This window comes from Ascaphus truei, chromosome 2, assembly GCF_040206685.1.
Source record: "Ascaphus truei isolate aAscTru1 chromosome 2, aAscTru1.hap1, whole genome shotgun sequence".
NCBI classification, from domain to species: domain Eukaryota; kingdom Metazoa; phylum Chordata; class Amphibia; order Anura; family Ascaphidae; genus Ascaphus; species Ascaphus truei.
This window is the reverse complement of record NC_134484.1, coordinates 194159063-194303241: the sequence shown is the minus strand read 5'-3', so window position 1 is coordinate 194303241 and position 144179 is coordinate 194159063. Positions and strand designations below refer to the sequence as shown.

The 144179-nt window shown below is 44.3% G+C and overlaps 2 protein-coding genes across 4 annotated transcripts in view; both read left to right on the top strand.

Moving 5' to 3' along the window:
- Nucleotides 1-64223: 64223 nt before the first annotated feature.
- Nucleotides 64224-114596, top strand: DSP (desmoplakin). 3 transcript variants are annotated; one of them, XM_075585748.1, is made up of 24 exons: nucleotides 64224-64358; nucleotides 81615-81717; nucleotides 83796-83944; nucleotides 84496-84688; nucleotides 87241-87369; nucleotides 88647-88697; nucleotides 89617-89778; nucleotides 92009-92113; nucleotides 93584-93679; nucleotides 94407-94532; nucleotides 95320-95472; nucleotides 96189-96343; nucleotides 97039-97165; nucleotides 97348-97594; nucleotides 98275-98492; nucleotides 99429-99595; nucleotides 100405-100543; nucleotides 101104-101297; nucleotides 101959-102121; nucleotides 102591-102674; nucleotides 103368-103475; nucleotides 104889-104987; nucleotides 106660-108951; nucleotides 110798-114596. In XM_075585748.1, exons 2-24 carry the CDS (start codon nucleotides 81628-81630, stop codon nucleotides 113996-113998), a joined length of 8448 nt encoding a protein of 2815 aa, XP_075441863.1. In that variant the 5' UTR covers nucleotides 64224-64358; nucleotides 81615-81627; the 3' UTR covers nucleotides 113999-114596. The 3 variants fall into 3 exon arrangements, with proteins under 3 accessions (XP_075441863.1, XP_075441862.1, XP_075441864.1); XM_075585747.1 differs by lacking the exon at nucleotides 64224-64358 and adding an exon at nucleotides 65746-66292; XM_075585749.1 differs by lacking the exon at nucleotides 64224-64358 and adding an exon at nucleotides 65749-66292 and having other exon boundaries at nucleotides 106660-107157.
- A 20940-nt stretch (nucleotides 114597-135536) lies between these two features.
- SNRNP48 (small nuclear ribonucleoprotein U11/U12 subunit 48) overlaps nucleotides 135537-144179 on the top strand; it is a 14945-nt gene continuing 6302 nt past the window's right edge. Inside the window, exons 1-4 of the mRNA XM_075585746.1 lie at nucleotides 135537-135716; nucleotides 136791-136898; nucleotides 137002-137062; nucleotides 142816-142896. Of these exons, the coding sequence (XP_075441861.1) occupies nucleotides 135582-135716; nucleotides 136791-136898; nucleotides 137002-137062; nucleotides 142816-142896 (385 nt within the window). The 5' untranslated portion in view covers nucleotides 135537-135581. The remainder of the gene's footprint in view (nucleotides 135717-136790; nucleotides 136899-137001; nucleotides 137063-142815; nucleotides 142897-144179) is intronic.

Here is a 144179-nt window from a genome sequence, read left to right as displayed (position 1 = left end):
TGGAGCTGGAAGAGCTGCAGGAGCTTTGATTGCTTTGCAAATTTCTCCCAGCCCTCAGGTTAAGGCGTGTCCCTCAACAGAGAGGAGAGGCTGCAGAAAGTGGAGCAATGCGATCACTAAGCTTTCTGACTGTACTCAGGGAATCATGTATACATTCAAAACTCTGCTTCTGGTCCCAGAGTCTGAAATAAGGACTTGTGAGGCTCATACACAGAATGGCTCCTTCTTGCCTCCAAGCACAATGTGTGTTTTATCTTCAAAATCTTCTTGAGAAAAGTCACCTGATTACTCATTATCGATTACAGAATCCAACAGTTACTGTCTGTGATTCTCCACAGAAAGCAAAAATAGTTTGGCTGCACTACTGTCCCAAAATACAGACATTGACTCTTGCAGTTCATAGCAGTGCTCTCATACACACTGAACTTCCTACTACTAGTTGTTAGCTCCATTCTGATCCTGCGCACATTTTACAAGAAAATGTGGATATGTGTAATTTTGAAATAAGTGTCTTGTGTTTAGAAGCAAGAGGATACATTATCCAAAAATAGGCACTCATGGGGAGAAAGAGGATCAGTAAAGTATATTTAAATTATTCATATTAGCATATATCTCAGGTGTGCTCCTTGTATACAGGTGTCTCTACACATGTTGCGTGAGGGGATCTCGCTCTCCCCCTCTCAGTGACATTGACTTAATAAGTCCAGTTTTACTAATGTTCAAACAATGACGTTGTTTCATTGAGTGGGCAGTCACCCCTCTGAAAACCTTTATAAAATATTCTGCTACAGACAGAGTTGACTGGATGATCTACTTTTCCGTCTCTCTCTCTCTCTCTCTCTCTCTTTTCACTCCTTTTGTTGATACATACACAGTCTGCTCAGCTCAACCCAAAATATACAAAGGCCACTGTTCACATTGGAAACATGTTGCTTTTCCATCCAAATTTTAGGACATTCGCCACAAATAAGGGGCATTTTCTCCGTATGTGAGACAGTTTCTAACCCTAAGTGACATCCATCTATCAGCAGGAAACCTGCATCACAAATAATGACTTGCAATATCTGGGAAAATTATGCTCGGTATATTACATTTTCACGACTGCATTTCAGGCTGATATTTAGTGTGGAATCACTTTTCGATTGTTTATCCTTCGGCTCACGTGTTTTTAGTAAACCAATAAAGAACACGGTTTACCAGTGACTGCACAAATTAATAATAGTAGGCCTGGAAGCTGGAGTGGTCCAGTGGTTAAATCACTGTCCCCCGAAGTGGAAGCCCAGTTGGGGATTTAGTGTCACTGCTCAGTTATTTGGCAGTAACTTATCTCACAGCTGATACGTTGCGACTCACTTGTAAGCAGGGCTGCCGACAGATTTCCCGGGGCCCAGGACTAAAGTCAGGGCCTTGCGAGCCCTCCTCTTTCACACCAGTATTTCTCTCCCCCTCTGTCTTTCACTCTTCCCCCTCTCTTCCTCACACACTCTCCTCTCCCTCCACTATCACTCAATTATGCCCTCTCACTCAATTCCACTCCTCACATTCATTTCTCCCTCTTCCCCTTGCCACACACACACAATTCTCCCCAATACCCATACAATTCCCCCCACACAACACCCCACCAATAATTAGACCCCCCTCCCACAATACACGCACAATACCACCCCTAATACACAACACTACCCCCCCAAATGCTGACACCACTGCCCCAATACACTTAGCATCAACCCCCCAGATACACTTATCATTACCCCCCACCCCCCAGATAGAATTGCCACTTACCTCTGGTTGGGCCCCAGCTCTCTCCAGCTGCTGCCTGCCTCTTCCCACGCTGGGCCTGCCTCTCTCTCCCATGGCGCGTGCCGGAAACCGGGGCCTGACTTCTGGGCGCACCCAGGCAGGAGAGAGGCCTGGCGTGGGAAGAGGCAGGCAGCAGCTGGAGAGGACCGCGGCCCATCGGCAGCAACCAGAGGGCCGGTAGCTGGCCACAGAAGTTGGGCCTGACCTCTGACCGGGCCCAGCTTGGAGCGCCGGCCAGGCCCCCAACAGCCTCCGGGCCCGGGACACTTTTCCCCGCTCTCCCCCCTGTCGGCACCCGGGTTGCAAGTGTAACCTTTAGCGAGTAATTTAGGCCAACATTTAATGAGTGGTGCTAATCTTTGGGACCTTAATCTTATGTTCTTCAGGGAGAAAATACATTCTACGCAGTTTGGGGAACAAAATATAAGTTTTACCCAGTTCTAGTACCTGCAGTGTACACTATCAACAGCTATGATAACACCTAATTGGGCATATTTTATTCATATTTCCCAGGTGCAAATCTTTTACAGAATTATTTATTATTTGCCATGTTTTGCTCCACTTATTACACACACCTTTGAAGCTAGCAGTCCTTGATAATAACCCCTCCCATATGATTGAAAATATCTGCATGTGTAATATAAAAACACAATCTTACCCATGTTAGTTAAACTACCATTGCAGTCACTTCATTAATGTATTAGTTGCTAAGTTATTTACTGTCGGTACCAAGAGCACAATAAAGTAGATGTGATGAAAATGTCGTTGTACTATGTATAAAAACAAATATATAAACAAGTGTAATAACCACAGAAATAAGTATTAATCTGTCAGCGGCATCAGTAAGAAATGCTAAATTATTTTTATTTATGGACAGGCGAAAACAAATACACCCAGGTAGGAAGCAAGCTTTGAGAAATAAAAAAAATGCAGTGCCTTGTCACACACCTCCACCCTGGATAATACACATTTATAAACTTGGGAACCTATCAGCACAGTGCTGTGTATCAGAACAAACAGGCACACCTAAAGCCTCATTAAAAACCGAAGCTAATGCCATAACTTCATTGGCATCCGTATAACAGCTGGCTACACTCCAAAAGTTAGTCAAGCTAACTTTTATAACCACAGACGAAACGCGTTGATCATTTTTATTGTGACATCTTCAGCCACTATCTTTCATTGACACACAGCCCTATGGACAAGATTATCCTATTTTCAGACAATTGAAATGTAGATGGAAATGTGAAATAGTGAGCAAATAAGTGGTGCTTTTGTGTGTTTGTCTGAGCGAGGGGTAGTGTGACACTCCTCTGGGTGTGGCACTGTATTATTTAGATAAAGCATGCAGGAGGTGTGACTCATTTAAGACGTTAGCCCTGGAAACCACACCCTCTTGAAGACGCGCCAGAAGCACACGGAAAATTGTTTTCTTGCATAATTTCATTTTTGTCATGTTGTAACAGGTGTGTCCAAAGACACATTCCCATGAACGAGAAAAATAAAAGTTGCTGTCGATGCTTTCTGAAGATTGCCATTTGATTTTGGATGCACCAAAACCAGTTTACGTATACGACATTTTGACAACGAGAAAAGAAATTTACATGAGAACACAATAGGCAACATTATTAATCCCAGTGTGAAATTCCTTTCAGATTTGTCAAATCTAACCCGAGGAGTATTTGTATCAGTTTCCACATCTGCAGCAAAGTGCTGGCTGTGTACATGTTGAAACTTCCCACTCTCCTGGTAAATAGTTTCAAAGCAGAGTTAGAACGTCGCACTTATTTGCCATCCCAATGTTTGATTCCATAAATTAAATAGAAATATCACTTGTGACACTGTGTGCTTATTTGCATGTCATTTCCCAGAATCCCTGGCTGCAGTGGAAACATGGTATGCTAAGAGATCATGGTGAAAAGCAGGATTGCAGACCTGTGAATGTGAATGTACAATGTACGGTGCAGGGTTTTGGTCACTTTTTTTTTTACCCACCATAATTTATATATTGTGGGCTTGATTCCATAAATTGAACTAATATGTTTTATTGATATAGCACCGGCTACATAGATATAGCACTACTCGTGCATGTTATATCAGACATAATACATAAGAACATGGTACACTGGAGAGAAGAGCATCGAATAAAACTATTTACCGTGATTCACAAAACTCAAATCCGCGTTAGCTGACATTGACATGAATGGCAGATAGCGTGGGGCCGAGTTCCACTACCTCGGCTCGGAGTTTAGTGAATCTCCCCCAAGGTCAGGTTTTAAGAATATCCCTGCTTCAGCACAGGCAGCTCAATCAGTGGCTCAGTCATATCCTGAAAACCTGACCAGTTGGGGGATCTTGAGAACTGGAGTTAAGAATAAGAACCCATTGTGTGTCTAGTAAACCTGGCTGTCTCTAACGAAACCAAAGCAGAGACAGGAACGTTTCACTCAATAACCCCAGGTTTTAATTCAGTGTCAAATCTTTATACGCGGTTAAATTAGATTAACTTCCGCTGGAATAAAAAAAATCTGATAAGGAATAGAAGTGAAGGTTTGATGAATTTCACCTTGGTACTTTACTGCACTGGAACCCCTCCCCCGGGTTAAATTCTGATTTTCTTAATGCTTCAATCTTCTGGGGCCTCATTCCTAATGAAAAATGTTTTCATTTTAATTTTTGTGCATTTCTACTTAATCCCAGAATGATTTCTTGCAATGTAGCCTATTCGGTAGCTGAGTTGCATGGTCGACTGATTGTTCTTTAAAGAAGTGTTGCCTCTTCGGATTTTTTTTTTTTAAAACTATGTTTTAAGTAGGGGGTCTCCGTAGCTGAACCCCAATGATTACAGCACCTGGGACCTCTGCTTCCCGAGATACATACCTCGGGAGATTGCTGCCGGTATTAGCTCCAGCTGGGCACCCAATAAGGCAGCCGCCACGTCCCACAAGCCAATAGGAATTTGCGATGTCATTCCTTGCCACTTCCTGTTGGCCAGAGTGACGTGGGACTTTTAAACTGAACAGAGAAACCGTCATCACCTTACTCCGGTAAGTATCTCAGGAAGCAGGGGGTCCTGGAACTGAAATTACAGTGGTTCAGATTCAGGGACCCCCTGCTTCCCACCTACGGGAGAAAGATTTATTTATTTTAAAGGTACAGTTGCTTTAAGGGGTTTTTAAAAATGCCTCAAAGGCAGCAACTATATATTAATTATTAGAAACATGGCCTCAAGATCTGGACTCTGTGGGGTGGAAATGTGTCACGGGGAGCAGGGATGGAGTCCAGTTGCTGGAAATGGGCTAGCAGGCAGGTAGCAGTGCCCAGAGGAGAGGCAATAGTCAGGCAGGCAGCAGGTAGCAGTGCCCAGAGGAGAGGCAATAGTCAGGCAGCAGGTAGCAGTGGACAGAGGAAAGGCAATAGTCAGGCAGCAGGTAGCAGTGGACAGAGGAGAGGCAATAGTCAGGCAGCAGGTAGCAGTGGACAGAGGAGAGGCAATAGTCAGGCAGCAGGCAGCAGGTAGCAGTGGACAGAGGAGAGGCAATAGTCAGGCAGGCAGCAGGTAGCTGTGCCCAGAGGAGAGGCAATAGTCAGGCAGCAGGTAGCAGTGGACAGAGGAAAGGCAATAGTCAGGCAGCAGGCAGCAGGTAGCAGTGCCCAGAGGAGAGGCAATAGTCAGGCAGGCAGCAGGTAGCAGTGCCCAGAGGAGAGGCAATAGTCAGGCAGGCAGCAGGTAGCAGTGGACAGAGGAGAGACAATAGTCAGGCAGCAGGTAGCAGTGGACAGAGGAGAGGCAATAGTCAGGCAGCAGGTAGCAGTGGACAGAGGAGAGGCAATAGTCAGGCAGGCAGCAGGTACAGTAGCAGTGCCCAGAGGAGAGGCAATAGTCAGGCAGGCAGCAGGTAGCAGTGCCCAGAGGAGAGGCAATAGTCAGGCAGGCAGCAGGTAGCAGTGCCCAGAGGAGAGGCAATAGTCAGGCAGGCAGCAGGTATCAGTGGACAGAGGAGAGGCAATAGTCAGGCAGGCAGCAGGTAGCAGTGCCCAGAGGAGAGGCAATAGTCAGGCAGGCAGCAGGTAGCAGTGGACAGAGGAGAGGCAATGGTTAGAGGCAGGAGGCAATGGTTAGAGGTCAACATAGAATGGGTCTGGTACACGCATAAAATAGACAGCAAACAGGATGTGGCAGCACACTAGAATACTGATGTAAACCTAAATAATCAGGCAATCAAGAAGAAAAGGGGGAGGTTTATAAAGGCCTGGCTGTGATAGCGAACAGGTGTTGGTCATGAGGCAATCAGCAGCCTCAGAAAGATCTCTACAGAAACAGCAATAGGAAAGCAACCGTCCTGGTGACAGACAGACAGAACTCCAGACTGAAAGTGCCAGGGTTCAAGACCCATCCGGGACATTCCTAACAACATGGTTCTGGCTGCACCTTCCAAAATCTTAGCACTTGTACAATTTGTGGTGTCTGTCCCCACTGCTTCCAACTTCCTGAAATAAGCAACAGGAGAGTATTTTCTCTCTATAGGGCTTTCTCTTTAGTTGCAGGCTTTGGTGATCACATTAGACATCAGTAGTTATATTTTTAAGAAGCCTCAATTATAATGTTCTCTATATACAGAAGCTATACATGTTCTTGTAAGTGTCCCATCATACCCACCGTTGTATAGAACAGACATATGCCTTCTTGCTATTAACTATTATGCTGTAAGAGCTATATAGTGACTGAATCTTCAATATTTCACAAAATCCAATCGGAAGATACAGTACTTATGTTAGTATGAAAGAATCCAGACATGAGTAAAACAATGACTGTAGTTCCACTGAGAACTTGATTCTAAAAGAAGTCCATGTGGCTTACCTAGGGAGGAGATAGAGATGCAGGCGCAGCTCCACAGAGACATGAACAAGTAATATTCTGTTACGCCGGTGCTGCCCGCAGACCAGACCCGTCCCCTGAGCTGAAGGGGGAAGTGGTAATACACGCACCCGCAGCAAAGGGAGCGTGTCCGGAGTGTGGTATGAAGCGTTGCCAGGCCAGGTGTAGTAAGGTAGACAATACTTGCTGGTACCGGTTGTAGAGATAGAGTGAATGATGCCTTGCCGAAGTCAGGGAGTGGAGAGTGGAGATGGGTCGTAGTCCAAGCCGTGTTCAAGGGGTTACCAGAGTGAGCGTTGTCCAAGGAGTGCCGAGATCGAGAGCCAGAGGGGGTAGTCGTACGAGCTGCATCAGAACCTGTGAAAACACTGAGAGAATCCAGAAGTACTTCCATACAGAGACTATGTCGAGCAAAGACTGAGAGCAGAGAGGAGCTAGATAAAGCAGGAAGGTCCAATTAGGAACGGAGGCGGGACAGGAAGAGCTACAGGGAGACACTGCAGATTGGTGCAGGCATAACAGGCCAGGTGAGTCTTGTTAGTAACCTGAGTATGCCCGTGCAGTGTGCGGGGGCGGAGCCTGAGGTCCGGGGGACGGGAAGAAGAGTGTGCAGACTGAGCGTGCTCCGTAACTCGTGTACGCGTGTGAACCGAGCCAGTGGATGGTGCAGGTGTGCGTGCAGGAGGGCATGGGCGCGCCCGGTGCTGAGCAGAGGAATCGCAGAGGGGAGTGATCCCGCGACGGCGGCAGGGGCGAGGAGCCGTGGAGGCCGGTAAGGCAGGATTGTTTTGTGTGTCCAGGGGATCCCTGCGGGGAGGGAGTGCTCTGTGTGGGGAGCGAGGAGAACGCCGATTCCTGACAGTACCCCCCTCTTCAGGAACAGCCTCAGGACGGTCCAAGAACGGTTTGTCTGGAAACTTTTTCCTGAAGAACTTAAGAAGGGCCGGGGCATGAATGTTCTTTGAAGGTACCCAGGATCTCTCTTCAGGGCCAAAGCCCTTCCACTGCACCAAGAACTGGAGCTGACCCCTGGAAAGGCGAGAATCCAAAAGAGAGTGAACTTCGTATTCCTCGTTATTTTGTACAGTAATGGGATCCGGTTTACGAGTCTGATCCGGAAAGAAGTGACTGGAGATAAATGGTTTTAAGAGGGACACATGAAAGACATTGGGAATCTTCATACTGGGTGGTAGTTGGAGCCGGAATGCCACGGGATTGATTTATTCACAAATAGGGAAGGGACCCAGGAACTAAGGTGCCAGTTTAGGAGATGGTACCTTGAGGTGGATATCCCTAGAGGATAGCCATACCAAATCCCCTGGTTTGTAACTGGGCGCCAAACGACAACGACGATCGGCCTGTAGTTTCGATCTGCGGAAGGAGTTGAGAAGGGTAGACTGAATCCTGGACCATGCGGTTTGGAGGGAAGAAATGCGTTCATCTACGGCTGGTACTCCAGAAGGAATGTTGGGGATGGGAAGACAGGGAGGGTGGAACCCATAATTTATAAAGAAGGGCGACTCCCGGGTGGACTCGTTTTTTGCAGAATTGACGGCATACTCTGCCCAAGAGAGGAGTTGAGCCCAATCATCCTGGAAATCGGATATAAAACATCTCAGGTACTTCTCCAGGGATTGATTGATTCTCTCCGTTTGTCCATTGGACTGAGGATGATAGGCGGAAGAGAAAGAAGAAGAGATGGCCAATCTCTTCGTGAAAGCTCTCCAAAATTTGGATACGAACTGAGAACCTCTGTCAGAAACAATGGACGAAGGGATCCCATGAATCCGGAAAATCTGCTCCGTAAAGATATGAGCAAGGGCGGGGGAGGTGGGTAATCCTTTAAGTGGAATGAAATGGGTCATCTTCGAGAACCTGTCCACGACCACCAAGATAGTGTTCATTCCTCTGGACCTGGGCAACTCCACGATGACGTCCATAGAAATGTGGGACCAGGGGCGGTCGGGAACTGGAAGGGGTAACAGAAAACCCTGAGGCTTTTGACGGAGAGTCTTGTTTTGAGCGCACGTGGGGCATGCGCGGGTAAACTCCAGAATATCTTGAGACATCCTTGGCCACCAGAAATTCCGACGAATGAGATCAGTAGTCTTCTTAAAACCTGGATGACCTGCAGAATTAGAGGAGTGACCCCAAGACAGGACCTCTGGAACAAATTTGGATGGTACAAGGAGTTTGTTGTCGGGAACGACCAAATCCTTGGGAATGCGTCTCTGGGAGTGCAAAATCTTGTCAAGATTCTTGAAAGAAGACGTGGCGAGAATCCTCTCATGTGGAAGGATAGCCTCCAAAGATTCCTCTGGCCTCTATTCAGAAGAATGTATTCGGGAGAGTGCGTCTGCCTTTACGTTCTTGGTCCTGGGAATATAGGAAAGGTGAAAATCGAATCGAGGAAAAAAAAGAGCCCAACGAGCCTGTCGTGGACCAAGGCGTCGAGCGTTCTCTATGTAAAGAAGGTTCTTGTGGTCCATGAGAATAGTAAACGGCTCTTTCGACCCCTCTAGCAGGTGTCTCCACTCTTGAAGAGCCATCTTCACGGCCAGAAGTTCCCTGTTACCCACGTCATAGTTCCTCTCGGCAGATGAGAATTTCTTGGAAAAATATGCACAGGGATGTAACTTATCTTGGAGCGTGGGTCTCTAGGAAAGAAAGGCACCAGCGCCGCAATCAGAAGCGTCGACCTCCAGGACGAAGGGAAGTTCGATGTTGGGATGACGGAGAATAGGTGCAGATATAAAGGCTTCCTTGAGTGTCTCGAAGGCGGAGATGGCCTCGGATGACCAAGCAGAAGGATCAGCTCCTTTTTTGGTGAGCGCAGTGAGGGGTGCCACAATGGTGGAAAAACTCCGTATAAACTTACGATAGTAATTAGCGAACCCTAAAAAATGTTGTATGGCCTTGAGAGAGTTGGGTCTTGGCCATTCAGTGACTGCTTGAAGTTTACCGGAGTCCATCATAAACCCCTCATCGGAAATGATATACCCCAGGAACGGAGTAGAGGTCGTATGAAAGGTGCACTTCTCCAGTTTGGCGTACAAATGGTGTTCACGGAGACGGGAAAGGACGTAGGAGGTGTGGCGTATATGGTCCTGGAGATTTTTGGAAAAAATCAGGATATCATCCCAGTATACAATAACAAAAATATTGAGTACCTTACGAAAGACGTCGTTGATGAAATCCTGGAAGACAGCGGGAGCATTACATAAGCCAAAAGGCATTACCAGATATTCGTAGTGTCCACTACGCGTGTTGAAGGCCGTTTTCCCTTCATCCCCCTTCCTGATGCGCACCAGGTTATAGGCACCACGTAGATCCAACTTGGAAAAAATGTTGGCCCCCTGTAATTTATCGAACAGTTCGGTAATAAGGGGAAGGGGGTAACGATTTTTAATAGTGATGTGGTTTAAACCTCTGTAGTCGATGCAAGGCCTCAACGACCCGTCCTTTTTCTTGACAAAGAAAAACCCAGCCCCTGCTGGGGAATTGGAGTGACGAATAAAGCCTTTCTTGAGATTCTCCTGGATATATTCATCCATAGCGTGAGATTCTGGTAACGACAAGGGATAGGTCTTGGACTTGGGTAGGGAGTAACCTGGAACTAGATCGATCGGACAATCGTAAGTCCTGTGTGGCGGCAAGAGGTCTGACTGTACCTTATTGAAAACGTCCCGGAATTGATGGTAAACGGAAGGTAGAATAACTTCGGGAACAGAGGTATTGGCCAGCATTTGATGAGTCTCGCCTGACCTCGGCCTCCAGGAAATGGGAGCAGAGGAAGTCCAGTCAATGAGACGATTGTTAAGCTGTAGCCAAGGAAGACCAAGGGTGATGGGTATCCCAGGAGCGTGAATGGCATCGAGAACTAAGATCTCCTTGTGCAGATGTGAGGACAGAAGCAAGGAAGCCGTCTCTAAGGAGATGTGGGCCGGGGTAAGAGGACGTCCATCGATACCGACGAGTGCGATGGGAACCTTCTTTCTCACGAGTGGTATGCGGTTTAACCTGGCGAATTCAAGATCCACGAAGTTTCCTCCAGCTCCTGAGTCAATGAAAGCGGCGGTAGAAGTCTTGAACTTATCGCCTGAAAGGGATACTGGAAATGTAAGTTTCTTAGGGAGTTCACCTTTAGAAAGGGGACGTGGAGACATTACACCCAGAGAGAGCCCCTCTGTACTCACTGGGTATTCCCGTTTCCCGGACGCAGTGGACACTCCCGAACCAGATGTTCCATGGATCCGCAGTAGAAACACAATCCCCCGGCGTGGCGGAACTGCCGTATCGGTGTGCGGATGCATTGTACCCCCAATTGCATTGGCTCTGGCAACTCCAGTGCAGGACGAAGAGGTATGGTAGCACTTGGGGAAGCAGGAGTGTTGCTGGGAGTACTGGAGAACGGAACTTGAAAGTTATGGACGCGAGTGCGCTGACGCTCTGAGCAGCGTACCTGGATACGTTGATCCACTCGGACAGCCAAATCAATGAGGACCTCCAATTGATCCGGCCTGGATTGGCGAGAGAGTTCATCCTTGATGGGATCTGCCAAGCCTTGCCAGAACACTGAGACGAGAGCCTCTTGTCCCCAGTTAGTCTCGGCTGCTAGAGTCCAGAATTCCACAGCATACTGCGTCACCATTCGCCGTCCCTGAGTGATCTGGAGGAGAGAAACAGATGCCATCTCCCGACGAGCAGGAGAATCGAATACTTGTTGAAACTCGGCTTTAAATGCCGGGTAATCGTGGGTAAGGTCAGAACGTCGCTCCCAAACCGGGGAAGCCCAAGCCAGGGCGCTGCCAGTGAGGAGGTTATAAATGTAGGCTACCTTCTTGCGATCAGTATTGTAGAGATGGGGGGCCATTTCAAAGTGCACCTCACACTGGTTTAGGAAACCCCTACAATCTTGCGGTTCACCTGCATAAGGCTTGGGGGGAGGAATCCTTACATCTGAGCTGCTAACTGCGCTTGCGGAGTGGGGGCTTACATCTAGCGGGGTCGCGGTCGGTACCCTGTCTGAGAGTACTGTGACCTGGCATGTAAGTGCCACAATTTGATCCGCCATGGCCTGGTTTTGCTGAAGCAGATTGGAGAGAAACTGTTGAAGTTCGGTCTGGTCTGCGTCTTGTGGGTTCGACATAATGTTACGCCGGTGCTGCCCTCAGCCCAGACCCGTCCCCTGAGTTGATGGGGGAAGTGGTAATACACGCACCCGCAGCAAAGGGAGCGTGTCCGGAGTGTGGTATGAAGCGTTGCCAGGCCAGGTGTAGTAAGGTAGACAATACTTGCTGGTACCGGTTGTAGAGATAGAGTGAATGATGCCTTGCTGAGGTCAGGGAGTGGAGAGTGGAGATAGGTCGTAGTCCAAGCCGTGTTCAAGGGGTTACCAGAGTGAGCGTTGTCCAAGGAGTGCCGAGATCGAGAGCCAGAGGGGGTAGTCGTACGAGCTGCATCAGAACCTGTGAAAACACTGAGAGAATCCAGAAGTACTTCCATACAGAGACTATGTCGAGCAAAGACTGAGAGCAGAGAGGAGCTAGATAAAGCAGGAAGGTCCAATTAGGAACGGAGGCGGGACAGGAAGAGCTACAGGGAGACACTGCAGATTGGTGCAGGCATAACAGGCCAGGTGAGTCTTGTTGGTAACCTGAGTATGCCCGTGCAGTGTGCGGGGGCGGAGCCTGAGATCCGGGGGACGGGAATAAGAGTGTGCAGACTGAGCGTGCTCCGTAACTCGTGTACGCGTGTGAACCGAGCCAGTGGATGGTGCAGGTGTGCGTGCAGGAGGGCATGGGCGCGCCCGGCGCTGAGCAGAGGAATCGCCGAGGGGAGTGATCCCGCGACGGCGGCAGGGGCGAGGAGCCGTGGAGGCCGGTAAGGCAGGATTGTTTTGTGTGTCCAGGGGCTCCCTGCGGGGAGGGAGTGCTCTGTGTGGGGAGCAAGGAGAACGCCGATTCCTGACATATTCACACTTAAATATCAAATCACCAATCAACATCTTGAGACATCTTCCCCAGGTCAAAGTACTAGTTAGTACTACTAACTGCCATTCACATGTAATCAGCCACATTCAAGGGTTGGGTTTCCTATTTGTACCTGATTTTATGAATAGGTGTAGATTTTAGCTTATTTGCATATATTTGTTTTTTTTTTGTTTCTTGCTCTCTACATACTCCGTATTGCACTACCCTGGAGCATGTTGTATATTTTTTCATTAAGTGAACAGTTTGCATTTGTAATTGTAATGTAATGTGTTAACTTGTATGCTATGACAGGTAATGTGTTGGTACTGTATGTCTACTGTTATGATATCAATTTGTCCTTAACCACACACTCAGTACAACAGTACAAACAGTACAACATACTCGTATAACCAAGCATTGTGCCCTGTCTTCTTTTCTATGTTACCAGAGGACCGTTTTCCGTTTCCTAAACCACACACTGCTCAATGAGTTACTATGTAATAACCTAGAGCAAAGTCCACATGTGTTTAGTTTATATGTAGGCAGAGGTCTCCTACTGTGTACACGCAGATTGAATGTTGTATCACTGCATAATATAAATGGGCTACTCCATTAAGCTTTGAAGTCAGCAATATCTAGATTTAGATATACAAGTGGGCACTGAGCACAGCTTCTCCACTCCCATCTGGGACACTGTGAAGAAAGTTCTGAAGACCTAGGGGCTTATTCTCATAGATCCAAAGTGTGTCAATGCATTTCTAAAGAGCACTTCAGAAGCGGATGGGCATGCTTTCTGTAAGCCCTTCTCGCATGTCCAATCTGTGCCTAAAAGGCTTTTTTAGACGCAGTTACACTCTTGCTCTGCCAATCTGATCGGTTTGTGGAAAATCCTCCAACTCACCTTTTTTTTTACGAAAGCTGCAATTCTCATTACTCTCTTATGCAAACCGCTTCTAAAAACTCACATTTTATTCACGCGACCTCAAGGGTGATGAGATTGATATTGGAAGTAATATCCAGAGCCTGAAATATGGGTTTGGCTGAGAGAGCAAAACCCATAGATCAGACTGAGGATGGAGTTAGCACCTCCTCTGCTCGTTCCGCTTCTAAACCAAGTACAGTCCAGGTGTTTTGACTGTCACTTTTTAGAGAAGCGGTTTAGAAGATGTGATTTTTTTTCTCACATTTCATTCCGCTACTTCTAAACATGCAGAATTGCGTGGCTTGGCACTGACAACTTTGGAGCTACTAGGATAGGCCCCTTAGACTTTGTAATGTAAGGTTAGGTGAGTGTAAGGGGGTCACCCCCGGTTCCCCTGATCTTCCTTTGCCCCCTGCCTTACCCCTGTGGCAGTGGGGGAAGGGGACGGCGACTTCTCCCGGAGGGCACCACCATCTTGGTTGCGGCGCGAGGTTCACGCAATGTGCAGAGGTTGGCCAGGGTAGCGGTGGCCATCGCCAGTGTGCCGGAGCTCTGGGAGGTTGCGCAGGCGCAGTTAAGTGTAGCGGAGGCCATTACAGCGTCGCACATGCGCAGTAAAGATCGCGCACGCGGTCCTCATAGGAAAGAGCTGTGCCAAGGACTACAATTCCCAGCAGCCTCTGGGGACTGCACTTTCACCCTGGTCACAGGCAGCATTGAAGCCAATAGAGCTGGCAGATTCTCATGCTGCAGAGTTGCAACAATGTTGTGTGCAGACAGGGTTTTTGTCAGTTGGAGCTGGGAGCAGGAAGGGGAAGGAAGGGTGTAGGGAGCAAGTAAGCTCCTGCACCAGGTAAGGTTCCCCAGGTCCCAGATAGGCCCCAACTCCCCACCAGGTTAGTGGGTAATTAATAAGGGACGGCCCCAGGTTTAGGACCCTGCCCTTAGGTTCGTGTGAGGTGCAGTCTTGTCAGTGTCACGGCTGTCAGTGCTGTGAGTGCTGACAAGAAGGCATCGTAAGTGTGTGCAGCACATTTGATGCAGGTCACAGCAGGTTGCAGTGCGTTGCTGCAGGTGCTGTGAGCATCCGTTAGGAGTCAGGACCGGGAAGAGCTAGGGGAACGGATTAGGCCAGTAACCCCCTATGCCCCAGATAGGTCTTCACTCCCCAGCTTGTGGTGCTACAGGGACAAGCCCTAGGTTAGGGATCCTGTCACGGTAGTCCTAGTGTTAGATAGGAACACAGTGGACGCTGCGCTCCCAGAGAACAGACTTGGGCTCAAGTCTGTGCCCACAGAGACAGAGACTATCTCCAGGGTGGGATCGCCCCTGGCGGACCCATGCGAGGAGACATCGGATCAGACGGGATCACCAAGCGGCAGATCCTTTTTGAAGTCGCTTGCAAGCCCGAGTGAAGGAGCGCTCGGCAGGTAACCCCCTTATCAACAAGTGCACCAACGATCCTATTAACCATCAGTGACTGCGCAGTCACACATATCCTCTCTCTGTAAGAGTGCGGGACATTGTGTGGGGATTATTGGACACGGGGTGGGATCGCCCGGTGTGGGGGGAAGCGTCCTGCGAGACACCGTAGTCGGTGTGTCCTCTAGAGAGGGACACCTGTTATTCTGTGAATGTTATATGGTTCATATGCTCCCGAGTAAAGGTATTGGTTATTATACATACGGTGTGCTTAGTATTTGTATGTGTCCTCCGAGGAACAATTCCCGCTCTGCTGGGAACCATCGCAGGTGGAGGCGCTGCACCGAGTACAGGGTTACTCATAATATACTTGCCCCAGGTTCCCCGTGGCGGAAGCTCAGCCCTCAGGTTCTCCGCACTCACACTATATCTGTGATTGGGTGGGGGGGGAATACCCGTTACATGTGATTTTCAGATATCAACACATAAACTAAGTCAGTAATATTGCCAAAGCACTCATTACCTGTTTAGGTTTCAGTCTTTACAGTGATGTAAGGAAGGATAAACCATGTAACATTATTAATTGTACAACATTTTGTCCCCATCACTCAGGTTTCCAGTGCGACGGCCATCTTGCTCCACCCTGCGCATGCGCAGTAGCAAGGACGTGCGGTGGCCATTATACCCATAGGCTCCACGAGGTCTACAAGCCCCACAAAGCACAGGAGCAGTTGGTGTGCAGCCAATAGGGCTCGAGGTTTCCCCTTTTCAGGAAGGATACATTTGGCGCGCTCAGGAGATGACGGCAGTCGGAAGAGGGATCTGCATCAGCAGGTAGTGTCTCAGAGCCAGTGGCTCTGAGACTAGGCCTAGAATGTCCCTGCCATCAAGCCACAGTGTTCACAAGTGGGCCCCCGGGGCCAAGCGTCGCCCAGCCATGTGGTAGCCATCAGTCAGGTTCCGGTATCCTTACCCTTGCCAGACCTGTGAGCAACCCTGCAACAGAAACCAGGGTTCACTAAAGCTAACATCCTAGACATAAATTGGGATGGTGTTAGCTGACTGCCAAGAAGAGGTCCCAATGGACAATGCACCCCAGTTCCTACTGCTCCCGAAGCCCCACCAGGAGAAAGCCCGCTCATATACCCCAAACGCCGCTCACAAACTGAAACCCTTAGAGCCCTCTCCACTGTGGCCAAGTGTTGGGTGTCCTCACCTGCTTTTTCCCCAGAGAACTCCAGCCGGAGCCAGGCTAGCAGTCAGAAGTCTGAAGCCAGTCACCATAGTACCAGCTGTACAGATGGGGTTCAGTTACTCATAGGATTCATGCAGCAGCTGACCGAGAAGATAGGTCAGCTGGCCCCGGTACAACCATACCACAAGCTGAAGGCCTTCTCTGAGCTACGGCCCACACCACTGGGTGAAGTGACTATTGAAGAATGGAGCGACCATGTACTAAGTACTGCCCGAGTGGACATGCATGGACGTTAAGAGGCAAAGAATCGTGGAATGTATATGGCCACCGGACACCAACCTTCTACGACCATCGGCCGCCAACCTTCTATGACTGTACCGTGAGTGCCATGAAGATGCTGAGGCTAAATACCTGCTCCAAGCACTAACCAAGGCCTATAGCCGGAAGGACGACCCAATTACATTGTTGGCCCAGTTTCATGCCCTCAAGCAAAAGGAGGGGGAAGACCAATCCGACTTCTTACGACGGCTACAGATGATGCTGTGGACCTTGACCAACAAGAAGGTCATTTGGAAGGCCGAACTAGACGAGTACAGAACTCGACAATTCTTGCGAGGAAAATCACTCAACCACCCCCTTGTGGTCAGGATTTGCTGCACCATCTCCACCACGACTTCTTCCAACTTTGAGGACCTAATGGAACAAATCCAAGACCAGAAGGCCATCCTACAGTTCCAGGCCCCCAAGGAATACCGGGACTCCTCAAAAGGATGCCACTCCAGGAAAGCAGTCCAGTAACAAGGAGAAGTCTGATGCGGCTACTCGCCAGAAGCCATATCGGGAGACTGCCCCTCCACCCAGGAGATTAGCTCTCACCTCCAGTGCCGAAGAAGACCGCATTGATAAATGCTTCAACTGTGGTCAAATTGGGCACTACGCTACTGTTGCTAAGTCGGCCGCACTGAGTACTGGAGTACTGGGCAGGTACCTCAACTAAGTACACCAACACTCCACAGGATAGCGCTATCTCCTACATTTTTGGGTGGGCCCTGACATTGGGGGGAAAGAACATCAGGGTATTGGTGCCAACTTTGGGGGACACTCACTGGTGGTATCAGGTTGATGTCACCGCGAAGACGAAGCATGGAGGCGGACCAGTACTTCCCCCAGAGCGGGGTCCGCACTCAAAACAAGGCCAATGGACGACACCTGCAGCACCACGGGAGGTGCCACAGGAGGAAGAGGCAACGGAGCACCGATCGCGGGTTGAGGTGGGTGAGCGCTGTGGAGAGGGCGATGCAGGTCATCACGCATGGATCCTTACAGTTAGTGCATGCAATTGTTATCTAAAATAGTACATATACACATTAAAATAATTGTAAAAGATGTATCTACGTTGAGATACAAATAGCACACATGCAAATTGAGATACATAGATCATGTGCATAATGCCCATACACAAGAGAAAATGTAAAACAATTAAAGCAAGAACGGTCATTAGAGAACAGCATCCTGTACAACAGGCCTGGTAAAGGGGCAAAAGAAGCCTTCACTGTGGCATCTGCTAGGCAGCCAGGATAAAAACCATTATATTTAAATATTAATAAATGGAATAGTATACAACTATTCTAAACTATTTGGAAAACCTTGTTATAAGACAACTACAGCAGTGAAAAAATATAACCTGGATTCTGTCTCTGTCTCTTTTGCTCTCTCTTCCTCCCCTCTCTGTCTCTCTCTCTCTTGTTTCAGCGTGCCTTCCTTCTCTCTGTAGCAACAACAGGGCCGCCGACAGGGGGGGGGGGGGGGGGACAGCCGGGACTACTGTCCCGGGCCTGGTGAGTCCAGGGGCCAGGGCCCCCTGCCGGCACCTGAAGAAGACAGTATATAATTCAGTTGACACATTTGCAAGACGATAGCGAATCAGAGAGCTCCATTCTAATGATGTCAGAATCAGAAAGATGATACCTACAGCAGGGGGATTGAAGGGCCCCTCTTCATGGGCAGAGACTGGATGATAATAATATTAGCAACTGCACAACGCGGGAACAAATGGTGTGAGCTTCTTGCTGTGTGTGCTCATATTACTGTGTGATTGCCCTGCAGCTGACTTGACTCAGTGAAGCTGGGAAGCGCCAGCTTTCTCTAAGTATCCTTCCCTGAGTTCTTTGAAGTGTGTGTCAGTGTTGTGTCTGTCTAGTTTAATCTTCTGTTTCTGTCTTAGGGCTGCACTCTAGCAGTGTGTATGACAGTGTGGGTGAGAAAGGGACTGTGATTGTGTCATTGCACCTTGTCTTCTCATATCCCCTGCCTCAATGGGCACATACTACCCTGCCTATTCCATACTGCAACACATGCCTGCATCCTGTCAACCATGTGCTGCCCGCCCATCATTTAGGTCCCCGTTGGGGCAGACTCGCTTCAGGTCCGTGGGCAACAGCCATCTCCCCACCTCCAGGCCCTTCAATATACCGGCACCCGGGACCGCTGCACCACCCATCATCTAGGGGCCGTGCAGTCTGCTCTCGCCTGTTCTGGATCCATCCGCTGGGCACTTCATCATCCCAGCCCCATCAAGCAGAAGCCTCTAATCCAGATCATTGCCCATTTGGGCCTAGTAAGCTTTAACCACAGGTCTGCAGCCCTCCGCAAGCATAGCCCTCCTCCATACTTAAACCCGTCACTCCCTGCTGTGCCAGTGCTATTGCTGGTCTGTCCCACCCAATACTCAAGTGCAAGTCTCAACAGTGCTTTCTGAGTGTGGTGCAGGCTGCAGCAGTAGGAGGCACTGTCTATCAGTGAGTCAGACACAGGACTATGACTTGTTTAAGCCATTGACTACTTGATTCAGAGCAGTCATTTGTAATGCTTGCAAAATATTTCTCAGTATTTCACTATATATCAGGCAACTACTGTACAACTCAATAGTGTGGTTCAGACTGTTGACTAAGATGGGTTCTCTTCTCAAATGAACAATGTGGGCTGGTGCACTCCTAGACAAAGCTTCTAATTTAGAAGTCTGTCTAAAACAACAGTTGGGGTTGGCAGTCACATGCACTCAACATGGTGGAACCGCAACGGTCTCTGTGAATCATTTTAAGTTCTATTTTGTCAGGAATTGGCGTTCTCCGCGCTCCTCACACAGAGCACTCACTTCCCTCGGTGATTCCTCTGCTCAGCGCCAGGCGCGCCCATGCCCTCCCGCACGCACACCTGCACCATCCACTGGCTTGGTCCACAAGCGTACATGCGTTACAGAGCGCGCTCATTCTGCACACTCTTCTTCCCATCCCCCGGACCTCAGGCTCCGCCCCTGCAAGCCGCACGGGCAGACTCAGGTTACCAACAAGTCTCACCTGGCCTGTTATGCCTGCACCAATCTGCAATGTCTCCCTGTAGCTCTTCCTGTCCCGCCTCCGTTCCTAATTGGACCTTCCTGCTTTATCTAGCTCCTCTCTGCTCTCAGTCTTTGCTCGACATAGTCTCTGCATGGAAGTACTTCAGGATTCTCTTAGTGTTTTCACAGGTTCTGAAACGGCTTGTACGACTACCCCCTCTGGCTCTCGATCTCGGCACTCGTTGGACAACGCTCACTCTAATACCCCTCGAACCCGGCTTGGACTACGACCTATCTCCGCTCTCCACTCCTTGACCTCGGAAAGGCATTCTTCACTCTATCTCTTCAACTGGTACCGGCAAGTATTGTCTACCTTACTACACCTGGCCTGGCAACACTTTATACCACACTCCGGACACGCTCCCTTTGCTGCGGGTGCGTGTATTACCACTTCCCCCTTCAGCTCAGGGGACGGGTCTGGTCTGCAAGCAGCACCGGCGTAACATATTTTCTGTGAAAAGAAAGATCTTTATCAGCTTGCCAAAACTCATTCTCATGCTTGTGATTTATTGTCCTTTATAGCTCTTCTGTATTTCTGAACATTCGAAACTCAAGAATATACAAGTTACAAACGAAACTCTTCTCTATTATTATGTCGCAAGTGGCATACTCCACATTTGTCATATCATATAATCTAATTTAAACATGGATGTACCGACTCACAAAATGCAATACAGGACAATGGTGTTAAACTGCATCAGAAGAAGTAGGGCTACTGTAGGTACTTGGATCTAGTTTCCAATTAAAGATAACATCATGAAAAATGATGCCATTAATTTCTTACAAACAGTACAATCCCAGCAAAAAGGCAAAACCAGGGTTCTTCATCTCCTCTAGGTCTTACTAAATAGGTCAACTATTAGACTGCTACCTAGGAGGACTGGCACATAATTAATATTTTGATATAAACAGTACCGTGGTATATACTTAAAAGGTGACAGCCAACGCCTAAAATTACTCACAACAATGTTTTTTTGGGTACAAGTTATTTCAAAAGCCATTCTACACATAAGTCCTTATGAAGTGGCCCCAGGGTTAAAGGCATGCTTAGGGATTCAGTTGACTAGTATAAAGCAGCGATTACAAACACATACATGGGTTTTTCGTGTAGGCCCTAGAAATAGAAATCGGAATACAATACACAGAAGTAATGCTAGCACCATAACAGAGCCAAAATAACTACTTGCCCCTCACTCTGCAAGATAGACATTAGTCTATCTTGCAAAAAAATAGGTATTATAATACTTTTAAGGCCTGTTAAACAGACCACATTTTAGGAAGTCATAATAACTGCTTCAGAAGTCAGTTCTCTAACTCAGGGGTGCACAAACTTTTTCTAGTGCGACCCCTGCCTGCTCTCCCCTCCCCCCCCCCCGCTCGCGCCCCCTTCATTACCTTGTCTCCGGCGTTCTGACGTCACAACGTCATGTGACGTCACGTTGCCATGGCAACGCGGCATCATGTGACCCCACAGCGTCTTTTGACGCCACATTGCTTTAGCGATGTATTGCCAGAAGATGCCAGAGGCACGGTTTGGGACCTTGAGGAAGAGCGAAGGGGCCTCTGTAAGCACCGTGCCCCCCTCCCCCCATAAAATGTCACGCCCCCTAGTTTGCTCACCCCTGCAACTGGTAGTTGCTACAGACAAACAGTAGGCCCCTATTTTATATGCTGTGAAGGCATCTTTGCCATGCTGGAGAAGAGTGTAGCTCTATCCAAATTTCACCTCTAAAGCAGGGGAGTCAAACTCACTTCATATGACAAGTTTCTCCTCCACATTCTCCCCTCCTCTAAATCTCCCCACATGCTCCTCTTCTAACCCCCTATCCTCCACAAGCTCCCCTCGCACCTCCCACTCTCTCACCCTTATTGCCACCCACTCATCTTCACCCCCCCCCCACGCTCGACCCCCTCACTCTCTTACTCACCTGCCCAGCAGACCACGTTTCCCACAGAGCTGAGATGAGGAGACACATGGTCGCAGCAGCAGAATCCCATGCTAAGGCTAACCAGGCACTACTCTAGCCCGACATACCTTGCATTAGATCCTGCTACAGTCGAGGCCTCTTCCCCAAGCCGGATCTCCCGGTAAAGATGCACACCTGTGCGGGCCGGACAAAAGGGTTCGGCAGGCTGGATGCGGCCTTATGTTTGGGCCCATACAGGGAAACTCCCATGGAGGAGGAAAACTAAGGTGGTGCACTGTGTGAGAAGAGGTGGGAGTCATCCTAAACAATGTGGGAGGTATTGACTCTTGAGGAAGCTGCTAGGGCAGGGCCGGCCCTAGAGCAAGGCGGTTGCCTTGGGCTCTGCACCTTTCGGGGTCCCACGCTCCCTCCTTCTGAGTCTACTTCCGCCCAACCGGAAGGGGGAGCTAGAGGAGGGAGCACGGGCCCCCCGGACTGGCAGGACCATTTCTCACCCAAGGTGAGGTAGATAACTGACTATTTCTATCAGAGTGGCTCGATCCTGCTTGAGAAAAGCATCTGGTTGGTTACTTGTTGCACTCAAACACCTTCCTGATTGTCCCCTATCTGGACTCTTGTGACTTTGTTCTAGGCTGAACCAAGGTGCGAATCACTTACTCCATTGTTTATGTCTGATTCTGTTTGCTATAACCTAGGGATAGTTGCAGTGACACATTTTCCAGGACACCTCCTATACCACTGCTGTCACTATGTGTGACAGATCACCTTCCTGAGCCACGTTAGGGTAGCATGTCACTAACGGGCAATTGCAGGCTCTCAATGATTGCAGGCGATGCAATGTACAGTTATAGACCCCCACTTGGTCTGCTACAATGTGTTTATTTATTTTTTGGAGTGGGGGGTCTTACCTTCTCCAGAGTGGCCTTCTTTCTGCAGCATCGCAATGCCATGTTGACCAATATCAACTGACGCTGTGATGTCACATGATGATGCGCTGCCATGCAAAGTGACGTCATAATGCCGCTACACTGCATGGAAGAGCCGCTCTTCAAGGAATCGCCCGGGTCGGCAGGTAAGTACCCTTAACACTTTCCATGACGGGGCCTCACCGCCTTGGGCCCGACAACGCAGCAGCCCTGCTTGCAGTGAAACGCATTGTATCCAGTGATCAAGAGACAGACGTGTTCCTGTTTTCGGATGGACGTTACCGGAAGCACATACAGGATGACCACATGAGATACCATCATCCACGGAGGCGATGCGACCACAGCGTGTCTGTTACCCAGGAGATCTCTTCCCACTTTGAATTGTTTTTAAATGCTTTCCATTACTACATTTTAAAGCTGCAGTTCAGGCAATAGCCTACATGTGTGTTTTTTTAAATAAATCAATTCTGTACTATGAGAAAATACTTTTTTTTAAACACAATTTTTAAAGACATTTTTAATGTATTATAACGTAACAAGCATTTTTGTTTCTATAGCAACTATTTACAAAGTCGCATCCCCTTCCTTTTATGAGACAGGCTCTGGCTCTTGAGCCCTGCCCTCTCTCTAGCAGTGCACCAATTGTATCTAGTGCCTGCCTGGTCACATGATCTTCCACATAGAACATTGCATCTTGAGCCCTCTTCTGCAGCCCTAACAGTGAATTAATGAACCCGTGAGCCGAATCTTCAGCGATCGATTGCAGGAGAACGAATCAATCGGCAACTTAGCTAATCACTTGTCAGCGTGCAGATGGTATTGATGCACATATTGAATGGAAAAAAAATGTAAAACGGCAGCTAGAACCGCACCTTTAAGAGATATAAATAGAATTTTTATTTTTTACCATCTACACCAGGGGAGCGCAAACTTTTTTCCCTGCATCCCCCTGCCGGCTGTTCCCACTCTCCGCACCCCCTCCCCCCCTCTTACCTCGGCTCCGGCATCGGCGTCATAATGTCACATTGCCATGGCAATGTGACGTCACATGACCTCAACCCGCGTTGCCATGACAACTCGTCTAAGAAGCCGCCGGAGCCAAGGTGAGAGAGGTTTACAGAGGCATTCGCCGTTTCCCCAGCACTTAATTTAAGTGCCTTCGGGAAGCACGTGGGGCATCTATAAACCCTGCACCGCCGCAGACAGTTTTGTGCCCCCCTTTGGGGGGCACACCCCCCAGTTTGCGCACCGCTGATCTAGACCAGTGATTTGCAAGCGAGGTTCCATGGGCATTCCTCAAGGTTTCCATGGTCAATGGAACAGGGGGGAGTGGGGGGGTGGGGAGGGGCGGTGAAAGCGCTGTCCCTGGACCAGCGGCTCCCCAACTCCTTGGCAGTGGCTGCTGCTACTGGGCTCCTGAGCAGCATCCTGGCATTCACTGCAATCACCTTCCTCCTCCGGTCGGCACGGGAAGTTGGTTGGCGCGGCACATAGCCCCAAGATGTGTGTTTTGAGGGGATGGAGGAGGGATGGAAATAGAGAGGGGGAGTGAGGGAGAGGGAAAGAGAGAGAGAGGAGGGAATGTAAGAAGAGAAGTGAGGGGGGTGTAAGAGGGGAAAAGAAAGAGAGTGTAAGAGAGGAACAGAGAGAGAGAGACAGGGGGGAGTGTAAGAGCGGATGAGTGAGAAAGATGTAGGCGGAGGGGGTACAGAGGGTGGGGGAGAGAGATGGGTGAGGGAAGAGAGGGTTGGGGTTCCCCAGAATTTCACAATATAATTATAGGGTTCCTTAACCCCAAAAAGTTAAAAACTACTGATCTACACTTTTGCTAGTTTTGGATGGGCCTTTTTTTATTGAAGAAAATGTGAGTAGATGCTTCAGAAGAAATGTCAAGATCCTACCACACACGTTTTTAAACGTTATTGCGCTGTTAGTTTTCTGGGTTTTTTCCCCCAATAATTGTTATTATTTGCGGTGCCTTCCTACGCTTCCCTCCTGCCTTTGGAGAAAACTACATGTGTAAAGATACTCTGGAGATGGTGATCGCTACCACCCACATGTGTGTTATTGTATTCAATTAGAGAAGCACATTCACTGAAATAAAAGTGCCCGCCTAAAATATTTGAGATTTTATATACCTTTACTACAATTTTTGATGAAATAAGCACTTTACATGTGCACGATTATATAACTTTATAATTAATTCACTGTCCTATACTGTGGGAGTGCTGACCAAGACAATTTTTGGCATCAACTTATGTTTGACACCCCTGCTCTAAAGTGTTCCGGTTTCAGCAAGACTGCCCTGGATTTCTCGCTTCAAACTACTATCTCAGGTGAGCCTTCTCCTGCAGACAGCTTTCCCCGCCTAACAACCTCCCTCCTCACTCTATCTTGCTCAGCAGAACTGTCACACACCATTGTCACAGTGAGATTGTTAACTTCACAAGTATGTGTGTATGTATATCTTTATTTATATAGTGCAGACACTGTACTCAGCACTTCACAAAGACAATACAGTATAGGGAATTATAATAATACAATAAGCGCAGCAAAATCAGACAAAAGGAAAGGAAATCCCTGCCCAGGAGAGCTTACAATCTAAGTGGTAGGTTGGCAGACTTACAGAGACAGCAGATGAGGGAATAAGAATACGTGCTGTAGATGGCAGTGCTTGGTCACAATGGGTGGTAGGAGTGACTGGGTATGGGACAATAGCCATTTGTGCAGGCGATTGGGATGCTTTATTTAAGAGGTGAGTTGTACGTTTGGTCACTATTAAATTAGATGGGTTAATACTATCAGCAGGAAAAGAGGTGGCAGGGAAGCGTGGGTGAGAGCAGCTGTGTAAATGTCAGGACGAGCTCACCACAAACAAGGCGGGACCGCGGTGCTGAGGTGGGATAGGATATAACGCCACCCACAGCCACGAGGGCACGTCTTGAGAGTAGAGTGGTCCGGAAGTCCGAGTCGGGGCAGGGGAGGTACGGATGGTAGAGGGTGCTGTTCGCCAAGTCCGGGGTTAGAGAAAGGGACGTAATCGTTTACCGTTTGCCGGGTTCGGGATGCCAGAGGTGCGGAGAGTCGTATTGCCGTACGCCAAGTTCGGGATTCCAGAGGTGCGGATAGTCGTAGGGGAAGCCGGTTCAGTACACGAGGAAGACTGCAAAACAAGACAGGACTAGGGAGGCAGAGAGTGATGAGAACAACTGGTTCTATGCTCAGCCAACGAGTCAGTGACACTGTAGGGTATATATAGGAGAGAGGGTCCAATGGCAGCGCAGTAAGGTGGGGGTGTGTGGAAGGGCCAGGCTACGGCAGGGATAGGTCCAGCATTAGTCCCAGGGGAGGAGCAATAAAGCCCAGTAGTAAGGCTGCATTTGGTTGCAGCAATAGTTTGAGGTGCTGTGCCTTTAAGGGGTTGGTGCGCCTCCGTGTGGCCGCGCCTCCGTGTAGCTGCGCTTGTGAGCGCGTGACCGGGCATACCCGCCGGCCCAACAGTAGAAGAAGAGCATTGGCGTGCGCGCGCCTACGTGGAGCTGCGATCGGCGTTCTGGAGAGAGGATGCCTGCGTGCCGCGGGGGGATCCGGCGGAGCTGCAGGTGAGTGGGAAGCACGCCGAGGGCGGCGTGACTCCTGGACCCTTACAGTACCCCCCCCTTCAGGGCGTCCATGATATGGCTTGGAGGGATTCCTACGGTGGAAAGCCTGGACGAGTCGAGGAGCGTGGAGATCTCGGTGGGGAACCCACGAGCGTTCCTCAGGTCCGAACCCCCTCCAGTGGACCAGGTACTGTTCTCCTCCTCTGGAGATCCTAGAATCCAGGATAAACTGGACCTCGTACTCTTGTTGGCCTTGGATCAGCAAAGGGAGTGGAGGAGAAGTGGTCTTGGAAAAACGAGGACTCTGAAATGCTGGTTTTAGCAAAGATACATGAAAGACCGAAGGAATCCTCATCGAGGGTGGAAGACGCAGACGATAAGCCACAGTATTAATCCTCCTGACCACGGGAAAGGGACCGAGGAACTTGGGTGCCAGCTTCATAGTAGGAACCTTTAGTCGTATATTCCTGGAAGAAAGCCATGCCCTGTCTCCTGGAGCGAACTCCGGAACCTGGCATCGAAGGTGGTCTGCCTGGAGTTTCTGTCTCCCTGTGGCCACCTTTAAGTTCTCCTGAATTCTCTTCCATAAGTCTTTCAGCAGGGAGATACACTTGTCAACCGCTGGTACTCCTGAGGATAGGGGGGAGAAGGGTAAGCGAGAAGGATGAAAACCACAATTTATAAAGAAGGGAGATTCTTGAGTGGAGTCATTTCGAAGGGAGTTGAGAGCAAACTCAGCCCAAGGAAGCAGATCCACCCAGTCATCCTGTGTATCGGTTATAAAACATCGAAGGTATTGTTCCAGGTTTTGGTTGGCCCTCTCCGTCTGCCCATTGGTCTGTGGGTGGTATCCAGAGGAGAATTGCAACGAAATGCCCAATTTTCGAGAAAAGGCTTGCCAAAATCTTGACACAAATTGAGACCCTCGGTCAGGAACGATGGTTGAGGGCACTCCATGGAGACGAAAGATCTCCTGGACGAAAAAATCCGCAAGCCTGGAGGAATTCGGAAGACCCCTCAAGGGAACAAGGTGCGTTTGTTTGGAAAACCGATCAATTACCACAAGAATAGTATTCATCCCTTTGGAGGTTGGAAGCTCTACGATGAAATCCATAGAAATATGGTTCCAAGGCCGGTCTGGAATGGGTAACGGAAGGAGAAGACCTGCTGGTCTGACCCGGGGTACTTTGTTGCGAGTGCATGTGCCACATGCCTTTACAAACTCCTCCACATCCTTAGCCCTCTCTGGCCACCAGAAGGTACGCTGAACAAGGTCATTGGTTTTCCGTATCCCTGGATGTCCTGCTGATTTAGAGGAATGGCACCACTCGAGGACTCTCTTGTGATGTTGGGGTGCCGTGTAGAGTCTTCCCTCTGGAACCTTGAACCCCATCGGAGCCCGAAATTGCTCGGATCGAATCTCGTCCATGATATCAAAGGAGTTGGCGGACACAATAAATTTAGAGGGAATTATCGTCTCTAGCTGCTCTTCAGACCTATCCTCTGCAAGGAACTATCGAGACAGGGCATCCGCCTTCAAGTTTTTGGAGCCAGGAATGAAGGAGATGAGGTAATTGAACCGCGAAAAGAATAGTGCCCAGCGGGCTTGTCGAGCGCTCAAACGACGTGCCCCTTCTAAGTAGAGAAGGTTCTTGTGATCTGTGAGTATGGTTATGGGTGTCTACGTACCTTCTAAGAGATGTCTCCATTCCTCTAATGCCAACGTGATTGCCAAGAGCTCCCGGTTACCGACATCGTAATTCCGTTCTGCAGAAGAGAATCTCTTCGAAAAGAAGGCACATGGGTGTAACCTGGCTAAGGGAGAAGTCCTTTGGGACAGGACAGGACAGCACCATCCCCGATGTCAGAGGCATCCACTTCCAGAGTGAATGGAAGTTTAGGGTCTGGGTGGGTGAGGATAGGGGCAGACACAAAAGCCTTTTTTAGAAGATTAAATGCCCGTATGGCGGTTTCGGACCATGATGAGGGATCTGCACCTTTCTTGGTTAGAGCAGTAATGGGAGATACCGTAGAAGAAAAATTGCGAATGAAGCGCCGATAATAGTTCGCAAAACCTAGAAAGCATTGCACGGCTTTGAGGGTGGTCGGACGGGGCCAGTCCAAAATGGCCTTAAGTTTCTCTGGATCCATATTGAAGCCGGAGTCAGAGATAATGTATCCCAGAAATGCCACGGACGTCAGATGGAACTGGCATTTCTCCAATTTCGCATAGAGATGGTTCTCCCGGAGGCGTAACAGCACCTGTTGAACATGTTTCATGTGTGCTTGGGTGGATTTAGAAAAGATTAGGATGTCGTCTAAGTAGACGATAAGGAATTTGTTAAGAATGTCCCGGAAAATCTCATTGACAAAATCCTGAAAGACTGCTGGTGTGTTGCACAGACCAAACGGCATGACCAGGTATTCATAGTGGCCGTCATTGGTGTTAAAAGCAGTCTTCCACTCGTCCCCCTCACGTATCCTTACTAGATTGTAGGCGCCTCTTAGATCCAGTTTAGAAAAAATAGTAGCTCCCTTAAGGCGGTCGAAGAGTTCCGATATCAAGGGCAGCGGGTCGCGGTTCTTGCGCGTGATGTTATTCAAACCTCGGTAATCGATGCATTGACGAAGAGAACCGTCTTTCTTTTTTACGAAAAAGAAGCCTGCTCCGACTGGGGAGGAAGATTTTTGGATGAAACCCCTCTCTAAATTCTCTGCAATGTAAGTGTTCATGGCTTTAGTCTCTGGGATAGAGAGTGGGTAGGATCGTCCCCTGGGAAGAGCTGCCCCGGGCAGCAGGTCAATCGAGCAGTGAAAAGGTCGGTGCGGAGGTAGAACCTCGGATCGTGCTTTGTCGAACACAATTCCAAATACACAGAAGGCAAGGAGTCGACCTTCTCTGGCAGGGTACACAACCCACCAACCTTCTGGAATATCCTAGTACAGGACTTGGCACATGGAGCACCCCACTGGATGGGTTCCCGATCTGTCCAGTCGATGCGAGGATTATGGATTTGGAGCCAAGGAAGTCCCAGAATCAACTCAGCGGAGGGAGTGTGGATAACATAGAGGGTAATGATCTCCGTATGAACGTCGACGAACTGCAGTAGAAGAGGCACCGTCTGTAGCGTGATGAATGCTGGCTGTAAGGGTCGACCGTCAATGGCCTCCAGACCCACCGGCGTCCTCTTACTGATAAGTTGAATATTGTTCTGTCTAGCAAAGGGTTGATCAATGAAATTGCCTGCGGAACCGGAGTCTATGAACGCCCGTGCTTGAGTATGAAACCCCTCTCCAGACAGAGTTACTGGCAACAGTATCGTGGTGGGAAGGAGGTCTTTGATGATGGGAGAGAGAGACAGTATTCCCAACGAGACTCTCCGGGTTCTCATTGGGAGTTGGCGTTTCCCGGCTTGTGGGGACACTGGAGTACTAAGTGACCGGAATTGCCACAGTACATGCAGAGACCGGCTTTGCGCCGGCGTTGCTTCTCGGCAGAAGACAGCTTATTACCTCCAACTGCATTGGTTCCGGAACGTCCCAAGATGGAGGTGTTGGAGGCACGAACGATGGAGCAAGAGGCCTTGAAACCCGTTGACGGTAACGAGAACGTTCAGTCTTCCGCTCCTGCAGACGCTGATCTACCCGAACGCACAGACCGATCAAATCCTCTAGGTCAGTGGGACGTTCCCGAGCCGCGAGCTCATCCTTTAGGGATTCTGACAGGCCTTGCCAAAACGCCGAAGATAGTGCTTCATTGTTCCATCCCGTCTCAGCAGCAAGGGTGCGGAACTCCACCGCGTACCGGGCGACGGGACGATCTGCCTGGGTTATGTGGTGGAGAGAAGAAGCTGCCATTAATTGCCGTGCAGGGGTGTCGAAGACTCTTCGGAACTCATGGGCGAAGAGGTCGATGTCCTGTGTGATGGGCCCTTGTTGTTCCCAGATGGGAGAAGCCCAGGCCAGCGCCTCATCGGTGAGAAGAGCCACGATATAGCCGACCTTAGAAATGGAAGAGACAAAACGAGAGGGCGAGAGTCGGAATTGGATGAAACATTGATTAAGGAAACCCCTACATCCTTGGGGATCCCCAGCATAGCATTTGGGAGCAGGAATACGGGGTTCCAAAGCAAACTGAGGTGCTGGAAAGGCTGTTGCGGAGGCTGTGGGTGTGTAAGGAATCCCTGGGCGTTGGCACTGAAACAGTGCCGAGCATAATTCCTACCCTGGACGTTACAGTCTCTGCCACAAGCCGCTCTGGCTTGTATCCTGGAGTACTAACTTCTCTAGTTCTTATCCCTAGTTCCTAGTTCCTGAGGCCGCCTGCTAGTTCCATGCGGGGGCCCGTTCCTGAGTTCTCTGCTGAAGCGTTATTTCCTGTGGCCGCCTGCTAGTTCCATGCGGGGGCCCGTTCCAGACTTCTCTGCTAAAGCGTTGTTTTCTGATGCCGCCTGCTAGTCCCATGTGGGGGCCCGTTCCTGACTTCTGTGCTGAAGCGTTGGTTTCCCGACGCTGCCCTGCGGTGTACTTCGGCCAGCCTGCTGTCTCCTCCTGCTGAGACCGGCGTCATGGGCCGAGGCCGCTCCTCACGAAGAGGCCACTCCCGCGCTCACGCTCCTAAGCTGAAGCGGGGAACTCCTGACTACCTGTTGCCGAATTCCTGCTTGAATAACGACGATGCTGCCTTCTCCAATCCTGACCCTGCTACATACGACTACGAACTGCACACTCCGGATCAGTCTGCGCGGACTAAAGTCGGTGATTATATAACCCCACCTCAGCCCCGCGGTCCGGTCCCGGTTTGTGGCGAGCACAATCGTAACAGTATGCTCGGCCCCACAAAACTGGACCGCGCCGTGGCGGGGGTTGGTAAATTTTTTACTGTACCTATGTCCCAGGCTGCGGACCAGTCCCTGTTTGGAAGACCATACCTGTTTGAGAGACTGCCTCCGCCTGAGTTCTTATATAAAGGTTTAACCCCTCTGGAAAGACTGATTCGTAAAGAACTCCTTACTAGATCTCAGCAATTTAAAGAGGAAAGAAAGACTCAACAGGCCCTGTCCTCCCAGATGCACCTTGCTATTTCCACCCCAGATCGAACGACTCTAGATCAGATTCTAGATGCCGCCCGTGTGTTATACCAAGATTTTGACCTAATCTTAAGTGAGCGGGACCATCTTCTCGCTGCCTACGCACTTTCTAATCACAATTTCTATGCTGCCAGTCCTGTTACTAAACCTGTGGGGTTACCACCCTCTCCTAAGAAAGGCCAAACCATCTCCCTTTCACTCCCCGCTAAGGAAGAAGCTGCCACGCTCTCTAATCCTGAGTTAACCTCCCTGGGTTCTGTCCCCGAGGTTATTCCTGTCTTAACCTCTGCTAGTCAGGCCTATGAGTCCCCCACTGTAAATCCCTGCATCCCCCAGGTCTTCCCTAGCACCAGAAAATGAATCCTGTTTGCCCTCTCGTTCTAAACCAGAATTTCTAAGCTCTGTTCCCGAGGTTATTTCTGTTTTAACCCCTGCTAGTCTGCTATTTGAGGTCCCCATTGTTAACCCTTGTATACCGCAGACTAAGCTGAGGTCTCTAGGGCAAGAAGCTGAAAACCCTATGTCCCCACTCTCGGATACTACCGTATCTTCTCCTGATTCTCAGGTACAGCCTAACTTAACCCTTGAGGTTTTTCCTATGTTAACCCCTGCAGGTCAGCCTTGTGAACCTCCCTTGGTAAATCCCTGTAGTCCGCCAGTCAAGGGCACCTCCTTAGTTTCAGAGGATGAACCCCTTATGTCCCCTGACTCAGCTAAAATTCTCGGGGCTATGCCCCCTTAACTTTCGGCAATAATACTGGCTCCAGTTAAAAGTATTCTGGAACCGTTTGTTTCCCTAAGCCTGTTAGCAGAATCCCCACTCCTAGGTATGTCGCTTACCCAGTCTGTCACTCAGAGAGCTGAGACCCCTGCTTCTGAGCATAGACCCCTTTCCGTGGAATCTGTAGTCGTTTCAGATGTCCCAGACACTTTTTCCCAAATACCAACTTCAGAGACCAGCACAGTTGTGGTTGCCCCCCTTGTACTCTCTGTGTTCTCCTCTTCTCAAATCCTAGGGTTAAAAGCGAACAGTATATATTATGCCCCTTTCCAAGTGACCCCTTCTGAGATCAGCGTATCTGCTGTGACTCCCTTAGTACAATTACAGTTAGGGCACTCCTTTTTGAAGGATCAGGTTTTCAAATTTCAAACTCCCTTTTCCCCTGATTTTGTGAACCTGCAGTCCCTTCTCACTGTAGTTAAAGGTTATCCAGCAGCCGCTGAGTTAGGCCTCGGTCCCGCTGCGCTCGTTGGCGCAGGCGGCCATGTCGCGAGTTCCCCACCAGCAGGGGAATCCTCGTGAGCCGGTCCCGGTCCCCCCTGGCAGCACAGCTGACTACACGCTGTGGCACGTCAGCCGTTAGGAGACACAAGAGAATGGTGTTTCCTAGCGTTGACGCGTCACGTGGTGTGGCTGTGAGCCAATGGGGAGGGGAGGGGAGGCTTCGGGAGGAGGAGAGGCTTCGGGGAGTGGGGAGGAGTGTGGAGTGAAAGCAGGTGAGTGCCTGTCTGTGTGTGTGTCTGAGTGCGTGCGTGCCTGTCTGTGTGTGTATGTGTGTGCCTGAGTGCGTGAGTGCCTGCCTCTGTCTGTGTGTGTGTGTGTATGAGTGCGTAAGTGCCTGCCTGCCTGCCTTTGTGTGTGTATGTGTGTGTGTGTGGGTGTGGGTGTATGTGTGTGTATGTATGAGTGCCTGCGTGTGTGTTTAAACTTACCCTCAGCAGCTCCAGCCCGAGCCGTGGAGGGAGGGGGGAGAGTAGCGGGTCCCTCCGCTCAAGCCACGCCCCCCCTCCCTGTCAATCCTCCCACTCCCGCCCACCTCCCGCTCCGGCTCCCGCTCCCTACAGACCGCATATCGCGATCTGTGTATGTCAGCGCACCGCCTGTCTGCAGTGCGGGTGCGCTGACTCTGGCAGCGGGGCCTTAGCCTTAAGCTCTGCCGCTGCTAAAACTTCTGTTGTAGAAGCAACCTTCCTTAGTTCACTTCTTGTCCTTGACTCTAAGTCTGTCTCCTTGGGACTGGTGACAGCTATTAGCGTCCCTTCTACGGTCCCTCATGCTATCACTTCAGAGATCAGCTTATCTGCCCCGATCCCTTACTATGCTCTGAGTCTTCCCTTATGGCTTCTAGGGTCTCCCCAGCACTCCCTGTATTAACCCTTGGCTTCTCTCTGACTCCTGAGGTAGAGCCTGACTGCCTGCTCTCCACCTCTGCGGTAGTCTGTGAGATGCCTATCACCTTTACTAAGATTCCTGTTTTGCAAGGTATTTCTCCTATTAAGTCTGTGATACCTGCAATTCCTTTAATTGGTTCTAAGACCCCTGTCACTGAGTCTCCTATGGAGTCTGATGCTCTCACAGGGATTCACAGGGACCCAATTCAGAAACAAGCACAATGTTCTCTGATCTTATTACAGCAGCTAGTTCAGTTCCTGCTGGTTTTCAATCACCCACTTCAGTGACAAGTAAGACGTCCCTTGTTTCTATTGGAAAGTCTACCCCAGTTTCTTTCATGGATCATGCCACAGCCTCCGGGATGATTAAAGATGACTTTAAGTCTGGGATACCCACTCCTTTAATAATACTGTTTCACGCTGATTCGCCCACAGTATTCAGGGTATCCACTACTGACTGTATGTCTACTACCACGAACTCAGGGGTATCGCATTTGGAACTTTCAGTAATACCCGCTGTGTCTCTTTTTTCAAAAGACCCCGTCTTAAAAATGGACTTATATTTCCCTGTGTCTCCCACAATACTTGGGGTACTTACTATTGACTGTCCTGTTACAAAACTTGGGTTACCTCTCAGGAAGGTGCCTGGAGCTACCGATGTTAAGAACCCTATGTTTAAAACAGTAATATCTCGCATTTCTTCTCCCACAGTATCAGGCGAGACCTGGGTACCTGGGACCTCCACTCCTAAGCCAAGCTCTAGTTCTCTGTTTTCCTTCTCTGTGTTGGAGGTACCCAGTGTTAACCCCAAGACTTCTATTCCTAAGCTGGTTACACCGCTTACCTGGATTCCTGCTTTCTCGGATAAGATCTGTTTTCTCACCTTTCAAACAGAGTCTTTACTTGCAGGTTTCTGTGCGGTGTCTGAAGTGTCCTTTCTGGATTGCATGTCTTCATTCTCTAGGACGAAGATACTCATGCTGGACCTGTTTGCTTTGCCTGAGGCGTCCATCCCTGTTCTTGATAGCCCCACTATGAGTTTGGACGTGCTATCCCCTACTGTCTCCATGATGCTTACTATGCCCTTCACCAAGGCCATAACTTCGGATTTGATTCCCCCAAAATTTCAGAGGCCAAAGGAGGCGGATCCTGCAACTGCATGTACCACAACCAACAATTACGTAAACACTACTACCAGCTCTCTCGAATTGCTTGGGATTACAAGCCTGGTTCGTATCAAGACTACTGCTCCAATATCTTGCAGTGAACCCGCCCGCCCAATACCCTCGCTAACCCGCGCCCTGAATTCCTTGGGAGCTACAGACTCTCGCAACTTCTTACATGCTGATTCCACCAAAGCCATTGTCTGCACCGAATTCCCCAATGTCATTTTTGTCCGACAATCAGTGTCCTGTGTTCCGTATTCTTGGACTATTACTATGCACCAGACACCTGGCTGCTGCCCTTCTGATGTCCCTATTCCGGAGTTCCCTGGTCCCATTGCCCGTGTACCAAAAACCACAGTGCCACCACTGTTCTTTGCGGCACTCGGCAATGTACACCTGGATTTTGGACCTAAATCTCGCCTGAGACACTTCAGAAACAACTCAATGTCTCCCAGACCTATGAATGGTCCTGCCCACCCAGGCTTCTCACTCAGTGGTGGGAGCACTGTAAGGAATCCCAACAAACCGTGGGCTTTCAACACCACCTCTCGCCTAAGGAGATTTAGAAACAACTCCATATCCCCCAAATCTGTGATGGACCTTGTTCGTCCGGAGGTCTCACCTAAGGGGGGGGGGGTACTGTAAGGAATCCACTCCTGGCTTTTACTATAGCCTTGCAGACATCTGCAGTTGCAAGCTTCCTCTGGCAATCAATGGCACATGTGCTGTCTCTCATTGCAGCTTCTGCTCTGTGCCCTATCATTGGAGGAATGCTCACACACCCTCCTCCTGTGATTGGATCTCCGCCCTTTATACCCTGGGCGTTGGCACTGAAAGAGTGCCGAGCATAATTCCTACCCTGGACGTTACAGTCTCTGCCACAAGCCGCTCTGGCTTGTATCCTGGAGTACTAACTTCTCTAGTTCTTATCCCTAGTTCCTAGTTCCTGAGGCCGCCTGCTAGTTCCATGCGGGGGCCCGTTCCTGAGTTCTCTGCTGAAGCGTTGTTTCCTGTGGCCGCCTGCTAGTTCCATGCGGGGGCCCATTCCTGACTTCTCTGCTGAAGCGTTGTTTTCTGAGGCCGCCTGCTAGTCCCATGCGTGGGCCCGTTCCTGACTTCTGTGCTGAAGCGTTGGTTTCCCGACGCTGCCCTGAGGTGTACTTCGGCCAGCCTGCTGTCTCCTCCTGCTGAGACCGGCGTCATGGGCCGAGGCCGCTCCTCACGAAGAGGCCACTCCCGCGCTCACGCTCTAAGCTGAAGCGGGGAACTCCTGACTACCTGTTGCCGAACTCGTGCTTGAATAACGACGATGCTGCCTTCTCCAATCCTGACCCTGCTACGTACGACTACGAACTGCGCACTCCGGATCAGTCTGCGCGGACTAAGGTCGGTGATTATATAACCCCACCTCAGCCCCGCGGTCCGGTCCCGGTTTGTGGCGAGCACAATCGTAACAGGGTGAAGGTTCACGACTGGAAGCTCGGACTTGAACGGTAAGGGAATGAAGGCTCTGCTGAAACATATCCATCCGCCTATCAGCTTGTTCCAGATAAGTTTCTAGTGAAGAGATTCGTGTGGGAATTTAAAGTATGCTCCAACTCAGCGGGGTCCATGTTTGTTGGGCTGAGCATAATGTCAGGACGAGCTCACCACAAACGAGGCGGGACCGCGGTGCTGAGGTGGGATAGTATATAACACCACTCACAGCCACGAGGGCACGTCTTGAGAGTAGAGTGGTCCGGAAGTCTGAGTCGGGGCAGGAGAGGTACGGATGGTAGAGGGTGTTGTTCGCCAAGTCCGGGGTTAGAGAAAGGGACGTAATCGTTTACCGTTTGCTGGGTTCGGGGTGCAAGAGGTGCGGAGAGTCGTATTGCCGTACGCCAAGTTCGGGATGCCAGAGGTGCGGATAGTCGTAGGGGAAGCCGGTTCGGTACACGAGGAAGACTGCAAAACAAGACAGGACAAGACAGGACTAGAGGAGTAGAGAGAGTAGAGAGAGTGACGGTGAATAGAGGATTTGTGGGGTGCTTTTTTTGAGGGGTAAATAAGTTGTTGGGAGAGAGGTGTATAAATAAAGGTGCAGTGTATGAACACAGTCATAGGTGGAGGGGTGGAAAGATGAAGAAATGTGGAGAGTTGAGTGGGGAAGTTGGAGAGAACAGAAAAGTTTACCAAGGAATGAGGAAACAGCAAAGAGAAAAAGCAATAGGGAGGGCATAATCAGATGCAGGGAGAGAGGTAGGAGGAGAGAGTTCCCAGGTATTGGGGAATAGGGAGAGTAGAAGTTGATAGAGAAGGTGTATAAATCAGGCCTGGCAGGGCAGTGTAGCACTGAATATTAAGCAGCAGCTTAGAAACTGAATGTATTGATAACAAATTGTCAGAGCATTTAGAAAGTCAAGTTCTCACAGTTGTTGTTGTTGTTGTTGAAGTGCAGAGTCCAGTTCTTCTAGTAGTCCACCTCCAATTCTAACCCACATTACTTAATATACCATAATTACTAAGTAGTGAAAAGTGACAAGGCACTTTACATAGTGGTTGAAGTGTCTTGGAAAAAGTAGAGCATCTCTTGAGAAGTTGAAAACCTAAGCTTTGGGGCAAATCTCTTTCCACCTCAGTTAAGGCAGGGGCGACATGACAGTGTGGGCTGGGCCCCCTAACGCTAGTTGAGGGTTAATATAACGGGTTTAAGGTCACGGGGAGGATTTGCAGGATGGCTAGGGGTGGGAAGGGGTAGGGCCACTCACCTCGTGACCTCAGTATTGAGCACAGCCGCCCACCCCCTTTTTGCCATTGTTGATTTGTTGCCTGTATTGTTTAGGTTGTGTTTGTTAAAAAAAACGGCATTTAAAAAGATCAAGAATAAAAAAAAATTCAAAAGAATAAATGGGAAAAGAATAATGAACATTAAAAAAAATAAAAAAATATACATAGGAGAATAAACAATGATGTGGAATGGTGAATTGTTCTTTACTGTTTGTCACAGCTGGGTAGGGCGATTGTTGATCGTACAGACTAGGTCCATCAGTATCATGCTTTGGGATATGGCCCAGTTAGTAGTCAGTGCTCCGAGCCGCTGGTGTTTGTGAAAGTTCTCTGTGGTTGGTGATGTGTTACGGTTGCTATTTCGGTCATCCAACAGCAGCTGGGGTCACGAGCCGACATGGTACGAGCCAGCCTGGGTACACTTATAAATGGTGTTGTATTATCAATAAAAGCTGTGGCCTTATTCTTTCAGTAGATTGTCAGTTGTCTTTGTTTGGCAGTAGGGGTCTATCAGGCCTACCCTAGTCAAGCTTTTGGCAATATGTACACCATGAAGACATACAGGGAGAGACCATTCGAAAACAAATAGGGGTTTCTTTTAAATAAAACTGCTATGTTTAAGCAAACAAAGGGGAGTACTACCTTCTCCAGGGCCTATCGGGTCTGATGGGAGGTCACTTAGCTGTTGCGGCCGGGTCCTTACCTGCCGCCCTCCTTCCTCTGAACCGCAGCATCACGGTGTCTCCTTGCCATGGCAACGCGACACCACAGCGTCAAATGATGTAAAAGTGTTGCATTACCATGGCAACGTGACGCCGTGCGTTGTCATGTTGGTGACATCTGACACTGCGGTTCAGAAGGAGGAAAGGGTGGCATGTAAGGAGGCGGTTGCAACAGTTAAGTGCCTGGGTTTGGCGGATCTTCAAATCTGCCACTGTATGTAAGTGAGTTTTTAAGTGTGCCTTACCACCACTTAATAATATAGCATATAGCTGAGTGAATAAGATGTTGAAATAAATAAGATTAAAAAATGTTATAGCCATAACTGGTATGGATGTCCAGAAATAGACATTAGTAAGTCTGAGAGGAGCATGAAGAGAATAGCGTGCAACCTAATTTAACAGTAGGAGCTCCATCTGAGGCACCTTGTGTATATGCTTTCTGGATATATTCCTATGCATCATATCACACACACTCAGAGATTCCTTCTCCCCTGTATGGTAGGTGCCTCTGGTGGGCTTCAGAGGAGCCTTATACCCTCGGGAATATCGGGTTAGCACCACCTAATTTTAATATTTTCACACATTTACCCTATACCTCCACGTGTATATTCCCTATTAGATGCCAATAATTTTTTTGGTTTTGCGTCTTTTGGCACTTTAGGCTACTAGCTTGGGTTTACATTTTGTCCCACCTAATGTTGTCCCCATAGAGTGCAATTGTGGGTTTATTTAGCTAGGATTCTCATCCTGACTAGTTTTTTGTGCTCAACCTTATTTAATGGCAGGAAACTGTGGGAATATGCCCCCCATCAACTGCGGAATCCTGAAGGAATGCATGTGGAACCTCGGTATGAGGAGAGATTGGGGAGGCATACAGTAGTATCAGACCGCTAGACTTTTTATTATGGCTGTTATTTTTTTATATACATTTTGAGCGGTTGCACTATAAAAGTGAAGCTGTTTTAAATTGAAATGCAGAATTTTGCCTTTTTTTTTTTTTTTTTTATAAAGATGCAAACATGCACGGACAATATAAATAAATGATGAAACCATCCGTTTAAATATTAATTCTTAGTGGATTCACAGCTGTGGTTAGTACGTGCAAACGTGTTTCCGTATTATTGTAACATTCCAGTCATTAATGTTACAATGACTTGGAGGCCTTCAGAATAACAGAGAAGGCTTTGTAACAAAAGTATACCACCATATCAAGACTTATTAACCCCTAATTAATCTAGAGGGCACAGCAACATATCGCACGGCAGTGCCCTCCGGCAGCAAACTGAGAAAGTATATTTTAAAAATACATAAGTTAAACAATGTGCGTGGAATGTGTCCTGTGGCAGTAGAGCTGTATATCTCTCATACTAATGTAAACCTGACAATTTGAAGCACGTTTTAAATGCTTAACATTTTGTTTGCTATTTATTCATTTTAAGTTTGCTTTATGATGTTATGACTCGGATGCCTGCCTCAGTGTGTCCTCATCAGTTGTGTCAGCAAGTATTAAACGGCTAGTGCAATTTATTGAATAAAGCCCTATCTTTTCAATCTGTTAAGTGTGGCTGTGTTTGTACTTCCAACACACTGCATAGAAGTGGCATCACCTTTAATAGAAGTGACCAACTAGGGTAAGTTACTCTATAAAGGAATCACATTTAGCAGCAACGGTACCCCCGTTTTAACTGGAACCTAAAGGTATACCTAAGAGGTATACCTTCTCCTATCACCCTACTACAGCAAAGCATATTATTCATTTTATACAGAAAAGTGATGATTCATAAGGTAATTTCAACATTTCTCCAAGCATCAGTGTAGGCTTTACGTAATTTCCCTCATGTGTGTTGTTTTGCTGGTTTAGAAGGAGTTACCGGGCGCATATAATTTCCTAAGTAATTTGGGTTGGTCACTTTCTAGGAAGCATTCGAGTTTTTATTATAATAATTAGACTTGCCTGATTTTTTTTATAGCATCACTCACTATGTGGTAACCAGCTACGCAGTGCAAAGTCCTGTTGGCACTCAAGGGGCTACCCATCAAACCTGTCACTGCAAATAGTTCCTAATAAACTTTATTTAATAAAGTTCCATTGCAGTACTGAATTGCTGCCTGTGAGAACACTTACCCCTAATCCTCTCTGCTTTCTCTTACCAGCTCCCAGAGTCATTTGTAAATAAAGCATACTGTTAAAGTTCAAAGATCAGTTCCAGGCAGGACCACAGTGATCTAATAGTAGTGAAATGATTCATGGATTCAATCTTCTTAGATAAAAAAAAAAGAATAATAATTGTAGCCGTATTTGTCCCTTATTTTCTGTGAAAAAAAGGATATGCTAAAAATAGTTAGTATCAGTAGCACAACCAGGGGAGTGCAAGGGTGCATTTGCACCCCCAAGAATTGCTATTGCGCTTGCAGAGGCCCCGCGCTCTTCCCCACAGCAATGAAACTGGTTGCCATGGGAGAGAGCGGGGTCTCTGTAAGGGAGCAACCCTCCTCTATCCGCATCACGGCATCATGGGATGCTGTGTCATCATGGCAACAAATGTGTGCATGTATGTGTGCATATATATCACAACAGTCAAAGAAATCTGCAGCACTCTCTAGTAAATTCGTAAATATAAATCAGATTTAATGCATCAGGCAAGCATAAGGGGTCAGTACAAGAATGGGGGTGCGACATTTCAGACCTCCCTTGTCCTTTATCTAGCTCCTGAAGTCCATATGTAGTCCAACGTCTACATATATAATGTATGTGTGTGTCTGTGTGTCTGTATGTCTGTGTGTGTGTTTAGATGCTTCACACTTCTTCACGCCTGCCCATCACAACTCCATTTGGTCTTGAGTGTCTGTCACTCTTCACACATTCTTGATTCCTACCCCAGCCTAACACTGCAGTTGAATTACATTACAATAGCTATTGCAGTCACTTATTCCTCCGCTGTCTCCTTTCACACATAACTACTAACAACTAATGTACCTCAATTGCATGTCCTCTCCCAACTGTCACTGATGGTTTACCATCATACTACAAATTGCATGTACTGAAATCTCTGACTTCCAGAACAACTGTCAGACCTAAAGAAAAGCCCTGTAAAGGTTGGAAAGCCTGTACATTGTAATCCATTGTTGGTCCAATAAAAGGTGTCATGTTATCATTTTTTTTTCATTACCTCTTTCACAGGTTGAAACAAGTATTGTACAATCATTTTATTCCAATTCAGATTTGAGGTCTATTTGTGAAAGCATAATGGCTGCAAAACTGGTTAAAAAACACAGTACTATATTTAATAAAAACAAGGGTATTACAGAGAATGCAATGTGGTTTTTCCACCCATAATCTGGTACCATTGCTCGGATTTTGCCACTGATGTGCAGCCAAAACATTTTGATACATCGCCCCTGTGTAGAAGTGCAGAGAAAAGCATGTTTTGACACACACCACCATTTTTTGCTCACAGTTGCATCAAATGTTGTTGATCGTGTAGTTTGCCTCTGGTGCAGTTTCGTAGCCAGGAAGGTTTATGCCCCCTCTGATCTGTTGGATATTATGGCACAAATACAATGGAAAAATCAAAGGCACTCATATGCCGCATACAAAGAGACTTTTTTTCACCAGCTTACGCTTAAATTTGAGAGACAATTTAATATCTGACCTTTGCACCCACACAATCGTGGATTTTTTTGTATCATTTAATTTGTTTGATTGCAAATGTTACAAATGTATACTTGTTATTCTTATGAATCATTGTGCAATCCATGATATTTTATATTTAGTAAATTTACACAATTATTTGGAATAGCTTCCAGGTCACACCCTCTGGTGTTTCCCAAACACCAAGGAATCCCTTTTAAGTTTTTATTAAAAGGGTTCTTGCTTATTTCTACTGTCGGAAAGAATTGTGATGACAGATTTCCCAAACACCAAAAGCTACCCCCCACCCCTCCACCCCCCACGCCACCCACCGCCTCCAATTTTCCAAAACAGGCTTGCCCCCAGATAACCTTACGTCTAGACAAACACAGAAAACCAGGCTGGGTAACGGGCTTGACCTGCCTTAACACAATACATGTATTTTTAAACTATAACTTGTAACTCAAGTTAACTTTTTGTGTGCCAGTTTATTAAATGCTGATTGCTTTCATGATCTTATCATGACAACTTATAAAACGGTCTCCAAAATAATGATGGCATTGTATAGTACAGATGTAGCCCGTGACATTGTTTTCCCAGGTTACACAATACAACCCAAAATATCACAACAGAGTTTCCAAATAGTTCAATGGAAATGCTGGTGCAGTATTTCACAACACACCAGACAGAACCATAAACCTGTTACATCAGTATGTGCAGATAACGAAAAGGTGCACCCACATATTCAATGAGAAACTGTCACGGGTGCATGGGGTCCCCAGCAAAGTGGGGGCATAGCATGTAAGAAAATAGACAGTGGTACTCCAGTAGACTTGAAAAAGATTTATAAAGAGGGATATAAAACATGGACAATTTACCAAAGGTCAACGTTCAGATCGAAACGTCGATTTGTTTTTTATATCACTTTTTTATAAATCTTTTTCAAGTCCACTAGAACTCCACTGTCTCTTTTCTTACATCGGTATGTGTATCATGTAACTCCCCCTCTAACACTTCCTAATGACATTCCCCAAAACCGCAGGCTGTTGCACGTGGCACAAGATTGTCACAAATTACACTAAACGGTTAACACCTTGGGGTCTATTTGTCAGTCACCTGGTTGCAAAATCAGTGTGGAAAATTTGCATTACATTTCTGAAAGGGAAATAAAATCCCATTGATGTCTTCTTTCTTCAAAATGAAATGTGCAGGTAAGATTTTCAGGAGTAGTTGGATATAAAGGCTTTGTGAGAACCTAATCTCAGCCTTATTTTCCTAATCCACCCGAAGCAAAATTTGCTAGTATTTGGCATTCTCAAAACAGAGCGAGCAGGCTAGGCAAGGCGAAGCACAACACGCCCACGCACACCTGATGATGCAACATTCTGACTATTGCAGCTCCTGTCTGGAATAATGGTCACAGAGGAAACCACGTGTTGCCTTCAGCGAAACACGGATGCAAATGTTTCTAAGGGCTTTTCTGTAGGTTAAAGGTAAAGCTACCCCATTTCTGGAAGGCTCGACTGCCAGAGGTTTACCGAGGCTTCCTCCAGATGGGGGCCCGAGGCCTTGTGCTCTTCCCTAAAATAATTAAACTGATTGCCTGGGGAGAAAGCTGGGCATCTGTTAAGCTGCGTCCATGCTGCCGCGGAGCACGCTTGGCGCGCTTACTTCAGTGAATGTTAACCTGCACGGCCACGCTCACGTATACGCGCTCTTGCATAGGCACGTACGCTCTCCCAAGCTCGGCACTTGGGGAGACAAAGAAAATTGATTCTGAAGCGCGCTCAGCAGTAGTCAATGCACACAGCACACAGCCACACACACACAGCCACACACACACACACACACAAACACACACATTACACACAGAAATAGCCCTGATCCACGCCCCCACTCACGCTTGCAAAATTATGCAGGACAGCCGGCTCTCATGCTTGGAAAGTTTGTGATGTCACTGCTCTCAAGTATGAGCGTGCTCAGCGGCAGCATGGCCACAGCCTTAGGCCAAGTTTATAGTGGAGAGTGGCCGCGCTCTCCCGCGTTGATGCTCACCTCTCGCTTACCAAGTGGCTGCTTTTCATGTTCTTGCCCCTCAGACAGAGCGTGCGCTCTGGTAGGCGGGGCTTGCAGGGTGGAGGCGGGTCGGGAGGCGTACCTGACAGAGATATAGGGGAGCGGAGCACCAAAGTACCATCCCCTCCACCACTACAGTAGACCCCAGATCAGCCAACACCCCTGTGGGTCCCCTCAGCCAGATAGGGGAGCGGGGCACAAGACCTTACCTCTCTCAGCTACGTCCAGGATGCGTGTGGGGAAAAATGGCCGCTATCGGGTCTGTGCTGATTTCTGAGCTGCACTATGATTGGATGGCTGTGCGGTCACGTGACCGCACCTCTTCTCCAGCAAGCGCTGAATTACAGATCAGCAGTCACGGAAAGCTGAGTGAGCTTCCGCACGTGTGAGCACGTGTGCGGAAGCTTTCACTCAGAAAGCAACAATCCAAAATAATGGGTCACAGATTATTGGGTCAATGGGTCACACACGAGGTGTGAGATCGCAGCAGTATGGAGACAACAGGAATTACCCACTATAGCTAAAATCAGGAACAGAATTTGGCATGTCTGCCAGATGGAACAGTTGACGAGTTGGATCAACGACTCTGGCTCCAAATTTCTAAACGTATGGGCCCCATGGCTGGCCCAAACAGACATCCCGGGGGTGGACGCCGCCACAATTTTGCATTAATATAGATAAATGCGTTCTCCTTGGACAAAGCAGACCAGACGAGATGATGACATAGCGACGGAGAACATAGAACCACCGGGATATCCACAACACACCCTAGCGTACACATAGAGCTAATAGCAGATCCTCCGCTCCGATGCAGCAGTTACAGGTGCCCCCCACCCCCACCCACCCTAATGTGTCTCACCCCAGTCTAGTTTGTCCTGTCCGTCTTAGTGATGTGGTTTACGTGTGGTTTGTTACGTCTGTCTCATGTCCTGTCTACGTGTCACTGTTTTGATGACAAAATTGGGTATTCTGTAACGTATGCCAATAGGTGGTGATATTATGTATGCTCTGTAATACCAAATAAAAATGAGAGTTATAAAAAAAAAAAAAGCGCACCTCAGCGCGGGTCAGCACAGACGGCACCACCATAAACAGGGCCTTAGACAGCAGCCCTGCTCCATCGACGTTGCAGGGTCATATGATGCTTCATATCACGTGACGCGGCAACATCATTACTTCATAGTACGAGGGTCGGCAGATAAGTGAACTGCCCAGGGGCCCCTTACACTGAAGTTACATCACTCGGTAGCAGTAAAGGTTTAGTTACAGAAAGCTGGATCCGGATATGGACACTTTTAGGGAAAGCTTAGGGCTTAATTATGTTCAGCCCACCCTAAAGCCAATAGTTCAGGAAAGGAGCGGTGTCCAGACTGAGTAACTATAAAAGAGAGATCATAATAGGTAGAGCGGTGGAACAGTGAGGGGAAACAACCTAGCGCAGTGTTGGGAATCTCACAACTTCATAGCCAACATGCTGGTCACCACTTATTATCTGAGAAATGTGTTCTTATTATTACTGGCTCCTGCATAATTCTAATCGGATCTGATACTTAGTTTTATGCATATTCTGTTTGGCTAATGAAAATATTATTACTTTACAAATTATTTTACATTTTGTAAACAGTTGGTAATTACATTTTACCAGTTGGTTCTAAAATGCACAAATAGTAATACAGGAAAGAGATTAGGCAAAGATCATAGAAACCCTGCAAAGTATGTGGTGCCATGCATACAACAAAAACATGAACTAAAAATACTAATTTCCCCCCTGTAACAGGGGAGTAAATCCTGTTCAAGTAATGTGCCTTTAATCTAGCAGTGTGGTGGTTAACTGCTGGTAGTCAATTAATAAACACCACCTGCCTGATTTAGATTGCTTACTAAAGCCTGTCTGTTGAGACAGGAAGTGACTCCTTAGCTCACGTGTGAGCTGAACTTTGGAGACAGAGCAGAGGTTCTTGAGTCTCCCAGGAGAGACTGACCAAGAGAACACAGATCTCTGGAGCTGACCATGTCTTGAGCTCTGCCAGAAGACACAGCAGAGCTCCTTCCAAGACACAGGGGAAAATTCTAAACCTGAATGCTGACAAACCCTGAAGAAAAGGTAGCAACCAGGGACAGAGAAGATTTTCCTTCCAAACTACAAGGAACAGATAAGACTTTTATTACAAGACTTTTTATATCTGTTCATTTTATGCTATGTGTTTGGGGCTGGGAGACATGCTTAACTAAGGGAGTTGTGAATTGCATATTATTTCACTAGAACCACTCCCAAGTGAATAGAAGCTGTGTTTCCCCCTTGTTTGGATGGTTTCCTGATGTTAAGGAAAAGGCACAATAAAGCCTCGTTATAATTTCACCTTATAAAGTCTCCAATTGAGTACCTCTGTGAACGTCCGTCTACATATGGTGTCTGAAGTGGGACGAGAGGTCATCTTTGAAGTTAGAAAGGACCGGAGATTTTTTCTGTGAAATTTTTTTTATCCTTTTTGCCTACAAACAGTCTGAGCAACTTAAAAAAAAAAACAACTCTCAGGCAGCAGAGACCAGAATTAAAGTGCTACACACCACTGCACTGAAACCCCAATCCCAAGAGGAGAGAGACAGCTGAAGCAGCTAAACCTTATTTGCCTATCACAAAGTGTAATATGGTCATTGAAATAGGGGTTTTGCCTTCCAGCCATAGTCAGGGTTCAAGAAGTGAGTCAGCCCTTAAAAAGGGATAGGTGTTTGTTGTTTTCAAAAGTTTCGCTGAAGCAGTGAATACAGATGGTGACCCACGAGCGGTACTGATTTTGCAAATAAAGGTTGCCACACCGCATAGGGCTACCAGCTGTGAATGGAGTATATGCAGAAAAGTGTGAAAATTGATACAAGACTGTGCTGAAGCAGGGGAATTTTTAGCAAACAAATGCTGAGCGTAAAATTGTCCTAGAGGGGAAAAAGGGATTGCTGAACTGTGTAAAAGGTATTTCAAAGCCAATTGCTGAGTGTTGAGTCACCCTGCCGGGAATGAAAGAAATAGTCCACTGCAAAGAATGTTTTTTTTTTCTGCAAGTAAAAAAAGTCTGCCTATATATATCTTGGGAGCAAAACAGACACCCAAAGTGTGAAGTGTGAATGCCATAATACCCAAAGATGAGACTGAAAATTACTGAACTCAAGCAGAAAACCAAATTCTGTTGCTGAAGCGGAGGCATTGCACCTAGCAAGTAAATGGTGTAAAGCAAACAGAAGTTTTTACCTAGCAACCACACATTCAGCATACCTAATGAGAGATTATACCTAGCAAGTAAATGGTGTAAAGCAAATAGACGTTTTTACCTAGCAACTGCACATCTTGTATACCTGATAAGAAAAAGTGCATGCACAGCACTGCTTATTGTAAAAAAAATTACAGAAGAAAGAAAAGTCTACAGAGATGCCTGTGAGAGCTACAACCTCTACAAGCAAAATATGCCCACCTGTAGGACTACCACAATTGGGGGTTCTAGCAAATACAGTGGCAACAGCTGCAATAGCGCCTCCTGAGGACAGGAAGAAAATTACACCTGATAGCCTAAAAATGGAGGACAAGATGCAGTGTTCCTGTAATGAACCCTACCCCACGGAAGAGTGGCCCTTCCAGTCCAATAAAGAGGAAGACATCTCTTACGGGGAACCCGAGCCGAGTCACACCCACAAAACACCCCAAGAATGGTGGGGGTGCCTGAACTCGGCACGAACAGAAAAGACCGCTCCCTTTGATGACGAATATGATCAGACCGAGACCGAGTTGCCCTGCAGCCTTGAGAAAATGGAGAATTCGTACCGCGGATAACCGAATATCCAGAGGGCCCAAGGCAGAAATCGTGTACCTCAAAGAAGTGTCTGTCCAGTGCCAACAGTGAGGAACCCTCAACCAGTCATCCCAGGGAAGCGGAGCCGGAACCAGTGAGTGACAATCCCTTGACCAGCCCTGAAGACACCCTGAAAATTGCCAGGCGTGACTGTGATCTACTTCGAGAACAATTGAAACTTGAGAGAGCAGATAATGCTGAGTTACAGATGACGGTGCTCACAATGTACTCTGAATCTGGGACAGAATTGGATGATCTCAAGACTGAGCTAGATACTGCAAATGCTACTATTTCCGCCCTGGATGAAAAACAGAGCCAATCTGATAAAATGGTGGCTATGCTAAAGTGGAAGTATGAGGAGGCACTGAAGCAGATGACAGTCTTCTAGCAAGAGGTTCACACTCTTCGCATAGAGCTGAATGCCTCACAACAGGAGGTCAACAGTGTCCAGATAGAGGTGGATGTATCTCAGAAAGAGGTTCAGACACTCCGCAGAGCACTGGATGCCTCACATCATGAGACCAACAGCTGCCGCACAGACCTGGAAATTTCCAGAAAGGAACTACACAGTCTCACTGAGGAGCTGGACATTTCTAAAGAAACGATTGCAAATCTTAATACAAATCTCCAAGTCTCCCAGAAGGAGCTTCAGACCCTCAACCTATAGAAGGATGTCTCACACCAGGAGACTGTCAGTCTCAAAGCAGATGTGCGTAAATGGAAGGAGGACTGCAAAGAGGCCCTGAATAGTACAGAGACTGAAAAAGGAGAACATTTAAGATTACAAAGAAAAAAATTAAAACTCAAAGAAGAACATTTTAATTTGACAAACAACGTCAAGAAAAAAAATGAAAAGCTGCACGAGCTTAAAGAAATAAATAGACTTTTGGAAGGTGAGAAGTTTGAAGCAGAGCACCGACTGCAGAACCAACTGCAAGGTCTGCGTACGCACCTCAAGAAGGCCGAGGAGAAGCAGCGAACTCTGCAGGAAGACAATCTGCAGGCTGTTAAAGAAATTCAAGTGCTGCAGGAACGTCTGATTACCCAGTATGTCCCCACAAAGCAGCATGAGAAACTGAAGGCTACCCTGAGCGTCACCAAAGCCTCGCTAGAGGCCAAGCTTAGAACCCAGGTGACCCGACACAAAAGGGAGCACAAGAAGGTCCAGAAACTAAAACAAGTAACTGTGGCCCAAGCAAAGAAGTTCATAGTGCTTCACAATGCAATAAAAATGTGGAAGCAAGCTCAGAGAAAGCAAAGTACGCAGATAAATTCCCTGAGAAGAGACTTGCAAGACGCACTCAAACAGGTTGAGACTCTGCAGACCAGTAACTTACAGATTCCTCCAATACGAAAAAAGGTATTGGCTCTGCCCAAGCTTCAAGCATCGCTAGAGGCCAAGCTTAGAACCCAGGTGACGCGGCACAAAAGGGAACACAAGAAGGTCCAGAAACTGAAACAAGTAACTGTGACCCAAGCAAAGAAGTTCATAGTGCTTCACAATGCAATAAAAATGTGGAAGCAAGCTCAGAGAAAGCAAAGCATGCAGATAAATTCCCTGAGAAGAGACTTGCAAGACGCACTCAAAAAACAGGGATCTCTCGCGGATGAGATTACAGTCCTACAAGGACAAGTATTGACCCTGACTAAGCGTCAGTGTCCCACAGCCTCAAAAACCCATGAAGACAAGGGTACAGTGAGAGCTGGGAATACTGCTCATCTGAAAGACAAGGTTGCAAAATTTGAACCACCTAAACAAGCACTAGCAAAACCTTCAGCCACCCAGCAGGCAACAAAAGAAGGTACACGTGCTGAATTAAAACCAGAAGAATCCGAGGCGCATGCGCGAGGCTGGAGCGGATGGCAGCATAAAACTAGAGCTCCATCCCCCACCTCCCATAACGTTACAAAAACGGCAATAATCACCGGAAAAATTCACAAATAAAAGTAAGAACAGAGTAAGGGATACTCTCACGATGGCCCCACTATCAGCAAAAAAAGAAAAAAGAAGGCGATTTAAGAAGATATTTGGGGCGCTCTACCCCACGAGGCGCTGCCGCAGCGAGGCCGCCAGAGTCAACGGCAGGATCCGACTCAGAGAGGGAAGAAGACCCCCCCTACATCAGCCCACCCAGATGCCTGTCCGAATATGAGATTTTGATCGCTTATACCAAGATATAAAAGACATGATATATGTCGGACTTCAGGATTTAAAAAAGGAGGTCCAAGGACTGGGGGAGAGAACAGGAGCCCTGGAGGAAAAGATCCAAACAAATAAAAAAAAACAGATAAAAAAACCACACATATACAAAACCAGATTGCGGAGATACTGGACAGACGAGAAGATGCCGAAAATCGAGACCGCAGAAACAATATCAGGGTGCGCGGCGTCCCAGAGACGATTACGGATGCAGAAGAATTCATAACCAGATGGCTGGAAACCATATTGCCCGACATACCTGCGACAGAAAGAGCGATGGATCGCTGTCACAGAGCCCTTAGAAGCCGCCCAGCAGCAGCAGATCAACCGCGGGATATTATAGCAAGGTTGCACTATTTTAAAACCAGAGACGCTATCTTTAAATATGCAAGAGCGGAGGGGGCATGCCGGTTCGAGGGAATCGCTATCCAACTGTTCCAAGACCTATCCCCGATCACTCTCACGAGGAGACGAGCACTGCACCCTGTCACCAAAATACTGAGGGACCGGGCAGTGCGATACCGTTGGACCTTTCCGTTCGGCCTGATGGTTATACGGAACGGAAGGGCCATATCTATAAAAGACCCAGGAGAAAGCGAGGAATTCCTACATAAACTGGGACTGAAGGAGGGCCAAATACAAAGTCCCAGGAGAGAGGCACGAGAGGATCCAGAGTGGAGCACCGTGGGAGCACCAAAATCCCCTGGGATCCGATGAGCCCCCCAGTTCCCTAAGGCTAACTAAGTCCAGTTGACTACACTTACTGTTTAAAAGTTGGGGAGGTGATTCCCCCACCAGTTTGCAAAATAAAGAACTTGCCACAATGCCTGACAATGTCGCTACCCTGCTGGTAATGCCACTAAGAGGTCTTCACTGGTTACCTGAAAAAGAAAATTCAAAACCTTACCTGTAGCTGCAAATGGCGGTCCGAGGTGGAACGCAAGGCACCCAACATGGCGCCTCAGAGAGAGGCTCACCGCATGGCTTCATTGCGGAAGCGGAGGGCTTCCAGATGCGGGAGCAGGTGAGGAGACGTCCTTCTTCGCGGGCTAACTGGAGGAAAATGGCGGCTGACGGAAATGCGTCTCCAGAAATGGACCGGACGCCATCTTGGAGGAGGCAGCCGGGAAGACAAGCCGGAAAGCGCTCACTGCTCAGCGCCGGAAGAGCACAATACTCTGCAGCCGACCGGCACACCCTACTAACCAGGAACTAATCCACTGTCAGCTCTTATGGCGGCAAGCAGCGGCAAGCAATGGAAGGGACGCTGATCTACAGCGAGCGCAGGGAGTAACGGGACTGACCGGACAATGGAGGAGCGGAGGGAGGGGAGACCCAACCGGTTACCCAACTGATAGCAAGAGATAAGAGAGGCGGGGACATAGCATTAAGGGCTAATCAGAAGCAGGCTTTAAACAGGGCTGCAACACATACAACACACAATTTAGCTCAGAGCCCACAGCTGGATACCCAAAGAGACCCCCCCCCCCCAAAAAAAATAAATAAAAAAATTAAAAAAAGGGCACACCACTAGCTACCAAGTCAGAACCCCAGAACAACAGAGGGCTTAAACATGCATTGGCACTGAGACAGGCAGGAAAGCACAAGGGAGGCTAGCAAACAGGGGCAAGCAGTTATTCTATACAAGTTACAAATTACACTCTAATTGTTAACGTTTGTAGTTGAACTTACAGTTGACAAACTAAGTTACACAAAGTTGCCGTTTCACTATTTCATTATTACACCGCTCAGGCAAGGGAGAGGGGGGGAGCGCTGTCCCCCATGAAGGCTTTGTGTATGAGTCTCCACATGGGCGTGGGAGAGAAGACCCATGGAAGTCCCATTTAGGCCAGCCGAGAAGGATGGGAGAGGGGGAAGGAGGGCCATCCCGAACTCCATCCAGGCTGTACGCCTGAAAAGGGCAGAGAAGGAGATTGGGGGAGCTAGTTCTCGCCCAATCCCCGGAATGTTACTACATGTTGAAATGAATGTTGAATTGTGTTTTTTTATGTTTCCCCAGTGTGTTTCCCTCTGTACCCCCATGCCATGGCTCCAGATTGCTGACAAGCGGAATCAAGCACAGGAACACCCGACACCCTCTTCGCTGACACCAGAGGCTCAGACGGTTGCTTACGCAAGAGTAAAGGTTGGGAACTGCACTCATGAATAAAGGGATTTCTATCATATCGCATAATGTCAAGGGCTTTAATAATCCAGGGAAGCGCAGACTAGCTATGGCAGACTATAAAAAAACGGACCCTGACATCATCCTCTTACAGGAAACACATTTTTCTAAATCTAACTCACCGAAATGTATTGATTATAGGTTTAAGAACTGGTTCTCAGCCTCAGCCACAAAAAAAAAGAGAGGGGTAGCCATTCTGGTGCATAACCGTTTGCCCCTGACGATTAAGACCATTAAAAAAGACTACAACGGCCGATTTCTCATTTTAAGCGGTGAAATAAGAGGTCAACCAATCACGCTGGCAAATGTTTATGCTCCGAGTGAAGGCACGGAAGCTTTTCTAGAAAGATTCTTCGCTGTACTCCAGAGATTAGCGCAAGGATGTGTAATACTGGGGGGCGACTTCAACCAAACCCTAGATCCTATGCTAGATAGATGCACCCCGGGCGGTAAAAATAGCTCTAAGATAAGACAAACTTGGAATAGAGGGCTGCGCACCAATAACCTACTTGATATTTGGCGAGAACAACACCGACAAGATAAAGGTTTCACATTCTACTCCCACCCCCATGACAGATACAGTCGGATAGACTACCTGTTTGTATCCAGTAGAATGGTTTCACAGATCTCCCACACGGGCATCCACGATATTTCGTGGTCAGATCATGCACCGATTGAGCTGCGGTGCACTAATTTTAGTCTAGACAGACCAGGAGCGAACTGGAAGCTCAATGAAGTTTTACTAAAGATCCCCGCAATTGCACAAAATGTAGGGGATAAAATCAGGGAATATTTTCAGGAGAATTTAGGAAGTGTGACTTCGCAGGCTACCTTATGGGAGGCCCATAAGGCGACTCTAAGAGGAGAGCTCATGAGGATTGCAAGCAGGCGAAAGAGGGAGAAGGACAAAAAAATCAATCAATTACAAGCAGAATTGGCAGTCCTCTCAACTCGACATAAAAAGAATAAAGACGCAATGACCCTTAAGGAGTTGCTAGACACTAAAACCAAACTGAATATTTTGTTGACCTCCCGCGCTGAAAAAGAGCTGACATGGACTAAGCGGAAATATTTTGAGAAAGCAAACAGGCCAGATACCCTACTTGCCAACAAACTAAGAGACAAAAACCAAGTCTCCCATATTCAGACAATTCGAACAAAACAAGAGGACCTGACCTCTGACCCTAAAAAAATAGTCAATGAATTAAAAAAATATTATGAGACCCTATACGATGGGGCGAAGGTGGCACACACGCCAACCACACAAGCACGGCTAAAGACGTTCTTGGCTGAGGCACAGCTGCCTACAGTGACCAGAGAGGAGAGGGACGCACTACAGGCAGAATTTACTATCGAGGAACTCCTAGAGGTAATGAAGTCATTGAAAGCAGCCAAGGCCCCAGGGCCAGATGGCTTTTCCAATCTCTATTATAAAAAATTTCGTAAAATATTAGCTCCTCATTTACTAAAACTTTGTAATTCCTTTTTGGATGGTGCCCCCATCCCGAGCTCGATGCTCCAGGCGTCTATCTCAGTAATCCACAAACAAGGAAAAGACCCAGCGGACTGTAAAAGCTACAGACCCATCTCGTTAATAAACTCGGATATAAAAATCTTTTCCAAACTGTTAGCTAACCGCCTTAACCAGGTGTTGTCCAAGTTGGTCCATCCTGATCAAGTGGGGTTCATATGTGGTCGACAAGCAGCTGATAACACCAGACGGATTATTGACTTAATTGATCTGGCGCAGAAAAAACGTATCCCGTCTATGGTGCTTAGTCTAGATGCTGAAAAAGCGTTCAACAGAATTGACTGGCCCTGCTTGAGGGCGACGCTTGGGGCGTTCGGGTTGGGAAGGAGAATGGTAGAGGCAATTCTCGCTCTGTATCAGGGACCGACGGCGAAGGTCAGACACCAGAGCTTCCCCTCGGAAGAATTCCAGATAAAGAGCGGCACCAGACAGGGCTGTCCTCTGTCACCCCTCCTCTTTGCGCTTTGTATTGAACCCCTGGCGGCGCACATCCGTCTCAATCCAAATATAACAGGCATCCAAATCAGTGACCAGCCACATAAGGTGGCCCTGTATGCTGATGACGTGATACTCACACTATCACAGCCCCTCACCTCTCTGCCGAACGTTTTCCAATTATTAGGGGAATTTAATACAATATCGGGATTTAAAATTAACCAGGCAAAATCAGAAGCCCTAAATATCAATTTACCTAAAGTTACTGAGAAATTGATCACGGTAAATTTTGAATTCAAATGGCAAACCTCCTGCATAAAATACTTAGGAATAAATATCACAAAACAATCAGACACCCTCTATAAAGCGAATTACCCCAGATTAATTCGGACACTGAAGGAGGACCTCCGGAAATGGGCAGGGTACAACATATCCTGGATCGGAAGGATCCAATCACTGAAAATGAATCTCCTGCCCAGGATACTGTACCTATTTCAGACTCTTCCGGTCCCTATAAACAGGGAAGAGATCCTTAGGTTACAGTCCGCAATGGTGAAATTTATCTGGGGTAATAAAACCCCCCGCATCAAAACTAGCATACTAATTCGACCCACTACAAAAGGAGGACTAGCGGTACCTTGCCTGTTGTCGTACTATAGAGCGGCCCAATTAACTCAAATCATCCAGTGGCATACCCACCCTAGTCAGAGGCGCTGGGTAGCACTGGAAACGGCCTGCTGCGCCCCGGTGGCATTGCAGGACCTGATCTGGCTCCCAAACAAGGTCCGCAAGGACTTCACAAACCCGCTCCCCGCGGTTGTCAGCTCTTTGGCAGTATGGGGCAAAAGCAAATACAAACACGTCTTGATGAGACAACACTCCTTGATGACCCCAATTTTGGGAAACCCTGATTTCGCTCCAGGCCTGCAGAAAAGAGATTTTAGTACATGGACACAGAAGGGATATACTCGCCTTCGACACCTGAGGGTAGAATATCTATCAAACCGTTTGAGCAAATTAAGTCTGAAAAGTCGATTCCAAATTCAGAATTCTTTAGATACCTCCAGCTAAGAGCTTTCTATGACAAATTTCCCATTCGCGCTAAACGCACTAATTTTGAACAGCTCTGTTCTACTGGAACAGGAACCAAGGGACTTATCTCTACAATGTATAAAGCGGTGGTCTGTCCGACTCCTGACGCTGACGTGACATTAAAATATAGGAACAGATGGGAAAGAGATCTAGGAGACACATTAGAGGACAAAGACTGGGATCAAATCAGCCTGGCGGCAGCTAAGAGCTCAATTTGCACAACATTAAAGGAGAACGCGTATAAAGTCCTAATGAGGTGGTATCTGACTCCAACACGATTATCAAAGTTTGTCAGAGGTTACCCCCACATTGTGCCCTAAACACTGTGGGGAGCAGGCGGACTTGCTACACATGCTGTGGGGCTGCACCAAGGTACTCCCAATCTGGGAGGAGATCAGAAATTGGCTTCAGAGAATTCTCGACTGCACGATCCCTTTGGACCCCTGGTTGTTTCTGCTGGCCAGACGCACTCAGGGGCTAAACAGGTCGGAGCACAAATTAATTGCACATTTTGCAACTTCCCTGAGATGCGAACTCGCAGCATTGTGGAAGCAATCGGATATACCAAACATCCCAAAAATCAGAAATCGAATTTGGCACGTTTGCCGGATGGAACAGTTAACGAGTCTGGTTAACGACACCGGCACAAATTTTCTCAAAGTCTGGTCACCATGGCTAGACCTGAACGATATCCCAGGGGTCAATGCCTCCAATATACTGCTTTAATAGATGTAGGCGCGTTCTCCTTGGATGGAGTGTAGAGGACAGAGAGACATAGACCCTTATCAAAATAAGGGGATAACTGAATAGGGTAGAGAGAAGGATAAGTAAGGGCCAAGATACAGCAGAAGAGTTCAGCAGCCAACGCTACGACTGCAGTCACTGTGAGATCTTTCGGACCAGATGCCCTCAAAGCCCAAGAAGTCCAGGATTCAGCGAGAACCACAACCTCTATGATGCGCCCAGCTGAGGTGAAATCATTCGGTGGCAGCCCCCCACCCCCCCCCCCCACCCACCCTCCCTCCCTCCCCCCTGGTGTAGTATGTCGGTACGTCTTGTTGGTCTGTTCGTAACCCCGGTATGTCTTTTGTGAGTATACTTATAATATGAGCTGTTGTGGATACATTTGTATACGACAATGGGTTGGAAGATAATGGGATTATTGTACCATGCACTCAATAAAAACTTTTTTGGTTGGAAAAAAAAACCAGAAGAATCCTTAGCTGATGAAGCTGAAAAGATGGGACATTCTCTGGAAGTGGATGTGGAATTGCAACTTAATCTCAAAGAGGCTGAACTAGCAACCCCATTGAGTGGGAAAAGGGCAGAGAGACAGCTTCAAGAGCGGAAAACTCAAAGGGTTGTTTTTAAACACTCTGCAACTGCTGCCATACAGTATGCCTACAATAAGACGAGCACCCGACGCAAGGGAAATCTAATGACCGCGCACGTAGAAAAAAGACTATACTTGGAAAAAGTCCTCCTCGAGCGACTGAGGGGTGCTGATCTCAAGCACCTTCAGGAGGAGACACGAATAAACTGGAGAAAGGGCTCCAATCCCAGCAGGACTGAGGGTTCTCTTCCTCCATCCACTCTCATTCAAGTCACAGAGATATCTAGAATGAGAGTGGAAGGATGGGCTTTGGCCGTGGCAAGCCTGAGCTTCCCACAAACAGGGGAGGTATGTAACAGGGGAGTAATCCCTGTTCAAGTAATGTGCCTTTAATCTAGCAGTGTGGTGGTTAACTGCTGGTAGTCAATTAATAAACACCACCTGCCTGATTTAGATTGCTTACAAAAGCCTGTCTGTTGAGACAGGAAGTGACTCCTTAGCTCACGTGTGAGCTGAACTTTGGAGACAGAGCAGAGGTTCTTGAGTCTCCCAGGAGAGACTGACCAAGAGAACACAGATCTCTGGAGCTGACCATGTCTTGAGCTCTGCCAGAAGACACAGCAGAGCTGCTTCCAAGACACAGGGGAAACTTCTAACTTGAATGCTGACAAACCCTGAAGAAAAGGTAGCAACCAGGGACAGAGAAGATTTTCCCTCCAAACTACAAGGAACAGATAAGACTTTTATTACAAGACTTTTTATATCTGTTCATTTCATGCTATGTGTTTGGGGCTGGGAGACATGCTTAACTAAGGGAGTTGTGAATTGCATATTATTTCACTAGAACCACTCCCATGTGAATAGAAGCTGTGTTTCCCCCTTGTTTGGATGGTTTCCTGATGTTAAGAAAAAGGCACAATAAAGCCTTGTTATAATTTCACCTTATAAAGTCTCCAATTGTGTTCCTCTGTGAACGTCTGTCTACACCCCCCCCTTATTTTTAGATGACAATCTTCAATAAATCATTGCACATACCACTGTTATTAGTCTACTTTGGTCCTAGGATAAACTACCCCTCTAAGCAGCAACTCTGAGGTTAGCCCTATTTTAGCAGGTCTGATTAGAGGGGTCCTGGTCCATCATACTCCAAATAGTCATTGATTTATCCACAAATGAGGCTTTGCCTAATCCTCAGCAAGCTGATAAATTGATAGCCCCTGTTAAGTATTGGTCAGTATCCCCTGTCTAGGAGAGGTTTATAGTTGACTACAATACCTTTGAATAAAATACTATTTTTATACACATGGCTGCGTGTGCAAATCCTTTCCACACTAATTACTGCAGCATCACCCATATGTTAGGCTACATTTACGCTAGTACTGTATTTCCTAGAAAAATAATATGCCCCACCAAGAAGATTAAGCAGTCACGTCTGAACCCTTACTCACATATAATATGCTTTAACTTGTATGTGAATGTTTATGTAATAATTCCATCCATTTCTGTTGAGAAGGTGAGTATGACCATGACAGTCATCACTGATTCATAGATGATGTAACTGACACAAATTAAGGATGTCATTCCAGATATAATGGAATAGCAGACAGGCCAGAGTTGTGGATTTCAATTGTACTTCACATTAGTAGTTAGTGTTTCAATGACTCCTTCTTACACATCATTCACTGCCATCGTGAAGTTAGCTTCTGCTACAACATAACATCACAAACCATGCTATTAATTTACCACTTGCAATGGTAAAAGGAAGGTGCAGTTCCAGTGAGGGACTATAAATTATTCATATTGCTTGCCAAATTATAGGGCTGCACACTCAGATATTTTACAATAACTGATATTGATGGGTTGGGTTTTACCTTGGTCTGTAAAATTTCCCAAACACTAAAACTACTCCTTTTCAGCTAGTATATATTGTTGAAAGAAACACATCCTGGTGGCAACCAAATGGGAAAAAGAGAGAATAAAGCTAACAAAACGTCCTGGTTTGCACAGATCTGTAGACAATCACGAACAGGTCAGCAATAAATGTAGACAACGTTTATGTAAAAATAACTAAACAGATCTATTTCCGTTTACATAATGTATCATCAATAATGAGAACAACCCCATAATTTATCTCCACTTTAGTACTGGCTCATGTAAGCCTGTTCTGGCTAATGCTTACAGAACTTTGGCAGCTCGGTCAGCAGCAGAACAGTGCTTGGGCTGTCCAAGGACCAAAGGATTGTATCAATTATAGGGTAACACGGTGAGAGAACCCCAGGCAATGATTAAATGTCACTCTTCATCTATATTTTCTCCAGGTTCCTCACCAGTCCTTGGAAATCTTCAATTCCTTTCTGCAAACCCTCTACTCAGATAAACAGGTAACTAACATGTTAATTATATATTAATGATGTACTGTAGATGTTAGTCTTACACACTACGTACTTTGCACCGGATATGGGATTCAATACAAAAACTATTGACAGCATTTCCACAGATAAATTCGCAGACTGAGGTCTTGAATAACGTGATTATGTTCTAAGCCCCTCAGTGCGGCTGAGACCAGCATTTCACTGCCATAAACTTTGCTTATATGACAGCCATGATTTCAGAGGAATTGTGAGCTACAGTGGTTATTATGGGTTTCAGTGGTGCCATGGTAAGCCAGTAGTTGATTTAGAGATGATCAAATTTGTCAAGATCTGCTTAAAGTTTTTTATTCCTAATTTTGTTAAAGAACATTTAAAATCCCGCCTATTGTGCATTGTTGGTTTTTTTTTGCATGCTTTCAAATATTCACTTTGCAAATCTGCGCACTTTCGCTTACTTTAGAATATTCTCTTTGCAAAGTTTCGCTTACTTTCGGATTTTAGAAGAAAAAACTGGGGGCATTTTTTTAAACTTTAATTAGAAAATGCTGCAAAGCTGTATTTCCCATGTTGGACAAGATTTTTGTCCCAATCGTTTGAACTAAGCTAAACTGTTCTCTTGTACTGGGGATCTGCTTTACTGCATACTGAGTAGGGGCCTCTGTATTCATTTGATGGTGGGACATTGGTCAAAAGAGAGCCTCAAAGCAAACGCTTAAAAGTCTACTGCATTCTTTGAGATCTCTGACACAACACGAGTTCGGGATTTAACATTTGTGTTATTACAAATAACCGGTCATGTTCACATCATAAACATACTGCATATTTGTGTCATTGCAGTGGATCCCAAATAAGCCATGTTAACTGCAAAGCCCCACAGAATGAAAACTGCCATATAACTGCAGGGCACAGGTCCTACATTATATACAGTACAGTATAACATGCAGCATATCAACCACTGCACCATCCGATTTGTTTTTTGGCTAAGATACATTGTATTGTATGTCTTTATTTATATAGCGCCATAAATGTACATAGCGCTTCACAGTAGTAATACATATCATATAAATAACAAATAATATAAATAACAGGTCATGGGAATAAGTGCTTCAGACATAAAAGTAACATTAAGGAAGAGGAGTCCCTGCTCTGAAGAGCTTACAATCTAATTGGTAGGTAGGGAGAACGTACAGAGACAGTAGGAGGGAATTCTAGTAAGTGCGTCTGCAGGGGGCCAAGCTTTATGTATCATGTGTCCAGGATTATCCAGTGCTATTCATATGCTTCTTTAAGCAGATGTGTCTTAAGGTGGGCCTTAAAGGTAGATAGAGAGGGTGCTAGTCGGGTATTGAGGGGAAGGGCATTCCAGAGGTGCGGGGCAGAAAGTGAGAAAGGTTTAAGGCGGAAGAGAGCTATAGATACAAAGGGGGTAGAAAGAAGACATCCTTGAGAAGAACGCAAGAGTCGGGATGGTGCATAGCGAGAAATTAGGCCTGAGATGTAAGGAGGGGCAGAAGAGTGTAAAGCTTTAAAAGTGAGGAGGAGAATTGAGTGTGAGATACAGGATTTGATCGGAAGCCAGGAGAAGGATTCCATTATTTCCAGTACAACAGACCTCCCACCCCCCAAAATCAGTTAATATTTTTTTAAGTAGAATACATTAAGGATCCCCCAAAACAACTTGGTCCTACCATAGGAAGACCCCCAGATCGGATGATATGGGCCAAGAACAAAAAAAAATTACCACCTGCAGCAGCAGCAGCGAGGGGACCCCGTCATAGAGTATATTGATTTCCCTGAAGTGTCAGAAAACTGCAGGCCTAGATAAACTGAACTGAGGGTCTCCCAATGGTAAGACCAATAGGGTTCTGCTTCATGGGGCCTTCAGTTCAGGTTAGTTGCTGCTTTATCATTTGTTCTGTGTGCCTGTCTTCATCCATATGCAATATGTCCTCGTTGTATCCACAGCACAAGCAGCCAGTGTGTAAGAGACACTGAGAACCTGTATTTCACTAAATAAACACAAAATAGTCTGATGCAAGCCTACAAACATTTTACTTCAAATATGGTCCAATGCTAAAAGTAGTCAATATTGTCATCTGCATCTAGATCTCTTGAAAGGGTCAAATATAGGCTCCAAATGCCATTAACCCGCTGTAACTTCATCCTTTTGCTGCTACAATGGACAACACTGTTTTGCATGCATTGGTGGCACAAAATTGAAGGGGTTACATAAATGTATGTATGTCAGTACCATTGGTTTAAAGTCATGTTTATTGATGTATGAACCGAACATGTTTAAATTGCAGTATATGCACACAGTGCCAGTCAGTGCTGGGTCACAGGCCAGAGGTGTATCCTTCCCATTCCTCAAAGATAAGCCACCGCCCAAATGTGCACATTTTTCAGAATCACATTAATATAATAATAATAATAATAATATAATACAAACTGTCCAGTACATAAGACATAACATTACAAGAAGTCATTTCCAGACCTGGTTGACTAAGTTGATTTAGATTCATTTGCAAATGTTGTTGGTATTTGCCAGTATTCCCCAACTTTTTGTGCGCCGATGCTGGCAGAGTTGTCAGGCTTCATTGAGCATGATATTTCATTATCTACAGTAGACCTAAGGAAGGGGTCAAGAACGTCAAGAATTGCTTCTTTTAGTCTTAATTTTGGAATCCGTGCAGCTCTTTGCTGATCATGTTTCTATCTCTTTTGGCTATTTTTAATGTATTGACAGCGGTCCATGTCTCTGGCAGCAAAGATTTGACAATAGTTTGTCTATGCTGTAATGATCATAACACCCAGCTGTACCCTGTGACCAGTATATAGTCTATGGTAGCTGTCATTGTGTTGCATTTAATTGGCTGTCAGACCAAAATGTGAAAAGCTATAAAAATCAATCCCTGGCAGGTGAGTCTGCAGCACATTGCAGAGCAATGGCAGAGAATGAGCTAAATCCCGAAACAAACGTTTAGCACAGATGTTACACGGAAAAGTGATATCAATTCATTGTAAATCTAACAGAGGAAAATGCACATTTAAATACAAGCCTGCATGGTCCAACCATAGACAGACATATGAGCGATTAGAAATGTTAATTTTATTACCATACTGAGATACAAAAACAAATGTTTAAAAGTGACCAGACAAGCATTGTAGCCTTTTCTAGGTCTGCCACAGGACGACATACTGTAAGAGTTTCTGTATTAAACTTGGGCACAAAAACTACACCACATGTACAGTACTAAGGAATTGTTTTCCATGAAAACCAGTGGGATTTTTTTTGTTTGATCTGGTGCAGAATTGTTGTACCAGTTTTGCATCAGATTTAGACACTGATACACGTATCCTGTCAGTTTATTGTGGGATCATGACTAACCCCAAAAATTTACTTCGGTTCCATGCCTGTAGTGATCAATTGACTGGCTTATTACAGTCTTTGAATGACTATTGACTAGTTTATTGCAGCGTAGTTATGAATGATGGCATGATATGTATTAGTCATTCATCTATTAATATTTTAAATACATGAATACCATTATTTCTAGAACTGATATAATATTATTATTCCTTGTGTACACAATTAACATAATTGATAAACAGTTACCATATTGAACATGGGTGATTAGGGACACAAGATTAAAATCATGTTTATATGTACTGTATTATTTCTTTTCTGGAAAAAAAATGCCTTTTTGCAGCATTTAAATGAAATGTCATGATTTGTGAACAAACATAACTGGGACTATAGTGCAGTCCTATTAATTACATCCTAAAATACATATTTGTGTTGGTGTGTTATTTTGACAAACACTTTTATGCTGAATACATTTGTTCTTTTCTTTCATTTTGCTCTTCTGCTTGAGATAAATCAGCTAGCTGAGATGCCCCAAGTCTTAAATACAAGCAGCCGCTCATACTGCAGATAGTGTGAGGTTCCAGAGAGGTTACTGCATAAAAGAAGATCAGTAAATATTAGCAGAGACTTGATTACTTGTGCACTTAAGCACTCAAACCTTTTACTCCATCCAGTCTAAGCACAAGCTATGCAAATACATTAGTGAACTTTCTGCAGAACTCATGTGATCATGTGCAGGTCAAACTTGCACTTTAAACAGACAATGTACATGAATCCAAGTAGATATTTTAAACAACGTATCAGTATAATTGAAAGATTCAATCATACAAGTGCAGTTTGTACTTATTTATTTCCAGTGAAAGACAGGTACATGTTTGAGAGCTCATGAGAAACTCGCTGTTATCTGAGTCTATGTTGTTCACATCTTTTAGATGCTCATCTAATATTTATATAATAATAGCTTTCCATAAAATACCCCCCCCCCCCAAATAAAATGGCACACTTGCCTATACTGTAAGTACACAACTCTTTAAACAGTCCTATAGCCAAAAACGTTGGCTTCAGATCATACGATCATAAAAACTTAACAAATGTGATCACAATATAAACAACAAATGATTTACAATATTTGAAGGAGCCAGTACGTTCAACCCATAAAATACCGTATATACTTAATATTTTGGAGATAGCTATATCAAGATTTACGGCATATGTGGTGTCCCACATAGAACCAGGGTGAACTAATGTTATCTGTAGAGCTATACTAATCATTTCTGTAACCTCCCTGTGTTCTCATAAACACTCAACAAATATATCCATGTATGTCACAGCAAGAGGGGTAAAACATCAACCAGCAAATGTATTACCTGCAGAGTAGAGGTTGCTCTAAAAATTTAATCTGTGATACTTTATTTAAAAGATAATATCATTTGGTGACTTAAACAAGCCTTTTATGATGTCTACAGTTATTCTTGACATTGCTACAGACATGTGCAAACAGGGACTGTCCCAGGTAATACAGGTAACTTTAAGGAGGGGCAGATCTCCTATCTACAAGGTTATTGCTTTAGCTTCAGATTATGACTAATCCAAATTCATATGTTTAATTAATTTGTATTCATTGCATGTGTGTAATCGTAGTTGGTTGAATTATTAGAAACTTCAAAATATTATTCAATTGTACTGTATATAATACAATGCATACTAGTCATGATATCATGTAGGTGTCAATATGTAATCTCTGTGTGTGTGTTTTTTTTTAAATGTCACCTTTTGTTAAGATATTACTCGACTTTTTTGTTCAAACATGTTTCTGCTCTTTAATCAGAGCAGACTGAGACATTGTGTAAACTTTGTGTGCTCTTGTCAACTAGTGCACTTTGTGTGTGCACAAAGGAATGCAAAAAGTGATATACAATACTCTAAACTATGAAACCAAAGCTAAGTGTAGACGATGTGTCACATGGCTGAGTGCTTTTACCTCTTTGCAACTCGAATATCTGTTACTAAGTGTAGCTGCCTACTGAACACAGCTGGTAAAAGCCTAAAACATAAATGACTAAGATACTGTAACAGTTCAAAATGGGGCTGGTTGTTAAATTAACAAAAACAAACAAAATGAAAGGTATGAAAGTGACCAGACAGGTATTGAATGGTTTGCAATGCGGAAGTTGTGCAGCTTTTTTTGTCACAGTAGGAGGGAGCTGGGACAGACTGGGTGTCCTTAGGTAGAAAGACAGGGTCTTTTCTACAGCATACAGATAGAAAGTAACATTACAGCATGCACCTTCCTGGCATATCATACTGAACACAACTTCACCAACAGTAACCGAATAAGGTAAGTTCAACCATATATAGGAGTATATCGCAGAATGAGCAACCATGGTATTGCAAAGCTATGAAAGGGTTAACCCTATCATGGTTTGAACGTATCCTGCTAGCACAGATACTGTAGGTGACAATTTCAAAGTGGCTCCATGTTAACAGCGCCTGTAGCATGTTCACTTCCCAGTGGCCTCAGTACTCGGGGAGGGGGACAGCTGCCAAAGCAGTGACTCAAGTGGCTTCATTTTTATTTTAAGGAAGGTTCTTTCTATTTCTGATTTAAAGCATAAATATTATACAAACCATGTCTAATATATATTATATATTATTTTATATATATATATATATATATATATATATATATATATATATATATATATATATATATATATTTTTTTTTATATATATATATATATATATATATATATATATAAAATAAAAAAAAAATAAGTCCCCCAAATGTTGAGCAGGATTTTGTTTTAGACTAAATTGGAGTCTCATTTACTGAAGTACCTTTCCATGGAAATGTACCCACATCTAATTACTGGTTTGGTTCCTTGGACGTCGCGTGTTTGAATGATATGATTGTAACATTTCACAGCTTGGTGTGCCTATATTGAAGATAGACTTAACAATGAGACATATTGATACAGTATAATGATATATTCATATAATACTCTTTCTTGAATGGGAGCAATCTTACTAATGCTTTGAGAAAGGTTAAGAAAAGAAAGAATTGGTTCAACTTGTCTCTGTATCCTGTAACCATGTGACTTATACTTTGTGGGGTCTTGCAGCCATTTAGATTGTAAACTTTTCTGGGCAGTGTCTCCATTCCCCAAATATTGACTATTATATTGCATGCACTTTTCCCTATTTTTGTATAATTCTTTCCTTTATTATGTCTTGTATAATATCCTGTAAAGCGCGGTGCAAGAGAGATACATCTGTGGTCAAAATTAACATAGATTCTCTTTCCCTTGACCATGGCTTTGGATTTCCATCATGGGACCCCAAACCTATCCTGCTGAGAACCCCCCTCCACCCCAGATCACACCACAAGCACATGCAATTGTCTATGGAAATAAATAAATTATTCCCAAATCCAAATTGCGCCTGGGGGTCCTGAGGTTGGGTTTGGACGTGACCCTGACCCACGCACCAGTCCCTGTGCTAAATGACACCCTTTTTTTTTTCTTTTTCTTGGGCTGCACAGGTCAGGGAGAGCTTCTGCTGTGCTCAGGTGAATGATGCTGTCAGCTTCAGAGGGTGGGGTTGGGACTTGGGAGACAGACAGCAGATAGCTGAGGGCGGCAGCAACAACAACACCCACCCTTAAAATACAAAATAAAACACACAAGAGAAACAAAGGTGTGCCCCTGGCTTGCACAGTAGGGGGTTGGATGAGACCTTCTGCCACCTCCTCCTCTTCCTCCTCCCCCTGTCTCTGGCTCTGTCCTGACTGCACACAGAGGTACAGAGCTGTGCAGAGCAACCGGAGGCAGCTCCCTGCCCAGTCTCCCCTTGTTTTCTCTTCTTTCCCTATAGACACACACATTTATATTGGCTTTTGCTACCTCTTTGTTCTTTGGCTGCCTATTTTGACCACAACTGGGAGCAGCCGCCCGGGGATCGGGCTTCCCCAACCTCCCGGTGTACACCCCCCTCCCCCTTTCTTCACCTGCAAACTTTTCTCTGCTGAGCAGTTTTTTTTTTTTGTGACTGATCTGAAAACAAGAAAATGAGCGTCAACGGAGGATCCCACACCCGGATCAACACCCTGGGCAGGCTGACCAGAGCCGAGTCTGGCCAGGATCTTACCCACAGGTTCGAGATGAACAACCACCACAAGGTGTCCTCAGGAGGAGGAGGAGGAGGAGGGGTGCAGCAGAAGATGTACTATGTGCAGCAGAACTACAGCTCTGAGCAGACCGGGGACGTCTACGGGTGAGAGGCCAGGAGGGGGGACGGAGGGGGGACGGGGGGGGGGGGCAGAGAGGCTCATGCAAAATATTTTATAAATAAATAAATGGGGAGCAGGGGATTGGAAGTGAGAGTAGTCGGGAGACAGCAGTGGGAACCCAATATGTTACCATGTGTCACCCAAAGTCACCCCCCCCCCCACACACACACTGCATTAGGGGTGCAGAAGGCCATTTATTTTGTCAGGATTCTTGCAGAACAAGATAGAAACAAGGCTACAACATTGACTGAATTGACTTAAATATATGCATAGTGCAAAAACAGCTAAAATACGTCAAAAAAGTGTATCCACTTAAAAAAAAAAAACAAAAAAAAAAAACAATTATTGTGATTATTTTTATTTCATATTTAATTTGGAGCTGTCGATGTCATTATATTATTATATATATATATTTTTTTTGTTACTCTGGCTGCTAAAACAAAACAAGATCCCTGAAAAGATTAATGATGTAAAATGTAATTATTGCTTTTGATAAACCTACAGTGACAGACCTGTCCCATGACCATTAGATCTGCTGGTGATTCCAACCCAAATGTCCACCCTAAGTAAATACATATTTTCGCTTTAACAATCCGCATTTTATTTATTTTTTTGCAGCTTTTCAATGATAATGATTTATTTTTGCATTCCTTAGACTGTTTAAGGGCCGTGATCAAGTTCCTCAACTTTTGACCTTATTGAGAGCATGGGGGCTGGAATTAGGGGTGCAGGGAGGGAGCCTGGTTTATACATGTTTACATGATGTATGCTAATGAATGTGTATGTATGTTTGGGCGCAGTGAGCTCTATGGATTTGTTTGAGTTTAAGGGACAGGTTGTGTGTGCGTTTTTGATTTGGCTCTGACATTTATCAGTCTCCCCGCTGCAAAACTTGTGCAGAAACAGCCACAGATTTATCAATGTGACCATGCATGTAACTATTTGTCAAAGTATTACAGCTGCAATACATGGGCACAAAAACACAGCAATTTATCATATGAAAATCCAACTTACTCCTATTATTTTTTTTACATTTCATCTTGCGCTGTGTTTTTTTTTTACGCCCTTTATATTTTGCAACCGGTTGGATCCACATTATTGTTTTATTTCTCCAGCCTTCATATAATTTTTTTTGGGGTCATACATTAAAAATGACCTACTAAAAAATGGTGTAATTCCAGTGCAAACAAATAAAAATGCACAAAGATTTACCAAAGATAAGTTCTTGGTGCTTTTTTTTTAAACTTTAGTAGGAATTTCTTCTTGGACAAGTGTGGCGGTGGTGTTTTTCTTTTCTTTGCAGCTGAGTGACTGACAAATAACGATCATTACCTGTTATCGCTAAAGATTTCCACCAGAATACCAAGGGCATGTCCCATCCCCCATAATGAAGGTGAATGTTGCAGGTCATGGCACCAGCATGAGATCACAGCTCTTTGTGTTTCGAAGCTGTTGAGCAGACAGGGAGGTTTTTTTATTCTTTTAGGGAAGTACAATGTGTGGGAGGTTTGGCTGGTTTCAGTGTAATCTTTCTCTCTTTTCCCACAAGATGTGAAGCACTCCCTCACTCTTGTGCATACATTCCTTATGATTCACTGCTACTTTTGCATCATCAAGGACAAGGCCGCATTACTGTGCAATGGCTTTCTTTCATATCTGGTAATTTGTGTCGTTCATTCCCCAGATGCTTGACTATAAGTATCAAAGTACAAAGTCTGGTAAACTAACCTCGCTTGTGTAATACTAGTATTATTTATTTTTTTATATACAAAAAACCATCAAGTCCCAATATTCCAATAAAAAAAAGAATCACATGCATTTATACATTAAACAATCCATCATAATGACAAAGTATACATCATAATGACAAAGTATACATCATAATGACAAAGAATACAAGAGTCATACCTCTTCTAGTGGTGAACGCCTCACTCAAACCCTGGATTAGCGTCTCAGACCCCCCTCGCTCGTTCTCCTGGGAGCTAGTTCAGGGTTTGAGTGAGGCGTTTACCACTAGGCAGAGCCTCGGTCTGGCTCTTGTGTTCTTTGTGATCATGATGTATACTTTGTCTTTATGATGGATTGTTTAATGTTGAAATACATTTGATTGATTTTTTTTATTGGAGCATTGGGACTTCATTTTTTTTATTAATTTAGATTGACCAGTTTATTTGTGTGGGTGATTAACCAGTCCAGTGACACCCTTTATATTTAGTCTTTCAGTTAATGAATGTGCAATTCATACCACACTGGGGTTTTTTCTTCTTATTGTTTTTATATTAAACACATTGCAGTCTGAGTGGAAGGGTTTCCATTACAGCTGCATTAGTCGATTAACCAATTGTCTGCCACAGGACACGGCAATGCTTTGGATGTTGCCAGAGATGACCGTAATATACAAATAATGTCACATATTAAACACCATATTTTAAATGACACCTTTAACATAAGATGACATTAAAGTCACTTTTGCATGACTTATTTTACTTTGATTTATCTTGCTACCAAAGAGAAGTTATGGCTCAACTACAGATCTAATGCTATCTTTGTGACACAGACATATCTTGTGTCCGCTTTGTAAGAATTTAGTTAACCACCTCAATATACAGATATTTGTATAGTGTATGAGGCCAAATGGATGTTGGGGAAAAAAACACCGGTATTTGAACTGTTAGAGCTTGGGGGTAGGGTGGGGTAGTGGGCCTGCTTGCTCATTCAAATGTCATTCTCCCTCTACCTCACCCCCTCACTGTAGGGGAACAATCAGATTGTTTCTAAAGTTCTGTATCCCTATTATACGAGCAATTGATTAGCTTTATGTATTGCTATGTTTAGTTAGTTTGTTTTCTAATCTGGACTGTCTTTCATCTGGGCTTCCTGGGTGGAGGAGTTAACTAAAGCTGTTTGTATAACCTCACATTCCTGGACGGCTCCCTGGTGTGAGCAGTTGACAAATTAATGTTTTGAAACAAAAATGGTTGTGCTTTTAAATGGGAGATCTCTGATTCTCTTTGTTGTCTTGTTACAAGCCGTTCTTTGCAAACATTCTGCCTACTGTATTACTTTTTTTTATCTTCAACACTCCAGGTATCTGCTTGTATGTTGCTTTTTGGAGATACAGTATGACGGGGTTGATATTTTATACTTGAGGACGTATGAAAGGTATAAGAAGTATTGCTGATCTGGCTTTTAGTCATTACAAGATTGAAGACAGGTCCTGGTTTTCCAAGTCTCTGTTTTCTAGAGTGGAAAAGGAGTGTGATGAACCAGACTGTCCTGGGATTAGAATGACAAAACGGGGATTAGGCTGTCATACCCTCAAACTGTACCTATTAAGCAAATTAACTAGATGTTTTTGATCCTGTCAGATCAGCTGCACCTATTAAAACAGAGCGTTTGTGTGTGTAGTAAGCTGCCTAGGTCGGGGGATTTCCATAGGAATTGCTTGGAAGTACCTTTATCCAGCATGAGTAGAGGAACAGTGGTATCTATCTTTATGTGTAAAATGTTGGATCACCTGTATTGTCATTAGGAGCTAATTAAATTAATGAAAGTGATATGGTTAGTAGGTGAAACCTAGCAGACTGATGTACATATATTTGTGGTTGGCTTGTTTTTTGTCGGTAGTGCGATCTCAGGCCGCCATGTAAGAGGGAGAGATTAAAAACAAAAATGAAACCAGCAGCACAATAGGGCTTTTATTTTCTGCGCAGCCACCTGCACTTTAATAATTTATTGTACCTTGGAGTGCTTCTGATACCAAGGTGAGCATCATCCCCATGCCTACAATACTTGTACTTGGCATTGCTTGTCCCATTATCGCGCACACACACACACACACACACACACACACACACACACACACACACACACACACACACACACACACACACACACACACACACACACACACACTTCAACATATACAGTATTCCTTGTTATAAGTGTCATTTGAGATGAGCTATGGACTGCAATACAGTGGGCATGCCAACACAACTATATTGTTCTTATTTTCCTGTTAACATGGGTAAATGAAAGGGATTAAAAACCAGAGGACAAAAAACAAAAGTGGTAGCCCCAACATTTATCTAGTATCTTAATCACCTCTCTCATTTTGATGGCATCTTGGCATTATACATTAGTATCCAACCATATGAGGTCATCAACAATCAGTCCCTCCTTATTCCCTCCCAGTGAGGTCTACACAGTGTGTACATCCATTTATTTGTATCATAAGTAAAGATACTTAACACATAATTACACAAGTCTTTATGCTAGCTGAGTTGAAATTCATATTGAATATACTATTTTCTGTACGCACTTGCATGTGGTAATGGAAATAGTCACTTTTGAAGGATTCTGCCACACCCACAAGCATTCTGTTAACAATGCGTTCTGTTGAATGGAAATGTAATCCTGCTTAAAACTTGCTTAACCCCTTGTTGATAGCACATTATAAGGCAGCTTTAAACAGTGCCATGCCTGAGAGAGTGCTTTTCAAAACCATGCACCTAAATGATGCACATACAACAAACAAGTCTCTAATCACATGTGCACAGTGGAGGATTTATGAAATCGCTCTCCTGGCTTCCTATCAAATCATGTATCACACACTCAATTCTCCTCCTCAATTTTAAAGCTTTCAACTCTTCTGCTCCTCCTTACATCTCAGCCCTAATTTCTCGCTATACACCATCCCGACTCTTGCGTTCTGCCCAAGGATGTCTTCTCTCTACCACTTTTGTATCTAAAGCCCTCTCCCGCCTTAAACCCTTCTCACTGACTGCCCCACACCTCTTAAATGCCCTTCCCTTCGATATCCGACTAGCTCCCTCTCTATCCACCTTTAAGACCCACCTCAAAACACACCTGCGGAAGCATATAGGTAGCTCCATGGCTGATAACATACAACTCATACATTAACCTTGGCCCCTTGCAGACGCACTTACCAGGACGCCCTCCTACTTTCTCTGTACGTTCTTCCTACCAACAAATTATTTTGTAAGGTCTTCGGAGCAGGGACTCCTTTTCCTAAATGTTTCTTTTATGTCTGAAGCACTTTTCCTCTTTATGTGTTATTTATATTATCTGTTATTTATGTGATTGTCACGTGTATTACTGCTGTGAAGTGCTATGTACATTAATGGCGCTATATAAATAAAGACACATACATACATACATACATACATACATACATACATACATACATGAACAACTAAACACATTTCAATATTTTTGGAGAAAGAATTAGCAGTGAAAATAAATTGCCCACGAAATTCTTGTACATATCTCTAAACAAGTTCAGTAGATTTGTAGCGTCCAGCAAACGGTGATCTATCTCACCATGACATGTCCTCCTCTTCCCCCCCCCCCCACCCGCCCAAATATATGTCATGGATACAGATACTGTACAAAACTGTACGTTAATCATTGCAAACATTATAAATTAACTGCAATTCTACAATATGGGTATAAATTAAGTTAAATCATTTCTGATAATATCCCTATGGTCGCTACACACAAGTGCTTCTTTCCGATATCCAGTGTAAATATATTGTATAGGAATAAAAACTTGGAGCCTTGACGCAGAGACCTACATTGATAGTTGAATTAAACCAACCCCCGAAAACGTATATACTGTACAAGCAAATTCCTATTTCCTGAATTTTAAACACTATAAAACAATCGAGACACACAGATTGTGCGCATGGATATGTTCAGCACTTGGTAGTGCTCGTTTTTACATGTCCATTCCCATGGTGTGTCCTACTGGTAGGCTTGTGTGACTTACCACAGCACTGTGGTGTATCTTGAACCTGCCATTTGCAGTAAATTGTGACCCTTTCACAGCTCCTTTACTAAATCTTATATACAACCCACATGTTAGTGATATCATGTGTAGACATTCCAAGTACTATGTGATATGCTTTGTGTCTTCTTACACTTGCATATAAATTCATCATGAGTATGACGTATTGGTGTCTATGTGAGAGTAATGTAGGACTTGAGTAATTGACTTTCAAACCTCGCACTTACTTATCTGATTACTTTGAAATTCTAAATGGTAACATCACTATACAGTCTATGCATCCATGTGGTTTTAACTAGCTGTGTCAGTGTAAAAATACAATCGTCTCCATCCACAGTCCAACGTCGTGAGGTTCTCTTTGCAATTATATATTTTCATAAAAGGCACATATGGAAACGTACAGACTTTTGCCTGAAGGAGACTACATTTCATATAGAGAGTGACTCATTTGATTCTACACAATTAGTTAGAGGGCACTAAATCTTGTCAGTGAGGGGCAGCAGGTTTAGGTGTTGGGGAGAGTCAGTATTATTTGTTGGGCCTGTTTTCTACTGACTAACAGCACTGGGGGAGCAGAAGTGTATGAAGACACTTAACATTTGTATATTTCCTTTAACAAGTATGTCCTTGAATATACTAATTACAGCTCAACCCCCTTATAACACTGTGCTTGGGGTCCAAAGAATCACATTGCGCTATAAGCGGATCGCGTTAGAAATAATGTACAAGTGTATGCATTGTACAGTAAAGAATTTAAGACACCAATAATCGAATGGTAAAGTTTTCATAAATACGAAAATTGGGAGCCGCGCTTGTATCGCGTTATAAGCAGATTCGCGTTTTAACGGATCGCGTTATAACGGGGTTGAGCTGTAATGTGTGTTATTTAAGTTCTGAAATCGAGTTGCTCCATACAATTTGTCATATTCCAGTCTATAACAAATACAAAAAAATTGGAGAAAAAAACCCTCAATGGAATATTTCTCTTTTCTGTCATGATTCCGATTTTATCCAGGTAATTAACAATCAACTTCCATGAAATATGTTCTTTTTTTCCCCCCTTCTCATTGTTAATATCGGGCCAATAACAATATTTGCTGAATAACATTCTTCTATCTACACCCATTTCCTGCCTTTCTCAGTTCGGGTTGATATTGGCCTAGCTCAGTACTGTAAGAACAACATGGGTTTTTTTTGGTGTTTGTTTTTTTCAAAGACATGGACTTCTGTTTTAGATGAATATACTACCGAAAATATTTAACGAATAGCAGTTGTTTTGCAGGCTTCAGTATCTTGCGCCTTTTAAAAGGAGGCCAAAAAGAAATTGGACCATATTTAACAAACCAGGTTAAACCATAAGGACCATTCATCTTAACGTGCCACACAGCTAAGCACCGCTTGGTAAACAATCTGTGCTTGTAGCAGCAGGCTACAGATGGAATGAGATGTTTGGCCACGAGCAAATCATCACTGACGCTCCGCTGCCAGGACAACGCACTTCCGGTTGCCTCGCTACCACCTCCATTTTGAAATGTCCTCGGACTCGGAGGATCTCCCCAGCTGCCGCGCCGCTGGTACCTGTGAGCGCGCCCGTGCGTGCGCACAGCCATGACACCTCTTTAAATGCACTCACAAATGCCGGCAGAGTGGCAGCGGCTGGGGAGATCCTTTGAGGACATTTAAGGATGGCGGTGAGGTGACTGACGGCGAGTTATCATGGCGGCGGAGCACTAGTGATGATTTGGTCGAGGCCAAGCATCCTGGACATGACACAGATGCCCCGTATCCCCTCTATCAATTTACCTATGGATTTTAAAAAGGGCTTCCTATTAAAGTTATTACCCAATTGGCTGTTACCCAATATTACTTATTTTGAACATTAACTCCCTACAAATCAGATTAGAAACTTTATTTTATCGCTTTTGATTTAAATTTTTATGTGAAACCATCCAAAGTCTGCAGTTGAGTGTTCACATGGTAAGTCCGGCTGTTTATTCTCAATTTCTCCCCTCCACCAAACATCACTGAGCTGTTTTTCCTGCAGATCAAGGAAAATGTCTTAATCTTCTCAGATGAGGTTCTTTTAAAGCAGCAGTTCAAGCAATATCCTGCATGTGTTGTTTTTTTTGTTTGTTTTTAATAAATCAGTTCTGTACTATGAGAAAATACTTGTAGCATTTAACAAAAAAAAATGTTTTAAAGACATTTTTAATGTTTCCAATGTAGGAAGCATTTCCAAAGTGACAGCCCCTTCCCCTTCTGAAAGGCTCTGGCTCTTGAGCCCCGCCCTCTCTCTAGCAGTGCACCAATTGTATCCAGTAACTGCCCAGTCAATCATATTCCAGGACTACATGTCCCACAATGCTGTGCAAGAACTGAACTAAATAACCCGGAGCAAGCGATCTATTACAGGAGAACAGATTTGCTAATCACTTGTCAGTGTGTAGATTGTATTGATGCACATATTGAATGGGAAAAATATATATATATTTAAAATAAAAAACTGCAGCTTTGAGGTATATAAATATCACTAAGTGAGATGGGTTTACCAGCCATATAAATGTATGCTTGTGGCCCTTTTGTAGGATACAATACATAGTTTAAACAATCCCTGTAATAATAATGTCTGTTTATAAAGTTCTGCATGATTTGTTGCTGCTATAGAATAATAATAATAATTAATATAAAAATATATACGTATATAGACACACACACACACACACACACACACACACACACACACACACACACACACACACACACACACACACACACACACACACACACACACACACACATCTTTATATAACTTTATAATACTTATTTGAACCCAAGACTACATGATTGTGTGCTTGGTCAGTAACCCACTGCACTACCATGAAAAGAGCACAGTGAAAATCACAGCAGTCCCCGAGTGGCATTGCTGTCATTATTTTTGATGGGTGGAAAATACTCGAGTAAGCTGAAACGTCCTGGAAACGTGTGTTAATAAGGAGCTTTAAAGCCAATAGTGACAACGTTTATATGCTCATTTGCATTTCCACATCCAGAATCGGAAAGGGTTTTTTTGGGGGGCGGGGGGAGTTTTGCATAGAGGTAAACAGGTTGATTTCACCGTAGTCACTTAAGATTATTACTGCACTTCTCTTCTGTTTACCTCTCTCTGCCTCTGCTTACTGACATGTAACTAGTTTATAAGTGTATATTGATCCTAGTAGCTACAGTATATCAATTTTAGAGACTGAGAAACCAGAACATTGTCACTAGGATTTCACCGCAGAGGTGGCTGCATCAGGGCCTCTGAAGCATTGCTGCAAAGCACTTTTGGCATTAAGCTGCTATTAAATACACTATTTTACTGCTATTGTCTTTAATACTGGATGGCCTGGCAGAACATTGTGTCACTATCATCTCCAGAGGGGATGGGGGTAATGCAGATTTGGATTATACTATAACGCTGTTTGATAGGATTTAGCATTTTGTTCGTTCCCACCCCCCCCCCCTATTTGACAATAAAGGAATTTCCACGTCTGGTAAACAATCCACAGAGGGGGGAGTTTGCTGCAGATGAAAGAGAGAAAATCAGATTTGCATAGAGCCGTTGGGGTTCTTGCAAACATTGGCAATTGGAAAGTATGTACATGTTCAATATCCAAAAGAACTGCTCGAAGCACTGAGCTCCCACAGGCACACACATCTTGGTGAGGAGAAATCAGACATGTTTAGTTCTTCAGTGTTCAGCATGAAGAATGTATTGAATGACAACATTGCAAACCTCTTTTTAAAGTGCAGTTTGCTTTGCAATGTGTGGGACAGCAAAGGGTTTTAACACTGCACAATGGCTGGGTAATAGGAGGGTGCCAGTTGGATCAAACTTATGTGATATGAGCATAGCAAATGATATTCAAAAGAGACCCTGAGATAACAAACACTGTACAGAGCTTGAAGCAAGAAATACACGAATTGCAGGACGAGCTGTCATAGACATACTGTTTGTAGATTTCAGACATTACAGGAGGGAAATTGTTTACAAGTCAATGGCACAAAAATTCCTCTTTGCAACAATCGCTGCCCAAATGGCACCAAAGCATGCTTTTTTTTGTGCGATTTCCTTTTGAGATTGCTAAATACCTGCTGTTTTATTTCTCTGTAATATAATATCACGGTGACGTATGTTTGTGTAAACGAGGGTGCATAAGCAGTGGAGATGACTCAGCGAGCATTAGTAAATGAGAGAGTGTAGACATTGAAGTAAGATTTCAACGATTTGCAACATGGCAGAACACATAGAACAAACGTATACTTTGTTAAAGTGAGTTGTTTTTGTACGTGTTCACTGCCTGCATGGTCAGAATTAGGGTGGATAGACCCTGCACGTTGTACTTGAATTGAAGCTATATAAGATATTCAATTGGGTAAATGTTTTGATAAGTAACAGGTCATTGTATAATAGGTGATTTGTGAAAGATTGATCAACACAATCGATGAAGATATTGAAATGTACATTACATGTACATATGCCTGTTCTGGGGCAATCACTGTGGAAGAAGTGTGTGTTCAGCACTGTATGTTGCTTCTCTAGCGTTGAAAGATATTTTCCTACAGCAGGTTCACCCACGCCTTGAATTTCTGCCCATCCCAAGGAAGATGTGAAGCTCATAAACTACAAACCTGACATTTTGCTGTGATTGTGGGTGACACATAGCCTTTCTTACTGCCATTTCTTACGTGGAACAAAAAGTGTATTGTATTTATGGTAAATGAATCTGTTTAACAGAGAGGCTTCTAGTTCCATAGTAAGCTCACCCAGTGCATATAGCACTTAAAATATTTTATGTTTGGATGTGCGTTGTTGATCTTATTTTTTGCTATAAAAATAATCTGACCACCAATTTTTTTTCTAGTCACAAAGATGTAACCCAGTTTACAAATCGCTCTCCTTGGCGCATGTTTGTACCACTTAAGCTGTTACAGGTTATCCGGTAGAAGTACTGCTGGCATTAGTTCCCATGACTTTGTTTTACCTGTAGATGACTGGGTGTCTTATCAATGGCAGGAGTGTAGGGAGTAAAGTTTGGAAGGTAACACGTTCAGACCTTATGTTCATATTATTAATAAACTACAAATACATCACAAAGTATCTGAAACTTTCATTGGTGCAGTCAGTCTTGACATTAAACTGAGGAAATAGCTATTTACGTTTCCAGGCCATAACTCCTCCTATCCCATCCTTCTTTGCCAGACATCCATAAATGCACATACTTTTCCAGTCGTGATGTAACTGGTTATTGATACTTTGTGAACTATTCCTGAAAAATTTACCTAAAAACCTTGAGGCTTCCACCTCATTGTAGTCTCCTGCTTTGTTTTAAGTATATATTAATTGAGTCCATTTATAATATCTACAAAATGCACCCACTTTTAAATTGCTGTTTATAAGATTTGCCTGTGTACCACTGGAAGTAGCATTTTTAAATGTATTTTCCTGAATTTTTTTTATAACTACTACTTAAAATTGTAAGTTCCTGGAAACTGTAACAATCTTGTATTTGATTTCTCAGTCAACATCCTTGAAATCACTGGCGCTCAAACTTATATTGTCCAGTTTTCCCTAAAAGGTGTAATTTGTATTTCTGCCACTAATATTCTTTGAATACTAAGCTTTGTATGAAGTTTGGGTTTTGTTTAATACATTCATGGGTATTCAATAAAACATAAGGATAGGCTTAAAGGAACACATCTAGGTGAGATATACAAATCTGAACTGGAATATGTATATGTTTACAAATTAACTTGTAGACATGGTAAACTACAACTTGGGATATCATAGTGTATTGAGCAGGGCCTGTTCTTTCTTGCCACAGACTATTTATCAATCTCAGCTGGCTACAATCCTGAGGCAAAGCTGGTGTGAAAATGGCAGCAGATTTATTTAGGAGGGAAGCACATTGGTCTCCATTGATGGATCTGATGCATTTGTTTCCCGGGAGACTTTGATGCATTTCTTCCCCCACAGTGCCCTCTGCTCCTCTGTTTTGTACGGAGTGGATGAAGCCGTTCATTCCTTATTCCTGCCGCTCATTCTTTTCTACTTTTTTCTTTCACCGTCCTCCTGGACATTTTTAATAGCTAGTTTGTGCACTCCTACTATGGGCCCTTATTCTGTAAGGTGTGATCAGCGTAGATGACGTGATATCACATGAAAAGCCCCATTAAAGTCAATGGAACATTTCATGCGACGGCACATTGTCTGCCCTTATCACTTACACAATAAGCCCCATTGTCTTCTACTTAGAATAAAGCAAATACGAATATGACTTGTGAGCACATTTGCATGTCTCAGACAGGTCTGCAGCTCTGCCATTCCCCATTATTTCTTGGCACGCAATGTTCCACTGCAGCCAGGGATTCTGGGTAATGACAGGCAAATGAGCACTCGGGTGTGTCACTTTCTTTTTTCTTGTCCATTTTCACATGGACAGCGTATGCCTGCTGTATTGCACTGCTTTTTCAGTACTTCGAATAAAGAAACATTAATGGATGATTTGCATGTTTGAATATTATTTGTTGGACCAAGAGGAAAATAACAAGTGGATGTTTGGGTGCGAATTCTCAGACTGCTCTGAAGAAGCCCATGTAGATTACATACCAATCGTTTTGGAAGAACATTTGTCACAAAAGGCAAACAAGCTTTCTCTCAGGACTAGAACTCCACACCTCAAAGTGTCGCTCCCTAAAGCATTTCTAATGAATCAGCCCAATTACTTCATTGTTTTAAAACCTTTTTATTTGTTTTTTAAAGCTTCTTTACAAGTTGGGACACAGCACATTTAAAACCACTCCACCCATGCCAGACCAGTCTTAGCTTGTCGTGGCAAACAACTTAAAGGATAGTATCTGGCATGTTGGATGCATAGCAGTGGTGAGACATCGCTGAAGTGGGAGAGCTGCTCAACGCCTTTATTGCAGAAGGAGAATGCAACTCATTAACGCGATACTACGTCATTTCTTACCAATAATGATCATGGCACGCATTTTTATACAGCCCTGTAACTTGTTTCTCTTTATCTTTCTCTGTAATTGGATGCATGGAGGTGTAAACTCGGCATTATAACAAAAAATGGAGTTGTCCAAAAGTGAATCACTCTTTTTTTTAGGCGTTACATTCTCATTCGTGGTTTGGGGCTTTCACAGGGCGTCTAAAGAGTTGTGTTTAAAACCTATAGAATGTCTACAAAAAAGGGTGGGACAGCCCCTCCGCCTAACTATGCAAAGTAATTATTACACTCTGTTTAGTTGTACTGTATATGCTTACAATCTGAAGCCCCTTAGATAAGGCACTAAATCAAAGCGTGTCCCCTTTTGATACCAAGACTCTTATGGCACATTGCAGATAGGTTAAAGGTGCATGAATATCTCTTTCCTGCTAGTTGCCAGCTCTAATGATATAATAATGTATGTAACTCAGAACTACATGGAAGTAATCAAACTCGTGGGACGTGACTACATACCTTGATTTATGTGGGGATTCCAAAAAATAATGTATAACCAGTGGGATTGCTGCTGCAAATATTTGTTTTATCCTAAATTAAGATTGCTGTCCATAACTGAACCATCACTGGCTGATCCAATTTTCTTCCCTCTTTTCCCTTCCGGGCATCATTCTTCTCTCGTGTGTGTGTGAGAGAGACTCCCAATGTCCTGAAAATGATAACAGTAGAATATCTTAACTGGAATGTTGTGATAACGAGCATGAGCTGCCCCAGCGATGGTGGTTCGGTGCTTGGGGGGAGGGAGGCGGGGATAGCCCTTTGTTTGCCAGATGGCAGGGGGGGGGCAACATTTTTTTTTTATATAATTTAGTAGCCAGCTACCGTTTGTAGGAGCCAACATGTTGTTGAGCGGCACAGGGAGGGCTGGTAATGAACCCCCATCCCCATCCCCCTGTTGCCTCTGTATGTCAGAGAATGTGTGTGTCCGTGTACATCTGTGACACACACAGTGAGTGTGTGAGTGTTAGTGTCAGTGAGCCCACCGACACTCCTCCCCATTACATCATTGAGAGAATGGGTGCGCAGAACCCGGCATCTCTCTGCCTCCTCTCTGTACCTTTCCTCTTCTTTTGCAATCTCCCTCCCCCCGTATCCCCGTACTCATTAAGCCACATGTTGCGGTGGTGACTTGGCCTGTCAGTCACCGCCATGGCCACTCTCTGCGCGTCCGATCCTGCTTTGATGTTGTGCTAGTAAAGCAAGATTCAGCGCACTATTGCCGGTGGCGGCGGTGACTGATGGGTCAGTCAGCGTTGCAACACAGGTGCCAGGGAGTAGATTTCGGACCCGTGGGAAATTTCCATCCCTGGCATAGAGGATAGTAAGGCATTTTTGAGCATTGTTCTGCTAGCCTGTTTAGTATGCAGGGGGGTAGGTGGTGTAGAGGTAGGAATATACAGTATAAAATCCTTGGCACACCTTAGTGGCCAGCTAGCCCATGGCTAGTGCATGACAACAAGCTGGCCACTTGGGCACCAACGTTAATATTGTGTTTATGTAATCTATTATTATCATCTATTCGAGGTTGGTTTAGGTTATCGTGCATTCATATTTAGAATAGCCATTATATATATAGGCAAGATAGGCCTAACCTTGGAGTAGTTCATGATAATTGCTGTTAACATTTAGTGGTACAGATATCAGAATTTAGTAAATGGTACATTAGTGCTCATAATTCATTTGCATGTATACCGCCCAAATACTGTATCACCAAAATAAAATGTACGTTACTACTTCTTTAACACGTGATAGTATTTAGTGAATAGGCCAAGTAAAAAGAAATTGCCTTTTAATTCCCGCTAACCAGATTTCCTGTATTTAGCAGAGTTTACTGAATCCAGGCTTCAAAATGAACACTCGGCCTTCACTTTGTTATTCATTAATCTGCACTCTCAGTTTTTGTGTTGTATTCCCACAATAACTTTCAGGTTATTGGGTGTAACGCTTTCATGGTCACAAAGTAGCTAACATGTAAGATCCCAGAGAACCGTAAGCATTGTATTTGGGGAACGAAGTTGCCTCATACTGTGAAGTTAGTATTACATGCGCAGGAATTGTTGCAAAAAATACTCACTGTAGAATACCTTCCTTAAACTTTATTCCCCCTAGTGCAAATTAGGCTCTTGCTTAAAGGTGCATTGCTACAAAATAAGAGAACATTGCAATGTAGCACCCTTTTATGTACAGCTTTAAATGAATTGCTTTATTATTTGAAATATGTTTAATATCTTCACAATGAAACCCGATTGCTCCAAAACAAATATCCTAGAGTACACGTTTTTTTTTTTATATTTATTTTATTTTGCTACAATGGTTGTTCATGGAATAATTTGGAACACGTAATATCAACACCAGTGCTTGTAGCAATCACAATGAAGAATGATGGAAGGAAAGAAAATGTTGTTATAAAACCTTTCTGTAATGATGTGTTTTATATTATTTCAGGCAAACTAGCACCATGCAAAGACGTCAGACTTCGAACACGGTTCAGGATATACTGCAGACTATTTCGGATAGCCTCATGCAGGCTGAACTCATTGCACAGCATGTAAGTACCACCATTCTTCTAATGAACGGATGAATTGTAACCATTTTGATGAGCAGAAATGAGCATAGGTTTTAAAAAATAATGTTTCCAGATTTCAGAGAACCCTGAAAGATACTGTTCACATTCAAAACAACATACAGTAATCATGCAAATCTAAAAAGGGCAAAATATAATGGGAGATGTATATAAATTTTTTTAAAAAAGGTTGTGCATTTCGGGTGCAGAATAATGTAAAGAGCATTTTTTTGCCCTCTGATTAAACCACTTTTGCCTTGATATGTAGACCCAAATATGTTTTCAGGAGATCAACTGATTAATACATTTTAACCAAGCAAATAGGGAACACACATCTACACACTTGTCTGTAGGTTAACATTGTAATTAATGATCCAGACTGGACTTTCTTCAGACCTTTTCCTATTATGGCAAAGTTATTAACAGCAACGAGAAGACTTGTCAGTCACTCCAGTGGTCTTAATAAAGAATTAAGTGTATATCGGAACAGGATCAATGTTTCAGTTCAACCTTGGACCTTTGTCAAGATGGTTGAACAAAACGTTGGTCCTGTTCTAATACTACTTCTCCTTGGCATTTAGAAGTTCCTTCGCTGGTTACTTGATCAGAAAAGGGTGTAGTCCTCCTGCACTCATGGCAGGACTACAGTCCCGTGAGTGCACAAAGCTATTAACAGACCAGCAAATAAGGCTGGATCTTTATCACACAGTTGACCTGTGGGTAGTCAGCAGGTACAGGATGCCTTTAGGAACCCTGGTAACTGGTTCAAGAAGAAGAAAAACAGGTGGTACATCCTTGGCTACCCGTGGGACTTTTCCAAGGCGCTTGAAAGGAGCCTGCAGCACAATGCAGCAAAGGGGTTAACAACCAGCTAATATTCTGTTTTGGGGTATTATTACGCTATAATTTTTGGCAGTGCTGTCACACCCCAGTTTAAAATTGGGCAGTCATTTCCAAAACATAAATCGTAGCTTCAATGCGTTGGGAGCGAGCGCCAATTCTGAGCATATCTCATTGGTAGTTGGGAAATCAAAATGGGAACATTTTTCATAGGCGAGGTGCAAAATCTCACGGGTGACATTTATGAGAATTAAGGAGGCTTTTATGCGTTCAGTGGAGGTACAAGTTATGAAATATCGTGCCAAGCGATTTCTCACACTGCTTGTTCCAGTCATTAACTTTGCCGGTAAAGATTGTTTTGGTGGGGTTTTTTTGCAGACGGGATCATGAGATAGCAGCTTATGTTAGCTATGTGCCACATTCCTCTTATTCCCTCGAATTTCCTCATTTAATGCTAATGCTCAGCGAAGTGAAACGAGCAAACGGTGCCGGTGTGTTTCCAGTCGCGAAACAAATCTATATTTGCAACACTGGAAATGGATTCAACTTGCTTTTTTTATTAAATGTGTGTGCGTGGCGTACGTACATACGCACATCAGCATATAAAATTATTCCGGGCAGTAAACTGCGGGAGATCACTGCATTTTCCACAGCTTTTTGTTGGGTTGGGGAAATGGTTTCCAATGATGAAGCAAAAAAAAAAAAATGATGCTTTTTATACGTGAGAAAGCTCTGAGTATATCCCCTCATAATTTGGCAGAATTGGTCAGTATGCATTTGGTGCTGATCTCCGTCCGCACCTCATGTATAAATAGAAACGCCTTCAGAGAACGGACAGATTTCCTCAAAAGCAAATGTTATTTTGAAAAAAATCTTAACCGGCACATTAAAAAAAGGAATTCTCCCTTAATGTAAGACTTTTAGGGCTGTATTTACTAAATGGTGCTATAACATAGGATACCTTACAGCACTACCGCTTATTCACAAAAAATGGATGCAAGATATCTTCTGGCACCAAAAGGACTCTTATGGCAAAGCAGCGGCCGCACCTAAAGTATACTGGCTACATCTACAGTATTCACCAAATCTTTTGTAGTTGGGCATATAGATCCGACAAAAATGAGCTTAATTCTTGTACTTGCAACTGTTACCATCTGTTTAGATAATCACCAATGCGTCACACTTGAATTAACTTTGGTTTACATGTGTACCTTTGTGATCAGGATCTGAAATTTGGAGATGGAGGTCAACTGTCTCGTAACCGGGAATTGGACGATTATATTGGACTGGCTGGTGAGCAAATGGAAATCGCTGACGGCTTGATCAGGGAGATGAGGAACACGGGTCACCCGTGTGATATGTATCACAAAAGGTATAGCTTCATGTGCAGACCATATAGAGCCCTCCGTATCTACCACAACAATGTATGTAATTTGAATGTTTTTGGCCTCCAACGCCAATGTAATGTGCTATGGAATATGTTGGGGCATTATAAATGATGATGATGATGTAGAGGTGGGAAGTGGGAACAGGATCAAGATTGGTCAGAGCCAATAGAGATAAAATAGTTCACCAACTTGAGGCAAATCTGGAAGGCAGATTCAATGTTAGGCAGGAAGTTGATATCATTGAGTGTACCCTCAGTCATGAAAGGTAGTGTCTGTGTAATTTGGAGGCAGTCTTAGGAAGTGTAATGTAGCTTTAGTTATTGGCATTGTCATATATTATAAAAGAAAAAGGCAGTCACAAGAAGGCAATCTCCACCAATGGAAGGCAGTTTTGGTCCTCGGGAAGTAAAATACATAATAGACACTTGTCCAGTTTAGTAAAAGTAACATTTACACAACTCTAAAACCCAATTCTAGGTTACAAATGGCCTTTTTTTTTGTTGTCGCTGTAAATGTATTCCTTGTCTTTTTGTAGGTTGCTTCAACTTCAGGATCAAATGCGGGCTCTGTACAAAGCTATACATGGGCCCCGCACGCGCAAAGGATCCAAAGGCGGCGGCGGAGGTGGTGGAGGTGGTGGAGGATTCTCCTCACAGAGTGGCTCCGGCTGGGACGAGCACACAAAGCGAATCACTACAGAAACATTAACGCAAATAAGGCAGCAGAGGGTAAAATAACATATTCCTAATTAATGTAAAAAATGGTGTGTGTGTGTGTGCGCGCACACACAAAAGTTGTTACTTTGTGCATCTTTGGAAAGGAGTGGCTCAGTGAGTAAAGTCACTGACTGATCAACAACACTGAGCTAGAAACAGGGGACTCTTGTTCAATTCCCGGTGTTGGCTCCTTGTGACCTTGAGTAAGTCACTATCTCCCTGTGCCTCAGGCACCAACAACATCGATTGCAATCTCATCTGGGTGGGGACTGTGTCTGTAAAACTCCTATGTGCCGCATATCGCGCACTATACTGTAATTGTGAAGTGCTTTGAGTCCCATTGAGAGAAAAGCGCTATATTACATAAAACCTTTCTTATTCTTTAAACAGCAATGGTGCCAGTCGGGGCACATAAACTCCTATTGAAGGCAAATTGGAATGTCTGTGCTACGGTTCCCCGAACAGCACTATCGCAGTTTAATGAATTACCCCCTATGTGAACAAAGCAGACATAATGTTTTAATAGTGCTGATGAATCGTACCAAAAGAGTGCCAGTAAGTTTGGCCCTGTTGCTAAATAGACCCTAGTAACTTCACAAAAAAAGGAAATTAATAAAATAAAAAACATCAATTTAAGCAACAAAAATGGCAATGACTCCAGTAACAACATAAATTCAGTTTGCTGATAGATTTGCAAAATATTGAAGAACAGACCTCAAAGAAGTTCATCGCCGTAATGTTCTGAAAGTTTTATGCTATATAAAATGTATTTATATATAGTTTTATGGTCTAAATAATAATAATAATAGCATGTTCTTGTATAGCGCTGCTAGTTTTACGCAGCGCTTTACAGAGACATTTTGCAGGCACAGGTCCCTGCCCCATGGAGCTTACAATCTATTTGTTGGTGCCTGAGGCACAGGGAGATAAAGTGACTTGCCAAGGTCACAAGGAGCTGACACCAGGAATTGAACCAGGCTCCCCTGCTTCAAACTCTCGGTGCCAGTCAGTGTCGTTACTCACTGAGCCGCTCCCTCTCTCGTAAATCATTGTAAATCAATTGTAAATCAATTGTAAATCATTACAATCATAGTGCAGGGTACATTTGAATGCCGCAGTGACATTTTGGTAAAACACCCTGCACGCTTTAGTCAGTGTCAGCAATGACCACCGCACTGCTGGTGGGTGACAGTATTAGAAGCAATAGAAGTGCACTTTTAGCGTTAGAGTACTACTGCTAGTGCCAAACTACTTTCTATTTTCTCCTTTATCTCGACCCTGGTTACTCTTTTCCTCCACAGTAGCGGTTAGGGAATTAGATGCATCTCTTAATAATAAAATAAAATCTCATTCTACTTGGTTTTGTCTTTATATATATATATATCACGGTCTCTTAGCAGCCCCTTGCTTAGACTTCCATAGCAACCTAAAGAAGTGTTTATCGTTGATGGTTTGTGTACCCAGACAAAAACTCTGACTAAGAGGAACTTGTCTAGTCTGCCTCTTAATGAATTGTGAAGTCCACCTCTGTGGCTGTTTTGTGTTGGTAAAATGGTTTCGCTTCCTGAAATGCTTCTAATATCCTCCAGGTATAGGTGTGTCTCGGTACAGCATGCGCTGTATGAGTATAGCAATTATGTCTATAAATTATACATTACAAGTGAGTCTCCACCTAACTTTTTGCCATTGTAAGTCTTAACAATTCGTCACCACCCTACTTCCCCACCTACAAACTCCATAAAATAAGAAGCGTATTTACTGTACTGTAGCCTGTAAAAATAAGTAAATGGTTTTTTTTTTTATCAGAGGAACAAAAAAATAAAACGATTGCAAGTAACAGGGTGCTATTTTTTGCACTTGCTCTGCGTTCCAACAGGAAGGTATTAAGAAATAACTCCTAAGGTTACACATATTTGATATTTTTCTGAGATGCATAGTAGGCTGTCAGGGATGAAGGAGCCAACTAAAAACTATTAAATGTGACTTATTTGGATGGCATTTTGACCGGTATTAATCCAGTATATTAGCATCATGTTCTCAATCCAGTTCTTGTTTTCTAGCTCTGATCCCAATAGATTCTGCATCTCCACACAGCCATGTTTATTGAAATTAGAGACTAGGCTGGACCATAATCTCTTGGTTGCAGAGTTAGCTGGCGATACGGTTAATATGTCAATGAAGTACAATGTTGGTTATTGTACAAGGTTGCGAGAAGTTGTGCGCTTCACATACTTAATGACTTTAGTACTGCCTCTCCTCAAACGCTCTCCTTGGGATACTGGTTTCATAGATTTGAGGATTTATCAAAGTCTCCCATATTTCTTGGTGTGCCGTTTCAATACTATAGAATTCTCTTTACAGACCATGTCAATATCTACATGGTGGATACAGGAGTTTTGGGTACAAGTCGCCTAACTGTTGCTTTAAATTGGGTGTTTGCTAATGGTAGGCAAAGAAATTAGAAAGGTTCAATATTCTTTCACTTTTCTAACTTCCAACATTGAGACAGATCATATTTTCCCCCTAATGGATTTTTAAACTCTGTGTTTCTCTTTTTTTTGCAGCGTCAAATGGAGATTGTAGACTGGGGTTTTGACGCCACCTCTGTAGAACTGCAAATTGGCAACCACAGGAAGTTCCATAATGCCATTGCAGACTACCGATGGGAACTGGACAAAATTAAAGCAGATATGGTAATCTTACATCATTTGTGACATCGGCTTCCCGTTACATTCCCATGATATCGTCTCTTTGCTATGTTGTTGAGTCCGCTAGCACTGGAGGAGATTGATAAATCCATCAAAGGCTGGATGGACTATTACATATAATCAACCAATTAATCAGTCTATACACGATATAATCCGCAATAAACTATATTGCATGTTTTATCCTTTACTGTAGAATTGTATATATCTGTACATTCTGTTTAGGAGCATGATTGTCTCCATTTGTGGACCATAAATATAAATACAATGTCTTAGTACATCTATGGATCAGATGGTTATTATTACGAACTATTTAATATATTGAAATTATGTTAAATATAATATGAAACACAAAAACAGAAAAACTCTTAGCATATGTCTTGATACCCTAATATTAAGGCATAATTTCTCTGCCATGCAGTGACGTGCGGCAGGACTAACATTTAGTTGGTAAAATTAAATCCTTGAACAGATCTACAATGACCATACCAGCATTTTTACCAATTTCATTCAATAGAGCACAAATAACACAGTATTGTCAGTGTCAGCATATTATACTTACCCCACACACAGCTTTTTTCCTCACTCCCAGACATTAAATGCATAAAATGGCAATTCATAAAGCAGCACCTTTTAGTTATGAAGAATGTTGAGCTGTCAGTAACACCAACCTGCTGCTCCTTAGGCTGAGCGTGTGTTGGCGCTGGCGTGAGTGTGCGGCAAAATCAAGTTGCAGACTCCTTATGAGGCCACCCCTAGTGCTCGCATGCGTGCATACGATGGAGTGCGATTTTTATGCGATTTTTGTCTTTTGGAGCGGAAACCAAGCGATGGCCACGCCTCGGTGGCGGGTCAGCCAATGAGGGTGAACCAGCTGCATGACGTCACGGCTGCGCCCCGCCACAACTCCCCATCGCCTGAACATCGCGGCTGAGGAGAGTTTCCATTTGTGCGAGCGGCAGGCGTGCGCACACGCTCCGTCGCGAGCAAGTGGGCAGAGAGTATAAACTCAGCCTTAGGCCGTGCTTATAGATTTGGCGACGGTACGCGGCGCCAAAACACATATCTTGATGTGTATCATGCTGCAGGTAGTGACCGCGACCAGGCGGAGGCACGACAAAGAGATAACTCACTCTGTTGACTTGTTTGTATGTATGACATCTTGTTTCTAAAAGGCCCCGTAAGAAAATGTGGCTTTGGGTACTAATGGTCAAATGTTTAAAGCATAACAATGTTCTAAAAGTACTTTTTGATTTTTTTTCTAGCGAGAAAAAGGAGCAATTTATCAAATAGAAGAAGAATACGATGGTTTGTTGGTAAGTACGCGAGCTGAATATTTGTAGGTTTTTTTTGTATAATGAAAAGAAACGAAAGAAAAAGCAACTTACAAATGAGGTTGAAACACAGAACCAGGGGTGGGGAAGAGTGAAACTGCAGTTTCAGCGCCACGGGAAGTAAGCATTGGCAGGGATAACTCACTGCAGCTCCTGGGAGAAAATCAGAACGGTTTTTATACTTAAAACTTCCCAAAAATCACAATGGTACAACCCCAAGTGTTTAATCACCAAATAATAACAATAGAAATTAAATTAAAGCACCACAAATAACTTTACGTAGCATTTCTGTGGCAGCGGCTCTCTAACACGGCCACCCTCTCAGTAGTATGGAAATAACACATTTGCTTCACCGATGATGTTACCATTTTGGAATCGGCAATAATGAACAATGAAGAAGACATTACCTCACTTTAGCCTCCTTTTCATTCAGCCGGGACATTAACAGCAGGGAAACACCTTGTCTGCAATTATTTAAAAAAAAACTCAATGTTTTCATGTTTCTATTCAGTGCCACTTGTTCTAAATAGTGCATATTTTGTAAGAATGTGTGGCAGATAAGCAGTACTTACTTAGAAGGGGTTGTAGGCTACTGTTACAACTGGTCGTCAGGCATTTGTGTTTGCAATAATAATGCAGCTGACATTCTAACGTACCTGTTTATCCGATATATAAAAAAAACATTAGTCCTTACAAGAGATAGTTGTACACATGAAAAAATATATATTGGTTGAATTTCTTCATATCTGAGAAAAGGACCCATGACCTCTTGAGAGTTTGTGTACATTAATATCTATGTATAATGTTTATGCTAGTCCAGTAAGAGGCGTTGCTTATGAAATGAATAAGTAACACATGTTATGCTGCTCTAGTAAGAGATATATTGATTCCTTATTTGCAGAAAGCATCCTTTGAAAGAATGGATCAACTGCGTCAGCTGCAAGGCATCATCCAGGCCACATCCAGAGAGATCATGTGGATCAATGATAGGGAGGAGGAAGAGCTTGTTTATGATTGGAGCGACAGGAACACGGACATCCCCAAGAAGCAGGAGGATTTCTCTGTAAGTCACAATTATAAGATCAAAGGTTTCCCCACCAGCCACTCACATAACTTTCTCCATCTATGCGCCTATGCACTGCCTCCATAAAGATATCTTTTAACATTGTGAAGGTATTTTTGTCTGTAAAGTCACATTTTACACATGTGAAGTAGAGTATTTGCCCCATGCTTGCAGGTAGCCGTGTAGGAACAGAACAGCATGAAATAAGTTACAGACACTCCTGCTGTGAAGCCACTTCTATGTGCTGGGGAAGATTTTTATTCCATCCGTTTGAACTGTTCCCGGCACAGGGAAGCAGCTTCACAGCACATTGGAGAGGGGCCTATATCAATGCTCAGGGGTCCATTATTGGTCACCTAGTGACCTTTGAACAAAGTGGAGCTTCGGTGCTCTTTCACAACAAGTGGAATTTATTGCCACTAATCAATGTTTCGGTCCGCTACCCAGATACCTTGATGAAAGTTCGCCAGCGGACCGAAACGTCGATTAGTGGCAATAAATTCTATTTATTGTAAAAGAGCACTGGAGTGCCACTTTGTCTATTTTGCACCTTTTTAAATTTTGTACAAATACATTTTTACATACACTACCGACACACTTTATTAAAGTGTGGCCGGTACCGCAAGCCGGGAGATTTCCCGGCTTGCTAGTGGCCGCCCCTCGGTGTGCCGCGCGTCATAGATGCACGGTCACGCGTCTTCGGGTGCCTGCGCCCCCTGCACGCGCGTCCAGGGCTCCCTGACGGCGGCAGGGGGTTCCGGGGGACCCGGCGGACCCGGCAGCGGTAGGGAGAGCGCCCCGATCGGAGGGCGCTCTTCCGCTGCTTCGGCGCGCGCCCGTCACCCTCGGGCGCGAGCCAGGCTACTGCTGCGGCCAAGAACGGGCAAATGCTCGAATAAACTTGGCCGCAGCAGTAGAGGCCTCTTTTCAATATATAGATGTAGCAGACATCGCCAGTAACACACGATAACACACTAAGTACCAAGCATTTTCAATAGCACTACTGTTAAAGGAGCAATTAATGTGCTTTTAAAATAATTTTGATTATTTTTTTTTTAATATAGTAGGTGGTTTCCGGAGCTGAAACCCATTAATTTCCGCTCTCGGGCCACCGTGATTCCCGAGATATAGATCTCCAAAGGGGGGTGCCGGTATCTCGACAAAGTTTAAAGCTCCCGAGTCACGCGGGCCAATAGGAAACGGAACCTGATCACATTACGGCTTCCTATTGGCCCGCAGGGAAAGAGAGATTTATAAATCTGCCATTATGTGAACCCCTACGGAAGTATCTCCGGAAGCAGGATGTTCCCAGAGCGGAAAATAACCATGTTCAGCTCCAGGCTCCCCCCGCTTCAAACCTATGTTTAAAAAACAAAAACAAAAAACAATGCACGGATTTCAGCTTTTAATAACACGCCAGCATTAAAACAATGCAGTGCGCTACCTGTTGCAATAACATCTGCTACATGTATACTATGAATATATCATTCCTATGGGGGAGTGTAGCGCAGCTCCCTTCATTGGCATTTGAAGCTGTATTGCCAGGATACTGAGTACAGGCCTCGGTTTTAATTGAAAAAAGAGAAGACAAAACAAAAAGCAAAATCAATTAGAATGCAAAAAATATTTTATAAAAATCACAAATGACAATTTACAATAATAAGATAAAGAGGAAAGATCCCACAGATCTATACATCCCCTCCTCAAATGCACCCATCCCCACGAGGAATAAAAACCTGAGAGAGTTCAGGAACCCACAGGCTCATAGTCCCAGTTGGGAGCAAAGGCAGGAGGGGTAGAGGAAAAAAAACTCAATCCATGATAGTTCTAAGTGCAAAGCTTATCTTTGGGGTTAAACAACATTGTTTGGGAGAGTCCAGGCTTAGCGCGCACCGTACCCCCTTCTTCTCTCCAGTTTTAATTGATGTTATATTTTACAGTGTTTGACTTTCATTTACCTTTGCAGACCTGTATATTGTCAATCCCTAATGGCCACTGTGACTAGCTTTTTCCATTTGACTTTGCGTTTCCACCCTCAGGGGGTTGCACTCGTACCTGTATTATAGAGACGGCTGCCATGTCTGAAATGCTGATGGATATTTTGTAAGCTTAAAATAAATGTCTCCTTTTTATGTAGTGATGGTTAGAGATCTCACGTGAGATGTGGAAGTCTGCTGGTGGGATATTCCTTATCCACAGAGTCTTTATTCTGCGTGTCTTTTGTTTCTAGAAACTCATGAGCCAGTTGGAGGTTAAGGAAAAGGAACTTAACAAGGTTAAGCAGGAGAGTGACCAGCTGATTCTTAACCAGCACCCTGCAGCTGACAAGATTGAGGTAAGCTGCCACAAATGAAAGTGGGACTCTAATATACTATGGGAATAATATAAAAATGGTATACAGCACTATTTAGTCCTTAACAGGCATTGGTCGTAAAGGCTTATTACATAGTTTATGTGCACAAATAAATGTTATATTTGTGCTTCATGAAAATCGAAAAAAACAAACAAACACTTTTCTTTAAAACTAAACATTTGAAACATAAACCCTAAATAGGGGACTTTTGTTCATTCAAACCTTTGGGTGTTGTTGGTTGTGACGGCAGCACATTGCATTTGTATTGTGGGAATTGAATATTTAAGAGTAATTCTGTAAAGATGTAGCGGTTATAGCTAACGTGACACATGTTCTCAAACAATACAATCAAATGGATGAACTGGTCAATATTATTGAATAATCGCTACCATGCATTATTTTATGACTCCTGCATAAGCTAAGGCTGCGCTTATGGTGCAATGGCGACGCGACGTCGCTCCAAAACAAATCAATTGAACCCGTCGCGTGGGCTTATAGTAAAATTTAATTTTGATATTTTTAGAGACAGTCGCCACATGTGACCGTCTCTAAACCAATCAGAGAGCGCTGCCCTGCTCCTTGGTGACGTCACAGGCCTTGTCGCCAGCGACGTCACTTAAAACTAAAGTGCAACTTTCGCGACGGCGACTGGTGACGTCATGACGGGTGACGTCAGTCGCGTCGCCGGCAATATAAATGCGGCCTTAAGAAGGTGGAGACATGACATGGTTTGATACACAAAACTGTGTTCGTATTTAATAACTATTGATTTGCCAGCTCTGAGTTTGTGGGGTTGCAAATATCTGAGGTTCACTTGCTATTGAAAGATGGGCCTTTTCTCTGAGTGCAAATTTACTGACAAGCTAAATATAATTGTATGAAGGTTAAAGCAGCAATGCTACCCTCTTTTTTATTTTCTTATTTCTATATGTAAGGCATGTGACCATGTACAATTCTACTCCCTTACCTAAGCTGGCAATCATTTGGTGCTTTTGTTATAAATCTGTAAAAATGCTGATTGTGTGCCTAACATAATGGCCGCCTTTCTGTTTCAATCAATCCTTCAATCAGTGTAACTCAGCAGCTACACTGTATCCTTATATTACTAAGGTAACATTATCTATTCTTACAGTCTATAGCTCAAACTGCTGGTAATATTGGCAACAAATGATCACAAACAGGAAAGTGTTGCAAAGATCTTGCACTGCTTGGGAGGTTGGCTAAAGGTTGTTCTAGAAATCAAGGGATGCTTTAAAACTCATTAAAATTGCATTAATAGTTGAATAAAATAAAAAGCCACTTATCTAATACTACAGAATTGATTTATTAATAATAATAATAAATAATCAATAATAATAATAATAAGTTCTCGCATGTTTTGCTGCTTTAAGGTGAGAAAGTGAGTTATGTTTTGGACCCAGCAGTGCAGTAACACTTTTTTCATTTCTCCAGGCTTACATGGATACTCTGCAGACTCAGTGGAGCTGGATTCTTCAGATCACCAAATGCATTGACGTTCACCTGAAAGAAAACGCTGCATACTTTCAAGTGAGTTGTTTACCTGGTTTTAAAATGTAAGCCTTAAATTGTCACACCCGTAAATTGCATAGCACTACCCCTCTACAAATGTTTTTTTTAGCCTGTCCAGGAAAACAAAAGTAATCTTTTCCAAGCGCCCTTCAGTGGCATTAATAAAATATAAACAGAAAAGACTAATATATTCTACATTATTTCCCATAGCAAACAAAAATTCCCAGTGCGAGGCTCACTAAAAATGTTGTTCAAGTACTGTGAATTCTTCTGCGACCGTTGAAAACATTTTAATGAGTTTACATTTTGGTTGTACTGCTTTACCTATCGGTGTTTAAGGGATCAGGGTTCATTTCCACCTTTTTTTTTGTTTTTCACGTATTCAAGTAGATGGACAGTTGCCCTATAACACATTATTGATGTACACTACAAAAACAATTACATTTGACATCGGTTATTATGATAATGTACCATTATTCCTCCAACCCCAGAGAATAAGATTTTCCAGTGTTGACTTTTTAGAACTTCTTGAAATAGTCAAAATAACGTATTATGCAAAATTTGAGCTGCCATTAATTGGAGCCGTGAGAAAGTACAATGCTCTTTTGGCCTACTTTCCTCTTGTACTTTGAGTAGCTTCTTAATTTCAGATTGATGGGGCTTGTACAGCATCACAATTGACAGGTAAAGTACTTTTATCAATTCTTGAGGTCCCCTAATTGTAACTTCTTTCATTCTGGTTTAGTTTTTTGAAGAGGCGCAGACCACAGAAAAATACCTGATGAACATTCAGGACACCATCGGAAAGAAGTACCCTTGTGATAAAACCATGTCACTGCAACGCGTTCAGGACATGATTAAAGACCTGGACGTAATATTCTAATGGGATCTCACAAATTACACACACACTACCGCATCTCCGTACAATCAGATCAAAGCAGCAGTCACCTCTGTCACCTGTTTAATTTTTCCTGGACACATATTGATGTACTTTTTTGAATGAGGGCTCTGCTAGAGCAGGATGCTAGTTTCCTTAATATGCATCTATATCTTTATTTATATAGCGCCAGCCATGGACATAGCGCTTCATGCAGTAATACATATGACATAATGCTAGAATACATAATGGGAATAAGCGCTTTAGACCTAAAAGTAACAATAGGAAAATGTCCCTGCCCGGAAGAGCTTACAGTCGAAGTCATGGGAGGGTCTCAGAATAATAATTTGAGTACTGATTAGAGCAGCAATCCTCATTTCTGATGCATTTTTTTTTATATATTACCCGAACTGGGGAAAGAGAAGTCCTTGGGGACGCTTTGATTCCCAAAATATTGTAATTGTTTTGTTACCATGGCAATGCAACATGGTGCGACATCATGTTGGTGACGTCCCCGCTGCGGTTCAGGAGGAGGGGGTGGCAGCAAAGAGGCTGGGGAATTGGTGTTTTTAAGAGATCATAGATGATCGTGGTTATTTGCAACAATGGCCTGGGAAATTATTGGACACCACCAGTAACATGGAGCCCACTTCATGTATCTTGCTTGTCCACTACTAATGTTAGAAGTGCATCCATTTGTATTCATCATGTATCTAGCGTGCTGTAAAATAATGTTATGGTCGTGCTCCTTTTCCTGATTGCAATCCTTTTTTGTTTGCAGAAAGAACGAGACACAATTAATGAATATAAAAGGCAGGTACAAAACCTGGTGAATAAATCCAAGAAAATAGTGCAGCTGAAGCCACGTAACCCAGACCACAGGAGAGACAAGCCTATCGTCCTTAAAGCTCTGTGTGATTACAAGCAGGACCAGGTACAATGCTTAATGTGCACTGTGGTCCATTAAAAGGAAGATGATTCACATAAGGAATGACTATCTAGATCAGCATTGCTTCTTACATTTCTAAATCATAGAAAACTCACCATTGTTTTTGCTAGCATTGATTTATTTTTGACAGAGTTGCAAAAATAATTAAACTTCCTTTATCATCAAGTTATTGCTCATCTACAAGAATGTATGGGATAACCCTGGGGACTGTGCAGAAATATATTTTGTGTTATTGTCACACGCTGCATTTTTTTCTAAGATAACTAATTTTGATTGAAGAAATAGGAAAATAGTCCTTTTCCTTTCAAACCCATCCGGTATTCAGTGGTAAATAAGCCACCGTAATATAGCGATCGTAGTGTTTTATTTGACTTATTGTCTAAACAGGAAGGTCAAACAGAACTGGTAGTGCATGTTGATGGGCATTTTCAATGGGTGTTAATGAGCACTGATGCAGTTTAATGAATAAAACCCTTGAATGGCGAGAAAGTATAATCGTACAAATCGACAGATGAGCCAGTATTGACGACTCTATAGATAGTGATAAGCTTTTTATGTTGTTACACATGGTACTGTTCAGTTGGTAATTTTCTCTTCTTTTTACTGACTGGCATTTCTTGCCAAAACATTAAAAAAAAATACGATTATGGCTGGATTTCCGGGTCTCTTAACAGCTCATATTTATGTTTTTGCTTATATAGAAAATAATACACAAAGGAGATGAATGTATTCTGAAGAACAACTCGCAGCGCAGCAAATGGAATGTGACTGGACCGGGGGGATTGGACATGGTGGTACCTTCTGTCAGCTTGATCATTCCACCCCCAAATCCGGGAGCAGTGGAGCTATCTTCCAAGTACGTTCCCAGCATCTACACTGCATTACATTCCTCTACCCACAATCTGTTAAGCGGTCAGAGTGCACAGTAGATCAGCATCAAGTCTACACATGTGGATTTAGAGCAGGGGTGGCCAACTCCAGTACTCAAGTACTTGGGTATCAAGGCTTCAGCACTGGTGGCTCAGTCATTGACTGACCCACCTGTGCCGAAGCAGGGATATCCTTAAAACCTGACCTGCTGGTAGCACTTGAGGACTGAAGATGCCAACTCTGGTTAAGAGCATTTTGCTGTGCAACAGCCATGCCGAATTTCAACCATTACTATACTGGAGAATTCTCATTTAGTAATTGAAGTGCCGTTCAAAAAGAAACCTCACTGGATTGCAAGATAATACAATCCTTTTACATAATGGGGCGAGATTAGTTTGACATCGTTTTTTAAAATGTTAGTGGTATATTTTTGCTATAAAAAAGCATAGTGTTTTGGTGCTGTTAAATAAAATCTTCTTTAGTGGAAATTAAGGTCTGTGCATAAAATAGTAGTGCCACCGAGTAACAACTTCCCTCTACTACCATTGTGCAAATATCAAAGAGAATAGACAGCTGCAGTACAACCAGCGTGCTATGCAATAACCTGTCCCTACAACTGTAAATCATTTGACAGATTTGCAATTTTAACTATATTTTTTTTTAATGCATTTTTTTTTTCAGTATTGAACTGTACTATGAGGCTATTTTGGCCCTATGGAGCCAGCTGTACATCAACATGAAAAGTTTGGTGTCCTGGCACTACTGCATGCGCGACATTGAGAAGATTAGGGCGATGACACTTGCAAAGGTACTGAGATATACATAATCCCTTTTGGATTTTCTTTTTACATTGAGATATCCTACCAGCTGCCTTTCCTTTTACATTTTTATAGTGCCTGTATGTTCATGAACGTGTAAACTCCTGGTCTCTATGAAAATGGCCATTTTGCAGGGTTATGTACTGAAGTCATTTACATTATTTTTTTCCAGCTGAAGACCATGCGCCACGAAGACTACCAACAGGTAGTTACGGACCTCGAAATGCATTACCAGGAGTTCTTGAGGAACAGTCAAGGCTCGAAAATGTTTGGCGATGAAGATAAACGGAAAATGCAGTCCCACTTCTCTGAAGCTCAGAAGCACTACCAAACGTTGGTGGTGCAGATCCCAAGCAAATCCGGCATAATCGTTGAGCAAACTACACACCCACCTCAGAGACCACCTCCACAAATCAAAGGTATGCTGATTATGTGCACTGTTCAGTGTCAAAAAGGCTAAATATTTCTGTCATGTTTTCCCTCACCTGAAACTCTACTTGTGGCACATTTTGCAGTCGCAAACTCATTTGGGTTTGTCTTTCAGCTACTGGTCTCTTTATGACCATTTATTTTCCATATTAAAAGTGTTAGGCTGCGGTCCCAGTACATCCTGTGCGCACGGCGCGGCGTGCACTGTGCGTGTAAGCACCGCCCCTCAATGGGGCTGGGCCCACTACGCACCGTCACGCAGAAGGTGCATCTGCGCCGTGCGGCAGGGTTTTTCACAACTCATTAAAATTGAGTTTGCTCCTAGCGACGGAGGCGTGGCCACGCCCCCACCGGCGGTTCACCCAATGAGGGCGAACCAGCCGCGTGACGTAATGGCCACGCCCCCGCAAAACCCCGATCACGCCCCCTCCCGTCGCAAGATTCTCCTCTCCTCACAGACCGCAGATCGTGGTTAGCGCTGTGACACGCCCCCCCCCCCCGCCGGGCGCGCGTGTCACAGACATTACTGGGACCGCAGCCTAACACAGACGTTTCAATTTAATTTAAAGCTTAGTGAACTGGTAATTTGCTATAGCACTACAAAATATAGATCATCATAGCGTTACTCCCTTGCACCAAAGTGACAATTTTTTTTTTAACTTGTTATTAGTGGAAACCGTCACCAACGTGAAGTCCTCACCTGGGCCACCGGACCACAGCAGAGAGATCGATCGGGAGAGGGAGAAGCAGGAGGGCTGGCTACTGCTGGAGCTTCAGAAGATCCGTTTACAGATGGAGAGCTATGAGACGAGGATGGTGCGAGGAAATATCTATAATGTTGACCTGGAAACTTTCAGGGATTTTCCACACAGAATTAGTGATTTAGAGGTATGTCAAGAATCACATACAGAACTTGTCCTCTTTCCTATTTTAATATCTTTAATGTAAGATTTAGGGGGGCAATTCTATATATACCATGGCAGCAGTTCAGCCTGTTTTTGGTCAAAAATTCCTTTTGACATCTATGGGAATTTTCCCATTTTTCGAAAAAAGCTGCCTTGGCAAATATTTAAAAAGGCCCTTAATGTTGTTGTTGATTCTTGAAGACTATAACATAGTGTGTGTGTGTGTGTGTGTGTGTGTGTGTGTGTATGTATATATATATATATATATATATATATATATATATATCTCAAATAAAAATATCATTTGTGAGCACATTAACATCTCAGACAGATCGGCAACCCTGCTTTTCCCCATGATTGCCTAGCATACAGTAATTCCACTACAGCTAGGGATTCTGGGAAATTACATGCAAATGAGCACCCTGTCACTTTTTGCTTCAAATCCATTTTTACATGCACTCCCTATAAGCTTATGCCTTCCGCATTAAACATCTGTTCAGCACAGCCTGGGTTAAAGAATTGCAGAGCCTGTAAAACCTACTGACAGACAGCTGTTTCGATGTTTGGGTCTCATCAATGTTGGTTATACTGGTTTTGCCATGTGAATCTGGGGTAGGTTTCAACCACACATCAAATAAGTAATGGGGGGAGGGGGGTAAAAAAAAGGGACTACCCCTCAACCGTATAGCATAGAGCAAATAATAATATCACATATGAGCACATTTACATCTGAGACAGGTCTGCAACCTGGCTTTTCCTCATCTCCTAGCATACAGTGCTTCCACTGCAGAAGCTAGGGGTTATACATATTCTACTATTATCTAACATATTCCACAAAGGAAGCCATTGAAATCACACGCTGTGCAGATGTTCCTCCTGCCTATGTCTAAGTGTGTGTTTCTTGACTTGTTTTGCATAGAGTATAAAAGGAGAGAGGCAAGGAATGGCGTCACAGCTCAGCAAGATTAAAGAAATGATGGTGAACCTAAAAGGCACAGAAAATTCTTCGTACTTGCAGTCAGAGCTCAATGTGCTCTTCAAGAAAATGGAAAATGTTAACGGTTACTCCACTGACCACCTGGAAAGGTATGGGAGATGTACCTACATGTCTAATAACATAACAGATGCAAGAGTTGGGATTCACTCGGGACTTCAGAGGTGCAAGAGTAAGACAGAATAAGGGAACAACGATGGTCAAAAGTACAACATGGCTCACTTAAACTGTTTTGGCAAAAGAAAATGTCCATTTTGTGCATTGTTAAAGTGAGCACCTTTAAAGCAGATCCACATATTGTCATGCTCATGTTTAAGGATGACCATGATGTTTAATGTTAATCATGTTAAAATAGTTCATCTTTTTTCACTGTACCTGAATATTTATCAAACTTCTTTAACAGTGGTAGCCTTACATCTTGTGCCCATTGATATATGTATATGTTGAATGCCTATTTAGAATGGTGTTTCCGTGCTCCCATGCTCCCAGTTGAGGCTGCAATGCAGTTCTGATAATATTGGAAACTAGTCAAGATTCAGTTTATTGATCAGGGATTTTCATAATCTGTACTAACATACTCAAAACATTGTATCGTGATTGAACATTCTTGAACCAGAACCACTTTTTAAAAATGAAATGCCTATTACTGTAAGTAAATAGCCATAGGCGAATATGTTGTGGGGTTTTTTGGAGCATGGTAATGCATTCAATAGACATACAGGGTTGAAAAGCCATTTTACCTGTACACCTTAAGTTTCAGCATGAACAAATACTAAATGTGTCGATAAGGTATAAATGTGCAGAGAGTGTTGTCTCTCATAATACATTGAGAATACTGCAGGATGTAGGAAGTCTTGCTTTACATTTTTCTATAATGACTGCTTTCATTTTCTAACTCCAGACTTCAATCACTGAGGCTTCTCCTCCAGAGTATCCTTCAAGCAGAAGACGTGATCAAGGTTTATGAAGCCAGGCTGACAGAGGAAGAAACAATTTCTCTGGACCCGGCAAAAGTTGAAGCTTACAGACTCACCCTGAAAGTAAGCACACAACACGAATTTGTCCAGTGCTATAAAAGAAAAAGTAAATGCATAGATACATATGGATTTACTGAAATATATAGTAGCAGTAACAAAGCCAACAGTACCATCAATGAAATCTGAAAGGAAGAACTCACCCGCGACATTACAAATGGTGTTGTGTGAGGACTTTTGAGGGGCCTCATCCCTGTAACTTGTAGGCTATTCTTTTCATAGTGCCATCTATCTTAACACACTAAGGAAGTCTATTGGCCAGCCTTAATGAAGGGGTGCAGCCCTGGTTCTGTGACCACAAGTCGTGTTTTATAACACTCCTCTTGCTCACCCTTGTCCTTTTTCATGGTGTCTCTTATTTCCACTTCCTTCTTCATACCCTGTCTAGCCAAGTCGCATTGTTCAAAAAAAGCCGCACTTAGCTTATCATTTGTGGGCCAGCAGAGCATTAGATGTTTCTGTAGGAGTACACCTGCCCAGCATGCATTTCCAAGGGACACTGCAGAGGTGTCCAACAAAATTGATGTTTGTTAACTATTTTCTTTTAACCCTGTTTGAACGTCTAGAAAATGAGGATGGAGTTGGATCAGAAGAAATCCCTGCTGAAAACCATGGAGACTGAGCTCAATAACACATCCCAAATCAATGAGCATGTCACCCAGTCGTATCCCTACGGTGAAGTGGACATCTCCAAGTTCTATGACAAAGCCCATCAGCTGACAGACCGCTGGCAAAGGATAGAAAAGGAAATTGACGACAGGTAACGCCATGGCTTGTGAATGCTAATTTAACATGATTTACCCATTAGGATGACTTGTGCAGAATAAAAATGAATTGATAATAGCTAGGTTTTCTTCAGCTCCAGTCAATCACAACAATTGGCATTGTGAATGAATGTAATTTTCATAGCAGAGGGGAAAAAATGAAGTAATGCCTAAGTGCATGATTCTCCGTATTACACAACAGCCATGTTAGTAAAGCTGCTCTGGTCTGTAGTCAGCACTTCAATTCAAAGGCAAACTGAATGTATTTGATATATTATAAGGCATCATATGTGTGTGTAAGCCTCCCAACATACCACTTAGATGGTTAGCTCTTTGGGGCAGGATTTCCCTTTTGCCTCATGTTGCCATTTACCTGTTGCTTGTCTCCTCATTGTTTGCACTTTATTTACCTTGCATTGTCATTTTGTAAAGCCCTGCGTACACTGTTGGCGGTGTGTAAATAACATTACAACACTGAGTTTAAAAGCTTAGTGTGGCAATAAATGTAAAAAAAAAAAAAAGTTAACAGTTTAGTGAGCATGATAATGGAAAAGCTCTTAAAAGGAAAGAAGATGGTGCTCACTAATTTACACACTAACAATGGCTTTGATGGATCTAGCAAAAGAATGAGCTGTATTTGTTTTTCCTTCTTTTCAGGTCATGGGAATTGGAGAAGCAAGGCAAGCAGCTGAAGAGTTATAGAGCTATCTCCGAGTCTCTGAGAAAGTGGATCAGCGACACCAAGCACAAGCAAGACATCATCGAATCAGCCAAGCTGACAGATTCCAGCACCGTTGCAAGATATTTAAACGAGCAAAAGGTACGTGTGTACAAAGTGCCTGGAATCCCTTCTACAGATCATGACGTCATGTTAAAGTAGCACTGAACAATCCGACCCAAGAAACATTATCGGGTGTCTACAGCTACTGCTCCACCTAATTCTCCACAATCTCCTAATAATACCAATAGAGAGAATGTCACCTTGAGCATTGATCCCCCTTTCACTTGGTATCACTTTGGGTTACAGGGCAGAAAACCCCAGTACGGAGGGGGGAAAATGTAAATCCCATTAGGCTTAGCCTGCTGATTGTCATGAAATGCCACCTTTAAAGTGTTCTATCTGAAAGTGTGTGTGTGTGTGTGTGTGTGTGTGTGTGTGTGTGTGTGTGTGTGTGTGTGTGTGTGTGTGTGTGTGTGTGTGTGTGTGTGTGTGTGTGTGTGTGTGTGTGTGTGTTTTCATTCCTGTGGAAAATATCAAATATGCCTATTTTCTTTTCCTTCGTATCCAGAACTTGAATGTAGAAATTCATGGTAAAAGAGACAAAGTAGAAGAGGTGATCAAGACTGCAGACCAATGTTCTTCATCCATCAAGGTAAAGTTTCTATCAACCTGTTCACTACTGGCAAACAGGGCAGCTGCGAAAGAATAGGACCCATATACTAACGCGGGTTTTGGGGAATAAACTTTGTGTCAAAATTGTAGCACTAAAAATTTGTACAAACCTTGATACAATTTGTGTGGTATGAAGGTCGTTATGTGGCTTTGTACTTGTCCCTAGAATTTTCTGTGCCTTTTAGGTTCACCATCATTTCTTTAATAATAATCTTCTAATAATAGCCATACTGGCAAAATACACAATGAAACATCTGCGCTTAGACACAATAAAATGTTGTTACATAGCAACTCAAAGCACTTCTAATTCTGCACTAACCATAGAAACAGACTTTGTAGGATTTATGCCACACACGGTGTATGATTTTCACACTGTTTCTGCACATACATACATTTTTTTTTACATGTGTGTGTTTTGTGGGCATAACACGTTTGTGTCAATATACCAGATTAAAAAACATTTTTGGTGCTTAAGGTGCACATTGGGGGGGAAAAATGGGTTAGTAGATGGATGTGGTTTTCTTGTGTCCATTTATTCTGCCCATTGTATGCCATGTCACAATGATAACCCATTTATAAATTAAGAAATACAACCAGGGGAGACTTGATGTTCTGATAGCGGTACTTGTACTAATACACTTTGATATTGATGTGTTTAATTGTTGCCTTTCAGGATTATGAGCTCCAATTAGCTTCTTACAGCTCAGGACTGGAAACTCTTCTCAACATACCCATAAAAAGGACCATGGTCCAGTCCCCTTCAGGAATCATAATGCAAGAGGTAAATGCATCAAATCATTCTTGTTTTAGTTTCTGTTCATTGTTGGTATGCTTTGCTTTTGAGTAGAACATTTGAATGACACATGTCGGATGCTTTAAATGATCACATGAAGGTCAGTGCTCAAAGTGTCCTAGACCAAGTAGTAGCACCGTGCGTGGTTTCAAGAACTCGTAAACCAGTTAAACGAGGCGGCAAAAAAAAGTCTTTGTACTTCATTTTTTTATAAAGGTGTACACAATATTTATACTCTGGACCAACAGGTCAGGTTTCAGGATATCACTCACAGGTGGCTCAGTCCATTGAAGACTTGAGCTGCCCACCCCTGCTCTAAACACAAAAATAAATCTCTTCTTTATAAAGCATGTTGAATGTGAATTTTAAACATGAAAGACATTGGCACTCTACGATTTAAGTGTCCGTTCTTTGTACCCTTAGCACCATCACACTGCTGATTTAAGATACAGTATATCTGTGCCCTCTCTACCAAATTACTGCTTCCGATCTACATTTTACATTTGTATAGAGAAACTGAAATCACAGGGCCATGTTATCCACAAATAAAAGTTAATGATGAGTGTCCATTAACACGAATGAATGAAACTGAAGAAAAGTCCAATGATAAACTGACTATTATTTTTATACATACCGCCCAATGGCATTTAATAATCTTCTCACATATTTATATATTTAATGGAAATCATGCATCTCAAATTGCCCAATCTATCCCTATAAATTCTTGATTTCATTGCAAGTTGCAGTATTGACTATTTTGGCCACCTTTTGGTGAATTCCCAAACCATAGCTGTTACAGTCTAAGGCTAAGGCCCCGGTCACGGCGCTGTAATGCGCGCCCGCGCTTTTGGCTGCGCGTTCCGGCGATTCCCCGGTCTGCAGCTCACTGCAGGAGCAGAGACCGGGGGGGGGGCATGCGGAGGAGTGACGGGGGCGCGGCCATGATGTCACCTGGCAGGTTCGCCCTCATTGGCTGAACCGCCGGGGGGCGTGCCTAGCCGCTCGACGCGAGTTCCTGCTCTCAATTCTATTCCGCCATTGCGGGGAGGGCTCTCTGTAGCAGGCAGCGGGGGCAAGGCCTAACTCTTGAGTCAGACACACAGGCTTGGTTTTCCTTGACTTGTTGGGTATATGGTCTGCAACATGTGAGAAAATAACATTAAACCATGGGTCGATTTATAATCTACGGGTTCTGCTAAAAAAATAACATGATTGAGCTAGGTCTATATTAGGCATATTATTATTATTATTATTGTGGTTTGAACATTTCTAGCACCAAAAACTCAATGTCTTCAGCACATTGGTACAAATGCCTTCAGCAGGCCAAGGGTTAAAAAAGAGAAAATAAAATGGCTTCCAATGTGGTAATCATGTCGTTTTTTCTCTCCCCCTTCCCCCCAGTCTGCAGAGATTCAAACTCGTTACATAGAACTTCTTACCAAAGGTACCGATTACTACAGACTCCTACATGAAATGTCAAAGAACATGGAAGACCTGAAGGTAATGAACCATTTATCCTGTGTCTATAAACAAGAGCTTACTAATAACTTTCACACTCGTGATTTCAAAATGGCAACGGCAGATTAACTGATTTTAACGTTTTATTCCTTTATTTAACATTTTGTGTATTTGCCACACTGTCCTCATCTCAAGAGCCAAATGGGTAAATTGATGTACTTAGGTCGGTGAAAAACAAGTGACGCTCTTGTACAATATGGCTTCATTAGAATGCACCAGGCAATATTGTTACAAGTGCAAGATGAGAGGCATGCAAAAATCTACACTATAAAGGTGTGCAGGGATACGAAGGCGCAGGTCGGATGCAGTGTAGGTGCAAAGACGTTTCCAGAAACCTGAAGGGCAAATTATAGTGTTTTATTGAAAATGTGTACAACGAAACCGAGTTTAAAAAACCACAAAACATTGTGCCTTAAAGCTGCAGTTCAAGCGGTGGTTTAAAAAAAAAAAAAAAAATGTGCTTCACTACAATCTACACACTGAGAAGTGATTAGCTAAGTTGCTGATTGATCTGTTCTCCTGTAATCGATTGCTGAAGATTCGGCTGGGGGTTCACTAAATGCATCTTGGGTAATCTTCTGCTGCACTGACAGCCAAAGTTCTGTGAGGAAGATCATGTGACCAGGCATGCACTAGATTCAATTGGTTCACTGCTAGAGGGCAGGGCTCAAAAAGGTGATGCTAATCAGAAGAGGAAGGGGGTGTGACTTGTAAATGGTTGCTAGAGGAGCAAAAATGCTCATTACATTAGAATACATTAAACATTTCTTTAAAATTGTTTATATATATTTTTTTTAAGTGCTACAAGTATTTTCTCATAGTGCAGAACTGATTAAAAAACAAAAAACAAAACACACACGTAGGATATTGCTTGAACTGCAGCTTTAAAGTTTCCTGTGTGTGCCTTTGAACCTACTATGAAATTACATTTTTAAGGCATTTTATATGGAATATTAAGGATACTTTCAATTCTATTAAGATCTGAAATGGAGAATCTAATGCTGAGAGCATGTTGTTGCATATTTTTATGATTGTATTAAAATACCCAGCACAATCCTGCTTCTCCTTATCTACTAATAGCTGTTCTATCATAATTGGTTTTGCAGGTACATGCACTATTTAGTGTTCCCTCAGAACTAGAGATGGGCAAAAAATGTGAATCTGCTGTGGATTTGCAAGTTCCTTTCACCCGCTATATATATCCCCTCAAACCTCCCCCCAAATAACATACAGTATGGAGAGACACATGCTCAAAGAGCACACTGTAGATACCTGGGAAGATATGCAAAGTATATTTAAATGTCTCCCACCCCACATATCCTAAAAGGATCTCCATAAGACCTACATTGACAAACCTAAGGCACCCTCTATCATCCGCAAACGTATTTGGATTTGTAAAAATCCTGACTCAGAGTTAAGATTAAATCTGATTATGAATTTCAGAAAATATCTGGTAAGATTTGGATATAACAAGTGCAGAAAATCTGCAGGTTGAATAATTTTTGCCCATCTCTACTCGGCACTAATAATATTACTACAATTGAAGTTCCATTGAACTTCTAATATTACTACATTGAAGTTCCCACAGGGCAGTAATCTAATAATCAAATATAAACCTAACCTACTTTCAACTTTTCTTTTCTTTTGTCCCCAGATGAAAAACACTAAAATTGACCTTCTGGAAGAGGAGCTACGGCTTTCCAGAGATGCAAACTCCGACAATTCCCACAAAAATAAATTCTTGGATCAAAATCTGCAGAAGTATCAGATAGAATGCTCTGAATATAAATCAAAACTCCTCATGCTGGAGGAATCGAGGAGGAAATCGGAAATGGATGGAAATGCTTCCAAGCAGAACATGGAGAAATGCTACAGTCAGATAACCGAGCTTAACGAAAAGATAACAAGGCTGACCTATGAGATTGATGATGAGAAAAGGAGGAGAAAGGCAGTAGAGGACCGGTGTGAGCTACAGAAGAATGACTTTGACCAAATTCAGAAAAAGAGGCAGAGTGATATGGACAGCATTAACCGGCAAAAAATAGAGACTGACAAGATAATCAAGGAGAAGGAGTATGAGGCAGAAAGACTGAAGGGTCTTCTTCAGGACGAGAGCCAGCGGAAGCGGGAGTGTGAAAGTGAGCTGTCAAAGGTAAGGAAGCAGTATAATGATGAGATTAGTTTGAGGAACACATATGAATCAGAAATAACCATTATGAAGACCACAGTTCAGCAGATAAGTGTTCAGAAGGAAGAGGACACACACGAACTCAAAGCACAGCTGGAAAGACTTGCTAAGGAAAATAGAGACCTAAGGCTGGAAATTACTAGAATGAATGACAGCATAGTGCAGATAAACGAGCAACGGAGAAGGGCGGAAGAGGATGCTCTTCTTCAAAAAGCCTCTGGTTCCGAACTATCTCAGAGGAAGCATCATCTAGAAGTGGAATTGCAGAAGATCATTCATGTTAACTCAGAAGACACTGCAAGATACAAGGTGTCACTGGAAGAAGCCGCCAGGACAATGCAGGAGAGAAACAATGAAATTGAGAGGTTAAAGTACAAACTTCAAGAGGAAACTGCAAGTCTGAGAAAATCTGAAAACGAGTTTACTAAGGTAAGAAACGGTTATGATGAACAGCTTATAAGTCTGAGGAACAAGTACGAGACAGAAATTAATATCACAAAGACCACCATGCTTGAGCTAAGTGCTAAAAAAGAAAATGACGTGAGTTGCCTCCAAGTACAGATTGACAATATAGCAAGAGAAAAGAAGGACTTGTTGACCGAAGTCAATAGACTTAAAACCTCACTAACGCAAATGACCAACAACCTCAGGAAAACGGAGGGCGATTCTCACCAGCAGAAATCGTACACCTCTGAGATATCTCTGAAAAAACAGCAGTTGGAGATTGAGTTGAGGCAAATCAACCTCCTTAGAAACGAGGAAGAGCAGAGTCACAAAAAGTCACTGGAGGACGCTGCCAAAACTATTCATGACCGTAACAAGGAGATTGAACGGTTGAAACAGGTCATAGAAGTTGAAATAAACCAAAGAAAAAAAATGGAGGATGAACATGTCAAATTGCAGAGGACCCAGTTTGAGCTGCAGAAATCCAACACCAGTGCCACAGAGACTATAAGCAAGTTAAAGATTCAAGAGCAAGAATTAATCAGACTAAAAGCAGACTATGAAAAAATATCACTTGAAAAACAAGGAAAAGAAAGTGAAATTACTAAACTTCAAGCCAACCTGAGAGAATTTCAGATGCAGAAACAAAAACTTGATGAGGAGATTAGCCGGCAAAAAAGAATTGCAACTGATGAACATGGCAATAACAAGAGGCTGGAAGACGAGTTAGAAAGCTTGAGAAGAACCAGCAGCGAACAACTGAAAAAGATCACACACCTTACTCAACAAATAGAACAAATTTCTATTGTTAAGAAGCAAAATGAAGATGACTTGAGGCAACAGAGGGAGTCATTAGATGGTCAACTTAGGGAAAAGCAGAGAAGCATTGATGAGTTGAGTAAACTTGTAACTGAGGTGGAAAGTCTACGGCGACAGCTGCACGTAGAGCAAGAAAACTTAAGGCAGGCTCATGGGCGAAATGAACATTTGCAGAAGACTGTCGAAGAAAGAAACAAGAGCCTGAATGAGTGTAAAATAGAGATAGAACGGCTTCAGTCAATCACAGAAAACCTGACCAAAGAGCACTTGAGATTAGAAGAAGAGCTGCGATATGTTAGACTGGAATATGAGGAAGTGAGGAAGAACAAAGACGAAGTGGATGGTGAAAAATGTGCAACTATCACAGAGTTAAAGAACCAGCTGCAAACAAGCAACAAGCGATCCCTGGAGCTACAGGGGCTGATTAATGAGTTGCAGAAAGAAAGACAAAATTTGAGACAGGAAATTGAAAAATTCCAAAAGCAAGCACTAGAGGTATTCTCCCACATTTCCTCATCATCATGTTGTGTTATGTCCACGGGGTTCCTGTAATTATTGTTGGTATTATTGTTGGTTTTATTTAATGACTAACGGCTACATATAATCATTACTGGCATCAAAATGAATAGCTGCTTTCTTAGAGAAATTCTGGCATGTGTACCTTGTGAAATTATAACATCAAATCTATCTTTCTCCATGAAATCTATAGAACAAAATGATTGGAAATAATCAGAGACCATATTGACATATTACAGCTATTTACAAATAGATATATAGGAAAAGGTAGATTAAGTCAATGTATGTCTACGTATACCTGTTATATTAAAGAACATTGGAAGATAGCAAATAACAGTATAATGTTTATTTTATATAGGAAGGAAGAATGTATGTATTTGTGTGTTAATAAATATAAAAGTATATATTCAGTAGTTTGATACATTTTAATTGTTTTAAACTATATATATATATATATATATATATATATATATATATATAGTGTGTGTGTGTGTGTGATTTAAAACAATTAAAATGTATCAACGTTTTGCTGCATCGCATAAATAACTCCTGCTTTGCACCAATATGTCAGTTGAAAATAATGTCATATTTCTTCTGAACTAATTCCCTTAGCTTGGAATTATTAATATTCTTGTCCTTTGTGTCTGTTTTATTTTTTTATGTTTGTATGTGTATGATTTATGGTGGCTGCCTTTTATTCATTCTAACTTTTGGAAAACAAGTTTAACCGTCTGTGTTTCTAAATGAATACAAGTTACTGTCTTCACTTTAAAACAATTCTTTCACCTTTTTGTAAACTTCTTTTCCATGTTTTTGTGTAACTGTTACCTGTTGTTTGTTTGTAACCTTGTTCTAGTACTAGATTAAAATACAAAAGGAAATACAAATAATATTTGTCAAAAGTGTTATAGATTTTAATTTAAAGTAATATTTTTTTCCCCACTGCGTCACATTTGTGATTTGTTAGTTAGGACATTATTTGGTACAGTGTAAAATGACAACAACAACAAAAACATCTTAATTCAGGTGGACTTGGATATATTAAGTTGAGTAAAATAAATGGATACAAAATACTTGATATGATTGTCTAAAAAGTGATTATTTATTCAGCTAATAAGGCCCCACAGAATATATGCTGCAGTGCGTGCATGCACAGCAGCCCATGCATGTGTACCTACTGCACCTAACAGACGGAGAGCTGTAGTAATTATACTTTCCTATCATTCCACACCCACACCCACAGAACAGTCCCAGCCAATCAGATCGATGTTTGGTAAGCAGCTCTCATGCCATGTCGGCAATAGATAGAACTTCATTGTCCTTCTGTTCTGATGAACAGATCAATTAAGATCAGTAGGAGACAGTTGTTTCATGACTGGACAATGTTTGTAGCTACCCATTTTTTATTTTTGAAAGGCACATCGTATCTGCTGGGCCTCTCCCGCTTATCTTGAAGAATCCTGTCGTATGAGTTCTCCTTTTCTTGCCAGAGAATCAGCAGAAATTCAGGAATAGACCGTTAGCAATAGACGTGATAGCAGAAATGTGTCACACATAACCTATTCTGTATTACACACACAATACCTATTTCTTACAGTGAGTCTGTTACAATAGGTCTGCACTGTACTAGTGTAGCAAGTTACTGAAAACTAGAAATTATGTCTGTTTCACACAAAGTACACAAACATGGTAGTGACAAATAACGCAGCGGCAAATCTGAGTCACATAGAAGGACAAGGAAAGAGTAAATTGTTTGAAGTAGGAAGCTGGCTGTTTAAGTGCCACAATAAACCATGTTCTTTACACTTTTTTTTCTTTGCTGTAGGCATCTAGTAAGATACACGAAATCAATAGTCAATACTCCGTAATTACGCAAGATAAGGAGAGCCTCCTGATGAAAATAAAACTCCTTGATCAAGACAAGGCAAGGCTGCAAAGGTTGGAAGAGGAGCTAAGCCGCGCAAAGGTGACGCTCGAATCCGAAATCCGTCTTAAGCAACGGCTGGAAGAAGAGAAACAGCAAATCCGAAATGACCTAAGTCAGTGGAAGAGTCAGTATACTCGCAAGGAAGAAGATGTGAGGAGGGCTGAAGTTGAGTATGAGAAGAGTGAGAGAGACAAAGTCGGACTGAAAACTGAAATTGAAAGGCTTCAAGCAGAGATCAAGTCAATTGAAGACAAGTACAAGCGTAAGATGGGGGAGGCCAACCGAGCAAACCAGTCTGACCTGGAAGCACAACGCTTAGCACTGCAAAGGGAGATGGAAAATCTTAAGCGCCGATCCATTGGCTCCAACCAGCAAACTCAGACAGATGAGGACATGTCAATTGATCCTTCCAAATTCGCGTTTGATGGGCTGCGGAAAAAGGTTACAGCACATCAGCTTCTTGAATGTCAAATTATAAACAAGACAACGTTTGAAAAGTTGATAAAGGGGCAAATATCGATGGCTGAGGTTGCTGCAGAGATTGAACCCTATTTAAAAGGTGCTAACGCAATAGCAGGAGTCTCTGCTACACCCAAAGATAAATATTCCCTAGTGGAAGCCAAACGAAAGAAACTAATTAATTCATCTGAAAGCATAGTGATGCTTCTAGAGGCTCAAGCCGCTACAGGAGGAATAATTGACATACAAAGGAATGAGAAACTAACAGTAGACAATGCTATAGCTAGAGATCTTATAGAATTCCAAGACAGAGAGGCCCTCTATACAGCAGAAAAATCTATAACTGGCTTTAAAGAACCATTCTCAGGAAAAATAGTAGCTGTAGCAGATGCAATCAAGAAAAATCTGATCGGCAAGGAAACTGGTATTCGCCTCCTAGAAGCCCAGTTCGCAGTAGGAGGAATTGTTGACCCAGTAAACAGCATCTTCTTGCCAATAGATGTTGCATTATCACGTGGGCTGATTGATAGAGACCTGTACAGAACACTAAAGGATTCCACAGATGGTGCAAATAATTTCATTGACCCAATAACCCAGAAAAAGGTCAGTTATGTGCAGCTTAGAGGAAAATGCAAACCTGAGCCTCATACAGGTTTGCTTCTGTTACCAGTAATAAAGAAAGGTATGTCTTTCCAAGGCATTAGACAGCAGGTCACAGCGAATGAGTTACTCCAATCTGGAATTCTGCGCTCCACTACAGTAGAACAGCTAGAATCAGGGACCATATCTCTAGAAGAGGTCAGTGAGCGCATCAAAGATTTCCTTCAGGGGTCCAGCTGCATTGCAGGCATCTACAATGAGGCAACAAAAGAAAAACTAGGCATCTATGATGCAATGAAGAAAGGCTTGCTGAGACCTGGGACCACACTTGAACTTCTAGAAGCCCAATCAGCCACTGGGTTCATAGTGGATCCCGTAAATAATCTGAGACTGACAGTGGAAGATGCCTATAGAAGAGGTCTTGTTGGAATTGAATTCAAGGAAAAATTAATATCTGCTGAAAGAGCTGTTACAGGGTACAAAGACCCTGAGACTGGAAATATAATATCCTTGTTCCAGGCTATGAACAAAGAACTTATTGAGAGAGGACATGGAATTCGTTTGCTGGAAGCTCAGATTGCCACTGGTGGAATTATTGATCCTAAAGCAAGCTATCGTCTACCAGTGGATGCCGCCTATAAACGTGGATATTTTAACAAAGAAATGAATGAAATCCTTTCTGATCCAAGTGATGATACCAAGGGCTTTTTCGATCCCAACACAGAAGAAAATCTGACGTACTTACAGCTGAAGGAAAGGTGCATTGTGGATGAGAAAACAAACCTTTGCCTGTTGCCCCTGAAAGAAAAGAAAAAGGTAGTCCAGACAACCCAAAAAAATACCCTTAGAAAGCGTAGAGTTGTCATAGTAGATCCAGATACACAAAGAGAGATGACAGTGCAAGAAGCTTACAGCAAAGGCCTCATCGATTACAGTACATTTATTGACCTATCAGAGCAGGAGTGTGAATGGGAAGAAATAACCAGTACAGACTCAGATGGCTCAACAAAAGTTGTTCTTGTTGACAGAAAATCAGGAAACCAGTATGATGTTCAAAAAGCAATAGACTTAGGCTTGACTGATAAATCTTCTTTTGATCAGTACCGGGCTGGTACTCTGAGCCTTACTCAATTTGCAGATATGATCTCCAACAGAAATCTTAGTGATGATGTGTTAAGTTCTTCAAAGCATGATTCAGTATCGTCCTCCAAATCGAGGAGCAGCTCGTGGTCAAATAGTGGCTCGTTCTCTGATGCAGTAGAAGAGACGACCCCTGTTGCAGCGATATTTGATACTGAAGAGTTAGAGAAAATCTCAATATCGGAAGGTATTCGGCGTGGAATTGTTGATACCATTACTGGGCAACGTTTACTCGAAGCGCAAGCTTGCACAGGAGGAATAATAAACCCTACCACAGGGCAGAAAATCTCACTCCAAGATGCTGTTAGCACAGGCATCATCGATCAAGATATGTCAGCTAGGCTCAAGCAAGCTCAAAAAGCCTATTTTGGTTTTGAGGGAGTTAAAGAGAAGAAGAAATTATCAGCCGCAGAAGCGATGAAGGCCAACTGGTTGCCTTATGAAGCTGGACAACGCTTTCTTGAGTTTCAGTACATAACCGGAGGCCTCATTGACCCAGAAACACAAGGAAGAATATCTACAGAAGAGGCCATTAGAAAAGGCATGATTGATGGCAGGGCGGCACAGAAACTACGAGACACGAGCAACTATCCCAAAATTTTGACCTGTCCTAAAACTAAACTGAAAATATCCTACAAAGATGCTATGGATCGGTCTATGGTAGAAGCTACAACAAGTTTGCGGATGCTGGAAGCTGCTTCAGTCTCTTCTAAAGGCATAAGCAGCCCATACAATGTGTCATCTGCACCAGGATCACGCCCAGGATCACGCACTGGATCACGCACTGGATCCCGAAGAGGAAGTTTTGATGCTACAGGCTCCTCTGCCGCCGCCTCTTCCTCCTCCTCCTCATACAGCTATTCTTTCCAATCTCTTAGTGGTAATTCTGTGGGAATCTAAATGGTAGCGGGTTTGAATTTGTGTTTTTTGTTCTGTTGCTACTAGTTTGGCTTTAGGGGAAAAAATACTGTAGAGCCAAAGGGGGAAAATACACGCTTTTCTCTTTTTTTTTCTCTATCTTGAAAAGTTGTAAAATGTGCACTGATAGTGGGCACTTAACCCTTTCAGTGGTGGAGGGCTCTCTAATTTTCTGCAAGCCTCTCCAAAACTGAAATGGTTAAGGACAAATATTGCTAAAAAAAAAAAAAAAAAATCTGAATTTAGAAAGGTAACCTATTATTTGTATTGTAGTTATCATTTGCTGTGCCTTTTCTATAAATGAAAACTGCTTAATGAAAATTTCATGCATATTGCCGTTCGCTGCAAAAACTAACATTTAGAGATGAATCTTTTAATGCGGATCCTGAAACCCAACATAATTAGTACAGGCCTTTTCTTACATTGTAACATGGACTCAGTCCTCAATATTAACTTGGTAGGCCATGCAATATTATTAGCTTTACATTTGATGGTGCCTTGGGCAGTGAAATGTTTTGTATTCATCTTTACTTGTTTGTTATATTTGCTATGCTGGCAATAAAGTTTGAAACATTTCAAATGCTTGTCTATTTATTTATTTTTTCTCTTTAGACTTTTAAACTCAAAATGCTGTTACAGGCAACAGGTGTTATGTTTGCTTATTTATGCGTGTGTTTCTAAAATAACACCAATGGCTTCTTTCATCTGAAAATTGGAATGAATGGAGTTAAAGCACTGTGTACATCACCAAGTAACAGATTCCTGCCGGCATAGTCTGATTGAATTATTGTGCAGTGATAATAAAATAATCTCCATATTACTCTGTGGCTCCGAAAAAAAAGCAATCAGACCATTTCTTAATGAACAGTGGAAATTGGACAACTCTCGAATTACTTTTTGAAGCATGAGAAAATATGTTGTGCTTCCCACATGTAATATTTGTTCTATCATGCACTTGGCTAGAAGTCCATATTCTACACAAATGTTCTTCTTAAAAACATAGTTGGTGTACATGGCCACTGGTAAATGCAAGGTTGTTTTACTATGGACAACAGTGTCTGCTACTGGAGAGACTTGCCAGGCAGAAAGTTAATGGTTCATTCCGAAAGGACCGATCAAGAAAAACTCCAAAATATAATGGTGCAGCGTACTCTTCACTGAAAGCTCAAAATAAGGGAAACCACTGAAGAAATTAACAGAGAAATGAAGTCTCCAAAACAAATACTGACTCTAATCACTAGAACAGAAGGCGTTCTTACGGGCAAACTCCCTGATAAATAGTTGATTTGCATTTTATTTATTTTTATTTTTTTACAAACAGCCGTTCTGCTAAAAGTACTCTCAACCCAGTCTAAGTCAATAAAAAATGAAGCGATCTGTCTACTTTTCCAACAAAGCTTCCCTGACAAGAGCGTTTACATTTTAGCCTGCATTGTGGCTGTGAACATGGATATATACATGTGAAACATACACACACAAACCTATGCCGTTGGGGAATATGCAGTAGAGGTGGAGAACAAATAGGTTTTGCGGTTTTGCCAAATCAATATGTGCCATCAATTTCTATGAATCTATGACATCATCATTTATCATTTTTTATTTTGAAGTAAATACAGGCCACCACTTAAGGGGGCATTGCAATACTTAACAATCAGTTTGAGAACAACTACAATGAAATAAAATTATTTTGTTACATATGAGACAGACAGGAAAAGCCAGAATTGCAATAATACATGGTTGCATTACATGAACAAAGGTTGTACATTCAGTTTACAGACATTTCATGGACAGTCAGAGATATGATTATGGGCATAAGTAACATTTACCTACAGGATTAGAATTGTGTTAGAAGAGGGAGGATAGGCCTGCAGTGTGTTAGAAGAGGGAGGATAGGCCTGCAGTGTGTTAGAAGAGGGAGGATAGGCCTGCAGTGTGTTAGAAGTGGGGGGATAGGCCTGCAGTGTGTTAGAAGAGGGAGGATAGGCCTGCAGTGTGTTAGAAGAGGGAGGATAGGCCTGCAGTGTGTTAGAAGAGGGAGGATAGGCCTGCAGTGTGTTAGAAGAGGGAGGATAGGCCTGCAGTGTGTTAGAAGTGGGGGGATAGGCCTGCAGTGTGTTAGAAGAGGGAGGGTAGGCCTGCAGTGTGTTAGAAGAGGGAGGATAGGCCTGCAGTGTGTTAGAAGAGGGAGGATAGACCTCCAGTATGTTAGAAGAGGGAGGATAGGCCTGCAGTGTGTTAGAAGAGGGAGGATAGGCCTGCAGTGTGTTAGAAGAGGGAGGATAGGCCTGCAGTGTGTTAGAAGAGGGAGGATAGACCTGCAGTATGTTAGAAGAGGGAGGATAGACCTGCAGTGTGTTAGAGGGAGGTTAGGCCTGCAGTGTGTTAGAAGAGGGAGGATAGACCTGCAGTGTGTTAGAAGAAGGAGGATAGACCTGCAGTGTGTTAGAAGAGGGAGGATAGACCTGCAGTGTGTTAGAAGAGGCACTGCCTCAAGCAGCTTACAATTTATAGGCAGGGTAGGTTGAAACATTTGGTACAGGGGATGAGAGGGCCGGTGAGTTTCAGAATGCAATAGAACAGCTGCAACATTACCAAACATCAGCAAACAGTGACACCCTTTGGTTGATAGCTTCGAGGGAGACTCAGGTGTTGTGTCCCAGGGATTTTTTTTTGTAGAATTAAACAGCAGCATAGCACAGTACTGGACCTCACAGCAGACATGTGGGGAGGGTGGGGGGGGGGGGGGGGGGGAGGGAGACTGATGAGCTCCAGGTGGTCTTTGAAGCATCATCTTTCTCATGCTGTTAACTCCTTCCACACTGGCTTAGTGGACAGGAGCAGTGAAGGCATATTGGGGTGTCTCTCTTAGTGAGATGCCTTTGGGGCAGCTCTGTGTTATGTCCCAGAGATTCTTTGACATCATAGAAAGAAGTGGTAATAAAAACACTAGGTGAATGGACAGACAACTAGAGATGGTCGAACTGTCAAAATCCAATGATTTTCTGCTATGTTTTTACCGGAATCCAATCTGCACATGGAAATTTGAAGGCAGATTTGGCACTAAAAAAATGTGGTTGGATACATTCTAATCCACCATCGAAGCCGTTCTCCCCAGATTTTTATCCCTGGGAGATATGCAAAGTATATTTAAATTAGTCACATCCCACACTTCCTAAAAGGATTTCCATAAGAACTATACTGAGTTGATAAGCCTTTGTCACCTAGTGACTGGAATGGTGGACTGGTGTCTGTCTCAACAGGACTAGAAGAACCCACAACTAGAGTTTTTTTCTAGGCAGCAGTTCTAACAGTGTGAGCTAAACCAGCTGCAGGCTAGCACCACTTTAACTGTCTACTTGCATATCTCCAAGGGATATTTATGTTGTTGATTTGTAGCCTTGAAAGGACTTGAAGCACAAAGTAATATGCATTGAGGGCTATGAGTTATTGAGGCCAGAAGAGATTTAATAAAACACAGGTTTTCTGACACAAGTAAAAACAAGGTGAAGCATAGAAAATAAAGTAGATGCAGAGAGAAAGTAATATAACAAGGTGACCTGGTGACTTGAGTTAGTACTTCTAATCTTATAAAGACAGTGGGCCATATTTACTAAGAAGTGTTCTTCCATAAGTCACCAGTGCTGGAATACATCACAACCTATGGAATGTATAGGAAACAATGGGAAAACCCCTGTGCCGATGCTCTTGATGTATGTCAGATAGATACTGACCATTCATGTAGTCCTTGACAAATGTAAAAGTCAATAGGGCACTGATTTAAGGCAGATATACACTCTGCTAGGCTTTGCTGTTCCAGATAAGTGTGACCGTGTATGAAGCTGATTCAGCAGGTGAAGTACGGAGCAGTAGGGGAGCTAGAATCCCACAGCTGGAGCCCAATTGGGTGTGCCCATGCTAGCAGGATAAATGTCCCAAACAACACCTCTTGTCCGCAATAAAGCTGCTGGCGAAGGGGCACCGGGATAGGATAAAAGAATAGCTAAGAACTCCTGTTTATCCTCTCAGTTATCCCGCGATCAAGATGGCAGCGTTGCGAGAAGTCCCGTCCAATGCGTGCTCCAGCTGGTGCTTGGAATAGATGTAAGGGAGAAAATTCCCCCCTTTTGGTTTTCCTAACAAAAAGTTTGAGGAAGATTGGATTAAGATATTGGATCACTGCTCTATGAAATGAATGGGATTAATAGTCCAGTCTAAGATCCATGATAAAGCAGCCTTATCAAAAGTCTCCAAACTAAACTTAAAGCCTTTGATTCCATGCCCCAATTTAAGAAGAATGATGTAACATTACAGAACAATATTTAGAGCATGGAAAAAAACTTTAATCTCTAAGAAAGGGTCCAAATTTGAGGGTGACCGCGTTGATTATGACAAAGGGCAAGTTTATTGTTGGCAGAAGCCTGTGCAGACCAGGACACCGTCTAAATTTCAAGCGGCCAAAAAACCTTGGGAATCAAAGACACAGCAAATCCATATTAAAAATCAGACACACTGATTCTAGTCTGGATTGTGACACCTCAGACTTTGAAAATCGCTCCCACTCAGTCTCGTTTGAGAGAACTGAAAGAAATTGGAGGGATAGAAGCTCAGAAGGGACTTATTCAACAAAAGGTCCCACATCAACCTCTTCTGATAGATATTCAGGATCTACAGTACAGACATCATCTTCCTCTTTTCAACCATCAAAAAACGGGTCAGGACCAATAGAGGGAAGAAATTACGGGGAGAAAAAAAGCGCAAGAAAAAAAATACTCCTAAATAACAACAATGTGATTAATATCTCGGATATGGAGTTATCATTAGATGAATTATCTTTACTTAATAAAGACCTCAATTTTGCACCCAGCAGAACTTCCAACTCTTTGAGACGGTCATTGACCTACAAAGGTTTACCAGGAAATTGGCCCTCCAAAAAAATCTTCATAAGCAAAGATGCCAAATCGTCTTCAATAAGGACTAGGTCTGGCAATTCCAATCCAGAGATGGGGGACTCTATATCTAATGCAGACCCTGGAATGAATTTCTCCTTTAGGCATTCGTGTACAGTATCAGATATGGAAGCCTTGTTGGAGGAGCAGGGAGAACCAGTTTATACATCTGCCAGGACATTGTTTGGTCATAATGATTCTGGTTTTAAGAATAAATCTGTCTTTAATCCCAATTCTACTGGGGTCCACATATCATTACATTTGAAAAACTTGTGGAGAGAGATCTACATATACTAGCTAGCGTTTTTTCTTATTTACGATCCAATAATTTAACTGGTTCTGAAACGAAACAATTAGATACCCTTAAACAAAACAAGTCCATTGTTATCAAAAATGCTGACAAGGGGGGTGCCGTAGTTATTCAATCATCCGATCAATATCAAAAAGAGGCACTCAAGCAGTTGGGTGATACATGTGTTTATACACAGCTCAAGTGAGACCCGCCACAGCATTTTTGACAGAACTTCAGACGTTGCTCCAATTAGGGGAAATCCTGTGTGTACTTAACAATAAAGAATATGAATGTCTAAATTGTCTAAATCCAATCATTCCAATGTACCACCCAAAGATCCATAAATCGCTCGCCAACCCTCTGGGGAGGTCCATCGTGGCGAGTATTGCATCTTTGGGAGACGGTTTGTCACGTTATGTGGATACATTTTTACAACCGTTGGTCTGGGGCCTGGCCTCATATATTCGAGACACCACAGACCTTCTTCTTTCTATACAAGAGATTACATGGTCCACAAATTATAGATGGGTCACTCTTGATGTGACCTCCTTATATTCAATTATTGAGCATTCGCAGGGTCTACAAGCGGTGCAACACTTTCTCAATTTATCTGATCTCTCCACCTCACAGTGCACGTTCTTTATAGAATCTATAATGTTTTTATTAACGCACAATTATTTTCTTTTTGATACACGTCATTATTTAAAGTCACCGGGTACAGCAATGGGGATATTACTTGCCCCTTCTTATGCTAATTTGTTTATGGGATTATGGGAAAAGATATCGGAGAAGGAGAAACCTTAAATGAAGCCCTCTACCCTACTAATCAAAATAATACATCTTTATTCCAAATGAGTAAACACATAAATATATTATATATGTGTTTACTCATTTGGAATAAAGATTTATTATTTTGATTAGTAGAGTAGAGTGCATCATTTAGGGATTCTCCTTCTCCGATATCAATATATACGTTTTTGTCCCTGATAGCACCTCTCTAGTTAGTAAATATTCTCAGCTGAGCAGGGAATCCCAAAACCCTTTCCATTATGGGAAAAGACACATATTTACAGTGACACAAATTCTTTTAGGGATCACATTATTTATAGGCGATACATAGATGATTTAATTTTCATTTGGAAGGGTGATGACACTTAACTTCTCACATTTATTGATACTCTTAATAATAATAATTATTCACTTTTAAGCACCATATGTATGTCTTTATTTATATTCATCACATGAATTCGTCACTATATACATAGATGTTGAAGGTCATATTCAGACGGATATCTTTAAAAAAAAACACTCAATGAATTAATTCTTGAGGGCACAGAGTTGCCATCCAAATTATTCTTTAAAGGCATCTCTAAAGGCCAATGTATCCGTCTGAAGAGATTATGCTCAGACCACGATTCATTTTTTTATACAATATAAAGACTTGACACGGACATTTCTAGCCAGGGGCTATGACCCAAGAGACCTTGAAGTAGCTTTTAAACTTATGGGCTCTCTACAAATAGAGGATCTAATTAAACACAAATCTGGGAACAGATTTAATAAAAGGACGCCCAAAAGGAGTGCCTCCAGAGGATAAAGACATTGGACCTATCATTCAAGATGGTCCACGATTTGAGTAGATATGTATATATCTATTCCAAAAAATTGACCTAGGCGCAAGGGAAGAAAAGAGAGAGAAAACATAGGGTAGTATGTTTTGACAATTTAACCCATAAATGGTAAGATATGCACTCACAGCGTTTCAAATAGTTCAGGCCTTTTATCCACTCTGGGATCTGGAACAGTGTAGATGTTCTGGAGACGTCTTTGTATCCAGCAGCAAGTGCTTCACAGCCAGGTATTCACCTCATAAGTAGCGTTACATATAAAAGGGAAGGTAAAAAACACACAGAATAGTGTAACACAGTTTTAATAAAAAAAGAATAATTCAATCACAGTAGGTAAAAAACTCACACTTTGTGAGTTCTCATAAAACAGTTGAGAATTCAGAGTATCTCACACTCATAGGGGTTAATGTTTTCAGCTGGGCTTCTGGGCTACTCTTACCATTTATGGGTTAAATTGTCAAAACATACTACCCTATGTTTTCTCTCTCTTGTCTCCCCTTGCGCTTGGGTCAATCTTTTGGAATCTTTTCGTTACAAGCTTGTGGAGCTGTAGACCTAATTGGCAGCAGACAGAGTCAGGGACAGATAGATTGTTAGGGTTAATACCCTCCGCTATATATGTGGAAACTATATATTTTAGATATCTCTGTGTGATTGCGCTGTGTGTATTTTTCTTTTTTATAATGTATATACCTATATATATCTTTCTGGAGACACTACTAAAATGTAACCTCCTCCACACCTTAGATACTTGGGAGGTGCTGTGAGAAGCAGTGCTCAAAAGTATGCTATGACAGTGATGCTACAAAGCAGCTGATTTAGTGCACACTACCAGAGCTGCTGTCCTGAATTGCACAGGTTGAGGGTCCTGATCCTGTTGGTCCTGACACTAGTACCCGCTTCCTTGCAAGATGCCTTAGACTAAGGCCTCGCTGCACGCGCCCGAAAGGCCGCCTTGCTTGCCGGCGGGCCGTGCAAATCACTACACCGCGATCTGCGGTCTGCAGTAAACTTTTTCTGGTGCGGGGGGGCATGGCCAAAATGGGTCGGGGGGCGCGGCCATTGAGCCTGGGGAGAGGGGTGGAGGAGGTTGTGGGTCTGCAGGAGAGGGAGGGGGGGTGTGGGTCTGGGAGGAGAGGGGGGGGGGGGGGTGAAACAAGGGTGCAGATTGATCGGGTGCTGTAAAGTCGTTTGTTCTCCCCCCCCCCCAAGGCTGTGCAAAACACCCACAAAACACACACACACATACACACACATATATATATATATATAAATATATATATACACATATACACATACATACACACACATACATACACACACCCCCCCCCCCCACCTTTTGGAGGTGGGGGAAGCTCTGACAGCTCCAGCCCCCGGTGCTGATAGGCTCACCACTGCACCTTGTGACGTGTCACCGCTCGGGATCACAATCCTCTTGCATCACCTGGTGGCTGTCGCGTCACAGTGCGTAGTGAGCCTTGCAGTGAGGAGGGACTGGGGCCGGCTCTGGAGGACGTCTTGGGCAGGTGAGTGACGCGCACGCATTGGCGTGCGCCACCGACCACAGCGGGTCCTCAGCCTAAGGTTTGTCAATATAGGTCTTCTGGAAATCCTTTTAGGAAGTGTGGGATGTGAGTCATTTAAATATACTTTGTATATATCCCAGCTGTGCTCCTTTTTGAGCACATGTGTCTCTCTCTGTTATTTGGAGAGATATACAGTGCTTGGGGCTAAACTAAAATAGGTCCCTCTCCCTCCCTCATCTGGAACCTTTCTCATACCTTGTGCATGTTTAGCCTGCTACATTTGGAAGCTGGAATAATTGCATTTGGTTTCAGGATCAGGAAGTACAAAGACAACAACCCAATCAAGGACAACAGCACCTGATGTGAATACTACATTAAAAACAAACCTATTTATCTTATTTTTTAACAGTTTTTTCATTTGGTTGACAAACATTAAACAACAACATTACAACATGACCATACACAAAAAAAACTATAAGAAACATACAAAAACATACTTTTACACAACATTATTTAGAAATAGAATAATAGTGCAAATTGATGCAAATTGGTGCATGCTTAGAGTGAAATTTAGAACAAATGACGTAATGGTCAGATCATTTATAAATAAGTGACCTGCAGTCATACTGTGCATGGTGAGCAATACTAATCTTACTGCTCCTCCCACAAATTCCAAGATTGTTGCACCCCGCTCATCCTCTCTCTCCCCTTATCCTCTCACCCTGCAAACCCTCTCGTCCTTAAACCCCCTCCCCTCATCCTCTCTCACCCCTCTCCCTTCATCCTCTCTCATCCCCCCCTTCATCCTCTCACCCCACCTCCCTTCATCCTCTCTCATCCCCCCTCCCTTCATTCTCTCACCCCCCTCACATCATCCTCCCCTCCCTTCATCCTCTCTCATCCCCCCCTCCCTTCATTCTCTCACCCCCTCTCCCTGTCATTATCACCCCAACAGGACAACAAGAGAAAACACACACACACCCCCACAGGACGAAACAGAACAAATACAGGCAGGACACAGGACACAGAGCCTCACCTCTCTGCTCCATGCTTTTCCTCCGCTCTTTGGCCCCACCCCCAGGCACCTGCCACCTCCTCCTGATTGGCTGCTGCTGTGTAATGACGCCAATCAGGATGGAGGAAGCTGCGCAGCCCTCTAGCAGCAGCCCAGCTCTATCCATTCTTAGGGGAAATCCCACGATTTGTTACTAAGTCCGGAGACATAATACCGGACATATTATCCAGTATTATCTCTCATTTTTTACCTGACAGAGTAACCAAATACCGGGCTGTCCGGTTCAATATCGGACACCTGACAACCCTAAGCACAGTTATTACATTATTATGATAATCTAATTAACTATTTTGTAAGTCTGAGTTGATAAGACAAACCCCTCCCTTAAGTGTTAGTCAAATGCATGTGAATGGGGTACTTAAGTAACTGTAGCATGGCTGTGTAACATCAAAAGCGTCACATCATAAGTGTACATCAAAAGTGTCTACAAGAGTTAATTTTGGAGTTGAATTTGGAGGTGAAGATTGGAGGAAGATCTGGACTCTGCATTACAACTTTGCCACAGTGAGACATTAACTTTTAATATCTGTGATTTATTTGTACACTTTTATCCTCCAGTACCTTGGAACTCTCTCCTCCTGCATCTCACTATGACCTCCCTATTTCTTTTTCTGTTTACCGTTTACTCACTCCTTTGTGAGCATTTCTGTTCTCTACAACATCACCACTCCCCACTGCACCATTATTTATACACCTCTCTCCCAACTACTTCTGTACCCCTCAATAAAAAACACCCGCACAAATCCTCTATTCACACCCTCTATCTACTCCTTCCTGCTGCTGGGGATCTTCCCTAAGCCTGAAGCCAGACATACACACCTGATCTCAATCATGCCTCCCTGCCATCTCTTCCCCTGTAAATGGTGTTAACCTTTTCATATAACACTGACCTTCCTTAAATTTTACCCCACAAATCAAGCATCCCAATAGCCTGCCCTCATGGCTAGTGTCCCACTCTCAGTCACTCCTACCACCCATTGTGACCAAGCACTGCCATCTACAGCACTTACTCCCTCCCCTGCTGTCTCTGTAAGTTTCCCATTAAACCTCTTAGATTGTAAGCTCTTCGGGGCAGGGATTTCCTTTCCTATTGTCTGATTTTGCTGCACTTATTGTTTAATTATAATTCCTGTACTGTATTCTTTGTGAAGCGCTGAGTACACTTTTGGCGCTATACAAATAAAGACATACAATACAATTTCTGAGGCCATACTTTTTATAGCCACTTTATAGAGAGGGTATAGGCAATTTTTATTTATAAAATGTTTTATCAAGAAGTAATACACAGAGTTACCTCTTGTTTCAAGTATGTCCTGGGCCCAGAGTTATGGTGCTTACATTATATGTACAGACATTCAGGGCCACAGATAGATATCCCAGGGCCCAGGACTAGAGTTACACCCGGGTCCCCCACTCCTGTGTCGGAGGTCTTGCAATCCCCCTCTATTTCCCCTCCTCTTCCCATGTATTTCTCTCCCCTCCATCTCTTCCTCACTCACCACCGCTCAAGTCTCACTCCCCCTCCATCAATTACCCCACTCTCACTCAATCCTGCCTCACTTGTATTTCTCACCCTCTCTTATACCCCTCTCTCCTCTCACTCCCCCCCCCCTTTGTCAATTACCCCACACCTCACTCATTTCATCCCCCGTCACACCATACCCCCCCACAAAATACATACAACCTGTCACAGGGGACCAGGCAATTACACCTTTATACCGGGATCATATCACTGAGCAAAAGCAAAAAGTAAAACAAATTGTTATTTATTCCATTGAAACAGTGGGTTACAATCAACATGAGAAAACTCACTTACTTGGGGAATTGTGGGTTGAAAAAACTGTACTTTGCAGTTCCAAATGCCACAGCTCCCTCTCTCTCCAAAGGGCTAGAATTCATTTGGTGCTTAGAATCTTAGAAAACCTTAGAGAATCTTAGAAACACTAGAGAAACTTAGAACCTGAAAATCTGAGCTGCGTAAGGGTTTATAATACTTCTTGTACTTCATTCCCAAATTACTATGGCCCAATCAAAAAGCCTGAGAAATTTCTCAGCAGCTAATTGGCTAATCTTGCTGATGATGTCACCCAGGGTTTAAAGCTCACCCCTCCCCACTGTCCAGGTAAGCAGGTTTTCTTTTCATGCAGCTGGTTGCGACAGGTTCAATGCCAGGACCATCCTTCCCCTAATTATAGAGGTAAATAATGATTTTAACCAATTAGTGTTAGGACCTGCGATATTATGGTCATGCCTTGAAAGTGGCTCGCAGGCTTATACGCTTTGGCTAAAGGGTAAACTAAATGACCCTTTTTTCAAGAGATACAGTTAGGTCCGGAAATAATTGGACAGTTACACAATTTTCAGAATTTTGGCTCTCTACGCCACAACAATGGATTTTAAATGAAACAACCGAGATGCAATAGAAGTGCAGACTTTCAGCTTTAATTCAAGGGGTTGAACAAAAATATCGTATGAAACGTTTAGGAATTGCAACCATTTTCATACACCGTCCCCTTATTTCAGGGGCTCAAATGTAATTGGACAAATTAACACAATCATAAATAAAATGTCCATTTTTAATACTTTGTCGAGAATCCTTTGCAGGCAATGACTGCTTGAAGTCTGGAACGCATGGACATCATCAAACGCTGGGTTTCCTCCTTTGTGATGCTTTGCCAGGCCTTTACTGCAGCTGTCTTCAGTTGTTTGTTCGTGGGTCTTTCTGCCTTAAGTTTTGTCTTCAAGTGAAATGCATGCTCGATCGGGTTGAGATCAGGTGATTGACTTGGCCATTGCAGAATATTTCACTTCTTTGCCTTAAAAAACTCCTGGGTTGCTTTGCAGTATGTTTTGGATCATTGTCCATCTGTAAAGTGAAGCGCCGTCCAATCAACTTTGCTGAATTTGGATGAATCTGAGCAGACTATATATCCTTACTAGCTGAGAGACCCGGCGTTGCCCGGGATGTAAATGCGTAATAGGTAGTATTATTTATAAATCGTGGAATACGACTATTTGTTGTAAAGGTTTCATAATAATGTTGAAAAGAAAGATGGAAGAAAATGTAATACGATGTTGTAAAAAAATGGTTTATTGTAAACACACCACAGTACAATGTATATTTTGGTGACATAAGTGATGTGAAAATGTGAGGCGTGTGTCTTCCTAGGGTGTGAGGCGGCGGATGGGTGTTCAGTACGGGTGGCGCGTGGGTAGTGAGTGCTGGCTGTGGGTTGGGGTCCTGCTAGGGTGTGAGGCGGCGGGTGTGTGGCGAGTGCGGGTGACAGCTGGTCAGTGATATTGTTGCGTAGGGGCAGGATGCGGCAGGTGTGTGTCGAGTGGGTGGGTTGTCTGTTGAATGCGTGCGGCGGGTGGGGGGAGGTGGGAGGTGGTGTGAAGGGGGAGGAGGGGGGAGGTGGCGTGAAGGGGGAGGAGGTGGGAAGGGGGGGTGGAGGCGGTGGGAAGGGGGGTGGAGGCGGTGGGAAGGGGGGGGGAGGCGGTGGGAAGGGGGGGGAGAGGCGGTGGGAAGGGGGGGGGGAGGCGGTGGGAAGGGGGGGGAGAGGCGGTGGGAAGGGGGGGGAGGCGGTGGGAAGGGGGGGGGAGGCGGTGGGAAGGGGGGGGAGGCGGTGGGAAGGGGGGGGGAGGCGGTGGGAAGGGGGGGGGGAGGCGGTGGGAAGGGGGGGGGAGGCGGTGGGAAGGGGGGGGGAGGCGGTGGGAAGGGGGGGCTGAGGCGGTGGGAAGGGGGGCTGAGGCGGTGGGAAGGGGGGGGGAGGCGGTGGGAAGGGGGGGGGGCGGTGGGAAGGGGAGGGAGGCGGTGGGAAGGGGGGGGAGGCGGTGGGAAGGGGGGTGGAGGCGGTGGGAAGGGGGGGAGGCGGTGGGAAGTGGGGGAGGCGGTGGGAAGGGGGGGGAGGCGGTGGGAAGGGGGGGGAGGCGGTGGGAAGGGGGGGGGGGAGGCGGTGGGAAGGGGGGGGAGGTGGTGGGAAGGGGAGGTGAAGGGGGGTGGAGGGGAGGTGAAGGGGGGTGGAGGGGAGGTGAAGGGGAGCTGAAGGGGGTGTGGAGGGGAGGTGAAGGGGGTGTGGAGGGGAGGTGAAGGTGGTGTGGAGGTGAAGGGGGGGGTGTAGAGGAGGTGGAGGGGGGGGTGGCGGGGAGGTGGAGGGGGGGTGGCGGGGAGGTGAAGGGGGGGTGGCGGGGAGGTGAAGGGGGGGGGGGGGTGGCGGGGAGGTGAAGGGGGGGGTGGCGGGGAGGTGAAGGGGGGGGGTGGCGGGGAGGTGAAGGGGTGTGGAGTGGAGGTGAAGGGGGGGTGGAGTGGAGGTGAGGGGATGTGAAGGGGGTGGAGGGGAGGTGGAGGGGAGGTGAAGGGGGGGTGGAGGGGAGGTGAAGGGGGGGTGGCGGGGAGGTGGCAGGGAGGTGAAGGGGGGGTGGCGGGGAGGTGGAGGGGAGGTGAAGGGGGGTGGAGGGGAGGTGGAGGGGAGGTGAAGGGGGGGGTGGAGGGCAGGTGAAGGGGGGTGGAGGGGGGTGGAGGGGAGGTGAAGGGGGGTGGAGGGGAGGTGAAGCGGGGTGGAGGGGAGGTGAAGCGGGGTGGAGGGGAGGTGAAGGAGGGTGGAGGGGAGGTGAAGGGGATGTGGAAGGGAGGGGAAGTGGAGTGAGGGGAGGTGAAGGGGGGTGAGGGGAGGTGAAGGGGGTGAGGGGTGGGTGAAGAGGGGTGAGGGGAGGTGAAGGGAGGTGAGGGGTGGGTGAGGGGAGGTGAAGTGAAGGCCGCTCACTCACCCGTCCGGCAGGTCCCACGTGGATCTGAGGCGGGAGGCAGCGTGTTGTGGCCGCTCCCCCGATGTGTCCCGGGCGCTCGCTCCCCCGCTGACTGTAGCGGCGCCGGGGGGGGGGGACTGAAAGCGCGGGAAACAGGGAGGCTTCCGGCCGCCGCCGCGAGTGAGGCCGCCGCCATCTTGGGCACTCGGTGCCGCGAGGCAGGCTGCCTGGCCACTGGCTGTTCCCCCGCCGGGGAGGGGGGTGAGTTGTGAGCGCCGGGGAGGGGGGGGCATGTATATGTGGGGGGGGAGAGGTGGGAGTTATAGAGGGGGGGTCTCGCACGGCCGCTGACACTGGGTGGGGGGGGGGCGCTGAAGGGGTAATAATAGTGTGTGTCCCGCTGACTGTAGCGGCGCCGGGGGGGGGGAGCGGGGTGAAAGCGCGGGAGACACGGGGAGAGGAGGAGGTGCGCGCGGGTCACGATGTTCAGGGAGGTGTGTGTGTGTGTGTGACACTGTGTGTGTGTGTGTGTGTGTGACTGTGTGTGTGTGTGTGTGTGTGTCACTGTGTGTGTGTGTGTGTGTGTGTGTGACACCGTGTGTGACACTGTGTGTGTGTGTGTGTGTGTGTGTGACACTGTGTGTGTGTGGTGACACTGTGTGTGTGTGGTGACACTGTGTGTGTGTGTGTGTGTGGGTGTGTTTTTTTTGGCCCGTCACTCCGCCTCAGGCCAATGAGAGGTGTGCGGGGGCGGGCGGCCCAAGGGACCAATGAGATTTCCCCTAGGGACACCGGACATCCAGGCAGGCAAACATACAGTGCTTTCACTAATATAGTATAAGATACAAGTGCCAGGGAGTCTGTCGTGTGCTTCAGTGTAATTACACAGGTCTGGAGGTATCAGACACTGGAGTAGGTATGAGGGAGCTATGCAGGGCCACAGAATTCACCGGTGCAGGGGGATAACATTACTACATCACCTGCTCCTCCGGTTTGGGACCCACTCTCCTCGCCTACTCCTGCGTGCCACCATCAAAGCGATTCAGGAAAATGGTGGAAGTTCGGCGCAACAGCGCATGTCTGAAAGAAGGCTCCCGGATGTCTCTTCAAAAAACTTTATTGTACACACACCAGGGCTACACCAGCGTCTCCCCCTCAACGCGTTTCACCCTTACACAGAGGGCTTCGTCTCGGAGTGGGGAGAAGTGGTGACAGCCTGTTAAATACCCTAAAAAGCCCGCGAAAGCGGCATAAAAGATTTAACCCCTTCAATACTTTACAGCCTGTTCAAAAATGTCTATGCCATTAAATCATTATGTCCATGTTAATCACATAAAGCATCATTAAGTCTATGTTAATCACACAAAATGCATAATCAAAACATAAACATATGAAAAGATAAGACTGTTTGGCTGCATATTAAAGGTATGTAAATACATTAAAATGCTGGTTACAACACTGTATCAGAAATAATGGTCCCTATATTCCTATTGTTAAGGCCAAACTGCTATAAGTCCATATTAATGTACATATAGATGGACTTCCTTATCCTTAATTTAAACCATAACTGTTAATGCCTATGCTGTTTGGCAAGGAAATGAAAGGGAGGAAGAGAGAAAGAGAGGAAAAGGAGGGGCAGGGCGGGAGGGGGGGGGGGAGGAAAGGTGGGGGGGGAGAAAGAAACAGAACGGAAGATAATACCAATGTCAAGTTAACACACTGTACACTCTATTGTTGGGAGGACAATTGTATATTAACATTCCCCAGAGTAAACTCTTCTATATGGTCTAGAGAAAACATCGCAGATCCCAATCTACATTAAGTCCGTTGGGTTGTAGCGTATTTAATGTATGAATCCAATGCGCCTCTCGTTGATGTAAAAGCTTAGTTCTATCACCTCCCCGAAGGGGTATGGCTATGTGTTCTTTTGCGCAACATTGGAAATGTTCTACAGAACCCAACGGACAGTTGTTAAAGTGTATTGGTACCGGATGTGTCATGTCTTTGTTTTTAATTAACCTTAAGTGTTCTAAAATGCGGATTTTTAAGGCTCTACTTGTTAGCCCCACATATTGTTTTTTACATCCGCATTGTAACAAGTATACAACAAAGTTCGTCTGACATGACATAAACGTTCTTATATGGAATTTACGTGTTTCATCTTTGTTAGAGAAATGCATGGTTTTCATCATCTTTGGGCAAATCTTACAATGTCCACATTTAAATGATCCGATTAATTTCGGAAAAAAAGACCGTTTATTTTTATTATTGTTAGTTGTTTTCAAAATGCTGGGTGATAAAAGATTCCCTAACGTAGCTGCTCTGCGAAACACTATTTTGAGTCCCACACAGACCATTTTGTTTAATAATGGATCTAAGGATAATGTGGCCCAATGTTTGCGTATTATTGCTTTAATAGTGTTCGCTTGCTCGCTATAGTTGGTAATAAAGAATGGCGCTTCTGCGTTCTCGACCTGTGTATCTTTCTTAGCACAGCTAGCTGACATGTTAATAAGAGTATTTCTATCTATATGCAGTGCATGCTGATATGCCTGATCCAGATCTGTACTGTCATACCCCCTCGACTGGAACCTCTCTCTCATCTCGTCTGCCCTGTGGACAAAGGCCTCCAATGTGGAGCAGTTCCGGCGCAAGCGCAGGACTGCCCCTTAGGAATGCCTCTGACCAGAGGGCGTGCGTGACAACTTTTAGCGTGAAGCAATGAATTCCTGGCATTCTCTTTTCTGTAAATGTCTGATTGAATTTTGTACTCGATATCTACATATAGATTTAGGTCCAAAACTTGTATTTGGTTTTTGTTATATGTGTGAGTAAATTTCAGATTGAGTGTGTTATCAGCCAGGTATTCAAAAAACCTCAAAAGATCCTCCTCCCCACTACTCCAGATCAAGATCAGGTCATCAATGTAGCGCTTGTAAAACACCACATGATGCCACTTGTTTTTTCTTTACCCTCACACATCATAGACACTAAGCATGTTTTATCTCTTTTAGCACCTTTAACTTGGCACCCAAGCTACATCTGGGTAACCCTGGATGTGGCTTCTCTATATAATATTATTAATCACGAGCACGGTCTCACAGCCACTGAATTCTTTTTGCACAATCACTCCACCCTTTCTCCAGCACATATAGCCTTTATCTTGGACAGTATTAGATTCTCACTCACTCACAATTACTTTTTCTTTGATCAGCAGTACTATCTCCAAACACGTGGGACAGCTATGGGGACCTCGTTTGCCCCCTCCTATGCCAACCTGTTCATGGGTTGGTGGGAGATGTCCCACGTGTTTGGAGATTCTAACCCCTTCAGGCATCATGTGGTGTTTTACAAGCGCTACATTGATGACCTGATCTTGATCTGGAGTGGTGGGGAGGAGGATCTTTTGAGGTTTTTTGAATACCTGGCTGATAACACACTCAATCTGAAATTTACTCACACATATAACAAAAACCAAATACAATTTTTGGACCTAAATCTATATGTAGATATCGAGTACAAAATTCAATCAGACATTTACAGAAAAGAGAATGCCAGGAATTCATTGCTTCACGCTAAAAGTTGTCACGCACGCCCTCTGGTCAGAGGCATTCCTAAGGGGCAGTTCCTGCGCTTGCGCCGGAACTGCTCCACATTGGAGGCCTTTGTCCACAGGGCAGACGAGATGAGAGAGAGGTTCCTGTCGAGGGGGTATGACAGTACAGATCTGGATCAGGCATATCAGCATGCACTGCATATAGATAGAAATACGCTTATTAACATGTCAGCTAGTTGTGCTAAGAAAGATACACAGGTCGAGAACGCAGAAGCGCCATTCTTTATTACCAACTATAGCGAGCAAGCGAACACGATTAAAGCAATAATACGCAAATATTGGGCCACATTATCCTTAGATCCGTTATTAAACAAAATGGTCTGTGTGGGACCCAAAATAGTGTTTCGCAGAGCAGCTACGTTAGGGAATCTTTTATCACCCAGCATGTTGAAAACAACTAACAATAATAAAAATAAACGGTCTTTTTTTCCGAAATTAATCGGATCATTTAAATGTGGACATTGTAAGATTTGCCCAAAGATGATGAAAACCATGCATTTCTCTAACAAAGATGAAACACGTAAATTCCATATAAGAACGTTTATGTCATGTCAGACGAACTTTGTTGTATACTTGTTACAATGCGGATTTAAAAAACAATATGTGGGGCTAACAAGTAGAGCCTTAAAAATCCGCATTTTAGAAGACTTAAGGTTAATTAAAAACAAAGACATGACACATCCGGTACCAATACACTTTAACAACTGTCCGTTGGGTTCTGTAGAACATTTCCAATGTTGCGCAATAGAACACATAGCCATACCCCTTCGGGGAGGTGATAGAACTAAGCTTTTACATCAACGAGAGGCGCATTGGATTCATACATTAAATACGCTACAACCCAACGGACTTAATGTAGATTGGGATCTGCGATGTTTTCTCTAGACCATATAGAAGAGTTTACTCTGGGGAATGTTAATATACAATTGTCCTCCCAACAATAGAGTGTACAGTGTGTTAACTTGACATTGGTATTATCTTCCGTTCTGTTTCTTTCTTCCCCCGCTCCCCTTTCCCCCTCCCCCCCTCCCGCCCTGCCCCTCCTTTTCCTCTCTTTCTCTCTTCCTCCCTTTCATTTCCTTGCCAAACAGCATAGGCATTAACAGTTATGGTTTAAATTAAGGATAAGGAAGTCCATCTATATGTACATTAATATGGACTTGTAGCAGTTTGGCCTTAACAATAGGAATATAGGGACCATTATTTCTGATACAGTGTTGTAACCAGCATTTTAATGTATTTACAAACCTTTAATATGCAGCCAAACAGTCTTATCTTTTCATATGTTTATGTTTTGATTATGCATTTTGTGTGATTAACATAGACTTAATGATGCTTTATGTGATTAACATGGACATAATGATTTAATGGCATAGACATTTTTGAACAGGCTGTAAAGTATTGAAGGGGTTAAATCTTTTATGCCGCTTTCGCGGGCTTTTTAGGGTATATAACAGGCTGTCACCACTTCTCCCCACTCCGAGACGAAGCCCTCTGTGTAAGGGTGAAACGCGTTGAGGGGGAGACGCTGGTGTAGCCTGGTGTGTGTACAATAAAGTTTTTTGAAGAGACATCCGGGAGCCTTCTTTCAAACATGCGCAGTTGCGCCGAACTTCCACCATTTTCCTTTTTTATATATCCTTATATACTTCAGAATTCATCCGGCTGCTTCTGTCTTCTGTCACATCATCAATAAACACTAGTGATCCAGTGCCATTTTAAGCCATGCATGCCCATGCCATCACACTGCCTCCACCGTGTTTTACAGATGCTGTGATATGCTTCGGATCATGAGCCGTTCCAAGCCTTCTCCATACTTTTTTCTTCCCATCATTCTGGTACAGGTTGATCTTAGTTTCATCTGTCCAGTTCCAGAACTCGGCTGGCTTTTTTAGATATTGTTTGGCAAAGTCTAATCTGGCCTTTCTATTCTTGAGGCTTATGAATGGTTTGCACCTTGTGATAAACCCTCTGTATTTGCTCTCGTGAAGTCTTCTCTTTATGGTAGACTTGGATAATGATATGCCTACCTCCTGGAGAGTGTTCTTCACTTGGCTGGATGTTGTGAAGGGGTTTTTCTTTACCATGGAAAGGATCCTACGATCATCCACCACTGTTGTCTTCCGTGGACGTCCAGGCCTTTTTGTGTTGCAGAGCTCACCAGTGCGTTCTTTTTTTCTCAGAATGTACCAAACTATTGATTTGGCCACTCCTACTGTTTCTGCTATCTCTCTGATGGATTTTCTTTTTTTTTTGCAGCCTAAGGATGCCCTGTTTCACTTGCATTGATAGCTCCTTTGACCGCATGTTGTGGGTTCACAGCAACAGCTTCCAAATGTGAATGCCACACCTGGAATCAACTCCAGACCTTTTACCTGCTTAATTGAGGAATAGCCCACAACTGTCCATGAAACAGCTTTTGAGTCAATTGTCCAATTACTTTTGGTCCATTGAAAAAGAGGGGGCTACATATTAAAGAGATGTAATTCCTAAACCCTTTCTCCAGTTTGGATGTGAATACCCTCAAAATAAAGCTGACAGACTGCACTTTAAGCCCATATTCATTATTTAACTGTAACCTGAATTTATTTTGGCACATAGCCGAAATAACAAAACTTGTATCAGTGTCCAATTATTTCCGGACCTAACTGTATGCTCACAGTAAAGTGCTATTGTTTTATTACATCAGTGTGTGTTGTACATATATGGTCCTGCACGGGGTTATCCCACATAGTTAGGGTTCCGCGCAGGTGGAGGCGCTATCACCTATCGAATCAGGTACACCCCAGGCTCCCAACGGTGGAGGTTCAAGTGTCCTGCGAGCCACAGGTAACGCACACACCATAGGCACGTTCTATAGTGCTGGGCGCGCGCTACACTGTGCACGCGCTCGGAATTTTAGTTGGCTGACGTGAGTCAGCCCTTCTACACAAGGGCCGCGCGCGCACGGCAGGGAGAGGGGAGCCGACAGACGAAGATGAAGAGAATCATCTTTTTGCGCCGCTGCCTGCGCTCAAATGTATGTGTGTGTGTGTGTGTATGTATTATGTATGCGTGTGTGTGTGTGTGTGTGTGTGTGTGTGTGTGTGTGTCAAGGATTGCAAAACAAAAAAAAATAATCTTATTTAGTACTTATTTTTACTCACACAACCCATGCACACACACATATACACACATACATATACATTACCTGCAGCTCCCGGCTCTATACACAGGAAAAGCATGCGGCATGTGCACGCGCATTCGCATAGGCACGCGCGGCCGCATGCTGTATATAACAGCCCATAGACACCTTATCTCCTAGGGGGAGGGGGTGGGGGAAAGTGCGCTACACAACTACTGGCAACCTGATAGTACCAGGGTTTACTGCCAGCCCATTGTGCAGAATATATATATATATATATATATATATATATATATATATATATATATATATATATATATATATATAAATAAAATCGCATACCCTGCATTACGTCATTAACATATTATGAATGTGCCTTGCTGTTTATTAGAGCAGCACAGTAAGTGAATGTGGGTTTTGCAGCCTATAGGTGTCACTGCAGAATCCCATCACATTCACCTTCCAGACATACTTCCCGCCCCTCGCCTGTCCTCCAATCACAGGAGCCGCCTGCATACCAGAGCGAGGCTTGGAACACTTTCCGCTCCTCCTGTCCCGCTGTTCATCATCCTCGTGACGTCATTTCCGGGTCCCCGCTCTCGCTGCTGAGCTATGGAGGATCCTGAGCCCGGGAGCCCCGGCTATCTACTGCGGGACTTGCGGGACTTCACCGAGCGGTGCCAGGGCCGCTTGTCCGAGCTGCTGCGTGAGCTGGGCTGGGAGCAGGAGGGCGCCGGGGCGGCAGAGGTGAGATAACACTCGTATGAATAGTGTATGGGTTTATAGTGTGTAGTGTACAGAGCGGGGGGAGATTACCGCTAGCAAGGGGGAGAGCGGGGTATCTGTGACAATGTATGAAACTATATCACTACTAACACCAGAGAAGTGAGGGGTGAGAGAGTAACATGTCCATTATTGCATTGACATCTGGGGCTGGATATGGGAGATAACACTCCTGTTAGTGATAGACTCTAGGCTCATGTGCTAGCAACACACATGCATAGTATTATAATAAGAAAGATAAAGGAGGAGAGAATGGAAAACACTCCTAAAGTCAATAATGATATATATATATATCTCCTATAATGACAATTTGTAAGTGTGTGTATTATTACTGTTTGTGTAAAGCAGCAACATATTTTGCAGTGTGGTACAATGGGGTACAGAGTTATGTACCGGTATATTATATAAATGGTTACATACATGTGAGGGCAAACATGGTGTGTGTGTATTAGTGGTAAGTCCTGTAATGGCAGATATGCAATTGCATATAGCTTTCTTTTTTGTTAAATAATTTTTTTTGTACTGTGTGTCCCAAATTTATGATGTAACAGGAAATATGTCAGTGTAAAACAGGTGAAGCATTTCATATTTAGGTTAACTCTAAAGTTTGCACAATGGAAACAAGTTGTGTGAAAGCAATACTGTTGTGTCCTGAATTACTTTATATACATGCTAGCTTTGGAAGCATGGTCCACATGTTTATAAAGTGTAGATCAGGGGTTCCTAACAATCCTTGGGTTCCCCAGGCATCCACAAAAGGGTTCCGTGCTATTTTCGGGTCATTTAAAAATGTGCTTTGAGAGGGTTGGGTTCCTGCAAAATTTTGCAATATACATATAGGGTTGCTTAACCCCAAAAAGTAAAAAAAAAAAATAACACTGCTCTTAATAGTTTTTCATTTAGCAATTATTAGAATTCAGAGGCAAACCATAAACCTTTATAAGCAGAAGACCTACATAAGGGGGTTACTGAGACTACAGAAACCGATTCCTGTTAGTTGCTGTTAGTTGCTGTGTGTTAATGTGTTCTCTTCCTTAGGAGACTGTAGTATGTCCATATGATGATAATCACCGAATGTCTAGATCGTCACTGGAGAAGCATATGACTACGTGTAGTCTGCGGAAACTGGGATATAGCAAGGAAGAGGTAGCTATCAAAAATGCTCTTCTTTTTAATGCATACTTTGATTTGCAGGAAGGTGAAACTTGTAGCTTAACACACTTTTTCTTTTCTTTTTAAATTTATATAGACCATAGTATGCGACCCACGCTTTTTCTATAACAAAGCAAAAATACCATCAGTTGTTATCGGTAAGTAATATGTCCTATGCGCAGCAGCAATATCCTGGAACACAGTGCATGAAGACATCCGGAAAGATGATTTAACTGATTACTTTGTCTTCTCATAGCGTCGGTCTCTGGCACATCGACTGCAAATGTCAAAATTGACATTTCATGAAATGAGTATGCTAAAAGAATAATTGCTGTGACCTGCTTTGGAAATGATTCCTTAAAGCAGCAATCACCACATATATAGGACTTGCTTGTGTAATACGAGCTTGAGACAAAAGGTGGCACTGGGTGCTCATTTGCATGTAATTCCCAGAATCCCTTGCTGCAGTGGAAGTGCTGTGTGCTGGGTGATAATGGGGAAAGATAGGGTTGCAGACCTGTCTAAGACATGCGAATGAACATACAGTAATATATACAGTTGCTATACATCTCTCTCTATATATATATATATATATATATATTTGTATGTATATATATATATATATATATATATATATATATATATATATATATATATATATATATATATATATATATATATATATATATATAAAGAAAACAGGCGCACACCTAGTGCATTAAAGTTTACCAATAATTTTATGGAACATTTAAAACCAGACAAATGCCCACTCACAAGTAAAGCGTTATTTGAAAGCAGTTATGAGATTGGCCCTCATAAGCCAGTGGTGCCGTTCGAGCCTGTAATGGTGTCCTCTCGTGCGCGGTCTCCTTCTACCGGAAGTGACGCTCACCCGGTCTGGTGTCCCGCACAAAACGGAAGTCCCTCCAGGAAACCGAGGCCTCTCCTGACTGCCTCTAGCTGCTGCACCACCAATCAAGCCAAACGATGTGTCCACTGAACTGCTTTACCGAGCCTCCCACAAGCTGCGTTCCTCTCAGTCTGCTCTCAGTGGGACAAATGTCTGCTCTGCTCTAGCCACGCCCTACGCGATCCCCTGAAGAAGTCATCATCGATGACGAAACGCATAGGGCGTGGCTAGAGCAGAGCAGACATTTGTCCCACTGAGAGCAGACTGAGAGGAACGCAGCTTGTGGGAGGCTCGGTAAAGCAGTTCAGTGGACACATCGTTTGGCTTGATTGGTGGTGCAGCAGCTAGAGGCAGTCAGGAGAGGCCTCGGTTTCCTGGAGGGACTTCCGTTTTGTGCGGGACACCAGACCGGGTGAGCGTCACTTCCGGTAGAAGGAGACCGCGCACGAGAGGACACCATTACAGGCTCGAACGGCACCACTGGCTTATGAGGGCCAATCTTATAACTGCTTTCAAATAACGCTTTACTTGTGAGTGGGCATTTGTCTGGTTTTAAATGTTCCATAAAATTATTGGTAAACTTTAATGCACTAGGTGTGCGCCTGTTTTCTTTTTTCTTTCATAGGTATTCCTAGGGAGTTGTGATCCCTTATAAACGGGCTGCCTATACCTGGATGCATTCATTTGGAACAGGACTCTGACTTTTAAGGTTTTAAAAGTTTTTTGGAAAAAAGTTTTTATTTTCATTTTTTTATATTTTTTTATATTTTTTATTTCATTCAAGATATTTTTTGTATTACAACACACATTTTTTTCAGAAGCATTTTTAACAATTTTGTTATGTACACTTTGTATTAAAGTTATTACACATTTCATCTTAGAATTACATAGGGTTTTTTAATTATATTATATCACTTTAGCCACCCCATAGGTTATATCAACGCAGTTGGCTACTTATTCACAGTTAGGCAGGTTGTTGCATTAGGCGCTCCTTTACCATTTCTGTTTTGTTTATATATATATATATATATATATATATATATATATATATATATATATATATATATATATATATATATATATATATATATATATATATATATATATATATATATATATATATATCTTATACTATATTAGTGAAAGCACTGTATGTTTGCCTGCCTGCCTGCCTGCCTGCCTGCCTGCCTGTATGTCCGGTGTCCCTACGGGAAATCTGATTGGTCCCTTGGACCGCCCCCGCACACCTCTCATTGGCCTGAGGCGGAGTGACGGGCCAAAGGACACACAGGGACACACACACAGGGACACACACACACACAGGGACACACACACACAGGGACACACACACACAGACACAGGGACACACACACACAATGACAGACACACACACACACACACACACACACACACACACACTGTTACATACATTAGCGGGGCTCACAGTTAGCAGCACCCGCGCGCACCTCCTCCTCTCCCCGTGTCTCCCGCGCTTTCACCCCGACCCCCCCCTCCCCCGGCGCAGCTACATTCAGCGGGACACACACACTATTATTACCCCTTCAGCGCCCCCCCCCCCCAACCAGTGTCAGCGGCCGTGCGAGACCCCCCCTCTATATCTCCCACCTCTCCCCCCCCCACACATATACATGCCCCCCCCTCCCCGGCGCTACAACTCACCCCTCCCCGGGCGGGGGAACAGCCAGTGGCCAGGCAGGCTGCCTCGCGGCGCCGAGTGCCCAAGATGGTGGCGCCCGGGACACAGCGGGGGAACGGCCACAACACGCTGCCTCCCGCCTCAGATCCACGTGAGACCTGCCGGATGGGTGAGTGAGCGGCCTTCACCTCCCCTCCACCCCCCCTTCACCTCCCCTCCACCTCCCCTCCAGTGTCAGTGTCTCCCCGATACCCCCCCCCCCCCCCCCCCGGCGCCGCTACAGTCAGCGGGGGAGCGAGCGAGCGCCCGGGACACAGCGGGAGAGCGGCCACAACACGCTGCCTCCCGCCTCAGATCCACGTGGGACCTGCCGGACGGGTGAGTGAGCGGCCTTCACCACCCCTCACCCCCCATCACCTCCCCTCACCCCCTTTCACCTCCCCTCACTCCACTTCTCCCTTCCACCCCCCTTCACCTCCCCATTTACCTCCCCCCCCTCACCTCCCCATTTACCTCCCCCCCCTCCACCCCCCTTCACCTCCCCTCCACCCCCCCCTTCACCACCTCCCCTTCACCTCCCCTCCACCCCCCCCCTTCACCTCCCTTCCACCCCCCCCCCTTCACCTCCCCTCCAACCCCCCACCTTCACCTCCCCTTCACCCCCCCTTCCACCGCCTCCCCACCGCCTCCCACCCCCGCCCTTCCCTCCGCCTCCCACCCCCCGCCTTCCCACCTCCTCCCCCTTCCCACCACCTCACCCCTCCCCCTTTCCCCCCCCCTTTCCACCACCTCCCCCCCTTCCAACCACCTCCCCCCCTTCCCACCACCTCCCCCCCCTTCCCACCACCTCCCCCCCTTCCCACCACCTCCACCCTCCCCCCTTCCCACCACCTCCCCCCCCCTTCCCACCACCTTCCCCCTCCTCCCCCTTCCCACCACCTTCCCCCTCCTCCCCCTTCCCACCACATCCCCCCTTCTCTCCCTTTCCACCACCTTCCCCCCTCCTCCTCCTTCCCACCACCTCCCCCCTTCCCACCACCTCCCCCCTTCTCCCCCTTCCCACCACCTCCCCCCTTCTCCCCCTTTCCACCACCTCCCCCCTCCTCCCCCTTCCCACCACTTCTCCTTTCCCCCCCCCCCCCCGCCTCCCCTTCCCCCCCTCCGCTCCCCTTTCCACACCCCCCTCCGCTCCTGTTCCCCCCCCCCCCTCCACCTCTTTTTACCTTTCCCCTCCCACACTTCCACCCCCTCCTCTAACCCTTCCCCCCCTCCTCTAACCCTTCCCCCCCTCCTCTAACCCTTCCCCCCCTCCTCTAACCCTTCCCCCCCCTCCCTTCCCCCCCCTCCTCTAACCCTTCCCCCCCCTCCTCTAACCCTTCCCCCCCCTCCTCTAACCCTTCCCCCCCCCTCCTCTAACCCTTCCCCCCCCCTCCTCTAACCCTTCCCCCCCCTCCTCTAACCCTTCCCCCCTCCTCCACCCCTTGCCCCCCTCCTCCACCCCTTGCCCCCCTCCTCCACCCCTTGCCCCCCTCCTCCACCCCCTCCTCCCCTTCCCGCCGCCCTTCGCCTTCATGCCCGCCTTACCGCCTCCCCACCCCCGCCTCTGCCTTTCACCCGCCCTTACTCCGGCCGCCTCTGCCTTTCACTCACCGCCTCACAGCCGCTGCACGCACTCAACAGACACCCGCTACACTCGACACATACCTGCCGCCACACACACCTGCTGCCTCCCGCCCCTACGCACCGACATCACTGACCCACCGCCTCACACCCTAGCAGGACCCCCACTCACAGACAGCACTCACAACCCACGCGCCAGCCGCCGCCTCACACCCTTGCAGGACCCCCACTCACAGACAGCACTCACAACCCACGCGCCACCCACCGCCTCACACCCTAGCAGGACCCCCACTCACAGACAGCACTCACAACCCACGCACCACCCCGCCGCCTCACACCCTAGCAGGACCCCCACTCGCACACAGCACTCACAACCCACGCGCCACCCGCCGCCTCACACCCTAGCAGGACACACGACTCAGATTTTTACATCACTTATGGCACCAAAATATACATTGTACTGTGGTGTGGTTACAATTAACCATTTTTATACAACATCATATTACATTTTCTTCCATCTTTCTTTTCAATATTATTATCCAACCTTTACAACAAACAGTCACCTATTGTTCCACGATTTATAAATAATACTACCTATTACGCATTTACATCCCGGGCAACGCCGGGTCTCTCAGCTAGTATATATATATATATATCCCTTTCTAATATTAGTATCTTGCCCCTTGAGCATGTCCTGCTCTTTAAAGAATAAAAAAAAGTGTTTAAACAATGATTTTCCTATTCTCACGCGTCTGTGGTTACCACAGGTGCACTGGGCCCGAGAAAGAGCTGCATTTTCCCCTCCCGGACACTAAATATTTTAAACGCTTATCTCCTGAACGGAGCAAAAAATAAAAATACGAAACAAAACTGCATTAGAAAGGGAAAGAAATAATGTTTGTTAACGCTGTAAATGCTATAGGCTCCTGCCCGGTCCAGCATTTTACTGATCATGTGATTGCTCGAGCGATCACTTGATCTCAACGTCATTCCGGTGGAGGTGAGGGTCCTATCCCTCTGTGTACATCGTAATGAGAAACACGCATGCTCATGCATAACGGGTATGTTATAAGAGCGTGGTGGCCCTCATGACATACACTGTAGATCCAAAGGGCAATAAGGCAAAAAAAAATCGGTGCTAGCTGCTGCTTTTTTTTTTTTAAGTGATTTTGTTTTTCAGCTCCATTACTTTTAACATTAACCATAAAAATAAATAAAAAAGCCATGCTGCGCTTCTGTTAAAACACTTATACGTGTAATAAATGTCGGGATGTCCTGGTGCGTCTTCTGCTAACGTATATGGTTGCCATGGGTTCCCCCATTCATACGCTGTGAAAGGCAGACGGCCGCACTGCTTTGTGGCCTCCTAGGCTTTGGACAAATTGCATTCAACAATTTAAAAAAACATGTATGTAGTTGTCTTGATTGAAAAAGGGTAAAAATGTCACAGCCTTACGCTAACCATCTAAAACTTTTTTTTGGGGCCTGATTTAAATAGAGGGTAGCGCTCAAGTGTTTGCCTGCAGAAATGTATAGCATGGAGAGCAGGATCATTAAGAAACTCTTCTCTAAAACGGGAAGTCAAATCTCTGTTTTCTTGGCTAATTCCATAAGACCTGTTTCTATATTTTGGATATCTGGTACACGCAGGCTTTTGAACTTCTGATCAACCTAGTGTACAGATTGTTCTTAGAGGTAACTTTTGTTTTTTTGCTTCCAAACAGATAAAGCTCAGCAGTTTCAGATAATCAGACAAGCAAAGGAACGCGCGTCTAGTGGGAAAGACGATGTGCCTTACGATAAAAGTAAGTGGAGCAAAAATGTTGGGGCGTGTTTTGCAAATAACACTTGGTGACTGGGTTATACACATACTGTACGCTTGACGTGTGCCTAGTGAAGCATTAGTGTAACCTCGGGTTAATTGCCACTGTCACCATGACTTTCTAACAGTGGGATGGGGGTAAGGGAGAAGATGTTTAGTGATTGGTTAGTCCAGGATTGCTCAGAAAAAAAAGAAAGTATGTCATCCAATATTGTCTTATTCAAAAGAAGGCATTTAAATAATATTTTACTATTTCGACTGTCCGCTTGATTGATTGAGTTCTGAAGTTGTGAAGGTTTCTGCAGTCCACTATTCATCCTGAGGGTGGTGCTGCTCTCTCACAAACGCCACCAATGTGTAGGTTCAACATGTATGTATCATCATATTTATTAAGTGCCAACAATGTACCCAGCACTTCATAAAATGACAATACAAGGTAAATACATGACAAACAGTAGGTATAAGTGCAACAGGTAAATGGCCACATAAGGCACAGGGAGGCCCTGCCCGAAGGGCTTACAGTCTAACTTAATAGGTAATGCATTAAGTCAACTTTTCCATATCGTGGACCACTTCACTTCTAATAATCCATGGGAGGACCACCATTTTTATGTTAGCTCTGCTCTTGTATATCTATTTCTATAGATATCTGTATCAAGATATATTTAAAAATATACTGGATCTGTATTTAAAAAAAATAATAAAAAATGTTCAGTAGTGATGGAGCAGGGGTGCGCAAACATTTGTACATCGCGCACCCCCCCACCCGCCTCCTCCGGCATCTCTGCAACTTTGCACCGTCTTGCTGTCATGGTGACGCCACGTCATTGCTATCAGAAGATGCTGGAGAGAAGGTAAAAGGCAGTTACAGAGGCCCCACTCTCTCCCCAGTAACCAGATTAAATGCCATGGGGGAGAACGCGGGGCCTCTTAAGTGTGGGGCTCAGTTCGGTGCCTCCATTAGAAAATGTTGTGCACCCCCTGTGATGGGCAATGCAAGCGCTAAAGGAGAGGGTATCCTGAGCTTTGGGGCTGGATTTGGGTAGAACATTTTTATTGCTTATTTGTATTGCTTATTATATAAGCTATAAGTGTTCCGTATCACACACACAAAGATCCCAAAGTGCCTCTGAACATGGGAACCGGGGACAAGACTGATCTTACAAAAGTCAGGTGGTGTTTATTCTTGCAAAAGGGAAATCTTCTATTACTTTGGTTAATCGGCTGCATTAACTTTCATCAACCTTTCGGCCCATTTGCTCTTTT

Excerpts from the sequence above, each read along its gene's own strand:
- DSP (XM_075585747.1), top strand. The coding sequence starts at position 66,087 with ATGAGCGTCAACGGAGGATCCCACACCCGGATCAACACCCTGGGCAGG. Across the intron at positions 96,344-97,038 it reads GCAGTGGAGCTATCTTCCAA|TATTGAACTGTACTATGAGG; the intron begins GTACGTTCCCAG and ends TTTTTTTTTCAG. Across the intron at positions 97,166-97,347 it reads GGGCGATGACACTTGCAAAG|CTGAAGACCATGCGCCACGA; the intron begins GTACTGAGATAT and ends ATTTTTTTCCAG.